This window comes from Emys orbicularis, chromosome 13 (genome assembly GCF_028017835.1).
Source record: "Emys orbicularis isolate rEmyOrb1 chromosome 13, rEmyOrb1.hap1, whole genome shotgun sequence".
Lineage (NCBI taxonomy): Eukaryota > Metazoa > Chordata > Testudines > Emydidae > Emys > Emys orbicularis.
The window spans coordinates 47,873,000-48,010,753 of record NC_088695.1 but is presented as its reverse complement, the minus strand read 5'-3'; the positions used below and the strand labels follow the sequence as shown (position 1 = coordinate 48,010,753).

At 56.4% G+C, this 137,754-nt stretch overlaps 8 protein-coding genes across 10 annotated transcripts in view; 3 read left to right on the top strand and 5 right to left on the bottom strand.

Moving 5' to 3' along the window:
• The first annotated feature begins 626 nt into the window (after nucleotides 1–626).
• On the top strand, nucleotides 627–15,210 carry FSCN2 (fascin actin-bundling protein 2, retinal). 2 transcript variants are annotated; one of them, XM_065416093.1, is made up of 6 exons: nucleotides 627–641; nucleotides 9,649–10,438; nucleotides 13,759–13,915; nucleotides 14,298–14,419; nucleotides 14,757–14,924; nucleotides 15,005–15,210. In XM_065416093.1, exons 1-6 carry the CDS (start codon nucleotides 627–629, stop codon nucleotides 15,208–15,210), a joined length of 1,458 nt encoding a protein of 485 aa, XP_065272165.1. The 2 variants fall into 2 exon arrangements, with proteins under 2 accessions (XP_065272165.1, XP_065272164.1); XM_065416092.1 differs by lacking the exon at nucleotides 627–641 and having other exon boundaries at nucleotides 9,616–10,438.
• Nucleotides 15,211–24,250: 9,040 nt separating this feature from the next.
• On the bottom strand, nucleotides 24,251–39,138 carry FAAP100 (FA core complex associated protein 100). The gene is made up of 9 exons (XM_065415730.1): nucleotides 38,974–39,138; nucleotides 37,002–37,120; nucleotides 34,767–35,731; nucleotides 32,898–33,051; nucleotides 31,084–31,877; nucleotides 29,118–29,254; nucleotides 27,131–27,247; nucleotides 25,530–25,616; nucleotides 24,251–25,087 (listed from the first exon to the last, which is right to left on the bottom strand). The coding sequence occupies exons 1-9, from the start codon at nucleotides 39,136–39,138 to the stop codon at nucleotides 24,962–24,964; spliced, it is 2,664 nt and encodes an 887-aa protein (XP_065271802.1). The 3' UTR covers nucleotides 24,251–24,961.
• Nucleotides 39,139–49,246: 10,108 nt separating this feature from the next.
• NPLOC4 (NPL4 homolog, ubiquitin recognition factor) lies at nucleotides 49,247–92,488 on the bottom strand. Its single transcript, XM_065415123.1, has 17 exons — nucleotides 92,451–92,488; nucleotides 88,434–88,514; nucleotides 84,925–85,037; nucleotides 82,813–82,995; nucleotides 80,062–80,110; nucleotides 79,081–79,175; nucleotides 77,742–77,865; nucleotides 76,854–77,033; nucleotides 73,708–73,794; nucleotides 72,120–72,191; nucleotides 70,969–71,095; nucleotides 68,163–68,323; nucleotides 58,897–58,968; nucleotides 56,023–56,118; nucleotides 54,554–54,670; nucleotides 52,691–52,793; nucleotides 49,247–51,996 (listed from the first exon to the last, which is right to left on the bottom strand). Exons 1-17 carry the CDS (start codon nucleotides 92,463–92,465, stop codon nucleotides 51,839–51,841), a joined length of 1,833 nt encoding a protein of 610 aa, XP_065271195.1. The 5' UTR covers nucleotides 92,466–92,488; the 3' UTR covers nucleotides 49,247–51,838.
• A 3,420-nt stretch (nucleotides 92,489–95,908) lies between these two features.
• Nucleotides 95,909–101,408, top strand: TSPAN10 (tetraspanin 10). Its single transcript, XM_065416166.1, has 3 exons — nucleotides 95,909–96,037; nucleotides 99,419–100,023; nucleotides 101,084–101,408. Exons 1-3 carry the CDS (start codon nucleotides 95,909–95,911, stop codon nucleotides 101,406–101,408), a joined length of 1,059 nt encoding a protein of 352 aa, XP_065272238.1.
• Nucleotides 101,409–103,632: 2,224 nt separating this feature from the next.
• PDE6G (phosphodiesterase 6G) lies at nucleotides 103,633–105,487 on the bottom strand. Its single transcript, XM_065415882.1, has 3 exons — nucleotides 105,342–105,487; nucleotides 104,383–104,423; nucleotides 103,633–103,709 (listed from the first exon to the last, which is right to left on the bottom strand). The coding sequence occupies exons 1-3, from the start codon at nucleotides 105,485–105,487 to the stop codon at nucleotides 103,633–103,635; spliced, it is 264 nt and encodes an 87-aa protein (XP_065271954.1).
• A 10,318-nt stretch (nucleotides 105,488–115,805) lies between these two features.
• On the bottom strand, nucleotides 115,806–117,374 carry OXLD1 (oxidoreductase like domain containing 1). Of its 2 annotated transcripts, none has more exons than XM_065416094.1 (2): nucleotides 117,229–117,374; nucleotides 115,806–116,527 (listed from the first exon to the last, which is right to left on the bottom strand). In XM_065416094.1, the coding sequence occupies exons 1-2, from the start codon at nucleotides 117,372–117,374 to the stop codon at nucleotides 116,068–116,070; spliced, it is 606 nt and encodes a 201-aa protein (XP_065272166.1). In that variant the 3' UTR covers nucleotides 115,806–116,067. The 2 variants fall into 2 exon arrangements, with proteins under 2 accessions (XP_065272166.1, XP_065272167.1); XM_065416095.1 differs by having other exon boundaries at nucleotides 115,806–116,547; nucleotides 117,229–117,303.
• Nucleotides 117,375–117,537: 163 nt separating this feature from the next.
• Nucleotides 117,538–123,565, top strand: CCDC137 (coiled-coil domain containing 137). The gene is made up of 6 exons (XM_065415823.1): nucleotides 117,538–117,620; nucleotides 118,729–118,859; nucleotides 119,514–119,727; nucleotides 120,410–120,492; nucleotides 122,127–122,206; nucleotides 122,585–123,565. Exons 1-6 carry the CDS (start codon nucleotides 117,538–117,540, stop codon nucleotides 122,795–122,797), a joined length of 804 nt encoding a protein of 267 aa, XP_065271895.1. The 3' UTR covers nucleotides 122,798–123,565.
• A 12,093-nt stretch (nucleotides 123,566–135,658) lies between these two features.
• The window catches only part of GPRC5C (G protein-coupled receptor class C group 5 member C), a 5,787-nt gene continuing 3,691 nt past the window's right edge, over nucleotides 135,659–137,754 (bottom strand). Inside the window, exons 2-4 of the mRNA XM_065416066.1 lie at nucleotides 137,601–137,695; nucleotides 136,703–136,849; nucleotides 135,659–135,691 (exon numbers count right to left, since the gene is read on the bottom strand). Coding sequence (XP_065272138.1) covers nucleotides 135,659–135,691; nucleotides 136,703–136,849; nucleotides 137,601–137,695 — 275 coding nt within the window. The remainder of the gene's footprint in view (nucleotides 135,692–136,702; nucleotides 136,850–137,600; nucleotides 137,696–137,754) is intronic.

Here is a 137,754-nt window from a genome sequence, read left to right as displayed (position 1 = left end):
GGGCTGGGCTGGGCTGCCTTGGTGCTGATCTCCAGTCCCTCCCCAGGGGCGCAGCTGGAGGGTTTGCTGCCCAGCCCACGGCTCTGACGGGCAGGCTCCCGGCGGGCACTGCATAGCCCTTGTGATGCGCAAAGTGGAGTCTAGCATGCCAGCTCCGTCAGGAGCCCCCCTCTGCAGAGGATCACATCCCCCAACTCTGAGCAGGGATATCTTGCTGCGGAGGAGGGGCCAGGCTGCCTGGAGAGCAGGAACCTTAAAGACACATGCTGAGCAAATAGCATTTCAGCGTTGAGTCATCTGCAGCTTCAGGGCCTATAGCTGGGGTCAGGAGGAAACTCCCCGACCCCACATCCATGGCTACACCACCACAGGCACAAACCCCCAGTGTGGCACCTAAGCAAGGGGGCCTTACGTGGCATCCCATTACGCCATGGCAAAATGTTCAGCCCAGCTGTACGATGGGGTTTTTCCACCTCCCTCTGCAGCAGCCAGCGGCAGGACTCTGGGCAAGAGGGACCGTTCGGCCCCACTGGATTCCCCACTCACTCGGCTGAACAGTTTGCTTTGTGCTGAGCCTCGACTCAGCGGGGCCCTGCTCTCCCCCACGCTGCAGCTGAGCAGGGAGGATGGGGTCTGGCCCTGCCTCCCCTGGCTGTAGCAGCATCGTACATCAAATTGGCACGAGCCTGCACCCGTCGCCCGCCACAGCGATGCTGCCCGGGGGCAAGTCCGGCCCGATGCTGGGCGGCATGTTGGAAAGGAAGACTGGAGCAGATCGGGGCGGGGGATCCCCAGTGCCTCAGACAGGTGCTGGGAGCTGGGTTTTGCCCCCGTCGAACAGCATATTTCAGTTCTGCAAATGCAGAACAGCAGCAAGTCACTTCTGTCTGAAAGCCCCACCACCACGCCCCCTGCCCCCCTTTGGCGGTTTCACGGGCAGTTCTCCTCAGTGAGTCTCCCTGGGCCTTGGCTCCGCTGGGCGGAGCAGCCAGCTATTTAAAGACCATGCCCCAGTCTTCTGGCCAGCAGCTTTCCCTGCCACGAACAGGGGCTTTGTGTCTCCATGTTTCCCAGGCGGGGCGGGGCAAGCCACTCCTCTCTTGCTCCCTCCCCTGCTCAGACCCCAGGAGCCAGGGAGAGACATGGGCAGGGGGTGGACATGAACGCAGGGCACTCTCCAAAGGCCCGGGGATGCCCCCTGGAACGAGCCACGGCCGGTTCCCACCCTCAGGAGGGAGGTTTTTCTCAGGTGACAGCGAGAAGAGTCGTCTGCCGAGAGATCCGATGGACGGCCCTGATTTTTTCCAGCAAGATGAGTGTTTACAAAGTGCCATCCAAGTGATTTCCCTGGGTCCCAGCCAGGCCAGGCCAGGCCAGGCTGCCGCTCTCTCTGGCTCCTGTCCTGGGACAACTTGGGTGTCACTAACAAAGAGTGGAAATAGCCTGTGAGATAATCGCTTTGGGTGTAAATTCTGTTGGGTCAAGACGGGGTTAAGTCCTTGGGATGGAAGAACTGACCTGAACCTTCCCCTGGCCTAGAGCAAACTCAAACATTGCCAGCCCAGAGCCAGGACCCCAAACTCAGATGCCAGTTGTCAAGTGTGTTTAGAAAGAACCCCCTGTCCCCAATTTTGGCAAGACGAAAGCCCAATACCCACCCATGTGGCGTCTCTGCCAGTCTCCGCATCCCAGCCCGGGAGGTGTTGGGTGCTCACAAGAAAGCCAGACAGATGCACTAAAGTGGTTAGAAGGAGCATCTGAACTGACCCTTGCAGCCCATGTCCTGGGTTCAGCAAGGCCTGGTCTGCACTGCCTGGGCCTGGAGCCCTCTGTACCCTCATGCGTGGGCCTGGCTGGGGGACGCAGTTCCACCTGGCTTTATCCTTCACACTGCGGGCAGCGGGTGGCTGCAATGTCTGGAGTGGGTGTTCATGCCCATGGCTCTTTGCCTGGGACCAGGTGACCCCTGGGACGGGACCCACGTCAGCTTTGCATACTGGGCTGTGGAGGCTAAAGGCTGCCACATTAAAATCTCCACCCTCTCGTCTCTAGGGCAGTGCCCAGATGTGCTGTCAGCCGTGGGGCTAGAGGGAGGGAGGGATCGGCGTGTAGAGTGCACTGATTTCCTGCCTGGGCCGCTCGAGTCCCACTACGCTATCGGCTTGCTGCCTTCAGCTTTCTGGCGTCTTCCTGGCAGAAGCATCAGATTGTAACAGCCGAGGTCCTCTGTGCAGCCGGGAATCTTACTTCCAGGAACGCCTCTGATGACACGGCCTCTTCCAAATGCCTTATTCATTGTGATGCAGCTACTGGCACCACAAACCCCTTGACCTCGGTCTTGTGCAGATAGATCAATAGCCCTGGCTAGAGACCCAATGCAGGGAGGTGCCACTCTGCTGTTGGCCCCTGCCCAGCTCTGTCCCGGCCCAGCTGTGCCGATGGCCTGGGGTTGCTCCTTAGCGCTAGGACAGAGCTAGCAGACACCGGTCACTGAGCCAGCCTGCGGGCCCTCACTAAGGCTGGCGCTCAGGGACGGCAGAGTCACTCCTGATTCACCCCCAGCCCCAGTACAGGGTCAGGTCCCCACTGGCTGGGTTTGCCTGAGGAAAGCGCAGATAGAAATGACGTCTGAACCGCCCCAGAGCCTAGCCCAGCCGCTCTGGTAAGCGTTAGCCGCCCACTTCCCAGGGACCGGAGAGCAGAGGGCCGGGGGGCGGGGGGCGGCTGGGGCCATGGCCTAGGCAGGGTTAATACTTTGCTTCTGACCCTCCCCAGCCCCTCTGGGGTTGATGTTTATTCGGGCTCCGGAAGCCAAACAGCGGATAAGGAGAGAAGCTCCAGGCCTCACCCTGAGCGGGGCCAAGCTCCCACAGAGCTGTAGGTGCTCAGCACCCCCAGGACCAAGCCACATCCACATCTAAGGACACTGCCCCCCCTCCCCCATTTGCAGAGACCCTCTGGCACCCCAGGCACCCCAAGGGCTGCTGGCCATCAATCGCAGGCCCCAGGGGCTGGTAATTTTCGGGACCCACCCACCCCGGTTAACACGGAAACACACACACCAGTAAGGGCCCACCCAGCCCCTCGTGCATTACGCCGTTTCTGGCCAGCCCCCCCCAGCCCATCCCCATTGGCCCAGCCAGCGCAGGGTCTGCCAGGAGGACTTCCCCAGAGCCTGATTCTGCCTGTGCGCCCCCCACCCCCCCGGCTGCGCTTGGGGGAGATCTCGCTAGCCGAGCGCGGCTGGACCTGCTCCGTGCATGGGTGGGAGCCCCCACGCCTCCTTGCCTCATTTGCACAAAGTGAACGAAAGATTCTGGGTTGGTTTCACGCTGCCTTTGCACGGGTACAGATGGCTCCCTAAAACTGGGGGTTGACGAGACTAGAGGTGTTCTCACCGCTCCCCAGACAGCGCCCCCATCCGCGCCCCGCTCAGCTCCCCTCTCTCCAGGAGAGCACTGCGCTCCCCAGACAGCGCCCCCATCCGCGCCCCGCTCAGCTCCCCTCTCTCCGGAAGAGCGCTGCGCTCCCCAGACAACGCCCCCATCTGCGCCCCGCTCAGCTCCTCTCTGCTCACACAGAGCCTGGGGCCAGGGCACTGTAGTTTCGTGTGGAAGCCACCAGGTGGGTCCCTGGGTTGACACAGCGCAGCCTGGTGCCCGACAGCCTCACCCCTGCTGCAGCGTGTGGCACATACAGGACGGCGTGGGGGGACCTCGTTCTGAGGACAGCCGTGGGGGTTTGCCACTCTTGCTACAGCCTGAGCTCCAGTGACCTGCGCCCAGCTCTGAGGAGGGCACCAGGCGAGGGCAAAGGGGAACACAACGGGATTAAGGGGAAGAGCAGGGCATGCTGGGAACAACCCTAGCTCCAAACCAGTGACATGGGATGAGTTGCTCAGTTCTCAGCTTGTTGCTTCTGGAGTTGGGCTGGGGGGTGTGGTTTGTCTCAGGCTCTCTGGCCTGGGAGGTTTCAATAATTCACATACGCAGGAGACTTTATAGACGGTTTATAGACGGTTTGCTCAGGAATCTCTTCACCTGCCACAGGAATGCAGCCACTTCTGGGGTAGAACCCAGCAACGATTTAACAGCCACACAACACAACAGTTTAGGACAGGAAGTGAACCCTGGATCAGACCCTGCAGGGGCAGTTTGGATCCCTCCACTGTAGGCTGGCTATAAATGGGATCAACTAAGAGGTAGAAGAGGGATTTTTTAAACTGATCCCGCTCCTATTCCTGTCCAGACGGGGGCTCAGAAATGTGCCTTTTGCCATCCTTCCAGTGGGCAGGTGGCAGAGACGTCTTCACCCACTAACATTCCTTGAGAGGTACCCAGTGGGTGGGGGAAGGGAGCGGGCATCTGTGGACAGACATGCTGAGGTGCCCGCCCAGGCGTGTGTGCTCACACCCATGCACACCCACCCTGCGATCCCAGCTACAAGGGACGGCGCTAGCTTGGTTTCTCCTGCGGCTCTGATTACCCACGGTCGGATTCTGCCCTCCGCTCCAGCCCAGCAACCCCACTGGCTCCAGGTGCTGAATTTGACCCATGTGCTTTTAGCCTCTCCGAGCCCAACAGAAACCCAGGTCCCTGCTCATTCCCTCCCCCTTGTAACCGGGGGGCGTGCTGGGGTGGATGGCGGGTGTGTCCGAGGAGCAGGGCTGGAGGGTAGCAGTCGGCCCTGTGAAACACTGGTGCGGCTGAGTTCCAAACATGCCAGCAATCCAGCGCTGGCCAGCCCCCAGCCCAGCCCGGAAACACAACCTGCCTGCTGCGGATACATTACAGCACCGCCTCCCTTCCAGCGGGCGTGACACGCGGCGCTTACACTAACCCGTGGCCGTGCGGCTCAGGTAACGTGCACCTGGCTTCAGGCAGGCGAGGAGCTGGCCGCGGGCGGCTGTAAGCGGAACCGCCAAAGAAAGCGAGAAATCAAGCATGAAAAAATTATTAGGCAACCAATCCCCGGGACCTATTTTCAGGAACAATGGCTGCCTCTTGGTCCCGCTGCAACCCGAGTCGCCCGTCAGCCAGCGGCTGCCCGAGCAATCAGAGCCTGGGCCCAGACCAAGGGAGCTGCTCCCCGGGGCCCGGCACAAAGGAATCGGCCTCTCCAGCCCACCATTGCTGAGCCCGACGACCCAGCAGAGCGCGGCTGAGTCCCTCGGCTTCCCTGCTGCCTGCAGCGGTCGCTGGGACAGCCCAAGGGGGTCTGCGGCGTGACCCCTCTCCAAGTGTGGCACAGCTTCCCCTTCAGCACCTGCAGCTTGGGGCCCAGCACTGGAGGTCCCGGCCAGGATCAGGGCCCATTGTGCTCGGAGCTGCACAAACTCATAGTAATAGACCCTGCCCCAAAGAGTTTAAATCGCAAGAGATGGGCGGGAGGGGAAACTGAGGCACAGAGCAGCGCATCGACTTGCCCAAGGTCACCCAGCAGCTTGGTGGCAGAGCCGGCAATAGAACCAGGTTTTCTGAGTCCCACCCCAGCACCCTGTCTGCTAGCCCCCACGGCCACTCGCGCTGCCCGGTCTGGTGCCTTGGGCTGGGAGATCCAGCGCGTCTGAGCCCTTGCTCCAAACCCAGCCCCAAACTCTTTGTGGGCTGGCAAGTGGAGGTGTGGCCTCGCACACGTTCTTTCTCACGTGGGAGCGATGCCGGGAGCAGCCGAGCGTCTCACACTCTGTGCCGGGAGGTGCCGAGCACTGGGGGTCCCAGCCAGGAGGGAAGCAGGGAATCCTAGAAGGAGCACAGCCTGTTCTGCAAACCCACCTGGAAGGGAGAGTTTGGACACTTGAGATGGTGTCTTATCAACCCTTCCCTGAGTGCAGTGGTGGATTTGATTTAAGCCTCGTGACACCAGCCTGGGGTGGGTTGGAACCCTTCTCCCCATTTTATAGATGGGGAAACTGAGGCACAGAGCAGGGAAGGGACTTGCCTAAAATCACCCAGCAAATCAGTAGCGGAGGCAGGACTAGAACCCAGAGCCCACCACACTTAGCCAGGAGCTTTAACCACTAGGTCATGCTTCCAAACCTCTAGGGTGCTCCTGGGACGCACAGCTGAACTGGCCCCCAGCACCTGCCCCAAGCTCTGCCTCCCCTCCCCCCCCCCACGACGGGCCAAGGCGACAGTGTTATGCCAGCAGGACAATCAGGGGGAGTGGAATCGGCCCATCATGCCCAGCGCTCTCCTAAGGACCCAGGCCCAATGGGGGATCCGCAGCCCTCCGGCTTGGGCCCCGGCATTATGGTTTCCACTGGGAGAGGATTTTGGTAAGTAAGACACTTCCTTTTCTGCCTAGCTCAGCTCCCGGCTGGAGTGGGAGACCCTCTGGAGAACCAGAGAGCGGGGGGACGTGGCCTGGGCCCGCGGCTGAGCACTGGGCGGCTGTGTCCAGCTGGCCCCATCTCTTAGCATTTTGTGTCACTCCTGCAGAGTTTGGAGAGTGAAAGACGTAGCCCCCCTCGCCCCCCAGCAAAGCGCGAGCGCTCCCAGCACGCACCCTGCGAGCCAGCCGCAGCAGAGACGGGCATCGTGGGTGGCCTTGATATTTCTAGGGGACCCCCCCCCCCAACACACACATTTTTCAGGCCTCTTTGCCCATCAGAAAGAAGCAACCCAAAGGCAGGAGCCCGGCGTGTTCGGAGCCCTTTGCAGGTCAGGTGCAATCCCCAAGGCCCGGGGCCAGCGCGGGACGAGGCTCCCGCACACGAGGCACCGGGCCGCCCTGGCTGGGGAGCTGGAGCCAGCGGAGACCAAGGCCATGGCCCTCTGCTCAGCAGGGCTGGGCTGATCCTGGCCCGGACTAATGACTGAATGGGGGGTTACCAGGGTCACAGGCGTTGTCAGCTTCCGGACTGGGAGGAGGTTTCCTGCCATGTGGGCCTCAGCCCCCCACAGTCTGTCACCCCCCGCATTTATTCCCACTCCCTGTCATTGCCCCTTCTCCGCCACCCCGCTCCCCCCAGGCCAAGGGAGCCTTGCGGGCACACAAGGGGTTCATACATTAGCCGTTCCCGTCCCAGCGGGATCAGCTCAGCTCAGCTCACTAGTGAGATGAGTTTGCCGGGTCTCAGCGAAGTCTCCACTGGACGGCTGGACACATCACAGCTTGGCATGATTGGCAGCCCCTGCCCAGGAGATGCCCACACCACCTGTGGGAGGGCAGGGGGCTGCGGGGCAGGATTGATGGACAGCAGCCCCATTAGCCCAGAGACTCTCACCAGCCCGGCTGGGACTTGGGAACAGCGAGCAGGGGGTGTGCAGGCTGGCATGAAATGTGGGCAGGGGGCTGGCACCCACTTCTGCTTCTGCTCCCCCGCACGGCCAGGGCAGAGAGGGACTCTGGAGGGGCAGAGGCCTTCGCGGAGGGAGACAGGAGTGTGTACTGGAGCCCTGGGCAGCACTTTGTCCCCCACCGGCCGCCCCCCCAGAGGCAACGCGAGAGGAGAGGCGAGAGGGTAACAGGAAACCGCGGGGCAGGTTGGCACGTTTGGCTCCTGATGTGTCTGATTTCTCTCAATCTCCTCTCGCTGTGGGCGCCTCGGGGAGCTGGGCGAGGCGAGGGGCCGGAGGGGAGCCGAGGAGCTGGGGAGCGCATGTCACCTGACACACAGGACACCCCAAGACATACGAAGGACCCCTGGGCTGCAGGACCCCTGCAGTAGTAACAGTGCCCCCCCACGGGGCCTGTACCCCATTGGGGAGGAGCCCACGGGACCCCCTGGCACAGCTGCAGGCTCAGTCCCAGGTGCCCTGACACCCGTTGCTTTGGGCCCCCTCTGCGGGCCAGGGCCACCCCTGATCCCGTTGGAGCCTCTCCCTGAATCCACTTGCATCTGAAGAAGTGAGGTTCTTACCCACGAAAGCTTATGCTCCCAATACTTCTGTTAGTCTTAAAGGTGCCACAGGACCCTCTGTTGCTTTTTACAGATTCAGACTAACACGGCTCCCCCTCTGATCCCTGAATCCAGTGGGACAAGGGCTTATCCCCGAGCAGCCAGCGTGGCCATGGATCGGGCCGAGCCGCCCCACACGCAGCCAGCCTAGCTCCCAGTGCCCCAACCCACGGCGCTGCCAGCACTTCCCTGCCGAGACGCGCTGGCCCTGCCTCTGGGGTCAGCGCTTACCCTGCGCAGGGGGGCGAGCAGCCCCAGCCCGTCCAAACCCCACTGTGTGCGCCAGCCGGGACTCGCACCCCCAGAGCCCAGGGGAGCGACACCACAGGGCTGGGGACAGCCAGGCCAGGCCGGAGCACAGGCCCCCTGGCTTGGCTTCATCCCATGCCCCCATGGGCCACCCTCCTCCCTATTCAGACCCTGCCGCCTGCCACCCCATCCACACCCCTTCTCGCCCCCCAGCTCTTTCCTCATCGCCGGCCGTGGCCCCTTTGGCTGCTCTTCTCCAACCCCCCCGCCCTCCCCCGGCTGCCAGGCTCCGCCTGGCTGCCAGATGGGGTCAACGGCCCAGCTGGGCTCACACCCCAGGGCCACAGAGATGGGCCCTCCCCCCTGTCCCAGGATGGCAGCCACGCCGGCCCTGGCCTTTTGCAGCTCTATGTCCCATTGCAAACTCCTCTCCAGCGTGCCCCCTCGCCCCCTGCTCCCACGGCCCCCGTGCTGGGGTGACTGTCCCCCGGGGTACTAGCTGCACTTAGCCAGGTGGAGCTCTTTGTGGGGCTGTTTCCCTGCGCTCACGGCCACGGGGCAGCGCCGGGATCCTTCCTGGGGGCTGCCTGGGCCGGGGGAGGATTTGGAGCAGCAGGGGTTGCAGGACAGATGGAGGCCAGAGGCCCAAAGAGGGATAAACGGTTTAAACTAATCAAAAGGCTGGGCTAATTGTTAAGGAGCTTAGCGGCTGGGCCAGCGTGCGGCTGGAGGTGACCTCCTGCCGAATCAGAGACGCCCGTAACCCTAGCCGGGTGCCCACGGGAAGGCAGCGCGGCCCCGGCAGGGGCGGATCGGGTTGCGGCCCAAGTTTTCCACCTGAGACTCAGCGGCACAGAGGAAGGAGGCAGGACCTGCCGCCAGGGGAAGAGCCCGCCGGCCGCGGAGGGGGTCAGGGACGCAGACACCAGCCGCGGCCCCAGCCCCAGGCCGGCCCAGCGGAGCCGAACACCGGAGCACTCCATCAAAGGCCCATTGTCTCCTGCATCAACCCCCTCGCTTGTGTCCGCGCAAGCCCCACTATTGGCTGCCGAGGGCTCGGAGCCCATTGAAATCCAGGCGAGCTCTGTAATCGTAGCTGGCCCTCACTAACCCCGGCTGCAGCGCCGAAGCCCGTGCATTTCCTGGCCTGCACCCCCGGCACGCCGGAGCGGGAGAGGTCAGCCGGAGCGGCCACGCAGGGGCCAGACGTTCAGACGAGGTTGGCATTCCAGGCTGCAGGTTAGATGAAGGCAAGCGAGGCTGCGCCCGGCGGAGAGGGACCAGGAACTGGGGCAGTGGCACGTCAGTGCGGCTTGGCCTGAGGCACTTCGCTCTAATCCAGGTCTGCCCGGAGCCGGCTGCGCGTGGGAGCGAGTGTGCGAGCACGCACCCACCGGTGTCCTCAGCAGGGCTGGGCTGGGAGAACCTCGACTCGCGCCCCACTCCCCGGGAACCAACAGAAGATGCCAACCAACGGGATCCACCAGGTCTTGAAGATCCAATTTGGCTTGATCAACTGCCAGAACCGCTACCTGACGGCTGAGAGCTTTGGCTACAAGGTCAACGCCTCGGCGCCGAGCCTGAAGAGGAAGCAGATATGGACCCTGGAGCAGGATGAGGCCGACAGCTCCGTGGTCTTCCTGAGAAGCCACTTGGGCAGGTACCTAGCCGCTGACAAGGACGGGAAGGTGTCGTGTGAAGCCGAGAAGCCAGGCAGAGACGGGCGCTTCACTATTGTCACCCAGTCGGATGGGCGCTGGGCACTGCAGTCTCAGCCCTACAAGCGCTTCTTCGGGGGCTCGGAAGACAGGCTGTCCTGCTTCGCCCAGGCCGTCACCGAGGCCGAGCTGTGGACCGTACACCTGGCCATCCACCCGCAGGCCAACCTGCTGAGCATCAGCCGGAGGCGGTACGCGCACCTGAGCGCCTTGGAGGACGAGATCTCCACCGACAGCAACATCCCCTGGGGTGTGGACGCGCTCATCACCCTCACCTTCCAGAACCAGCGGTACTGCCTGCGGGCCTGCGACAACCGCTACCTGCAGAACGACGGCGCCCTGGTACCGGAGCCCGGCCCGCGCACCGGCTACACCCTGGAGTTCAAGGCAGGGAAGCTGGCTTTCAAGGACTGCGACGGGAAGTACCTGGCGCCCATGGGGCCCACGGGCACCCTGAAGGCCGGGAGGAGCTCCAAGCCGGGCAAGGACGAACTCTTTGATCTGGAGGAGAGCCACCCGCAAGTGGTTTTCCTGGCGTCCAATGGCCGATACGTCTCCATCCGGCAAGGTAAGTGCCCCCCCCTTTGCCCCCTTCCCTCCCCATGGGCAGCTCCCCTCTATGGGGGGGGGGGAGGGTGCCCTGCCCCCATACACCTGAGCATCTAGAACCGGGGGATCCCGCTTCCTGGGTGCCACCCTGCCTGTTGCAATGGCTCTTCAGCCAAGCTGGCTTGGAGGGACCCGCCGGGGGCTCCGGGCCCTGTGGGCTCATGTGGGTTTGGGGCTGCCTGGTCAACGATCTCCTGGCTCCTTCCCCTTTTCCCACCCCCCTCCCTTCACGGTGGCATTTCAAGTGCACTCCCCACCCCTTCCCGGGCTCCCTCTCTGTCTGGGGTGGGGGCACGCCCCACTCACACTGGCAGCCCACGCTCGGGCCCAGCCCCCCCCCCCCCCCCCCGGGGTCAGATTCCCAGTTAGCCCTGCTGTGGGCCTGGCTGGCGGGGGGGGGGCTGACACTCACCCTTTCTCCAGCTGCGCTCCTTAGTTGGGTTCTGCCCCATGGGGGCGGGTGCAAAGTGGCATTGGCTTTGCTAAGAGGGCGAGGGGCTCTCCTGCCGTCTCCCTGGTCATGAGCAGCCCCTCTTGCTGGCACCCACGCTGCGGGGTGGGGTGGGGGACGCCAGTCGGTTCTTCAATAAACCACATCCCTGGGCCACCAGGAAGTGACCAGCTCGCTCCCTGCTGCACCTGGAGACCATCAGCCCCGGGGAACGTGGTGTTCGCTCCTCCCACGCAGGAGCAGCCCAGGCGGGTCCTTTTGCCTGGTATCCTGGTAGCTAATAACCCCTCCGTCCATGACACGGCCCACAGAGGGCCCCCAGGAGCAGTGACCCGTCTTACTCAGCATCCTGCCTGTCCCGGAGCCCACCTCAGCTCATCCTCTTTCTCCAGCCCTGTTTGCGACAGGCACTAGAGCCAGGCCCAATGCACCTGGCCAGGTGCAGACTGTGGTTTCCAGGGGAACAGACGAGGGTTCTGCTGACAATCACTTTCCGTGCACCGCAGCCCCATGCCTGCAATCCTCACTGGTGCAGCTGCTGTTGTTACTCCCAGGGTCTGCCTGCCAGTGCCTGGGGCCAGCGACAGGCATGTCAGGGGCAGCGTCTTGAGCGAAGCGGGAGACTTTTCTCTCTGCAGAGCAGCTCCCTGCATGCCGAGTCCCTGCCGGGCCTTCCCAGAGCCCAGCCCTGGCAAGCCGAAAGGCTATCAAAGGAGGCCCCCAAGCCGGTCCCTTCCCCTCCAGGAGCTGCCCTAGAGCTGGAGCAAGCCGTGCCCAGCCCTGGGTGGCCGGCTGCCCCGTGTGAACGTGGGTTACGCTCACCCAAGTTAGTGCCGGCTGGAGGCCACCGCAGGCCTTTCGCCTCCGTCCTGCCTGAACTCCTGCAGAGGGGCACTTGGCCAAACCCAGCCTGGTCCCGCTGTTTAAGGGGAGTGGGGGGGGTCAGAGCAGGTGTGTCCGGGACATGGGCTGGCTCCCCCGTGGCAGTCACGGCTCAGGTCCATCCCTGGCGGATTTCAAGGGAGCTTGGGGGAGGGGGGCAACATGGGGCAGGCCCCCTGGTCTCCTAGCCAAGGCCTGATCCCCCGACAGCCCCCACAGGGGCCACGGGGGACCACGCCCAATTGGGGGGCTGCCCCTCCTGCCCCATCCTCCCCACCAGCAAAGGAGACCCAGGGGGGCGGGGGCTGCCTTTGCACCGAGCCGCCTCCTCCCCCCACCCAGTGAGTCAGGCTGGGCCATATGGGCCCGACGGGGAACAGGTGGCAGCAGGCGACGCTCCCTCCGCCGAGGGGCGCGTGCAGGCGGCGCTTTGCTCGCTGCTCCATCGCCATAGTAACCCGGCCCCCCAGCCCGGCCTGCGCACCGCGGGGGGGGGGGGGTGAGAGCAGGAGTCTGGGTGTGTGTGCACAGGTGGTGTGGGTGTGTGTACACGTGAGTCTGAGTGTGTGTGAGAGAGAGCATGGATCTGGGGGGGGTGTCCGGGTCTGAGTGTGTGCGCACATGGGGGTGTGTGTGCATGTGGGGGGGTCTGTGTGCATGTGTATGCATGGGGTGTGTGAGTGTGTGTATAGGGGGATCTGTGTGCATGTGTACACATGGGTGTGTGTGTGTGTGTGTGTGTGAGCATGGGTCTGGGTGTGTGTGTAGGGGGATCTGTGTGCATGTGTACACATGGGGGTGTGTGTGTGTGTGTGTGTGTGCACATAGATGTGTGTGTGCATGGGGGGGTCTGTGTGCATGTGTACACACGGGGTGTGTGTGTGTGAGCATGGGTCTGGGTGTGTGTGTAGGGAGATCTGTGTGCATATGTACACATGGGGGGTGTCAGTGTGTGTGTGTGGGTCTGTGTGCATATGTACACATGGGGGGTGTGTGTGAGAGAGCATGGGTCTCCCCGAGCCCCTCCTGCCAGCCGCGCTGCACGGCCTGGCGGTGGCGTTGTGCGTGGGACGAAAAGCTGGCGCTGGAGGGAGACCCACCAAATTCAGGACCCTGGTGAGGGGAGACCCAGCAATCTCCCGGGGTGCAGCAGCCAGCCATTGCCTCGCCCTGGGCTGGCCTCTATAACCCAACCCTGTGCCCCCTACAAACTGCAAACACCTCCTGGGGGCAGGGCCCACAACCCCCTGGCTGCAGGCTGAGCGGTGGCTCTCTCGGGCACAGGCAGGGGGTCTGTAGGGCACCCCGTGGAGCGAGGGGCGGTGGGGCTGCCCCATGCAGCCAGCTAACAGCGCTGCTGCGTGCGGCCCAAGCGGCTTATGTGCGGGTGACGCTGAGGGCTGAGTTATAAATAGGGGGGTTGTGTTTCTGAATCGCTAAGCAGATGGAAACAACAGCAATCAGGTTAATGAGCCCAATTAGCGCCGATTGTTTGGGAGGATTTGCTGGGCGGGGGGCGCCTGCAGATCAGCTGCTCGCCCAGTGGAAAGGAGGGGTGAGCGGGGCGTGGCCGGGGCTGTGACGCAGGGAATTAGGGCTCCGTGACCTGAGCGGTCAGCCATGCTCTGCTCGCCCGGGTGCACGCCCTGGCAGCAGGGGCTGGCGACGCTGGCTCCTGGTGGGTGCCTTGCAGGGATGCTGGGGGGCTCCCCAGTGCCCCTCCAGCCTGAGCAGCTACACAACGCCAGCGAGACCCGGGGGAGACAGGGCCGTGCATCCATATGAGCAGGGGATGGGCCAAAAAGCCACATCCTTGTTCTCTATTAATCCTGACTGCAGCCCCTGCTAGCCCAACCCTGGGCTCTGCCTCCCCCAGCTCTGCCAGTGCCCCTCAGTCCTGACCCCCAGCCTTGCCCCATGCCCTGCAGCCTCCTCGTTCCCTGCAGGTGTCAACGTCTCGGCCAACCAGGACGAGGAGATGACCCACGAGACCTTCCAGATGCAAATTGACAGAGAGACCAAGAAGTGCGTCTTCCATTCCAACGCGGGCAGCTCCTGGACCCTGGTGTCGCACGGGGGCATCCAAGTCACTGCCACCAGCGTGTGAGTATGCGCGCCGTCCCGCACGCTCCCCGGGCACGCTCGGCCCGACTGCAGCGGTCAGCTGGCCAGCACCACAGCCCCAGGGGGCACCGGGACAAAGGGAGAATCAGGTCTGGGGCCAGCCCTAGGGCGCTGAGTGGCAGAGCACGCATCACGGGAGCTGTGATCAGGCTGTAAAACTCACTGGGGTCTCTGGCTGCTGGAGCACCGTGCTGGGGGCAGGTGCTGGCACCTCCTGGCGGGTACCTGCCTGGGCCAATCTGCTGGGTCTGCCAGGCACTGAGCACCAAGGAGATCAGCCGCTGCGGGTGCCCCCTGCCCTGCCCAAGCTGCCCCTTCCAGAGCCCGTCTCTGACTCGGGCTGTCTTGCTCGCCCCCCCAGTGCTGCCAACAGCATGTTCGACATCGAGTGGCGCGGCCGGCGGGTGGCCCTCAAGGCCAGCAACGGCAAGTACATCTGCGCCAAGAAGAACGGGCAGCTGGCCGCGGTTAGCGACTCCGTTGGTAAGTCCCGCCTCAGCCGGGGAGGGGGGGGGCAGCAGGAGGCCCTGCCGCGTCCCCGGAGCCCGGGGCTCAGCGCCTACCGGGCCAGGCCGAGGGCAGCGTTGCTGGGGGGTGGTGGGTGAGAGGGGTTTGCAGCTGCAACGCCTACCCTGTGCCAGCGAGCTGCAGATGCTGCACCCCCAATGGAGGGTGACATCCCCCTGGCTGTCAAGTGGCTAGGCTCCTGGGAAGAGCAGGGGGTGCCTGGTGCCCAGGCCCTGGCAGAGGGGGTGGCTGTGGCCCCACTGGGCAGGGCTGCCTCGTGAGCTGCTGCCCACAGCCCTGCCGCGCTCCCCAGGGGAAGACGAGGAGTTTGTCCTCAAGCTGATTAACCGGCCCATCCTGGTGCTGCGGGGCGACCACGGCTTCGTCTGCTGCCACCGCGGCTCCAACCTGCTGGATGCCAACCGGGCCACCTACGACGTCTTCCAGCTGCTCTTCAGCGACGGGGCCTACCACATCCGGGGTGAGTGCCGGGCCAGGCGGGGGGGCGGGCGTGGCCTGGCAGGGCCCTGGCCTCACCCGCCCCCTCCGCTCTCTCCCCAGGCCTGGGCGGCAAGTTCTGGTACGTCGCCAGCAGCGGTGCCATCTGCAGCGACGGGGAGATGTCCGAGGATTTCTTCTTCGAGTTCCGGGAGCGCGGGCGCATGGCCGTCCGGGGGAAGAACGGCAAATACCTGCGCGGGGACCCAGCCGGCACCCTGCGCGCCGACGCCGACTCCCTGCCCCGCGCCACGCTCTGGGAGTACTGAGCCCGGCCCCCACCCCTAGCGCATAGACCCCTAGGGCCCGCGCCCACTAAGCCAGCTCGGCACGCGCCCAGCGACCCCTGCTGGGCTCTCACCTGCTGCGGGGCAGGGACGGGCACAAGGGGGCATGCCCCCCCCCCTCCCGCCGGGCAGCCGTGTTGGGGTGGGCTGGTGGGAGGGGCTTGTGGGCTTGCAAGAGATTGACGTGGTAGATGCCCGGTGTTAGTGATGTCCTTAACCCCCCCCATGGTGGCACCTGCCCCCTCGCCCCCCACTCGCTGAGCTCATTAAAATCCGGTTGAGTTGCACCCTGGGGAGGGTCGCTCGTCTTCCTTCACCAGCAGCGCCCCCCAGGGCCCCCGGCACCGGGCCGGCAGACACCGTCCTGGGACAAGGGGGCCCCGCCCGTGCTACCGAGCTGCCCCATGGCCAGTGCCATGAGCCATAGAACCACAGCTGGGCGGGCTGGCACCAGGCCTCCCAAGGCATCGCCCGGCCTGGGCTCTGGGGAGGGATGGAGCTGCTTGCCACTCGCTCAGCCCCTCGGCCTGGAGCTCCCTGCCAGGCCCCTCCCTGCTCCCCCTCCCCGCCCCCTGCTCCCCCAGCCCTGAGCAGCAGATTCTGCTTCCCTAGAGCACATTTACCAGCCATGCCTGGAGCGTGGGGGGAGGGGGATCGGGGCTGCGGAGGAAGGAGACTATGGGGGAAAGGGATTGGAGCGGGTGGGGGAGGGGGAAGGAATGCGGGCTGTGGGGGGAAAGGGGTGGGGGGGCTGTGGGGTGGGAGTGGAGCCCAGGGATGGAGCGGCCCCAGTCCCAGCCCCTTCCTGGGCATGTGGGCAGAGTTAACCCTGCCCGAGGAATCCCAGCTATGCAGCTGCTGGGAGCTGGCCATACCCGGCTCGTCCTGCCCGCCCCACCCGCTGCCAGGGCTGCCCGCGCTCTCGGCCCAGGGGCCAGCCACTGGCACGGTGGCTCCAGCCCAGAGGTGGCTGCACCCCGCTGGCTCAGCAGGCTCCGGCAGGGTGGCACTGGGAGGCCCGTGGCGGCGTGCGGCCCGGGCGCTGGGTTGTGGTGTCCCACGCAGTGCCGTGGCCACGCTGGGGAAGCCTACGGGCACCAGGCTTCCTTCAGGATCAGGCAGGAGAGATACTGACCTGACTCCTCCCAGCCAGGGCGTTTCCTGCCCTGGGCCCCGCTCGGATCCGCGGCTGCTGCGAGCCAAAGCTGGTGCTGGCGCCGGGGCGCTGGAAATGCAGGGGCCTCACTGCCCAGCCGTGGCCCCGGGTCCAGAGGGCAGCGCGGGCTCCGGCAGGTGCCACCGGCGCTGGTCCCCAGCTCGCCCCCTCTTGGCTGGCCCCCCGGAATGGGCTCTTGGGGTCCCTGCGTGGGGCAAGCCTAGGTGGGGGGGGGGGGGCGCTGCCCCTCCTGGGTATGGGCGGGGAACTCACCATTTCACCTGCTCAGCAAAGAACAGAGGAGCAGCAACAGGGGACGTGTCAACTGGAGCAGCTCCCCCAGCAGGCCGAGCAAGCGCCCCCTGCTAGCTCCCCCCCCGGGCTCTCCCCCCCCAGCTCCGCCAGCGCCCCCTGCTAGCCCCCTGCCCCCGGCTCTCTCCCCCCAGCTCCGCCAGCGCCCCCTGCTAGCTCCCCCCCCGGGCTCTCCCCCCCCAGCTCCGCCAGCGCCCCCTGCTAGCCCCCTGCCCCCGGCTCTCTCCCCCCAGCTCCGCCAGCGCCCCCTGCTAGCTCCCCCCCCCGGGCTCTCCCCCCCCAGCTCCGCCAGCGCCCCCTGCTAGCTCCCCCCCCGGGCTCTCCCCCCCCCAGCTCCGCCAGCGCCCCCTGCTAGCTCCCCCCCCGGGCTCTCCCCCCCCAGCTCCGCCAGCGCCCCCTGCTAGCTCCCCCCCCGGGCTCTCCCTCCAGCTCCGCCAGCGCCCCCTGCTAGCTCCCCCCCGGGCTCTCCCCCCCCAGCTCCGCCAGCGCCCCCTGCTAGCCCCCTGCCCCCGGCTCTCTCCCCCCAGCTCCGCCAGCGCCCCCTGCCCCCGGCTCTCCCCCCCCAGCTCCGCCAGTGCCCCCTGCTAGTCCCCTGCCCCCGGCTCTCTCCCCCCAGCTCCGCCAGCGCCCCCTGCTCCCGGCTCTCCCCCCCCAGCTCCGCCAGTGCCCCCTGCTAGCTCCCCCCCCCCAGCTCCGCCAGCGCCCCCTGCTAGCCCCCTGCCCCCGGCTCTCCCCCCCCAGCTCCGCCAGTGCCCCCTGCTAGCCCCCTGCCCCCCAGCTCCGCCAGCGCCCCCTGCTAGCCCCCTGCCCCCGGCTCTCCCCCCCCAGCTCCGCCAGCGCCCCCTGCTAGCCCCCTGCCCCCGGCTCTCCCCCCCCAGCTCCGCCAGTGCCCCCTGCTAGCCCCCCTGGGCTCTCCCTCCAGTTCCGCCAGTGCCCCCGATAGCCCCCCTGGGCTCTCCCTCCAGTTCTGCCAGTGCCCCCTGATAGCCCCCCCGGGCACCCCCCAGACACCTTGCACCCCTAGCTGCTCCCAACCCGGCATCAGGGGCTGGGGGCCCTGAGCTGTCACCAGGGCAGAGGTTATGGGGGCAGCCGGGGAGCAGCAGGCCCAGTGCACCGGAGGCCCAGCTGGTGCCTGGGATAAGGGACGTGTGGAAACAGCAGGCGGAAGTGAGGGTCAGAGGGAAATGGCAGGAAGAGCAGCTGGGGGGGGGACCTTCCACAAACAAAGCCCCCCCCCTTCCCCTGGGGTGGCCAGAGCCAGCTTCACACTCTGAGTCAGGATGGGGTGGGGGGAGGGAGGGGATGCGTGGGGGGAACGCAGGAGGGGGTGGGGGGAGGAAGGGGATGCGGGGGGAGCTCAGGAGGGAGCGGGGGGAGGAAGGGGATGCGTGGGGAGTGCAGGAGGGGGGAATACAGGGCAGGGCCCATAGTGCCCCGGGGTTAGTGCATTTGCCTACCCAGCCAGGTCCCAAAGCTCACAAGTGAAGTGAGCTGGGTGGGACTCGGAGAGCAGCCGCGGGCCAGGACCTGGCCAGGGCTGCGGGTCGGGATTGAGGGGCACTGGCGGAGCTGGGGGTGGGGGGCTGGGTCGGCTCAGAACAGACCGCAGGAGTCCTGACCCCCAGCCCCTCCAACCCCTAGCCCTTGTTTCCTGCCCCCAGCCTGCACCATCTCCCCCCCCCCCCCCGGCCTGTAGCGGGAGGGTCCCCGTATTGGAGACCGCAGGGAGCAGGAGGAGCAGGGCTAGTCCCCAGCCCTGCCGTTGTGCTACTTGGCTGCTGCTCCCACCCCACCCCAGAGGCGGTTGCATGGTGTGGACACCGAGGAAGGATAAGGCTGCCCGCAGCAGGCCCCCGGCGCTCTTCCTCCCTGGCCCTGCAGCAGCTGGGCCGAGCCTCACGTGGCTCCCTCCTGTGTGGAGCGAGGGGCCTTGGGCCCTGGCAGGCCCATGTCCCCTGAAAGGCAGCCCAGGGGGGCAGGGCTCAGGCAGTCCGCAAAGGGCCGAGGGACACATCAGCAGCCCCTGGGCTGGGGGTTTGGGGCATCCCTGGGGCGGGGGCGGGAACTGCTCAGCTCTGTGTCATAGCCCCTGCACGGAAGCCAGCGGAGGGAGATTCTCCTGTAGCTCAGCGGGCAGGGGCCGTGCCTGGGGAGAATCTGGGTCTGTCCCCGCCCCTGCCAAGATGCTCAGAGCAGCCCAGCTGGGTTCGCTGCGGCACTGCAGGGGTTAACGATCCAGCCGGGGCGGGGGGGCTGGGTGCGTGAGGGTGTAGCTCTGCCGCCCTCTAGTGGGTGTCGAGCGCACTGCAGCTGCTGGGCCCGCCCCATTAACCCCGCCGCGCCCGAGGCCAGCAGAGGGTCCATTGGGGGAGGAGCAGCTGGGCAGAGCGCCCCACGCCCCCAGGCTGCAGGAGCTGATCCTGCCTCAGCCCAGCGCTGGGGGCCCCTCCACCCCACCCCCAGGGATGCTGTTTGCTCAAGCGCCTCCTGGCTGGCAGCTGGCTGGGGCCCATGGCAGCAGCATGGGCATCGGGGCACCCAGGCACCCATCACCTCATTGCAGCTCCATTGGCAGCCCGGCCCACGGCTGCACTGCCCGTCACAGCCCCAGGGTCTGGATAGAAAATCAACAGCAGCCCAGACAGGTGGGTACCCCTGGGACTTCCCACCCTGCAGAGACACCTCAGACCAAAGCCACAGCCCCCTGTGATCCCAGCCCCGGGCACCCCACATCCAGCTCTGCCAGGGCCCCTCACTCCCGACCCGCAGCCCCCTGTGATCCCAGCCCCGGGCACCCCACACCCAGCTCTGCCAGGGCCCCTCACTCCCGACCCGCAGCCCCCTGTGATCCCAGCCCCGGGCACCCCACACCCAGCTCTGCCAGGGCCCCTCACTCCCGACCCGCAGCCCCCTGTGATCCCAGCCCCGGGCACCCCACACCCAGCTCTGCCAGGGCCCCTCACTCCCGACCCACAGCCCCCTGTGATCCCAGCCCCGGGCACCCCACACCCAGCTCTGCCAGGGCCCCTCACTCCCGACCCGCAGCCCCCTGTGATCCCAGCCCCGGGCACCCCACACCCAGCTCTGCCAGGGCCCCTCACTCCCGACCCGCAGCCCCCTGTGATCCCAGCCCCGGGCACCCCACACCCAGCTCTGCCAGGGCCCCTCACTCCCGACCCGCAGCCCCCTGTGATCCCAGCCCCGGGCACCCCACACCCAGCTCTGCCAGGGCCCCTCACTCCCGACCCGCAGCCCCCTGTGATCCCAGCCCCGGGCACCCCACACCCAGCTCTGCCAGGGCCCCTCACTCCCGACCCACAGCCCCCTGTGATCCCAGCCCCGGGCACCCCACACCCAGCTCTGCCAGGGCCCCTCAGTCCCGACCCACAGCCCCCTGTGATCCCAGCCCCGGGCACCCCACACCCAGCTCTGCTAGGGCCCCTCAGTCCCGACCCGCAGCCCCCTGTGATCCCAGCCCCGGGCACCCCACACCCAGCTCTGCCAGGGCCCCTCAGTCCCGACCCGCAGCCCCCTGTGATCCCAGCCCCGGGCACCCCACACCCAGCTCTGCTAGGGCCCCTCAGTCCCGACCCGCAGCCCCCTGTGATCCCAGCCCCGGGCACCCCACACCCAGCTCTGCTAGGGCCCCTCAGTCCCGACCCGCAGCCCCCTGTGATCCCAGCCCCAGGCACCCCACACCCAGCTCTGCCAGGGCCCCTCACTCCCGACCCGCAGCCCCCTGTGATCCCAGCCCCAGGCACCCCACACCCAGCTCTGCCAGGGCTCCTCACTCCCGACCCACAGCTCCCTGCTAGACCAGCCCCAGGCACCCCACACTGGGCTCTGCCAGTGCCCCTCACTCCCAACCAGCAGCCCCTGTGATCCCAGCCCCAGGCACCCCCCACCCAGCTCTGGTGGTGCCCCTCACTCCCAACCCGCAGCCCCCTGCGATCCCAGCCCTGGGAATGTAGTGCTAATGGGTAAATTACGATGAACAGCTTTGAGCCACCAATGGCTGAGCTCTTTAGGAGCGGCTGTTCTAGGAGCTGCTTCTCGGGGTAACTGATCAGTGGGGAGCAGGCTGGGCTGTCCTGTCTCCCAGCAGGAGGTGGATCTCCCCCGTCACGAAGCCGCGCTCCACCCCACACTGCTCAGGGCTGGGTTGGAAGCTGCTCTGGGGCCAGCCCCCGTCACACAGGGTGAGACCTCTCCTCCCTGCAGGCACCTGGGCTGGGCCCCCAGACTGCTGGAGGCCAGGGCCCCTCAGCTGGGGCTCCTGCTCAGTTACTGTTTCCTGTACCCTCTTCACTCCGAGCTGGGAAAGGGGGTCCAGGCCCCCCTGCTCCGCTGGCTCCCTGCACGTCCACTGCTTAGACCTCTCCAGCCAGGCCGCAACCCAGCCCCAGCTCCCACCGCTGCCCCACTCCAGGAGCATGGCCCAAGCCAGGCCGGAGCGCCCCCCCACCGCACTCCCTCCTGCTTTCCAGGCCAGCCTCTCTGCCCCCCAGCTAGGTCACCTGCGGAGTGACTCAGCACCACCAGAGAATGCAGCTCACCATGGGTGTGTCCCACCTGGGTGCGTGTCAGCTTCCTGTAGCCTGGGCCCCCCCGTCTGTCTCACCCCGCCGGGCGGCAGGCAGCCATACCCAGGGCAGGTGCAGGATGGGATGAAGGGGGGCTGGGATTCAGGAGAAACTGGCCCCCGCCTGCCCGTGCTGTCTCGCTGCCCGCACCCACAGGGGAGGGGTCTCCCAAAGGGCCTGGCTGTTCCCAGCCTGGAGGCCCAGAGCCCTGCACAGCCCCCCGTGTCCCCTTGCCCAGCGAGCCAGGAGCAGCAGTGACAGCAAAAGGCCAGAATGTCAGGCCTGGGGCGGGGGGAGCACCCAGGGGGGCCGAGGCTGAGCTGCATCCAACAGGGCTAATCCCCCGGGACAGGTCACTGAGGGCTGGGGCAGGCCGGGCTGCTCGGAGGCCAGGCCGCATAGGCAGGGCCGGGGCCTAGAGCCAGGCGAGCCGGCAGCCCCCCAGGGACAGGGGGCACAAAGGACCTGCTCCCAGTGCAGCCCGGGGGGGGGTGCAGCGTGAGGACTAGACCTGCTGGGCCAGGCCTCACCTGGCATCTCCCAGCCCCGGGCAGAGCAGAGGGAAGCGCCATTGAAACACAAGATCCCGCTGGGCAGGAGCATGAGACCCCCGGGTGGTCCCCTGCCCTGGGCAGACCCTGCCCAGCACAATGCGAGGTCAGCGTGGGAATCCTACGGGGGCTCAGTCTGCACCTGGCTGGATCCTCCCAGCTCCAGCAGAGGGGGCGGCTGCTCAGCTCCGCGGAGGGTGGGATCAGACAGCAGCGGGAAGGGAGACGCAGCTACATCCCAGGCCCCGCTGAGACCGCAGGGCCCCCTACCCTGTGCTGGGATGTGGCTCACAGCACCAGCGCGAGGGCTGCAGTGGGTCAGCCAGGCTGGCAACAAGGATCAGGCTGCAGAGGGCCAGCCTGTGGGGAGCGCAAGTGCAGGGGGCTCAAAGGCAGGGCAAGTCAGTGCCAGCTGCAGGGAAATCACTCTGGGGAGGAGCGGCCGAGTCACACAGTGCCAGAACTCCCCCTGCTGCCAACCCAGCCCCTGGCTGGCATTGCTTGGAAGTGCTCACAACTCCATTGACCGGGGCTGCTAATTCCACAGCTGGCCAAACCATCCAATCAGCTGCCAAGCCAGGGGCCTGGCTTGTGACTCTGGGGGGCCCTGGCTGGCACATGTCAGGTACGGGGGCTCTCATGGCAGGGAGGAGACAGCAGGGGTTTGCACCCGGACAACATAAAATCCCCTGGCAGGGCACAGCCCAGCCTGGTACGCTGGTGCCCAGGGCAGGTGGTCACGGCCGTGGCCAAGGCTGCAGGGGAACAAAAATTAAGTTCTTCCTTTGGGGGGTGGTAATTGAGCAGGTGGGAGACAAGCGGTTAGTGCACAGGGCCAGGCGCCCGGACGCCTGGGTTCTAGTCCTAGCTCTGCTACTGGTGCGGATACGCGAACAAGAACAAACCCAGATTGACTCTCAGCTCCCAGGCTTGCGACCAGCCCATGAACGGCGCTGTCAGGGCAGCCCCCCGCCGTAACCTGGGAGTACCCGGCTGCTCAACCCTCTCGCTGCAGGGCAGCAGGGCTTGGAAACCGGCGGAGCAAGCAGCTTCTCCCTGGCAGGGGCCAGCGGGGCAGACAGCATGTGCTCTGCCCCCTCGTGCCGCTGGCCCGGCCCATCTGTAAGCATGCCATGCGCCCTGAATACAGCAGGCACCAGCAGCTCCGCAGAACTCGTCTCGCTGGGCTCGCTCGTCTCTGCCTGGCAGCTGGCCGAGATCCAATTAGGTTAGCCCTGCAGGGGACTGAAAAGACCCAGAGACCCAGATCTGTCAGCTCTGACTCCGTACCACGCGCAGCGGAGAAGGGAGCGAAGGCAGCGGGGTGGATAATTACATCAGACAGAACTCAGCGCAGCCTGCCCACCATTAACCTTTCCAAAGCCCGGCCTGCTGCCCCCTGCCAGCGACACGGCCCCGGTGCCGACAGCAGCCAGCGTGGCCACGGGCTCTCCTCTGCCCAGGGCCGGCCCTGCCGGGCACTGTGCGAGGCTGCCCACAAAGGCAAGGTCATGGCAGCACAAAGCTCCCACGCTGCCGCCAGAAAGGGGCCGTCAGGGCTCGGCTCGGGGGTACCCAGGGCCAGCTGCTGCGTTCGAGGTGAGGTGCAGGAGGAAAGCGTGTGTGCGCCCGTGCGGGGGTGTTAGTTTGAGGCCACTGGGACTCTGGTGCCAGGGCAGCGGGCTCCAGCTCTGCTTTTCTTAGCCAAGGGGGGAGGTTCCCACAGCCCAGCCAGGCACCAGCCAGCCCTCGGCAGGGACAGACCCTCCGCAGCTCCCACCCCCTCAAACCAGGAACATCCTGGGCTGAGTTAGCCCTTTGCACGGCACCTCCCCCCAACCATGCAGGGTCGGGAAGCCGTGGGACGCTGGGTCAGACAGGACCGGCCGGGGCAGTGAAGCGGGGAACACCTCACTCCGGCCAGGCTCACTTTGTTCTCCGAGTTGAGCTGGTGCTCAGGGGAGGAAGCCAAGCCCTGGACGGGTCAGCTTCGTCTGGCAGGTGCTGAGCAATCACTCCACTCAAGTGTCCCTGCCCTGCCAGCACAGGCCCTCAGCACCCCCGCCCCGGGAGTACCAAAGGGCACCACGCTGCATGGCAGGCTGGGGAAATGGTGTGAGCGGCAAAGGATTCGAACCCAGGTCTGCAGAGGGCAAAGGCCGCCATCCCGCCCCTTTAGAGCCATCGCTTTTCTCCCCTCCCCCAGCTTGCCACGGGAGGGGCAGCGGTACCATGCTGGAGCATGCTGCAGGGCGCCAGGTCCCAGCGAAAGGCTGCTCGTGGTGAGTCAACACAAGCACTGCTCGCGTGCTGGGGAACTGCCCCCTGGCCTCTATTGCCAGCACAGCGCTTCGGAGGCAGCTTTAACCAGGGAGAGAGCTCGGCTGCGACGGAAAGGAAAAGAGACGGGCACAAGCTGAGCGGCAAAGGGTCGTTTTCAATGGCACACGACAGATTTACAAACACTGGGACGTGCTGGCTTGCCACAGCACGGCGAGCAGGACGACCCTGCCCCACGGAGACACACGGCAGAGCCTTTTTAGAAATGAAAAGGGGCCCCGCAGGTTGGGGGTGGGAACCCGGTGAGCCCGTCAGGCACCCTGAAAGCGAGACGCTGTAGGGAGGCATAGCCCTTTCTGGAGGAGGGGGGGAGCCAGCCGGAAAGCACCATGCGGATCATTCCCTGCGAAGATCCGAGTGCCCGGCCAGGGAGCCGGCTCCCACCGCTGTGCACAGCAAAGTCACGGCCATTGGCACGAGACAGAAGCTAAACGAGCACGTCGAGTACAACCCCAAACACGCCACCTACTCTGGCTGCCAGCCACACACAACACAGCTCAGCGACACTCCCGCCTCAGCCAGGTACTCTGTGAGGGGTGGGCAGGCGTCTGGAGCCCTGGGAACCCCCCACGCTGCTTAAAACACATCCACAACACACACACACACACAACCCCTGATCTCAGCCTCGGGCTCCCCACTCAGGGTGGGGACTTGCACTGCCTCCCCCCTCCCCAAATCCTCTCCCCAGTCCTGGCTGGGTTAACGAGCATGCCTGGCTCTGCCCAAGCGAGCGCTGCCTGGAGCCCAGCATGGAGCGCGCTGGCCCGTGTCTCAGGCCGGCCCCGTGCTCACAGCAGGATGAGGCTGGGGTTGCGCAGCTGCCTGTAGACGTGCAGGAGCTTTTCCGCCGTGGCACTGGCGTCGTCCCCGAGGCACAGACGGTCCCGCAGGGACTGCACGTCCTTTAGCAGCATCTGCCCGGCAGAGAGGAGAGGGGTTAGGAAGCTGGATCCGCTGCTGCCTGCCAGGCCCTGGCCCCTCCGCACAGGCGTCCTGCAGCCACACCAGGGCCCAGCTGCAAATGTCGGGGCAAGAGAGCCCCCCGGCCTCCTGGCTGCCAGGAGCTAAGCACTCAACGGGACCACGCCGCGCTGGGCCTGGAAGCCTCTGCCAGTCTAGTGTGTCAGCCTCTGCAGGGTCTGGCTTTGCTGTCCACGAGCAAGGAGCCCCGCCTGCGTGGGCCCACGGCAGGGCTCCGGTCAGTGCCTGGGCTCGGAGTTTCACGTCCCGCAGTTCGGGAGAGGGGCGTTCTGCCCCCCTCCCCCCCCCCCCCCCCCCGCGGTTACACAGACGCACTCGCCCAATGCGCAGATTACCCCCCGCCCGCTCCACGCACCACCCGGGAACGCTGCCTACCTCGTGATTGGCTTGGATCTGGCACAGATACTGCATGCGGAGGTCAGGGGGACCGGAGCCCTGGGCCGCCTGCTCCAGCACCAGAGTCTGCTTCAGAACAGAGAACGTGGCATTAGAGGGAGCTGTTTTCATGGAGCACTCGAGGCTGCCCCAGCCAACGCTTGCCGAGGGGGGGAGCCTCGCTAGGCCAGACACCTCGGGCATGGCTACGGCACTGGCTGGAGTTCGGCCAGGCCTGATACTGCTCCTGCTCCTGTCTTGTTGGGACTCTGCCTGCCCAGGGCTGGCCTGCTGTTCCTAGCAGCCACTCCCAGCGCCGCACCATTTGAAACACTCCCCCGCCCACCCAGCCTACGTTTGAACGCATTGCAGCACCGACTCCCACTCCCGTTTCTGCTTCAGCCTCCAGGCTTTCCAGGCCTCAGCACTCCCCACTGATGGACCCCTCTGGCACCCTGCTCCGCCCACAGGGGCTGGGTATTTCTCGCGGCCTAGACTGGCATGCAGGATCCTCGGGCACAGGACAGTCCGTGGCACACTCTGCAGGTGCCCTGCTCTGCTGCAGCCACACCCTCGTTCCCCACGGTCCCCCTTAGCCGGGGCTGCACTGCTCCGCACCACGCTAGGAACTGACTGTCTGGTGCATCTTGTGCAAGGAAGCTGGCTCGCCGGGTGGCTACAGGTGCCCTGCTCCATTTAGTCACTGCCCTTAGCACGGCCCACTCTTGTTTCAGGCTGCTACAGCCTCCAATGGCTTCTAGCGTGGTCTGCGGCGATGGGGAGCGTGTTAGCCAGGGCCAGCCCAGTCACGCATTCCCCCGCTAGTGCCCCGCTGATTTCAAGCTGCACTGTACAGTTCAGCCACAGGGTGGTGCCAAGGAGAGCCCATGGAAAGCAACTGCTCCAACCCAAACTGCATTGGGGCCCCTCTGAACCCAGGGCTAAGGTAGCTCTGCCTTTGCGCATGCTCGGCCCCTACACAGCCCTGGTTCCGCTGGCTGGTCACGGCCTGCAGGCAGCGCAGTTCCTTGGCCCTACAGCCCTGGCAGGAGGAGCAGCTGCTGCACTGTGGGCAAGGAGAGGCCACGCACAGCAGCTTATGCAGCAATGCCAGCGGCAAGCAGCAGGCTGGAGTCCGTTCTGGGGCCATGCTGGTGGGGAAAGCGCCAGGTGTCCCATCCCAGCAGGCTTGGGGCCTGGGATTACCATGTAATAGCCGTGCAGCCACGGGAAGGACTGCTGGCTGGACAGCGCAGCGCCATTCACGCTGCCCACTGGGAGCAGCTGGAGGGAGCACATCCTGGGTGCAACCAGCACAGGCAAGGAAGGGTAGGACGAGCCCAAGCGATGAGGGTCAGAAGCAGCAGCTCCAGAGAGCCGAAGGGCTGGGAGACACCAAACCCCTCTGACTGGTACGACCCGGGGACCCCAACTTAGCTCAGAACCAGGCCAATGGAGTGACAGAGGCAAAGCTCACTCCCAGCTAAACGACCCCCAAAATAAAGGCGGCTCAAACAACCCCCAGTGCAGGCTGCAATAGGGGCGGCTCCTAGCTGCTGCAAGCATGAGCCCCCTCTCTGTCTGGGGCGTGGGATCGGCACCTGGATGCGCCGGATCACGGCTTGATGCACTCTGCACATCTCTGCCAGAGAAGGGCTCTGGATCAGGATCTCCACGGCCTGGATCGGGCCCGCTGGGCAGAGATTGTTCACGGCCACCTGCAAGAGAGAGGAGATCCTCACTGCAAACATTGCCAAGCCAGAGGGGTTGTCTGCGCAGAGGGCGGGGGCAGACCCCGGGGGTACCCCCTCGGCCATACAGCACAGCTGTGGATGGAGGAGGGTTAGATGCGGATCCCAACAGCCAGAGAGATCTGTGCTCTAGAGGCAGCAGCATGGGGCATTCATTCCTTGCCCCTCCCCGTCCATCGCTCATCTGCACTAGGAACACCTCCAGGCTCGCGGCAGCAGAAGAGGGGGACGATTCCCCCAGCCAGGCTGCCCTGGCCCAACCAACAACCTTAGAAGTAAAAGGTCATTTGGTCTCCTGAACCGAGACTACACTGGGGCCTAGATCAGTGCAGACTCATGGCATTTGCCTGGAAGCAGCGTGGAGCCCAGCAGTGGCAGTACGGCAGGAGGACAGCAGGCTCCAGCCTTGCCCGGCAGCATACTGAGGATTCGATGGCCATTCCCCAACGGATTTAATCCGGGAGGCTTAGCCTGAGCAGAATTAACGCTGGCACTAATCACATTGGCAATATTAACGCTCTCATGCATGAAGCAACCTGAACCAGGTCATTGCCAGCATACGGCCAGCTGGGGCTCTCTCGCCGGAGGGTTAACCGGCCGTGGCAGGAGAGCCGGTTTGCAATTAGTCTTTTTCTTTTGCACTTAAAGAGGGATTTTCGCATTAAGGGAAAAGCCGAAGCAGATCAGACCTAAACCAGCATCCAGCCACATTTCCCCTCACTTTGCAGAATTAGCAAAACACAGCGAGCCGGATGAGCAGTTAAAACCAGAGCTTTGCTGCTTCCCAGCCCCATGGATCCGGCAGCCAAGTCGTGATGCCGAATCAGGGCCATCACTGCCAAGTGATGGCAACTCAGCAGGACCGGGAAGGAACAGCTGGGCTGAGCAGGAGAGAAGTCCTTATTCACACCAGTATTGGCAACAGCAGCCAGACTGGGGAGGGGAAGCGCCGGGGGAGGCATTGAGAAGCAGCCCTCCCAGAGCCGCTGGCTCCGTTCACATTCTAGCTTGGTGCCTGTCTGAACTCCTCAGACACAAAGGGATGCAGCCTTGGACCAGGCTGGGAGTGATTGTCAGCCCCACAGGCAGAAAGGAGGTTGTGGATTTTAAGGCATCGCACTGGGGCCTGGACAGTGCCCTGCTCTGCCATGCACCTGCGTAAGCTTGGCCAAGGCGCCCACCTACCTGGCAGGGCTGGGCAGCGCTGGCACCACAGGGACGAGGGCCAGATAAGGCCACTGGCAGATTTGACCCATGGCTGAACAGACACAGAGAGAGCAGGGCCGGGACAATCCCGTGGACAAGGGGCTGTGTCCCCTTCGGGTCTGAGAAGTGAGGAACTCAGCTGACCCATGGCCACCCCCCAGTCCCATAGGCAGCAGGGGGACAGCACAAGCCTTTGAAGAACCCGGGGGGCAAACGAGGGGGAAACAGCCAGGTGGGCTTTCAACCATTAGCACGGCAGATCCCCAAACCCGGCAATGCAGCCAGGTCCATGCGGCTTTTCACTGACCCCCCCCGGAGTGCAGCCCCTTGACGCCCATGGGCTTGGGCACCCGGTCCCAGGGGACGTTACCAAAGGGGGTAGCATGGCGTTTGTGAGAAGGGGTCAGCGCTGGGGAGCTGAGCCTGGGCTTTGTCAAGCCCTGAGCGATGAAGGGACCTAGACCCTTCCTTCCCTCCCCACCGCAGTGGTTCCCTCTGGGCCTCCACAGGCAGAGCCCGGCCCCCAGCTTGCCATTGGCTGGTCCCTTGCCCCAGGACCCTGGGGCAGAAGCCGGCTCTTCAGGGGGATGGGTCGGGGGCTGTTTCCCTGCAGAGCTAACCCATTCCTTGCCTCTCGGACGAGCAGCTGCACCTCGCCTCCACGTGGGGCCAGGCCCCGCACTGCCGACACATCCCGGCTCCTCAGCGCCGCGGCCGCAGTGTTCTCCGCCAGCAGCCACTGCAGAGCGGCGCAGCAGAGCGGGGCTCCTGGGGGAAAAGGTGAGAAAGCAGAGCCCGTCAGGTGGCTGCACACGCTCCCCTTCGCAGCAGCAGCCGGGGTCTCTCCAAGCACGAGCCCGGCACCTCCCCCGCTAAGCGAGCCCACTCGGAGAGGAACGCTGCCTCAGAGCGGGACTCCCCCGGGCACCCCACCACGCTCCTGTGGCATGAGGGAGGGCGGCCACACATGCCACACGACAGGCGGGGGTCAAGGCCTCCATGAAACAGCCCCCAACCAGTGCCACAGGACGCCCATAGGAGCAAAGGAGACAGCAAGTCTGGGCCCTTGCGGCCGCTCCTTTCTGCCAGAGGCAGATCCTTCCCATCCGCTCTCCCCGGGGAAGGGGATCCACGGACACAAAGGAGCTGCTGTGAGGGCTGATTCTGTGTGGCCCCAGGACGCTCGCTCTGTTAGACACTTCCCCTCCCGCAGCCGAGTGCTGCCCTGTGGTTATGGGTTTCCACTGCCCCGTGGGAGACCCCAAGGTCTGATTTCTCTCCCTGGGCTCTTGCGCGGCACAGGGAGGGTATGCTACAGAGGCAGCGCCTCCTGGGGAGAGGAGAAGAGGGAGGTGACTGTGGTGCCAGCGTGCCAGCCACAGGAGTATGGTGGGGTTAACTCCACCCCAGGCCGATTTTCATTTTTCTGAGATCAGCGTTCGGCTCTGGCTAACGGCGCCACCGGAGCGAATGCTCCACGAACTGGCACGACGGACGGACCCTGCTCAGGAAGCCAGAGGGAGAGGCGCGTTGGCAAAGCTGTGCAGGCGAGGTCTGCATCACACCTGGACACACACTGTGCAGTTCCTTCACCCTCACCCATGTTGAAACCCACTCCGTTCGGACACAGCTCTAGCTTACTCCAATGGTGCCTTCACCCCACCTCGCACAGCCACTTCGAGAGACTAATACAAAGGAGAGGGTGAGTCCTGGCATTGCCAACAGCCCAGCAGGAGACAGACTGCCTGCTCTTCCCCAGGCAGAGGGGTGGCGATCCCACGGACTGGCCAAGAAGAGATGCCACCCCACTACAGCAGGCCTGGATGGGCTCCAGTAGGGGCAGCAGGAATGGAATTCCAGCCCCTGGTTTCCGGACTGGTGGGGCTAGTCCCTGTCCAGGGGTGTCTGTCGGGACTGACCACGTTCCTAGCCCTAGCCTCACAGCTCGGAGCGGCAGACATGGGCCAAGAGCGTTTACACACACACGCTCCTTGGCCCAGTATGTGGCTGTGGCTCCTTCTGCCCAGAGAGGCCAGTCCCCACACGAAGGTTAGACCCCTAGGGAACGGCTCTCTCCTGCCAGATCGCGCAGCGGTGGCAGTGCTGCACAAGGGAATGCTATGTCACAAGCTCACGATCCCGGGGGTCATGCCCAGGCAGGGGAGGGGGCACAAAATCCTGGTTTATGAGAGTCGAAAATTAGCACAAAGGATCAGCAGCGCCAGGCAGCCGGCCTGGGTCTGGGCTTCTCGCTGCAGACACAGCTGGGACAGAGACCGACTCGGGCAACCCTCATTTGATCACTTCAGCTGATCCGCACAGACGGTATTTGAATATTTGAACACCCAGGCAGGCCAGCCACGTAGCTCCCACAAGCCTCAACGTTCATTATCCGTGGCCAAGCAGCCCCCCAAACAGCCCTGGAAACAAGACAAATCAAAGAGCCTCTGAGCGTCCGAAGGGAAAGACTTCTGGCAAGCGATCACAGAGCCCAGCCCTGCACAGGGGGAACCACTGCAGCAAATCCACCCCAGGACAACGCTGCCTGGACAGAAACATGCACTATGACTGGCCAACCGCCCAGGAGAATTACCAACCTTCACAGAAGCTCTTCAATGCATTTTTCAGCAGCTCCGATGACACCTTGATAGAAGCCACTGATGGGGGTAGATACTCATCTCCTAGGGCGTCCGGTGCCTTGGGAAGCAGCTGGTTGCTGACTTCCACGCTGCTGGGGTCAGACTGCACCCTGGATACTTTCAGGAAGGTCTCCACTGGGTCTGACAGGGTGGCGATGGAAGGAGGGGCTCCAGGCACTGTGCTGTCATCCAGACGAAGGCACTGCAAGATGTCGATGGTGCATTTGCTCAGGGGCAGGCAGATCCCTTCTTTGTCTGGGGAAAGGCCAGGAGAGTCATCAGGAAGCAGGTCGTCCAGTGACTCATAGGAGTCCGACGCACTGTCCAGAATCTCTCGCAGGCTGTAGAAGAGAGCACAGGAGACGGTCAGAGGCAGCTCCAACTTGGTGCCTTCGGCTGAGCCAAGCGGCAGCGTCACCTCCCTCTTGCTCCCAGGGAGGAGCTGGTCGATTGGAAAGGTGAACGTGGTGGCCGAATCAACAGCGTCTTCGTCGAAGGCACAGGAGCTCGTGAACAGCTGAACGCAGAGGGTCCAGCCTTGCTCCAAGCTGCATTCGCTCGAGTTCTCCAACACGCAGGTGATGGCCCAGGTATCTCGAAGCAGCAGGCGGCTCCAGCTGGCGGTAACAGTGCAAGTGACGGGCTTCCGGCCATCTTGGTTGGACAGTAAGGCAGCACTCACATTCAGCACCTGGTTCAGGCTCGTCAGCGCTCGGTTCTTCTGGTCCACGGCCTTTTTCAGGAAAGAAACTCTGTGGGGAGCAGGGGGAGAAGAGAGCTCACTTCCCACAGAGGTAACGACTTTGGGACATAAAGCTAACGAATCAGAAATGTAGCCAGGCGAGGTGGCCAAAGGCTAGCACACAAGGCTAGCACACACCCAGGGCAAGTGGCACTCTCACTCAGGTGGAGAAGCCAAACTTCCATGGATCATTTCATGAGCCCTTCTAAACTCCCCCAGATATCACTGCTCTGGAACTTCAACAGCCGAGAGCGCTGGACAGGCTGAGTGCCCCCTGTCATCCCCAGAACCCTCCTGGGACCTGGCCAGCCACAGCATTGCTGCTCACAAGGATTTGGTGCCCCAACTGCCCCCTTTCACATGTGACACCAGATCAGCCTGGGCCCGTTCAGTTAACGCAATGCTAGCCAATCGGGGAGGCTATGTGATCCCACTCCCAGCTGCTTCCCCAGGAAGGCTCCTGATTTCAGCCGTGGCTACAAGAGACAGCGGTACAAAAAACTGTGGCGGCTACAAAAGCAGCTCACAACAAAGGCAGGTACCTGGAGCTCTAGGAAACACACGCACAAACCCCAAGGAGAGAGACTGGTTTAAAATAAGACACAGATGAACGTTCAGGCCTAAGGCACACATCTGCCCTGCACGGGATCCCCAAATGGGCATCCACTTTGGGATGCTTGGGAGTCACGGGCATCTTGCCCTCCCACCTTCTGTTGCAGAGGCTGTAAACACCATGCCATTCTCGGCATACAAGAGCTCTCTGGTTTGAAGGGAAAAGGGCAGCGGGCAGCACTAGCTGCAAACAAGGCTTTTATTATCCCATGGGGCTGGGGGCTTCTTCCCAGGCTGTCTCGACTCCGAATCACTCAGGAAAGGCAAATGTTTGAGCACAGCAGCCAACTAATAAAAGCACTTTACAGCTAACCTCTGAGCCGGGAGCTGATGCAGGAGAATCTAGTTCACCTCCAATAAAACCAAGGAGTTTACAAGCTAACAGCCCACTCACACCCATTAGCACGCTGCCCTTTACCTCTCCGAGACGTTGCCTATCCCAGACAGCAGTTCCTTTATCCTTTGGCCAGCTTTTTCTGGGGTCAGCCTGACGGGATGAGCGTCATCAGGACTGCATAAGTCACAGCTCATCAGTCGGCCTTTAGCAGAGAGAGCCAGCAGCTCCGAGTCACCTGGAGAGGGGGACACGCAGAGAGAACCAGGTTAGCCGTCAGCAAACAGACTAGGACATCACACACAGCTCCCCAATGCCTACGTTATTCATTCTGGCTGGGCCCTGCACCCAGCCCTGAGAGAGAGGAGCCATTCCCCCTGAAGATTGCAGGGACAACTGGGGCCCACAGACTGTACCCGCCTCAGCAAGCCGGCTGGGAGGGGAAGCTGTGGTGTGAGGAGGCAAACGCCTTTTGCAGATAGGGCTGTGGGTGTAACTCTGCCGAGGAGTGTCTGATTAGTCCCTACATAACGAGACATTCCTTTCCAGGAGCAGTTTGGGGACTGGGGAGTTACTGCTCCAATCATAATGCCATTACTGCAGGCTCACCTCTCGCCCCCCCACACCCATCCAGGGCCACCCCAAAATACCAGGTGTCCTACAACAGGAATTTGGAGAGAACTGTAGACACAGACTGCGAATGACTGTCGACGGGCTACAACGGGAAACCAAATACACAAAACGTTACACAGCGTGCCCACAAAGAGTGCCCCCCGAGCCACCAGCCCCCTGCAGGCGGTTCCCGCAGAGCAGGTTCCTGCAGGCGGGATGCACTCACTCCGCTCCTGCCCCTTCCCTCACTCGCTCTGTTACCAGGGACACACGCATGGGAAGTGGCTCCATGCTGCCCACTGCTCCTTCCCTGCCCCAGTGACTTCAGGAGCCGGGCGGCGCCACAGGATGACGACAGCTGCAAAATAAGCAGCTGCGAGGATGCAAAGAGTCTGTTTCCATGCAGGTGCCCTCTGTGATCAGGAGACACGCTCAGGCTCTGCGTACAACCAACCACTGCTGGTGCAGGCTGCTCCCCGAGTTCTGCAGAGGTGCCAGCAGCGCCCCGCCTCGCCCCACTTGTTCATGCTCTGGACGTTTGCTTTGGCAAATGCCTCCTTACTCTCTTGCCAATTCTTTAGTGCCCAAGTGTTCACAAAGCCACCAGCTTATGGGGCTCAGGTAAGAGCTAACAGGGCTCCCTAGCTCCTTCTCTGCCCCCATCTCTATGCATGGCAGAGAGCAATGGGAACAGGAGCACTTTGGACTGTCCCCAGAATGCTGCCCAGGCCTGGGTCTACCAAAGCACCCCACTTTGAGAAGGCAACACCCCTGCTTCCCCAGCCCTCACTGGGAAGCAATGCACAGACCCAGAGCTGTCAGGCAGAAGAAGGAAAGGAGCTTACGGACTCTGAACGGCTGTGTCTGGAGCTCTTCACTGCGGAGCCCTTTGTCCAGCCAGCCGCGGTGTTTGTAAATTGCCTTTTGGGAAGCTTTTCGCTTAGGTCGATTTGGACTTGCCCCCAGCGCCACTCCACGCAGGATCCTACCTCTGACTCAGACACAGCAGCCCCAGGTCCTCTTTATAGAGAGCACAACCCCTCCGACCGTGACCACACCGCCTACTGCTCCAAGGTGGGAGAGACACCCACACAAGGGACACCACAAAGACAGCCACACGGGGAGTTGATCTCTGAACACACATGACATTTCCTCTCCCATCCAATTCCTGGCTCGGCATGCTTGATGTAAACAACTTACAATAACGAGGGTGAGCCAATGGAAGCTGGACCTTTAACGAGGAATGGTGGAGAGGTAGAAACGGGAATACGCAGTTAGGATAAAGCTATTCCTGCCCATTTCAGCCCCAAGAATGACAATTTTTTTTACTGCTGGCAGTACCTTCTGAGGCCCGAGAAGACAAGGAAAGCGCCACAACGCTACAGATACTTAAACTGGCTGGAGACAGAACGGGAGGCAGGACGTATGCAGTGTTATCTATGCTCTCGGGGTCGGAAGCGTTGCTGACCCAATCCAGGTCGACTGCGGAGATGTCTGAATGCGTGCTGTAATACATCCGGCTGCCGCCACCACAGGCGGCGCACAGGATGGGCCCTTGCAGGTAGTACTCCCTGACCTCTGGGACCTTGGCCTCTTCTCCCCGCTCTGCCTTCATGGCCACCATCTTGCCGTAGTGCCCGACCACCACAACGCAGTCGCAGCCTGAGTCTCCAAACAGCTGCTGGTCATTGGGATCGTCAGGGGCTTTGTGTTCTGTTCTCAAGGCTCCAATGAAGACAACAGGTTCTTCCAAATGGTGAAGGATCTTCACAGGCGGAACCTGGCCTGCAACCTCACTGCAGGCGTCAACGGCTTCAGAAGAATTGAGGGCCTTCAGCGGCACGCAGCACAGCTGCCCGTCCGGGAAACCACAGAGAATCATGGGAGAGTCGAGCATGGCAGCGTCTATGCCAAAGAGCAGGCTGAAGAGGGGCTCCTCCAGCGTGAACCCCCCCGAGCACCACAGACCCTCCCCGGGCCCGGCTGTGCCTGGTGCGGACGCACAGCACAAGACAGGAAGGAAGTGCGAGGACAGCGCGTCCCCGTCGTCTCCGGTTTGGTCGCAGGTGGAGAACCCCACTTGGCTGATCTGCCGACATGGCTGGCTCTCCTGATCGGGGTCCAGGAGCACGTGGAGTTTCATCCACCACTGGCCCTGAGCCTGGGAGAGGGTGACGAGAACGTCGTTCAGCAGCGTGAAGGTGCACAGCGTGACGTCTGGGACGATGCAGGCATCGGCGTCTACAGGGAAGACGCTGGAAGGGCAAGCGTCCTCTTTGCCATCGCCATCAGTCTGCTTCATTAACCTTCAAGCAAACAAGGAAAAGCTTTTAGTCAAGCCACAGGGCAAAGCCAGCGCTTCCTTAGCTCGCCTCTCACCCCCGCGCTTACAGACAAGCTTACAAAAGGAGCATCTGCTTCAAGGAACCGCATTGGGTGCAGTGATCTGGAGAGAGCAGGAAGAGCCAGTGCTCCAGAGGGGCGTGTGGTTTGGAACACCTTAACCCTTTCAGTAACTTCTGGGTGCATGAGGCCGTGATGGAGAGCACCTGACCCTGCCATCCCACTCCTCTGCTATCCCCCAACACCAGTGGCTGTTGGGTGTGTGCATGCTGAAAGGATGAAGCACAGGTGCCAGACACAAGGCTGTCTGCATGGGCGGTACCGGTCTAGTCACACAGCCTCGGGACTTTAGCGTCTAATCAATCACACAAACTGCGAACCGGCTAACCTAAGGGGAACCAAGAGCTTGTGCTTCGAGCTGACCCCTGGTGGGGTCAGATAGATTTTCCCCTTCTCCCAACATGTAGCACTGCACAGGGGGCTAGGAGCACGGCTGGGCTGCCTCTGAAGCCCCAAGAATCAGTCAATGCAAGATGCAACTCACCACTCTCAACGGACTGGCGGTCTGACCTGTGGATGAGATTTGCTGCCGGGACAGTGCAAAACCAGCCTGGGAGCCGAGCCTTTTATGTTTTTTTAATGGATTTTAACAAACAGGCCTTGAAGCAAGCAAACACCCACACACCAGGAGGACAGCCCCATTGGGAGGGCCAAAACTCTGCCCCATCAGCTCCCCTAGGATCATGGGGAGGGGGGCACCCCCACCACTTATCATGAGTAAATAAGGCATTGACAGTGACTAGACATCTGCCAGTGCCGCTACCCTGCCCTCTGGAGGACTCCTCCAACAGACAGCCTAGCATGGTGGAGAGCACACTGCATGGGCAGGGCACCGCGAGACACTCTGCTGCCAGGGGTTTGGTTCTTTTAGGGTGACTCAGAAGAGCAGGTGTTTCCCCTCTGAAATGTAAACCCTGCTGCAGTTCCTTCAGGGCATGGTAACCACACAACAGTTGGAGGCAAACAGGAGGAATGTGTAGATGGTCATATGGAAATCTTGGGGTCGGGAATGCTTGGAGACCACCATCCTTCAGGGTAACCCCGAGACTCCAGCCAGGTCTCGCTGCAGAGCGCCGGAAGCATGTGCCATTAAACCACCTGCTACCCTCGTTAGGACTTTAATGAGCACAGACAAACTTCATTGTCCCTGCCAGGCTGCATCCCAAGTCTCACCTGCTCTGCTGGTCCAGGGATACACAGTAAATGCCGTTTCCGGCACACAGGATGTAGAGCTGCCTACGAAGGGGGAGGAGTTCCACGTGCCAAACTTGATCGGGAAACCTATAGATGGCCTAGATATCAAAAAGGGAAAGAGAACGTCAGTTTCATGCAGTTTCAAGGACGGAGGCTGGAGGAAAGGTTGCTCCTGGTTTTGACGCAGGCTCCCAGCTGCCCCTGCAAGAACTCACCACCAGGACACAACTTATCAGAGCAGCACCAAACAGAAACAAAAGGCATTGGGGCCACCTAGCCAATGCCAGCTATCACCATCCCGCCTCCCCTTACGCAGCCACAGGTCCAGCACCACCGCTGCAGTGTGTGAAGACAAGACCCGCGAAACATCAACAGAACTATGTTTTGGGACAAGTGGTGCTATAGGATTGAAAGAGTGGCGTGTACACACACACACACACACACACACACACACACACAATTTCAAAGCAAACATTCAGTGTTTTATGCTAGCTGAGGATGGAAAAAAGAAAAATTCAAAACCCAGAGACGACCTACTTCCTTGAGAAAGAAAAAGACATGTAGGAGGCTAATCCTGGCATCTCACTGATGGCTTCCTTAGAAATGATAAAAAGAATAAATTAAAAACGATGACATGTCTAACTCGGTGCTAAGGCTGCTGCTTATCACAGCAAAGAAAAGGGAAAAATCCATGGCGCACAAAACTCAAACATCGTCATCTTGTTGAAAAAAGGAAAAAAATCTTTCAATCATTGAATTAAATGGTTTGTCCCAGGAAATGAGGGAAAAGGTCAAAGAGCACCCTTGATTCGCCAATGAAAAGGTTATTTGAAGCCATACTAATATTTCACTGATAGTTTGAAACCCAAACTCTGCTAACTGGACATACATGGAGCTAGACTTGTGAAAACTGATGGAGGAAGCCAGGTGGCTAGTCACTGGTGGCAGGAACTACGCCCAAGATTTTCAAACCTGCTCCTAAGCCAGTGGCCTAATGTCACAAGTGCTGAGAACCCAGAGGTGCCCGATGACTTTGACGGGCACTCTGTAGTTCTGAAAATCAGTCCACTAAGGACTTCGGAGCCAAGCTTTAGGCAACCACAAGGGCAAACCTTGCCCTTGATATGGAAAAGATTCTAGAAGCTACAGAAAGTCACTGACGTTTCAGCCATGCCCCCCAGGAACGGAGGACATGTCTACATGAGTGCTCCCTGTGTGGCAAACGGGGGCGCAAGTCAACAGTGCCCCAGCCTGCCCACACCGTTCAGCTGTGCGGATCCTGCTCCTTGTGACGCAGTAGGGAGCGGGGTGGATTGACCTGGGAATGTCGTTTAGATTTACTGGGGCTGTCTGCATGGGGGATGGGACAGCAGGGGATGACTTTAGGTGAGGGACGGTACCTGAGCCTGTAACCTGAGCCAGGAAGGGGATGGGGAATCGACATCTTTGCCCGGGAAACTGGACAAAGGGAGAGGGGGAGAGAGCCTGCTGGAGGGGTTTTTGGTTTCAGTTTGGGGCTGGCTGGGAAGAGGCAGGGAACCCCAAGTCTGGGGTCTAAGATCCTTGCCCCCCCAGAGGGACCTGGCTGAGGGGTCCTGGTTGTACCTACAAGCCCTGCTTGGGACTGTGTTCCTGTCGTCTAATAAACCTTCTGTTTTACTGGCTGGCTGAGAGTCCCGGTGAATCGCAGGAAGTGGGGGGGGGGTGCAGGGCCCTGACTCCCCCACACTCCGTGACACTCCTACACACTAAAAGTCCCTTAGTGCGCACTGACATACTCGTACTGTGGTTTTCCCTTCTCTCAATGTGAGCCCGTCACTTCTAACCTCAGGCTTTAGCCCCTCTCCAGGGGCCTGTTTTGGCTGCAGAGTTACCCCAGGCGTGGGCACCTGGGCTAGCCCAGCCTGGGGGAGAGTGGCTACCTCACACCACGGCCCATCGCTGCGCTCACCTTCAGCACCTTCCCTTCCTGGTCATACACATAGACGAACTCGCTGCCGTTGGAGAGGTAGATCTCGTTCTCGTGGCACAGCACTCGGGGCTTGCCCGCAGCCAGCCCCCCGACCGGGCAGCAGAACCCAGCCAGGTAATCGACTCTGTGGCCCACGTGCGCCATCCTCCTGCCGGATGGGCACCCGGTGCCAACCTGGGGGGAAGGAACGGAGATGGTTATCGGAAGGGGGGAGCCTGACAGAACCCATCCCAGAGCCCCATTTGGGGGGGGGGGGGAAGAGCACAGAACTGTTACAAGGGGTGCTGGGTTCTTGCTGGGGGGAGGGAGGCAATGCCCACCCACCCCCACGCTGCAGGGGGCCACCCCAATGCAACCCCCCCAGGGGCCCCAGCTGCCAATGCGCAAAAACCCCATAAAGGAGACGCCGCCCCTGGGAACTGTCCCAGCTTGGGGGGGGGGGGGGGGAGAGATCTGTGGGCCCGCAGCCCCCCAACCTCCTTTCTCCTCCCCCCCCCCGGGAGGGGCCCTGCGCCCGCGGCCCCCCAACCTCCTTTCTCCCCCCCCCCGGGGAGGGGCCCTGCGCCCGCGGCCCCCCAACCTCCTTTCTCCCCCCCCCCCGGGGAGGGGCCCTGCGCCCGCGGCCCCCCAACCTCCTTTCTCCCCCCCCCGGGGAGGGGCCCCGCGCCCGCGGCCCCCCAACCTGCTCCCCAGGGTCCCCTCCCAGCCCGACCCCCGCCCCCCTCAGGCCGCCCGGGGGCTTCGGGGCCGCAGGTACCGGGGCGAGGGCGTCTCCGCCTTACGGCTCCCTCCGCGGCCGCCGCAATGGGGCGGGGGGCGTTTGCGACAGGCCGTAAAGCGGGAAGGGCTGCAGGAGGAGGGGCTCGCTGTGACACCCCCCGGGGCGGGGCAGCCAGCAGCGGCTCCCCGGTGTAACCAGTGGCCCCCACTCCCCCCCCAAAGCCGGGGAGAGAACCCAGGCGTCCTGGCTCCCAACACCCCCCCCCCCCCCCCACTGTGACCACTACACCCTACTCCCTTCCCAGAGCCAGGGAGAGAACCCAGGCGTCCTGGCTCCCAGCCCCCGCTGCTCTAACCCACCAGACCCCACTCCCCTTCTAGAGCTGGGGAGAGAACCCAGGAGTCCTGGCTCCCAGCCCCCCCTGCTCTAACCCACCAGACCCCACTCCCCTCCCAGAGCTGGGGAAAGAACCCAGGAGTCCTGGCTCCCAACAGCCCCCCCCCCATGACCACTACACCCCACTCCCTTCCCAGAGCCAGGGAGAGAACCCAGGAGTCCTGGCTCTCTCTCTCTCTCTCTCTCTCTCACACACACACACACACCCCCGCCCTGTAACCACTAACTTCCACTCCCCTCCCAGAGCTGGGGAAAGAACCCAGGAGTCCTGGCTCCCAACAGCCCCCCCCCCATGACCACTACACCCCACTCCCTTCCCAGAGCCAGGGAGAGAACCCAGGAGTCCTGGCTCTCTCTCTCTCTCTCTCTCTCACACACACACACACACACACACACCCCCGCCCTGTAACCACTAACTTCCACTCCCCTCCCAGAGCCAGGGAGCGAACCCAGGCGTCCTGGCTCCCAGCCCCCTCTCCAGGTAGTGCTGATCCAGTGCTCTGTTGAGTGCCCTGCAGTGGGGCTCAGAGACAGGCCCAGCTCCACAAAATCTGCAGTGTGAGCCCCACGTTATCAACCCCCCTTTTCTTCCAACACCCCCTGGAAGGAGGCACAGGGCAGAGAGACCTGCCTGCAGGGGGGTGATGCCAGCTCTGGGGCACCACGAGGTGGCACCAAGTGACTGCCGCAGAGGAAGGGGCGGTCGAGGGCTGGCCTGAGGGAGGCCACTGGTTGCCTTGAAAACAGGGAAACCATGCTGTGAGCACAGGGTTAGCTCCAGCAGGAGCAGCGTTGGGAGCTGGGCCAGGCTGAATGTTTCCAACACGCTCTGGCTGGCTGGAGTTCCCCTGGAGAGTGAGGGCAGCGCAGAGCCCTGGGGAGGGCATAGGGCTAGGAGTGGGGCATAGCCACTTCCCAGCTCTAGCAGACTTGCTGTACAGCTTTAGGGAAAGGCCTTTCCCTGCCTCAGTTTCCCCAGCGGTGGAAGGAATGACACCACCACCCTTTTGTGAAGCACTTGAGATCCACGGATGGCAGAGTGCCAAGCGGTAGCCCTCTGTTCACCCCAGCACAGTGGGGAGGCAGTGATGATCTCCTATACACCCCGCCATCCTGCCTGAGAAGGGACTTGAGTGGCTGGCCAGATCAGCCCCGGGCCGGCCTCACTGCTGAGATGGGGGCCAGTTAGTACTGCTTGTGGTGGGAATCTAACGAGGAGGACAATGACTTGGGGACGCCTGCCCTTGGCTGGATTTAAACCAGCAACCTAGAACGGAGAGGCCGGACAACCCACTGCCGGGCCCTTCCGCCGTAAGAACTCGGCTCTGGAAAGGGCTGGAACTAAGTCTTCGAAGGTTTCTTGTGAGAGCTCAGGCTTTTGCCTGGCTGAAACCGACTCAACAGCCTGCGTCATGGCACTCGCGCCTGGCTGGTGTTCCCGTGCGTACGCAGTGCAATGCTAGTGGGGGCAGCTGTCTCTCCTCCGGATCACAGCCATGCTGGCCTCTGGCCGGCCGGGGGCGTTTGCTGACTTTTCTGTTACGATTCCAGCAGGAGAAAGCGGTGACGGTAATAGAAAGATCTTTATTTGAAGACGGTACACAAACTCCACCCTGCTGCGCCCTGGCCCCACGCGCGCAGGGGACCTGGGCCGCGCAGCGGGAAGGAACGCCCGATATACTTGTGAAAGCGAGAGAGCAGGAGCTTGTGATTACAGCCAGGCAAAGCGACGGGGGAGCCCTGGCCCGCAGCGTCCCCAGGCCTCTCCAGTTGCACTAGGGACTGGAGCGAGGCCCAGACACTGTTATTTCCTCTAGGTCCCCAGCCAGATTTGCTCCAAAACGCTGGTGCTTTGAGCTTCCTGCACCTCACCGAGTTGAATGTGAAACGCAGGCTGGGGGGGCCAGCGCCTGCAGCTCTCACCCCAGAGGGAACAGGCTGGGCGGCTGCATCGCTCGCTAGCCAGCTGCGGCGTATCAGGGCGAGTTGGCTACGTGGCAGCTTGGCGTTCCGCTGTCCCTGCTGTCCGCCCCGTCTTCCCGCTCATGGGTTCTGGCTCCTGCAGCGGGGCGGGAATGAAGCAAGCGGAACAGGCAGGTCCTTTAATTTCCAAGATATTTTTTTTTGTTTGTTTTGCCTCAAAACTTGAACGTTCCAGAAACTAGGGCGTCTCACCAGTGAGTGGCTGGAGGGGCAGCCAGCAATGTGGTGCGAGGGGCGGGTTCTCCCTCCCATTGAGGGAAAAAATCCAGGAGCGACTCATTTCCCCTAGAGCCCAGCAGGTTAAGCCCAGCCCCCCTCCCGCCCAAACCCACCATGGCCCAGGTTTTCGGAACTGCCCGGGCACAGCTCGCTTGCACCTGCAGCCCCTGCCCTCGCTAAGCGTGCCCACTGCTGGCCAGTCCCGCACCCCGTTGATGGGTTTCCTAGGGCTGCCTGTATATAAGGCCCTTTCCCGCACACACCTGTGGCTAGGCCTGGCTGATTTCAGATTGGCTACCCCCCGTTGGGTTCTCAAGCCCAGGTGAATGCCGCTGTGGGACATGGAGAGCAGGTCTGGCTAGTAAAGAATTCTCCTGGTTGTGCAAGCGAAGGGCGAGCTAGGCTGGCCTGGGCTTTGCAGGTGCCCACCAGCCTCCCCCACGCACCCAGGCCAACGCTCCCTCTCAGGCCCTGGCTCTGGTCCCACAGCAGCCTGGGCCAAGCAGGCCTCACAGTTTATTTTGTGCAGTGAGCAAATTGGGGGTGGGGGGTGGAATGAGCCCAAGACCCCCTACACTCACTCCACATGCAACAGGCAAGTGCCTGATCTGCTGTGCCGTCCAGAGCCAATGGGCACCTTTCTCCCACCAGAAGGTGGCACCCCAGCATCCCCCGTCCCTCCAGCTCCCCTCCCACAAGCCCCAGCGTGTGCTTCAGTACAGCCAGCGGTGGATTAAGACCAGCTAGAGTCTGGATTCAAAGAAACCCATGCCCCCTGCAGCTCATGGCACTGCTGCCTGGTCCCGGTCGTGGGCACAACACCCAGTCGCGGGGTCCAGGAGCTCCCCCCAGAACATGATCCAGTGGATCCTGCCTGAGTCCACCCTGCTGGCAGCACTGCAGCTGCGGGGCGGTGAGCAGGAAGCTGGTGCTGATCCAGAGGGCAGGGGAATGCCCGGGTGCCCGGCTCCCGCCTGCAGCCACCTGCGGGGAAACGTCTCTTTAGGGAAGAAAGAAAGACACATGCAGCTTCTAAACGCATGGGAAAGTCCGCGGCATTTCTGGCCCCCAGGGCGTGCGGCTGGGGCTGGCCCTACTGAGACCCATCCCCTGGCTGCTCCACGGGCTTCCGGTTGTTCCTGACCAGGACCCGGCGGCGTTTGGCGGGGGCCACCGGTTTGTCAGCCTCCGGCTGAGCGGCCCTGATCGGAGGCTTGGCCGGAGTCTGGCCTCGGCTCGTGTTCATCTCATCCACAAAGGCCTCCACCCCCTCGAAGCGGGTGGTCAGCTCCCCGAGCCGGCCCTTCAGCGCGTTGAATTCTTTGTAGAGGTCATCGAGGGCTTCGGAAAGGGATTTGATCCTATGGCGGGACAGTGAGGGAGGGAGTGAGCTTCCCCCCAGGCTTCACAGAGATGTATAGCCCCCCCCCCCCCCCGCAACAATGGGGGAGCCCTTGCTGCCCCCCCCCCCCCAGCACTGGCTGGTTCAGGCATAGCCAGGGCAGGCACCATGCGAGCTTCCCATCCCACCCCCTTGGCCTGGTCCAGACCAGCGTCTCCCCAGCAGTGCCCTGTAGAGCCTGGACACGCGTCCATAAGCAACTAGACACCACAAACGCCTCTCACGTGGGCCCACGTCTAGAGTGGGACCCAGGACCGGAGAGCTCCATGCCCGTCAGCTTTGGTCAGCATGCGGCCGGCACCGGCACAGGCTGGCGTTGGAGTTTCCCGGCGCCCCGGCTCACCTGCCGTAGTCGGGGAGCACGGTTTGGTGGTCGTACAGGAGCAGGTTCTTGATCTCCGTCACGATGGCGAATTTCCAGTTGTCCAGGACCACGGTGAGGTTGGCACATCCCCTCAGGCTCACCTTCTCAGCTGGGAAGGAGACAAACCCTGGGGAGCACCTAGGCCCACGGCAGCCCCGGCTGCTGGGGGACCTGGAGCCAGCAACTAGAGCTGGGGAAGCCTTGCCGAGCCCACAGAACCCCTCCCCTCCCTGCCCCCAGGACCACGACGGCTCCAGCTCTCAACTTCGGCCACGTCCCTCAGAGACACCATGATTCCCACACCCATTGCTTGTCCCTAGCGCTGTCCAGCCGAGGCTCCCAAAGCACAGCACAGATGCGCTGATTCCCTTTCCCAGCCCTGGGAGGGAGCACAGGGTTATCAGCCCTGTCATCTAGCAGGGAAACTGAGGCACAAAGGGGGAAGGAGTAGGTTCAAAGTCACACAGCACGGCACTGGCGGAGCTGCCCTGGAACCCAGGAGTCCTGGTCTGAGCTAGCGGCCACCTCTCCCTGGCAGAGCCCACAGGGACAGAGGTGACTTGGGGTCAGCTGGGAGCTGCTGCTCCGTGGCTGGGCCCCCAGCCCTGTGTCTGCAGCCACCCTGGGCCAGACGATTCAAGCCGTGCTGAGATTTTGGGGGCGGCTTTACCTTCGGATCTGTAGTCCCATTCCGCCGGCTGCTGCCTTTGCTTTGCAGCATAGCTGAGAGCCACGCAGAGCAGGACGGGGAGAAACCACTTCATGGTCCTCTGGGTGCAGAAAGGGATTAGGGAGAGATCAGTACAGACAGCCCCACCGGCCCTGCCCCGAGTGGGCCCCCCCCCCAAACCACACCCACAGGCCCTGGCCAGAGGGCGCCCCCCGCCACCCCCATGGGCCATGCCCCAAGCATGTCCCCACTTCGGCTGCCTCCCCCCACCACTGGCCACACTCCCAGCATGCAGGATGCCAACCCTTCAGGACTGTCCTGCAGGCACCGAAGATTAATCTTGAATTAAAGATTGCCCTGTGATGAAAGCTCCAGGAATACGTCCCTCCGGGGGAGGCAGACACTCAGATATTGGGCCACAAACATCTCTGGCCTTGGGCAGCCTTTGGCCTGTCCCCTCTGGATTCCTGATTTTATGAGCGTCCCACCCGTAAATCTCCTGGTGGGAGCCCCGCAGGAACCAGGCCCTGGGCACCGTGGCATTGGGCAGGGCGGGCAGGGGACTACCTCGGTGCTCAAAGTGGAATTGCTTCACACAGCAATTTCTGAGCTGCCTGGGGGGAGCTGGGGACAGAGCATTAGCCAGAAGCTGGCAGTGAAGGGCCCCAGGGACCCTCAGTCTGTCGGTTCCCTTCCCAGCTCTCATCACCTTTGCTTGGAGACAGGATCTTTCTCCCTGCTCAGGCCCCCGGCTCTAGTGAGCTGGCAGAGGATGAGTGGCAGGGCACTGCCCCCGGAGAGCCCCCAGCCCTGCTAACACCGGGCAATGCTTGGCCAGGGCCTGGTCCCCCTTGGAGCACCTCCACCCGGTGCCAGCCCTGAGCCGCTCGTGTGGAACCCCTCGCCCTAGCCAGCAGCTGAGACGTCACACAGCCGCTGAGTGCTCTTCCCCGAGCCAAGGGGGGCTCTGGCACACACCGCGTGGGGAAGGGCTGGTGCCGCATGTGAGCCAGGCCAGGACGAGCTAAGCCAAGGGGAGTTTTTCCCTCTCCTACCTGCTGCGCTGAGATCCTGGGCCGGTGCGGAGAGAGGCAGCGGCTGCCCTTTCTAGTCTCGGCTCCCCCTTCTCTCTCTGGCTCCGATCTGCCTCCCTCCGTCCCCTTTTAACACGCTGCCCTGGAAGGCGGCCAAGCCAGATGTGGGCCTGGCAGCTGTGCGGCTGATTGCAAACAGACCCGCTTGGCCTGCCGCGGGCTGCACTTTCCTGCTCCCTGGGGAAAAGGAAGGCATGGGCAGAGTGCGGAGCATGGCCGCGGGCCCCTCCCCAGGCGGTGGGAGCTGGCCAGGGAGACCGCACAGCAGATGGCAACAGCAGGAGGTGCAGCACTGCGGTTACAGCAGCCTTTGCTGTAGTTTGACTTCGTTCGGGGGGTGGGGAGGGGGCTCTCATCCTGCCCCCACCCCAACACCAACTCTGGCCTTGGCACGTGGTCACGCTCCCTCCCAGGGCTCCAGTTAGCAGCAGCAGCGACCCTTTGCCCCTGTGCCAGGTACAGCACGGCCAGGGCAGAGCCTGTGGGGAGCCCTGGAGGAGCTGAGGCCGTTGTGAAGCCCGGTGATGCCGAGGAGGCGCGAATGGCTGGAACCTTGGGCTGGGGCCTGCTGGCAGGTTCCCAGGCTGGGCCAGGCCAGAGGGGAGACTCAGAGGGAGAAAGCCGGGGCTGCAGGAAGTGGGTGGGCACGTCCAGAGCCAAGAGCCATGCCAAGGGTGGTCCCGCCTCAGAAGGGCTGCGAGGGGGGGGCGTCTGGTCACTTGTGCTCTAAAGGGCTGTTTTGTAAGAACTCTGGGCCTCCTCTACAGCCTTTGCCCCGCTGGCCCGGCCGAGTCCACGCTGCCTTCCGCAGCCTCATGCTCTGGAGAAGAGATGGTCCTTTGGTTCCTGCCCTCGGCCACTCCACTGACGTTCTAACAACGCCACATCTCACCAAAGAAGCAGCTGCATTTTGATGGCAAGGGGAGTGGTTCTCCTCGATGGCTTGTGATGCTGTGAAGCGTCTCGCTGCCTTGTCAGTTCATGCTGTGCCTTGCATGCTGATAGTGGTTACATGTAGCACCCAGAACTGACCCCGCCACACCCACTGCAGCCACGTCACCTCCGTCCAGAGCTCTGCACACAACGGGGGCCATGAAATGACCAGGTGTCTCTCGGAGATGTGGCGTGTGCTCACGGCAGCAGAGCGCCCCTCTCCCCGAGCTGATGCTGGCCGACAGCGGCCACCCCACGGTGCGAAAGGAGGCTGCTCCACAGCCTCCTGCCAGAGCGCCTCACGTGTCTGCAGGTGGCTTTTCCCATCAAGGGTTCCCACCACTGCTGCATCATCCCGAAAGCTGTATCAAGAGGCACCATCTCACCTAGCCCTATTCGGAGCTGCTGTGCCCAGCGCTGGCGCCCGGCCTGCACTCGCGCTCCCAGCCTGCACTGCTGTGGGCAACCGGGGGAGTCCTGAGCATGGACGTGGCTTCGCAAAGGCCGGTTCTGCATGAACCTTGGGTGCTCCTGATGCCCCGCTGCAGCCCCCCTCAGCTCAGCTGCAGGGGAGAGCGGTGGTTGTGGGCAGATCAGCAGAGCGCCCATGTATCTCATCCCCCCCCCAATCCACCCCAGGTGCCTGTGAAGTTTTGGCTCAAGTTCCGCCCTTGGCTCCCAGCTTGAGGCTGATGCAGCCGGCTCCCTCCAGCGTTCAAGCTGCGGCTTAGCTCTGCTCTCTGCAGGCAGAGGCTTGGCGAGCCCGGCTCCCGCCTGCACTGGGGATGCTGGTGGTTTACACATAAAGATCAGAGAAAAAGCCACTTTCAAAATGCTTCCTAACTACTGCGTGGTGAAGCTAATTCAGTCAAGCTGGAGCAGCTGGTTTGTGGAGCAGCCTCCCTCGGGCCAGCTGGATTGTAACCTCCATTGCCCCGGTGCAGCCAGCGCAGCTGCATCGTGGGCACCAGTCGCTCGCTGAAGGTGGCAGGGGCAGCGGGGAGACAGCCGGGAGGAATGGTGCCTGGGTGGGTCAGCTCTGCCACCACCCCTCAGGGTACAGCAGAGAGCCCAGCGCTCATGACGGAGGGGTGGTTCCGGGCTCTCACGTCATGGCTCCTGGGGATGCTCTAAGTTCCTGCTCACAGCCCGTTCCCCGCCAGGGCCCAGCCGGTGAAGAAACCCCCGTTACGCTGGCAGTTGGGGCCGGATTGAGCAGAGCGGGGAGCCCCCGCCACGCAGCAAGGCCAGTGTTCCCGTAGAGCTCCCGCCACTGTTTCGGGGAGGGACCCTCCTTTCAGCATCGGGCCACGTCCCGCTGGGCAGAGGCCTGCCGAGGGCTGCCGGAGGAGAGGTACAAGTCACCCATCTTGAGGCCCAGGCCTGGCTCCTTTCAGGCAGCCAGGGCTTCTAACCCCTCCTGCTAGGTGGCAGAGTCAGATACTGCCCCGTCTACTCAGCACGGGCCGCAGACCCAGCTCCACTCCCCAGCGCTGGCAGGTGGCCCGGGGCAGACTGAACTAGCCGAGGAGCCCGTTTTGTCACCCCAGCTCCGGCCCAGGGCCAGCCCTTTACCACCGCCAGCCGGCCCAACCCCAGCCACCACTTCCCTTTTTAAAATGTCAGCTGACCCAAACAAAGGCCAGCTGGGACTGGCTCCCGGTCCTTGCTCCCTGCAGGACAGCTGCTGTTCCTGCCCTAGGCTGTATCAATCCTCACCTGCCGGCTCAGGATCTCCAGCACTGCCAGGCACCTGCCTCCGAGCTGGCAGCAGTCCCAGCTATTCCAGTCCTGGGCCCTGGCTAAGCAGATTGCTGCTGGCGCCCTGGTAGGGGGTGGATAACTAACCTGGTCCGGCTGCTCTCGCCCCACTGCACCATCCAGCGGCTCCATTCTGCCCCCCCTTTCCCCTCCTGTCCTGTGGCCATCCAGCTCAGATCACCGACGAGGGTTGTTTCCATTTGTGGTTACGCCACATACAGCAGGGGCCAGGCTTCAGGGTGTCTGAGACTGGCACGTGAGCAGAAGTGGCTGCAGAATTGCTCCACCCAAACGCAGGACTCCTTGTAGCCCCTAGCAGCAGGTGAGCTGTCTCCCCGAGCCTCAGCCCTGTCACCCTGCTCCCAGGCACTGCAGACAGGAGGCGGCTGTGCAGCGGGGAGGGTTGGATTGTTCCTTTACCTGCTGGACGACGCTCCCTTGGGGCACAGGCGAAGGATGCTCCTTGGGAGCCAGCGCAGGCCCCATGGTGACGCGGCTTTACGTGCTGACAACACAGGCCTGGCTCTCAAACCCCTCGTGTCCCCACCAGCCTACACAGGCCCACGGCCTCACTGCTGCCAACTCCGCCCTGAGCAGCGGCGGACACAGGCAAACAGGTTGGAGGTGGAGGCAGCTGCTCAGCTCGGGTCAGAGAACCAAGCAGGATTCTGGGTCAATAAACACAGCAGAGGCCGGCAGCCTTGTTCACATTTCAGGTGCTTTTATTAGATTTTACTTGCAGGGCTTTAATGAAGAGAACTCCAGTCCACACCCAAGACGCACACCTCTGCAAGCCGAAGAGCACAGAAAAGCAAGAGCAGCTCCCCCTAGGGAGCTCAGGAGACCCCCCCACACAAACCCAGTGCCGGACAGAGGCGCCTGCAATCAACTACTCTTCAAACAGCAGCAGGACGGCGCGAGGGATCCTTCAACTGCAAAGGGTAGAAACCACGTCACTCCTGCCAGCTGCTCATGGGTTGCAGCGAAGGGGGTGGGAGTGCAGGGATGAGCTGTGAGAAGTCAAACTGTGTCCCCCCCCACCCCCCCCCAGCTTGCCCACCCTGCTACTGGCCTCCTGTAGAGGGGACCAGGGGAAAAGCCCCGCCTGATGGGGTACCAAGGGACGGTTTGACCCATTATGATCAGCCAGTCCTAGTTCCCCTATCAGTCTGGAAGGAAACAAGCTTGCAGCATTATCCTGCCAAGGGGACCCACTCCTCCCCTGGTTCTCTTTGGAGAACGAGAGAGCGCCTCTCTGAACAGCTGGGAAGGGGTTCCTTACAATGCAGCTCAGGAAATGTTGGGGCGTTTGAATGAGTACAACTGGAGAGAGGCGGTGAACCCCAGGGGCCGGGTGCTGCTCCGGGAATGGCAAACAGGCCAAAGTTCAGCTAGACTCCGGGAGAGGGGCAAGGCAGGCTTTCGAATGGCACTTCCCCATGCTAACATGGGCTCGGGGGCTGGCCAGCTGGGCTGTTATTAAGGTCACTAATGCGCAAGCAGAGGAAGAACAAGACCTGCAATTCGGCCCCAGTATGCTTAAAAACAGCAGCAACTGCTGTTCTAAATTTAAAGGGACAGCAGAGAGTGGTGATTTAGTGGGAGATCTGCCCCTTGTGGCCTGGTCCCCACAAACATCCCGGCTGTGGCCCACAAGGTCAGCTCTGAACTTCAGGCACTAGAGAGCAGCTAACAAGACTGGATTTGCTGCGAGGAGACCCAGGCAAGTTGGAAGGATGGAACATGCTGCATGTTTGCTATGGGGCTCAGTTCGCTCCAGGGGAGCGGATCAGCTGCTGAAAAGTAAGGTGTGGGGCTCTTCCCTTTGCTTGGGCACCTGGGCTCTGGCTGCAGGACTGGGGCTAACTACCAAGCAGCCAGCCCAGGCCTGGGGGGGGGGGGGGGGGGTCTAATGCAGAACGGGTGCTGGAGCCAGGCCCTGCACTTGTTAACGCAAAGCAGACTTACAAGTTACATTCGCTTCCAAAGTGCCACAGCCTCACTCTGCAGAGGGGAGAAGGCCAAGGAAAGTAGCTCCTCCAGTGGCTGGCAGATGGAGGAGACGGCACTAAATGCAATGGAAGGAGCATGCACCCTGCGGTGGGCTGTGTCCTTAAGGGAGAAAGGCGGGGTGAAAGGAGGCCTGCTCCAGAGCTGGGGCGCCTGTCCACCAACCGCTTTAGCAAAAGCGATAAGCCAAGGTGCCAGCCCCATCTCTGGTCTGGGGCAGCGAGCTCCCTCTGCTTGTTCGTCAGCCCTTGGGAGATCTAGCCAGCAGGAGCAGACCCAGCCCTGCCCTGGGTGCCATGACCCTAGGCAGGGGAGAGCCGAGGAGCGACTGCCAAATCCACTTTGTGGAGAGGCAGCTCCAAATCATCTGCGCACCGTGCTACTGGGCTGCAGTGAGGGGTCACCCAGGAGAGACAGGGCTCTTGCGTACGCAGAGGGACGGATACCAAGTGCACGTCAGAGCACTGCGGATGAGCTGTGGGGCTTGGCAGCTTTGCTTCTGGCCCAGCGCTGGTGCTCATTGTACGTTCTCCGGCTGTAGACCATTTAGTCAAAGCTGTAATTATGGTGGAGGCTCAGCCGAGTCAGGCACCGAGGGCTACAGAAAACCCTGGAGAAGAGCCGACTGCTGACAAACCAACCAGGCATCGGAGAAGGAGCGCTGGGGAGGGGGGACAGCGATCCCCTGCTAAGAGCGGCCTGTGGGACCACGCCATGCCTACAGCATCGCTTCCTCCCAGGCCATCTCCTGTGTTAAGGTTGCTGGGACAGGGGAGCTGCACACCATGCAAGCTAATCGGGGGAGGTCAGCCCCTTGCTGCCATGCACCTGTGGAGATGGCCCGCCCAGCCACCCCGCTTTGCCTTGCGCCCCGGAGCTCGCTCAGCTCAGAGGGAGAAGCAGCTGCTGTCGAATGAGATCAGCACAAAGCCTAGAGAGCCCCTGGAGATGGCAGGAGAGCCAGTCCCAGGATGACAGCGTAGGGAGATAGCCCGAGTCATGGCGGGGGGAGCTGAGTGTGTGGACACTGAAGCCAAGGGTCTCCTCATGCTGGTCTAACAGCTGAAATCCCACCAGCAGCCGGCCTGCCTCCCCTCCCTATCGGTAGGCCCCAGAAAGGACAGTGCAGAGCGCTCTGCAATCGGACACACAGACCTGGCAACCCACCCCCCTCTCGGTCTGCCCCTTGTGGCGCATCATTACGGGGGAGGGGGGCATGAGAAACCAGCCTGCTTTTTAAAGGGTTTGCCTCTGTATTTGTCAGTCTGCCCCGAGCGCCAAGCAGCGGGGGCTAGGTCCTGGGGAGGCTGCACATCTCGCAGTGGTCTGTGCCGGGCTGGTTCATGAAGGTGCAGTGTTGGCAAGCCCACATGGCCGAGGACGCAGCATGTGTTGAACTGCCCATGGCACCATATTCATGTAACCCTGAGAGCGGGACCCCAACCGTGCCTGTAAGGGGGAAACAGAGCAGAGGTCAAGGCTGGGAAGAGGGGAGGACTGGGGGCAGGAGGAGGTTCACATGGGAGTTTCTACATGTAACGCAACACTCCGGGAGAGGGGAGTGGCAGGGCCTGACTCTGGGACCTCCGGGTCTAAAACTAGCAGTCTCCCCCCTGCCTCGGCTTAGAGGCCAGAGAGGCTCATGCTACTAAACCTGCATTCCCCACGCCTGTGTCTTTACCCAGCCCGCTGTCTGGGGTCTGTGCCGAACAGGGTGGGGCATTGCCCGGCAGACTGCTTGCTGCTGTGATGTCACAACACCCGTCACAGGCAGGAGACTGAGGCAGACAATGGCACGCAGAGATTTCCGGTTCCGTCTCCCAGATCTAGGATTGGCTCAGGTAAATCAGCTCAGTCTAATCGTACTAAGACCAGCGACTCCAGGGCCACCTCCCTGCCACAGAGTGCGAGGATTGAGGGTCTCTGCTTCATGCCACAGCCCTCCGGTGGCGCTCCTGCCTTTGGCCCAGGAGGTGGGTACTGCTTGGGCCCCCAGTGCTCTGAGCCCCTGCAGGCCTTGGGAGCCAGCTCATTCCCTGTGCAGAAGCATGGCTGTGCCACTCAGCAGCCAGCCCAGGCAAACCACTTCGGTACTCCCCACTTGTTGGTCACAGGAGAACAGCAGGTAATTCTGGGGACTTACTACAGAGCTGTTCAATGGTGGCCCATTGCTCCGATTTCTTCCAGGTCTGCGCCAGCTCCTCGTTCCTGGTCCTCACCGCCTCCAGCAGCAAGCTGATGCTATCCTGTGTAAGAGAGCGCGTAAGTCTCAACCAGCGCACACGGACCAGGGCTGGGCTCCCTGCCCCCCTGCACTCCAAGCTCCATAGTGAGTTTATTCCCCAGTGGCAGCTAGGAATTCTAAAAAAACCCTTTAGTGTGATATACCTATCTCCTAGAACTGGAAGGGACCCTGAAGGTCATCAAGTCCAGCCCCCTGCCTTCACTAGCAGGACCAAGTACTGTCCCTGACAGGGATCTGGGGCAAAAAAAAACACCAAAAAACCGTAAGTGGCCCCTCAAGGATTGAACTCACAACTCTGGGTTTAGCAGGCCAATGCTCAAACCACTGAGCTATCCCTCCCCCCTTTCACCCTTTTATAGAGGTGCCACTCTGGGGACACAAGCAAGCGGACACTCCCTGCCTGGAAGGGGCTAGTCAACAGCGTTTGACTGGCTTTATAAATCCTGCTTCTAGTTTCTCCCCAGGGCTGACATGTTCCCTGAAACTTGGCCAAACAGAAGCTAGAGCAATTAATTCAGGGCGTGTCTAGATCAGATCAGATCAGATGATCACAGTGCTCCCTTCTGGTTTTATAATCTATAAATGAATATATGCTGGAGCCAAGTCACTTGTTGCACCCCTCTGCACAGAAAAGTGGGCTAAAAGTATCTGGTAACTGTATTCATGTTGTAAAATTTAGCAGGATTGGATGCAGCCACCATGCACCTAATCAAGATATGGAGACTTTACTCAGGAGGTCAAGGGCTGGAATAGCAGGAGGGCTCGGACAATAGTTGTGAAGTGTATGGGTAGATTTACACAGGGGGAACTTGTACAGTGCCTACCTACATTAGGTCTGGCTCTAGCCATCACTACTAGCCCCTCATTTCAGGAGCACTAGATCACCTTCAGGGAGTTAAAACAGCCAGACCACTGTCCCCCCCCGAATGGCAGCTTTTGCCCACTTCTGCAGTGAGCCTGCAAGAGAGCGAAGGCTCGCTCACACTTTTATCACAAAGAAAAAAAAGAAAAAAAAAAAAAAGACTGGACAAAATTCCGAACACAACACACACAAAATCCCCCTGATTGGTCCTGATCTCCAGCCGCCCACTGGCAGCCCAGCTGTGCTGCACATGCTCAGTTTGCGCCGTTCTCGAAGCCTCTGGAAAACACATGGCTTTTCTTGTTGGTATGTTATTTAAAAATGGGAAAATATGAGTGGTGCAGATGTTAACGCAGGGCCTGATACGCAGCCAACTCCTAGTGCCAAGCCAACACAGCCAGCGCTGCAAAGACAGGAAGTTGTTGTCCTGGAAGAGATTTGGTGACTCTGATCTTGTTATCATTATAACAGGAATTTCTGATTCCGATACTTTTAAACCTTTCCAGCTCCCTGAGCCAGAGCCAAGTGGCTGTATCCAGCCTGTGACCCTGCTCACACAGCCACCACCGACTCACTGCTTCCAGCCACGCAGCGGCTGAGCAGGACTTCCAGAACACCGATAAATCTCGCCTCTTCCCACCAACCAAAAGGGTCACTGAGAAGGAAAGACAGTTGCCAAGCTGTATTTTCTCAGCAGGAACTACAGATAAACCAGCAAACAAGCTGGGTCTGAGGACTCAGACTGGGCGTAACAGACGCACGGCGCTTTCCACCGCACATGCAACTGATGCTCCTGCCTTGATTCCTGAGGAGGAGGAGAAGCTTGGTGCCGGTCTGTAATGCGATGCTCACTGCAAGCCCTTTGTCATTAGCCAAGATCATTTTCTTCTATTACATACCTGCAGAGGCATGACCTCATTGGTGACCAGAAAAAGGAGCAGATGGAAATCAGAGATGACGTCTAGGAAAACAGAGGAAGTGTTTTGAGATAGGTACGTGGCCAAGCTGTGGAAGTCCTGCAGACATTGGAAAGGGGAAGAAAAACAATACAGAAGTCATATTTCCTTACCCCAGTGTGATAACTTGATTTTTCCATTCAGATACACTGACAAAGATGATACTGGTAAAATTCCTTCCTCGATCAATAGACACAGTTGTGATGCAGACTGACATCCTGAAATCAGAGAGCCTTGCAGACTGAATCACAACTTTTCACATTTCCAGAGAAAGGGAATCTGGAATGATTTAGACATCTGAAAGACCCCAGGGCAGAGAGAGCTGAGCCCAGACACTGGAGCACTCAGACAGCGCATCTCAGAGCCACGCCAGTTTGGGGCAGTGAGGGAACAGGGGCCACGGGAAGATAATGCCCCAGTGGCATCTTGGTGCCCCAGTCAGGAATGAGTGAGCTGGCTAACAGGGTCATGCCCTCTGAAGCCTGCATCAGCCAATTGCACTGAAGTGGAGTAGGCTTGCCAGGTGCAGAAGAGACCCATGCCTCACAGCAAGGTGGAGAAGGCCAGGGTCAGGAATCCTTTAACTGTGCAGTCACGCTGCCCACACAGCGCTTTGCAGAGCTGACTACTTCACTATACAGCAAAACCCCGGAGCTGCTACGCGACACGTTCTAGTTGCCTCTCTCACAGCTTCTGCAGGAGTTTGTGTTTGTACAGGAACTATTCACTCCCGATTAATTTTACGTCCAACTATTTCAGAAGAAATCTTTGCTACTTTCCATGCCGATCCCTTTTGAGAGACAGACCCTTACTATTACCAAGAAACCAAAAATGCCTGCTGATTTGGCCAGCTCACATGTGGCTTGGGCAATTTGATAGCTGCCCCTTTCTGTAATGAGCAGTTCAGCTTTTTAAAACCATTCCCCAAAGCAGCCAGCATTCTCGGTGTCAGCACTAAACCCAGGAGCCACTGTAGGCCCGGCATGTTGTTTGACCCACCCCTAGCAGTGTGGTGAAGCAGCGCAGTTTTGTCACAGACAGGATGCACTCTTCACTGATTCTTGATCAAACACACACCATGGAATTGGCAGCTTCTTTTTTAGAAGTTACTTGCAAGAGGCAATTCTTGGCAAGCCAAACGGCCTCATTCAGATCCCTGGGACGGGTGGGGACTGGCACATCCAACAGGGGTGATTTATAGGGAGGTGCAAAGCATTCAGAGAGGGAAGTTTTGCTGAGCGTATAGCCAAGCGTGGCTCAAACGATGAGGAGACGGCTCAATGGAACAGCTGCTGCAGTCTCTCTACTGCCGTTCCCTTTCAGAGGGCTTAGCGTAAGGGAAACATGTAGAAGATTACATACATGTGTAGGACTGTACAGGTAGAAGACACACACTTTAAAGCATTCCTTACCTGAGTTTCTCCCAGCACATCACGGTTCTCAATAGGGAACGGATTTTGAGAAATAGAAAAAGTGTAAACTGGATCCTTGGGGAAAGTTGTGGTAATCTAAAAATTCAAGGAAGAGCTATTAGAGCAGAGTGCTGGGATGCTGAGTAGACAGGCCAGGCCTGGTTCACAGGCGCCGGAGACCTCGGCCCACTGCCTCCAATAGCCGAGAAACGCCACTCACCGCACAGCGCAGTGGTCAGCCATGGTCACAAAGTGATTATTATGTGGAACTTCTAAAGCCTTTTTCACATTTCAAAGGATATTTGATCAACACTTCCCTTTTTCAGGGCAGCCCCAGCATGGCCTCCAACTCTCTCCTGAAAACGTATAGGCTCACAGCCTGTGGAAGCACAGACCTCCTCCCCACCCCGCCACTGATCTGACAACTGTGTGCCTGAGGCTGGCAATTTGGAACGGGCTCTTTTTATGCACTGGAAGAATTACACGGAGGAGGTTGGATTAGAGAGGAACGGGGAGGCATTGCTGAAATCTGCAGCTGGGACTTGGGGCAGTCTGAGAAACGAATAAAGAGTTCACCCAGATCACTTCTTTACATACAACTGTTTTCTCTGCACTACAGGGCCTGCCCTTGAGCACAGCTCAAGGAAACAAACAGCATGAAACACTTAGGCCATGCGACCAGGCCCTAACCAATAGTCTAAGCTAATGAGGCTACAGGAGCGCCCCCTCCTGGCTCGGAGCGGTTATCACCTGGACGGGGTGCAGGCTTTGAACATCCTGGATAGAGGGGTGCTTTGTCACACCCAGCGTGCTGGGGAAGGGGAACTTACGGCAAGTGAACTGAATAAAAATACGGCTCCTTCATTTCTTGCCAAGGAAGATTAAGGAGCCAGAAAGTTGGTGTCTTATTGAGAACTTGGCTTTTGCCAGTTGTATCAGTCCAGTCTGGACCCTTTTAGCAACACGAGGTGCTTCGTGCAGTGCACAGTCAATATAAAGGCACACTAGAAAGAGCAGCAAAAGCACTGAAGCTGATACCAGCTTTTATCCACATGGTAAGTGACTCCTCAACTGCTTGAGCATCCAAGGAGGACCTCCCGCCCGTCTCTAACCTTGTGCACCTTTCTGCCACAGGACTCAGCCCTTCCAGCAAAGGACGAGAGCCCTCTCTGATGCAGAGTTTCCCACAGTCTCCGCCTAATCCTGGAATCCCCTGCCATCGATACGCTCTTTGGTCAGCTTGCCCAGGCCCCCCCAATACCGTCACTGGATTGGCGGGGACTTTGCCAGATGCAGGGGAGAACATGGCTCAGAAATCACATGCATCCCATGCCAGCAAGCGGGCTCCCTAAGTTCTTACTGAGCCACGTAGGGCTCAAACAAACCCTTTGCCGTCCTCTTCTGGCCTTGTGCCTTTTGTTACATTGAGCTTTACACTCACTATCCTGGGACTCACTAATATTCCTCCTCTTTGCCGCTTACATCACTTGGAAGGAGGGTGGCAGGTGGGCCAGAAGAACGTGCGGGCCAGCAAGGTGCCTTCATCCTCTGATTCTATGGCTATTAAAGTCTTATAAAAAAAAAACCCAAGCTTTTCAATCAGGGATGTGTGCAGTTTGTAGCTGACATCAAAGATGCAGAAATAACATCCATTGCAATATTAACCAGAAAAATACTTGGTTAGGGTTTTTTTTTTTTTTAAAAGATGCTTCAGAAATTCAGATTTCCATCATTCCAGACTCCTCGTAAGTGCATGTTCTGTCAATCTGTTTTCATCTTAATTACACCCCAGGTAGTCCCAAACCAGATGCCTTTATTGCTGGGGTAATAAATACGTTCCAGTGCTGTCAATTGGAATGGAACGTCGACGGGTGCCACACAATGGGTCCCATTGTTCCAAACACAATATTTCACTGCATGAATCACGTGTCAAAGGCTTCAGCCCAAACACAGCTTTGATAAGTAACACACCCCACAGAAAAAAACCAGCAAAGAGGAAGAGTGAGTGTTGGTTTCCAGTCCACCTGCTTCCCCACATCTGGGGTTTCCTGGGGCAGTGCTTGGGACATTTGTATTCACATTAGCAGCAGCTGGAGTGGACCAGTCGCTTTGAATGGATTTAATCATTAGTGGCACCACCTCGACTCCCGCAATATTTTCTGTCATCTGAATTATCTGCCTCCCAGTCTCCCATCCAGGAAAGGCCCCCATTAAGGTTGAAAGACAGTGGCAGAGTTTTAACGCTGCTCCCAAGTGCGTTGGCAACACTTACTAAACAAGGCAGGGCTCTTAGACCAGTTGCCCTTTGGCTCCCAACACTCAAGGATGCATAGCCCAAGAAACAACGCTGCTCCCTGGGGGGACACATTCAGTGGTGGGCAGATGGGACCTGAACACAGAACTGCAACTAGGAAAAGCATTAGGAATTGGCAATGAAGGAGCTGTAGGCCTTTTCATAGTACAAACCCAGCTTGCTTATCACTGGAATGAGCAGTGTTCTTAATCACTGCTACGAAAGAGACAACTGGAGCTTTCTAATTAGCTCCCAGTGATTTAATGCCCAGCATGTCCATGGGGCTTACTGCTTCCTTCATTTGATGGATAAATTCTGTTTCATAACAGCAATAAGACACTCCAAGCAGCGCCTTTTGGAGAAGTAAATGCATTTCTCTGGCATCACATCACCACCCACCCCAGAGTGCTGCACTCACGCAAAAGCGTGCTGCCTGTTGCACTCCCAGGTTTAAAGAAAGCAAACTCGAGTTAAAACCTTCAGACCTTGTGGGCTTTTCAGAAGGTTCGGTGGTGCGAAAGGAACTCTGCCTCGATTCTACAGCCAGCTGCAAATGAGCAAACACTGCAGCGAATACTTACATCTATGATTAGATACTCGACAGGGAGCGGGCGAGCCAGCTGAGTGATCTCGTTGCCAAACTTGTCTATGTCCTGAAATAAGAAGAGCACAGTTAATGAACTGGATGGGACTGGTGTAGACCATATGGATCCCTGAGCTGGAACACCCGGATAGATTGGGGGCTTCTAAACTATTGGGATTGTTTTTCAGATTTATGAAAGACACAGACAGCTATTCATTTTCCTCTGTCATTTTGTTGGGTGCTAAGTTACTGTTTGAAGGGCAGATGTGGAGCTGTCCCTGCAGATGAGGCAACGCTGGACACAATAGCTGCCCTTCGAACAGCTTCCCTGCTTCTCAGATGATTCCACCCCAGGTCTCGGTTGACGTTTGAAGCAGACAAGCCAAAAGGTGCCGTGTTCCTAATGAAATGTCCCCTTTACACCACAGCTGGACGCAAAACTGACTTTCTGCACAGGCTGAACTGTCAGGTCAACACGCTGGAGTCTCCACTCAAATTACGTGCGCTTGTGCCCAGCAGGTCTATTCATGGCCATTGGAAAACCTGCCACTTTTTCTTAAATACACAGACCTGGAAAAACCATACAATCTGCCAAAGCCAAAACTTGTTTTGCTTTGTCAGATGAATTGAACATAAAGTTTAATTATGAAGAAAAACGGCCAGCATATGTTCATTAATCATGAAATGACAATTAGACTTGATTTATGTCAAACACGCTGAGTTCAAACAGCTTCAGAAATAAATGAATAAGAACTGACTCTTTTCATTACAGATTCGGTAAGAGGGGACTGTATTTTCTACCTAAATCATTCCTTCCCGTGATATAAATCATTCATTAAGCCACACACAAATCACACATCCATGATTTCCAGGCACAGACCTTACGGAAAAGTTCAGTTGCTGAGCAATCTCAGCGTGGCTGGGAGGCAGAGCCCATGACAGTTACACAGACTCATACATGGCTCTCGCCCTGGCACACACGCAGACTCATACATGGCTCTTGCTCCGGCATGCTCAATTTACTTCCTGGGGAACACTGTAAAAAGGCCATGAAATTTGTCCCTCAGTCCCACTGCAGACAGAGGGGGTGTCTTTTGGGGTTTGTGAAGCACCCCTAAAATAGAGCCAGCAAGCAAAACACTTCAGAGAGACACTCATGGGTAACACTGTCCCTTTAAAAACTACATTTTCTGCCTTTGAATATGCTGCTACGCCCCTACTAGTAACATTTCTCAGTTATTCTAGTACAGTGATTCTCAACCTATTTACCACTGTGGGCCACATATGCAGCTGTCTATGTGTTATGTGGGCTGCAGCCACACAATATAAATATACTACCTGTATGGCCCTGAGGGTGTCACATGGGCCGCAGCTGTGTGCTGATTGGGCAGCAAGCGGCCTGCAGGTTGAGAACCACCGCTCTAGTATTTATAGATCAGAAACATGCAGCACTGTGGCCAGCGCCCCCTGCAATCGCTCCGGACGGTCCCCACATGCTCAGTCCGTCAGATGCTCAAGCATGCTTTGGCACGCTACTTGGCTTGGAGAAGCCAATGGCACCCCTACCACCATGTGTCCCTGGAAATACTTCCCCCTTTGTAGAATCAACCGTCCCGTCTTTGAAGTTTCCTTTACAAGTAATTCTGATAAGAATCATTTCTCCTTGAACGTGACAGGTTGTTGGCCCAGTGGTTATTTTAGCAACAAGCCTGGTTGCTTGTGGCCTTAGATCTCCCTGGCTCTGACAGCAGCAGCAGGAGCCATGGAGCCTTTTCAGAGGGATCACAGGGCCCGAAAGCCAGCCTGTGTCTAGAGCTCAGCAATACTGCAAGAATTAGGAATCAAATCCAATCAAGCTACATCAGTTCCCCAAACACACTCCTGCCCCTGCAAGAAAGAACCTGCAACAACTCACACATAATTAGCCCATCTGGAATTCATTTTCAAATCTAATTAAGTTCTAATATGCAGAAACATTTTTCCAGCACCTGTTCGCTTTAATCTTCCCCTCTGGGGATTTCCATGTTAAAAGCCTTCTTTTTAATGTCATGCTACGAAGGCCTGAAAGATATTTTCTAAAATTGTTACTACCAAATTGACACCTCACATCCCCCAGCTAAAGGAAGTGTCTGTGCCTCCCTCCCCGTGGAACGAAGTAGGCACCTTCCTCCTTCCCACATGTACAGTTTTATTAGGCAGTTACATTTTATAGCTTAACAAATGTCAAGCTGGGAGGATTGCTACGAGATCACTCCAAATCTGGCAGACCCCAGAGCCCTAGCAGCCTTTATCCACATATGTGGTATACTATGACTGTACCTCAGGACTCTGGGGTTCCCGGTGCCATGCAATGCCACGTGCTCGGCTTAGCAGCCACAGCTCCAAAGGGAGGGCAGCAAGGAGTTAATGACGGCTCAAATTCTACTCACTGTCTGGACAAGAATCAAGCAATAGGCCCCAGAGGAATTGGGCAATGAATCATCCTAGAGACAGGAGTGGAGATCAGCTCCTGCAATCCCAACATTTTGAAACAGTTTGACCTAATGGTACTGCAGCTTCTGTCTCCCAATAGGAAAATGATTAATCCATCGGCGCGGAGAAATATCATTAACCAAGGAAGTTACTCTCAACTTTCTCATGCTTCTGCTGGCAAGCTGGCTGCAGGCTTGCAACGTGGAGAGGACAGCTCGGGAAGGGTTCAGATTCTCAGTCGTGATGGACCAACATACGTACCATCAGCCACCCACTAAGGGTGAGGGCAATACTCCAAACTCTCCTTTGCCATGATGCCTACAAAAAAACTTGACAGCAAATTGGACTGCTAGTGATCTGAGACCACCTACCACTGCCCAATATCATCCCACTTGTATTCCCCTCTCTGTCTGTATCCATCTATTGTCTCTTGTCTTACACTTAGATTGTCCTTGCAACAGGGACTGTCTCTGTGTTCTGTGTTTGTACAGCGCCTAGTGCCATGGGATCCTGGTCCATGACTGAGGCTCCTGGGGTCTACGTACAACAAATGGACCAGGACTCCTTATTCTCCAAGGGAAGAACCTTTTCATATGGACAACCATTTACACCGATGATAGTCTCCCTCATGATCAGACCTTCCCTGAGTTCACGCTGCTTATGTTGCTTTGGAGTTAGACGAAGTTTATTTGGGTTTTTGAGTACACTGTGACTTAGCTGCTCCGTAGCGCTTTCCGCCTGTAGGTCTCCGAGTTACACTACGAAGGTAAGCGTCATCCTCGTGTCACAGATGGGAAATCTGAGGCAGAGGTGAAAGACCTGCCTATGCTCACACAGCAGGTCAGCGACAGTACTGGGAGCAGAACCCCGGAGAGTCCTGACTCCCTGTCCAGAGCCACGCTGCGGTCTCCCACAGGGATACTTCTGAGACTGAAGGGAGCCACTCCCAGCTCCAACACGGACAGCTTGGAGAAGGCCAATGCAAGCGGGTATTAGTAGCATATTACATGCACACGCTTCCTCTTAGCACAGACCTAGGAACAGACTTTTCACTCCCAATCACAATGGCATTCTAATGAGAACTCACTCACTCAAGACGCTGTAAAAATCCATGAGGCCTGCTTTTGATTATTTAATCTTAGCCAAACTGCTATGGGCACAGAACTAGCCAATTTTCTGAACTATGCTAAGGACTGCCATGTGCTTTACACTCACTTAGAGGCAGAAGCATTTCCTGGTACAGACCAGGTGGCTCTCTCCCACCAGCTGAGACAGGGTGACCTCTGAACATCTATCAAGTCTCTCGCTGCTGGGAACTCTCTACGTGTGGCAAGCTTTTGCAAGAAGAATAAACCCAATGTCCTTCCATCCTCCCCCACAACTATCCTCGGCTGGGGTCAGAGGACTCTATACTCAGGGAAGCTCCTCCCACAAAACAAAGGCATGCACAAGAGGAGAACCTTTGTGGTATGAGGCTTGTTAAGATTAAGATGGAAACACCCCCCCGGTCCATTCTCTGGCCGCTCCCGAGCAATGGCCGGAAAGAGCAGCCACCACAGCATCCTTCTGCAGGTTTTAAAGGAAGAACAAAAACGGATTGCCGAGCACTCTTTTCTCCACTTACGAGAACTTTCCTCCATCTTTCGGTTGCTCAGAGAATTCCCGTCATCACAACCTGCAGGGATTCCTCTAACGAAGGCCAGAGGTGCAGTTGTGTTGTATGTAACAATCATCAGACAGGAGGAGAGGGAATTTATATACTGAGCACCTGTAACGCAGTCCAGTCCGAGACTGGGATTGGGCTAGGAGAAACTGGGGTTGGTTATCCCGTTTGGCCTTAATAAAAAGCAGCAAAATGCTGTCAGGTCACTCCAAGCGCTGGATGGAGCGGTGTTTTCCAGAGCTGGAACTGAAACGAAAGTTGAACAGCTGATGCTTCTCGTGGCGGACGCTGCATGAGGCTGAGGAGTCATCCAAATGCAGAGACCAAACCCATTGATCTCCGGCATGAGGGGAACTGTCCCTCTTGTAACACAAGTGTAATTAAAAAGGGCTTTAATCTTTTCCCATCCCAGAGCAAGTTTCTTGGAAATTAAAACAGCAATAAAATGTAACGCACTACGAGGATGACATCTTGTTTGTGCTGAGATCCCACGTATTTGCCTAAAGTTAACAGGAGAACCAAGTCCCACAAAAGTACCAACCCACGACTACTTCAAAGGGTCTATAAAACTCAGCTCTTGCATTTTTTTGCTCCACCTGATGGACTGTTGAGACATCCATGAAATAAATCTAGAGCTAGAGTCCTGCAGTGCTACCACCGACTTCAAGACAGCGCTGCAGCCTGGGGTTTGCTGGGGTGTACAACAAAACGACACAGCTTGATAATGGAAAACCATGAATTCTGCAGACTAGCTCAAGACAGCTTGAAGAGTTTGCGGCATTCACACACAATGCGCAGCAATGGACATAAGCACAAAGCACACAGACGACCGTAAGGATACATACACCATCAAATTTCCAAAGGTGCTGAGCACCCCAGATCCCACTCACTTCAATCCCATTATCAGGCCCCCAATGTTTAAGTTACATTCCTAGCTTAAACAAGATGGATAGATGCATTTATTTATTTCCCAGAAACACACAAAAACAGCGAGGAGACAGAGGGCCAGGACTTCTAACCTATTAGGATAAACCCAAGCCTTCTGCAGTCCTGATACAAAGTGGAATCTTTAGCCTGCCCATACTGCTGGAAAATGAACTAAGGAGGAGGTTAACAATACTGTGGTCTCGTGCTAGAGGAGAGAACGGTTACCACCATAATTACAGCCATTGTGTGTCTGCATATTGAGAAGAGAGGGGGCCTTTAGCAGATTTGCGTGGAGTTACTGTTGTTGAGAAGTGCTAACCAGTCTTTCGGCAATATCGTAATAACACAGAATGTTGCACTGCAACACCTGATAGTCCTCACTAATCCCGCACCTTGAACCGCTGGGTTTAGCAGTGGGATGGTTTTTCCTTTTGAGTTGATCACGATAAGAAAATTATTTAGAGTAATTTATATTCCTGGTCCCGAAAGCCCCCGATTTTCACTCCAGAACACATTTACAGCTTTCACACCCCATGGACTGAATATCCACTCAGAGAAAGCGCCATGCTGCCAGTGCTAATGGGATGGTTTCTGAGAGTAGCAGGGCAAGAGGCCAATACAAAGAGAAAGGTAAAGACATACAGGAATCATTAGGCAAGCAGCTAAGGAAAAATGCTTTGGTTTATGAAACAGAGCAAATCTGGTGCCATCAGTTTTCCTGTTTTCATGATATTTAAGACATGTCTACAGCTGATAAACCATTGAGATGAGTCACACTGGTTCACGTGGGAACCTTATTTTCAGCAACAGCTGTAACACACTGAGGGGCATACTAGCCTCTGACCCCGTTCCACAAATGCATCTTGATGTGCGCCATACAAGAAAGCCTTGATGAGTGAAGAGAGCTGTTATTTTGCCTTGAAGCACCTCTTTGCCTGCTTGCCAGAGTCCTCGAACCTGTAACACTCTCACTAATTTCTCCCAGCTGTATGGCTTTGATCCCTGACATAGGCTTCTATTTCTGCAGCATTACTAATTCAGAGACATTTCTTAAGTCATTTCAAAAGCAAAGACGACGACATACTAAGAGTAAAGATACACAATCTTTTCCTTATGTGATGAGCAGATTGTAGTACACTTGCAGCTTTCTATTTCTCCAGTTTTACATACATCACCTTTTCCTACTGGCAGGAATTTAAAATGCATCTACTCCTTTATGCAACTAGTGGAGACAGGAATTTAACAGTTCCTCCTCCCACATTCGGATGCTAAATTGTTCTATAAATATATTCTACACTACACAAACATTAGCTTCTTGGTTCTCATCCAACCATCACAATAAACTTACATTAATATAGCCCCTTTCATCCTAAAGTGCTTTTCAAGCTGATCCACACATTATGGATGATTCTTGCTCACCAGTGAAACAGCCAACTGAGGTGAAATGTGGCAGCTACTTAAGAGCACACAGCAACCCTGCATGACAGCTTAGGGCAGGAAGCAAAAGGCTGAAGGGTAAAGGTAGGCAGACTAATTATCAAGCTGGACAATGCTCTTGCTATTGTGCTGACAGGAGTGGCCAGGGTGTTACATTACTAACCCTCTTTGTCTTCTCACTGCAAGGCCAAACCTACTCAGGACGCTTGCTCCCAACAAAATGCTTAAGCAATGCTTTGCCAAGCTTGCTGTCACACACCCAGTGACTATGAGGTAGTGTCTCTGACCTCAGGCCTTTTTGCATTTAATGAGACCCAAATGGTCTTTAAAACCAGAAGTGACTAAGCTTCCCATCAGTTTAAAAATGTTCCAGAAAAAGTAAAGGTACTGCAGCCAAACATGTTTGAATTCAAAGGACAACTACACCCACCAGAGCGCCCCTCAAGCCTTCCTAAAGCACAGAATGAGAAAGACAATTATGGGTACGAGTTATAAAACATTTGAAATAATCTGAAGACTGACCCAATGAATCACTGGTTCATGGAAATTTCCACAGAACGCTGAAGTAATCTGTGAGCATTTTGTTTACCTCCATCAATTCGGGTTAAAAAGTGGAATTTAGAACTTGCTGGAACATACACTGGTTTCTCGGGACTCTGAATGTCTCACTAAAGTGCAGCACTACAATGCCTCTGGACCCGGAGACATGGGTTGTGGCCAATGCAATGCTCTTCCTGGACCCGAGTTGAGTCTCTGCTTTCTGAGATGGAACACTGCATGCGGGGATCTGCAGTCAGCATGAGCTGCACCTTCACATTCAAGACAAGCGCAATTGCACCAGCTTTATTTACTCAAATTAGGCATAGCCCATGGCCTCCTGACAAGGTCCCAGTGAGACCTTCGGTTGGCCATTTGGGTACCCTTTGGGAATTGCCTGTATGTTGTTGTGGTGGGGACTTAGAATCAGCTTCGTTGGTGAGAACACACTTTACAAGCACCACAAGTGGGAAAAGACTGCTAGAGCGATGAAGAGATGTGGCTAGAAGGTGTTTCACAATTTCAGGTGGCATCAGGGCAAGCCAATAGTGTGGTATTGACAGGAAAAAAACGTGCAGAGTAGCTCACCGATCAGCAATTTCCTGATCTTCACTCAGCACCACTTTGGGGCACACAAAAGTATTCCTGCAAGATTTGCTATCGGTGGTGTACGCTGCCCTCATTTTAACAGTGCCAAGCAAGGTAGCCTGGCCTAGCCGACACTTCTCAAATAGGAAGTGTCACAAGCAGACCAGATCGCAAACGTCAGATGTAAACAAAGATGAGAGAGCTGGCTTGGATGATGGATGGCCAATTCGTTGGCAAGCATCTCCATTAACTTAATTTTCTCCATCCCTGTTCGTGAAGCACCAAAACACAGCAAACGGGATTTCTGAGAAGCAGCACCATTATTCTCACCGAGATCCTATTCTTACCTTTCCAACCCAATTCTGGAGAGGCAAGAGGTTTGAAAAACTCTAGGAACAAATATCTAAAGGGAATACTCATCTCTAACAAAAGCTACAGAATCCATACATGCAGTAGTCCAGTTACTGACAGGGCTTTTGCATGCCACACTGCACATACAGTTCTGATGGCCTAATCCTCTTGTAGATTCCCGCTCTGAAAGTGGGTTGCCTCCACTGTGTGTCAGGAGGGGCTTCTGAGGCTTATCATTCGACCCAAGAGAAAGGATCTAATAGCAGACACTAACTGCAGCACCAGAGAGAGAAAAGACAGGGCTGTGGATTCATTCCCAGGGGATGTTGTGAAAGCCAAAAGTATAACCGCATTCAAAAAAGAACTAGATAAGTTCATGGAGGGTTGGTCCATCAGTGGCTATTAGCCAACGTGGTCAGGAATGCAACCCCATGCTTGGGGTGACCCTAAACCTTTGACTGCCAGAAGCTGAGAAGGGAAGACAGAGGTGGCTATATTCTGTACACTCCCCTGGAAGCTCTGGGACTGGCCACTAGCAGAGACAGGATACTGGGTTAGATGGACCATTGGTCTGACCCAGTGTGGCCACTCTTATGTATTCCTGTCCCTGCCTTTTTTTTTTTTTTTTTAAATCTACTAACCCCTTCCTTCCCTGCTTTTGTACTCACAGGCTACTGGTCCCTTTGGTTGGGGTATGTGTGGTGTCTCTTTCCTCTGGCTGGCGCTCTATTTGGGCAGACAGAGCCTTATTTTCCATTTTCCTGCTCAGTGTGTTATTGTAGAGTGCCTGATGCTGTTCCGTAGGTGTCTTATAAAAGTATTCCAGACAATAAATTCTCACCAGCTTGTTAGGAACCTGCTTTTATTGTGGCTTTAACTTGGTGCATCACTTTGCTTCAGTGCATACTGTGTGTAAATGTAATTGGGGAGAGGAGGAAGCAAATACACTCAGCGGGGGATTAAAAGTCAACAGAGAAGCGTGGCAGCCTCTGCCAATAAACACAGAAGATGTGGTTAATTCAGAGTGCCTGCTACAGGCCCTATGTGGATCACTGCAGACCTCATTTATAGGCTAGATAGCCAATGGCTACTACTGCACTGGAAACCATAATGGCACTTTTAGGAGGAGGAAATGAAGCTTACACAATTACTTCCTGTGGACATGCGGTGAATGGTTACTACCGAAAATAGTTCAAAACCTCAAAGCGTCCTTTCACTGAGTTGGATACATCGACTTCCAGACCCTCAGCAGAACTAGCCCGCATCGTCTCTTTCGTCTTAACCCTTACCTTATAGAATACGTCAGGCACATATTGCTCACTGCTGGACTCCTTCGCGTAGCCGAGCTCTGGTGCATCCCGGCACGGCAGCAGGCACTCATCCCGTACCAGTGCCATGCACTGATTAGAGACTTGGTAACCCTCAAAGTGGACCTGGTTGTCGGGACCACCTAGAATAGAAAGTTACTTTGAAACCACTCCAGTGGAGGAATGGACTTATCCTTGTAAGTCACCACTGGACAGCATTATGGTTTAAACAGCCAGGTTAAACATGACATTGGTTTTAGATATTGACGCAAGTTGTGTGCATGGTTTGCTATATTAGGAAGTACTTTTAAACAAGGATTCCCATAAATGTCCTATGTTTACTTTATACTGCACCCTGCTTCAAGAGCATTTTCCCAGCCAAACTAATGGTATCAATTCCTGGGGTCAATGGGAGTTTTGCCATTTATTTAATTAGGCCAAGGTTTCAACCTAGCGTCAGATCCCTCAAGCCTCCCTCTTCAGCAGAAACACTCTCCAAAATTAAAACCAGGACTATAGTTCCTGCTGTCCTGTTTTATTTCTGTGCACTAGACATAAGGTCTACACAACAAATTCCAGGCTACAACTTAGGTTGATCACCTGACAAACAGGACTATGTGCAAAAGCATAACATTTTCTCAGCCAGGAATGGATGGGTCAGGGGAATTTTGACACACAAAACCGGAAGCCAAGACACTAGCTTCAGGTGGCTTTGTCATGGATCAAAAAATCAGTGCTTTAATCTGGCTAGTTTAAGCATCAGCAGGCTGTCGGCTATTAGAACATGATGAGATATCAGAGAGAAAATCAGGCACATATAAATGGTAAGAGTGTGTTGCTAATCTGTGACGCCGGATGCTGCGAAGGGAAGTGAAATTAATCCATGCAGGGGATCTTAAAAAGGCAACGTTGATGGTGCAAACCACACATTTACATTTATACTGCATACAAGGAACAAACCAAGTGCTTGTACAGAAACCTGATGGGCTGATTTAACAGAACAGAATGAAATTATCTGGACCAGATGATCAGGAAAGGAAACATTCATTTCCTAGCCTCAGACTCCCTCTGCTCTGGGGCAAACACTCCCAGAAATGAAACGCGGGCCAAGACACGAGGAAGGCCTGAACAAAGGGAACCACCATTTCCTTAGTAAAACACCTTGTTTGAAAAGGGATATACACATTTATCTTGTAAGAAAAGATGAATGTGTTTAGCAGCCCGGAATGTGTGAGGCAGCTGTCTGGTCACATGGACCTTTTACTGAAAAAGGCCCCAGAAACATCTATAAAGCTTGGGGCTCGGAGGAGGCAATATCATATTGCACTTTAGTGCTTTACATTGGAATTCATGCTTTTTTCATTGTTTAAAATAGACCCCAGAACCTGGTTCAGGGAAACCTTAAACGAATACATCTGTGTCATCTTGGAGCTGAATGGCAGATTGAACTTTTAATGCTGTAATTTCCCCACCACATGCCAATGCCTCCATGAACTGGCCATGTGTATCAGAGTATTCTACTGTACTCTTCAGAGGGTCTCTGAAAAATTCTCATGTGACAGACGCCTGCAAGACGCTTTACTTTAGACATTTTATTTAGTTGACAAAAACATTTCACACACTTAGGAAGATTCTGAATTTCACTTTGAAGAGTTTTTCTAGTATCTGTTTCTCACTGATGGATACACGAGGGAATTAAAGGTCCCTGGCTCTACAGGGAACCATCACAAGTAACTTCCAAGACCCCAAAATTCTTGTGTACCGGTACTGCAGCCTCCATCATTTCAGCTTACAGGGCCTGTACATAATACCCTTGGGAGCTAGAGAATGGTGTTCCTCAAATTGTCTAGAATACATCGCCACTGCTGGGTAGCAAGAGCATGGGAATCAAAGCCACTTCTCATGCACAGCAGTGCTCTAACTGGTACTCTGGCCTCTTCCACTCTTCCTATGGAGCTAAACTTAGAAGAGATTAATTAGCATGGTCTAATGGACTGAGTACTGGACAGGGAGTAAAGAACTCCGGAGTTCAAGTCCTGGCTCGGCAGCCCATGGCCAGTCACCATCTCTGGGTCTCAGTTCTTAATGTGGCCAATACTCATTCCGTACCTCCCTGGAGAGAGGCCGCTGTTACTGAGTGCAGAGTGCTCTGAAGACGTGACATGTGCTGCAAGCACTAGGTATTAGAATTCTGTTAGCTAGAAGTAACTAAAAAAGAGATGGGGCACTTGAGAGAGAAGTGCCTCCCAGAGCACAATTGCATTCAACTGGTTGAAATCTGTTTTGTGAATCGGGTCTCGAGTTGCACAAGTCCACGCCCCATAAAGCATGTTATGCCAGGGGCTCGGGCTGCTGCTTTTTGTGGAGTCTCAAGAGCAGGTGTAACATTTAAAAAACAAACAGGCAGTCACCCTTTGGCCATACGGTATTTGTTGTTCATGCTAATTTTTTTCACTCCTGGTTGAAAATTCTATGGAGGTGAAATAAGAGTGTGTGTGGGGTGTGTGTGTGGACACTCCATTGGTGCTAACTGCATTGAAGGGGCCTAGGGAAACAGTTGGAAAAAGAACAGTTAGAACATGGAGTAAGGGAAATCTATTTTACTTGATGGGTTTGAGAATGACCTAAAACTTGTTCCTAGGACTGATGGGAGACAGTTTGAAAGATTTCAGGTGGTCAGGACAGTCTGGAGCTTGATTAGGAAGAAGTGCATGTTCCTTTGGGGTGACCACAAGAGAGAATCCCAGGAGAAACGAGGGTTTAAGGGCAACTCTGTGCCAGTTTATACCTGTAGCCATAACAGTGACAAATTTGGATCCGAAGTGACTATCTGGAGACAGGCGACATATGTTGGGATGCCGGTTCTGAAAGTTTCCAGCAGTGATGCACTCTTCTGCACTTAAAAAATATGTATCCTAGGAAAAAATAAAAACAAAACACGGCAAGATGATGGAGCTATGAGATGTGCCCCACCTCCATTTCACTGGGCTGCAACTGAAGATGCCTCGTTAAAAATATGCTTCTGAGTAAAGCATTTGTGAAAGCTGTGAATGGAATACTACAAACAGAGGGCGTAAAGGACTGAATACAGGGGACTAGCAGTCAGGAAGGCCAGAGTCCTAATCCTGGTTCTGTCCAGGATGGTGTGGTCCTGGGTAAATCATTTCACCTCCCAGTGCCTCAGTTTCTCCATCTGGGAGACAGGGATAATATTGATCTACATCACAGGGACATAGGAAGGTTAAAGTTTGAAGATAAAAAGCACCATTCAGATATTACACTATAACAGGGGTTCTCAAACTGGGGGTTGGGACCCCTCAGGGGGTCGCGAGGTTATTACATGGGGGGGTCGCGAGCTGTCAACCTCCACCCCAAACCCCGCTTTGCCTCCAGCATTTATAATGGTGTTCAATATATAAAAAAGTGTTTTTAATTTATAAGGGGGGGTCGCACTCAGAGGCTTGCTATGTGAAGGGGGTCACAAGTAAAAAAGTTTGAGAGCCACTGCACTATAAGCACTCTGAGGTTCAGGCAGCAATGCAGTCTCCAGAGGAGGCAATGCTGATTTGCTCACCAAACTCTCACCCCTTACGTGAACCTGCGCCTGCTCCCTACGCTCTGCCAAAGTGCCTCTTAATCAATCGTTCTGTCTCAGGAGTGGGGGAAGGAGACTTTGTGCTGCTTCCTATGCCTGTGGCGGGCTCTCAGTCAGCGTTCACTGATCACACTCCTACTCCTTCAAATGCCTCTGAAGACCCAGGTGTACCCTGAAACATTGTAATTACAACAGATACACCCCATTCTACACTGCATTGGCTCAACTTGTGTCTTCTATTTCAGCTCCTCAGGGCAGGATTCTGCTGGGCAGAGCATGCATTTATAATGCTCCATAAACAACAATAAATACAGAAAGTAATTACTGATGCTCTTGCTCCTCACCTTGTTTCTGCTATATCGAACAGTCCCCTTCCGTGTATCTTCAGAGACCAGATCAGTAAATATCCAGCCAACCTTTGAATTGAAACAAAACAAAACACCCCCCCCTTTTTTTTAAAAGGGCAGTCTCTTTCACTCGACCGAGAGGTTCCTTGGACCTCCCTGCGAGGGCCTGCTGTGCGGCACCCGACTGAAATTACTCTCCCAGCTGCGTCATGCTCATCCGAACACAACTTACACATCTGCAATGTCAGCTAGCCAGCTGAGGGGACTTGCAGTTCTTTATGTCTTGCTGGGGAATTTTTTCATGGAAAAACCTGGAGGCTGCAGGCCTTCCTTCACCTCCCCCACAGCAAAGAGCCATTTGCTGAGCAATATTCAGAGTGAAGCAGCATCAGCCACACCAGTGATCTCGTTTTCTGACACTAGCAGTCACTCGTTAACATAAAGCTAACATTTCCCACTCAATTCTAATGTATCCCCAATCCCAGCCTGCTCTGCTCAGAGCAGCAATTTATTCATGCCTTTTCACTGCACATATACTACAGATACCCTCTTTATTCAAATCCTCCCTTGCAACTCACTTTTACAATATCAAGCCGTTCAACTAAGAAATGCTGTTACCCACTCGCAGGGAGGCCATGAGACAGACGAAGCATGCACTACAGATCTGCAGCCAACAGTAACTATGCATTTTTAACCTTGCTGATTTTAACAGAACCAATGTGAGGACCGAAGAAAAAACTGGAGTCAAATAACATCCACAGATTCCTTGCTTCAGACACTGGCAGTAAGACACAGATTTTACCTTGAGAGAGCAAGAGAGCTCACCACAGACGTGCGAGTATGCCTGCCTCTGAGCAAGACCTCCAGCTTGAAAATATTCAACATCAGAAAATCTCAGAACATTCAATACTTAGTGGTAGCATGGCATTGTGAGTGATACCCTCAGACAGCCTGGAAAATTAAGTATAGATCTGAAAGTCATCTGCATACAGAGGACACTGAAATCCATGTGTCTTGATTAAATCACTGACAGGTTGCAGATACAAGAGAAATAAAGGCCTAAATGCTGAACTCCACATCTAAATTGTACACAAGATAATTCTTGCCACATATAGCCCCAAATGAATACTGAGAGATAGGCACTGTGGTTTTGACAGCTGGAATCCTGACCAAAAAAACCTCCACAGAACATCTCAAAGAAAGAAGAAAAATCCACAAGAAAACTCAAACCACAACTGTGCCAAATTAGCACCTGCCAGAGATGCTGCGGAATGTGTTTATCTGAGGGGAAAGCAAGGCGAAACTTCGAATCCCTTTGATGTCGTTCAAGACAGAGGACTGTTGAGTTTGAGCAGAACAGCCCTGCTGTACTGCTCAATATTTATGCACAGAGAAAAATTCTTATTTTACTTTAACACCTACAAGCGTAAGAGCTATTGGTCCCAGTAAACATAAGCTAGATTTCAAAATGTGCCCAGCCTTCATTTTACCCCGTCAAGCCAGGTGCGAGAAGGAGTGACTGCTGCACAGAGAGACCCAAGAACCCCTTCTCCCAGACACACGTTAGCCAACAACATTTTACTACCTTTCTCAGGCCAAGTTTTGCAGCAATCTCATCCACCACCTCGGCTTTCGGATCTTCTAGGAGCTCCAGGCTGTTCTGTGTACCAATCTGTAAGCAAACAACAGAACTGGCTCATCAATCAAACATTCAAACCAGTTCCTATCATTCTGACCATTTCAAGAGAGGCTGTCTAGTGGGTGAGGCAGGGGGCTGGGAACTCAGCCGTTGGGTTCCATTCCCAGTTCCACCACTGACTTGTGAGGACCCTGGGAAAGCCAGTTTATACCCACCTCACAGGAGTCCCGAGGCTTAGTCTGCAAAGCACGAACAAAGGGGCTCTATCTAGACAATTACACAGCGAGCCCATCACTATGGTCTCGGAGCACTTCCTGTTCGACTTGGCAGGTCTGAGCTCATGTTGTTTGTTCGAACATTAGAGTAGCACATAGGAAGGAACTTGGTGAATCCCAGAGCATGCTCAGGCTTTCCTCCCAGCTCTGGAAATCAAGACTCAGCCATGTGGGTGTGCTTTCAAAGGCAGGAGTTTTTGTTGTTGGGTTTTGGGTTGGGGAGGAGGAGGGCTGAGATGCTCTGCCAGACAGAAGAGCAGAGTTTTCTCTCTCCAGAACAGTGGAGGAAGCTGCCTTGCTTTTACCTTCACACCATTGTGGTGCTGGAAAAGACACTACAAGCTGTACTGGCTTCCAATGCTTGTGTGTGTCTCTAAAACATATAAAGGGCTTATAATGACTGGCTGTGCTGGCATTTAATAAAACCAGCAGAGTTGTTAAAGGCTTGAAAGGCTATTCACATACGCATGCAGTAATCACTTCTCAAAGAGCTGAATGATACTTTCAGTACTGACTGTGACTTTACTCCTAGTGAATCCAATGACAAATCAGGATTCATGAAATTCATGCTCCATGCCTCCCTCCATAGTGTGTACATATACATACTATGCCTAGCACACACTAAACACATACAATTTGAATTCACTATAGAGGGGACGTGAAGAGTCAAACTTGATCTAAAATCCATCCTTGGGAATGGCGGCTTTCTCTCTCTTTCTATGTTGCAATATTGAAACACATTGAAACTGATGAAGATGCCAAAGCTTTAACACTCAGCTTCCTAGATTGTGTGGATTTCAGGGAGATCTTTAAACATGACGTGAAGGCAGTTGTGGCTTGACAGAAATAGGACACCTGCTGCTTTTCATGATAACCCTACGGGGCTTTTTAGTCCTTAAAAAGAGAAGTTAAATACTACTCCAGCTTCACTTTTTGTACCCTTACTTGCAGATGAAGCCTTGTGTATAATGCAGCCCTTCAGTGAGCACCTCCAATATCCTTTGCTAGTCTTAATACTGCTAAAGAGACTAAGGCTCTGCCTACACTACAGACCTTACAGAGGCACCACTGTAAGGTCTCCTGTGGAGCCGCTCTTTGCCGGCAGGAGAGAGCTCTCCTGACAGCATAACTACACCACCCCCAATGAGCTGCAGTAGCTATGTTTTTGCCAGTGAAACCTATGTCGGTCCGGGGTGTTTTTTCACAACCTTGACCGACAAAAGTTTTACCGACAAAAGTGGTAGTGTAGACAAAGCCTAAGATCTGGCTGCTCAGTTCCATTCTAGATCAGTAGGAAGTCAGGCACTTACAAAAAATCACAGCCTAAGATTTCTGAATGCCCTTGCACACTGCGATCCTGAGGTACTATTCTTACTCTACACTATTATACAGTAAAAAGCAACAGAGGGTCCTGTGGCACCTTTAAGACTAACAGAAGTATTGGGAGCATAAGCTTTCGTGGGTAAGAACCTCACTTCTTCATATGCAAGAAGTGAGGTTCTTACCCACGAAAGCTTATGCTCCCAATACTTCTGTTAGTCTTAAAGATGCCACAGGACCCTCTGTTGCTTTTTACAGATTCAGACTAACACGGCTACCCCTCTGATACTATTATACAGTGTTGTTGTAGGTGTGTTGGTCCCAGGACACGGGAGAGACAAGATGGGGGAGGGAATATCTTTTATTGGACCAGCTTCTGTTGGTGAGAGACAAGCGTTTGAGCTACACAGACCTGGAGAAGACCACAGAAGTTAGTCCAATAAAAGATATTACCTCCCCCACCTTGTCTCTCTATAGTGCTAGACATTTTCAATGACATCATTAAACTTACACAGCTTCAGCTTTTTAATGTCTGATTCAGTTATTAAAATCTATTTTATGTATTTGGTTTCGCTGGAACTATTCCTAAAACAGGCTGTGGTCCAACACTTCAAAGATAAGGCCAGAAGGGTTCTCAGGCAGTGACCAGCGCCACCTAGTGACTTTTACAAGCAACAAATCTTAAATCTTTATTTTCAAGTTCACTGTGTATTTATGGCCCTATACACAAACAAAAGACAACCCAAAATGCCACAGCAGAAGTTAAAATATGAAACTGGTGGTCAAGCTAGTGCACCGGACCAGTCTGCAATAAGGTGTTGGCCAGCTCATCGTCAAACTTCACAGAGTTTGAAACAAGAACAGCAGAAAGAGAGACACAGCATCAGGTAAAATCAAATGCTAATTTACACTCTTGTAAAATGCAGGCTACCGAGACAGTGTAAAGTTAAAACTTTAAATATTCTGCTCCAAAAAGATCTGGCCACCCCCACATAGCAATAGTAGATTTCTGCATGGCTGATTCTTATCTAATAAAGAGAAACAATGCAATGTTGACCAAGAATGTTGGTTTTGTAGATGTTTTTACAACGTTTAAGGGCAACAGAACTATTTCCATGAGCATGTTTTGAAACAAACATTTCCCCTGAAGCCTTTGCAACCCAAACAATTCCACAGAGAACCTGACAGCGAAACCCATTCTAAGGAAGTCACTTGCACTGTGTTTCCTTTTGCATTTCCCTGTGCTCGGGCAACTAAAATCATATAACACGAACAGCGAAAAGCAAATATGAATGGTAATTTCAGTGGTAACAATCTAAGACGGCACTATTAATACAGACATTTATTCACAATATATGATTTTTATCTTGACAGTTTCCCTGTAGGATCTACTGCAGGAAACATCACGTGATTTCCTGAACAAAGTGGGTTCCACGTTCCCTGAGCGCCATCTTTAAGAAATAAAGCTACGACATTCTTATGCTGAGTTATTTTTACCTGTGGAGGTTCATAGATGGCAGCTACCTCAGCCCTGATACCCAGGGGGATGTCCTTGTGCTCTGTATATCGTCCATACAAGTACCCAAAATGCTGGTTCCCTGTCTTTCTCCAGAAGTCGAGGAAGCGATCTGCAAGCGTGTGGTTCTCAAACATTATGTTGTCAACGTGCCTGTATTTCTGTTAGATAGAATGCAAGAGTGCTTTAGGCCAACGCCCGGATTCCAGACCAATGTAATCAATTAGTTTGCCTACTTCCAGACCAGTCATGTCTCTCCAGACCTGCCTGGGGTGTCACCCAACAATGAAGGGAAAAGTCAGAATCCTGCTGGAGCAAGGGGAGGGAAGGGGAAGCTAGCTTGCTCCCTGCCTCGTCCTTCCCATGACTGCTCCAAGCTCCTGCTGCAGCACCACACATCTCCCCCCCCCAGAGCAGAACGCAGCGCAGGCAGGATGACGGGAAAGCACTCAGAATACCCAGCACCCAAAATCAGTTCTGGCTTCTTGCTAGGACCAAACTCCCACAATCCTTTCTGACTGCAAAAGTGTTGTGGAATTTCGAGGGGTTGCAACAAGAAGTTGCAGGTGGTTTTTCGGGTCCCATGTGGATGGAGAGTTGAGAAGCACTGTCCCAGCTCAGGTCAGTGCAAATGTCCTCTGCACTATGGGGAAATTACTGAACCCAGCACATTTCAGAGTCGCTCTCTGCAGCGGCTAAAGACATTAACCAGCCATTTCCCTAGCAACTGCCAATATGCAAAGGATCCCAGACTCCAAGATGGCTGCTCTCCTGGACGTTTTCTCTAGTTCAGAAATAAAAAAGGTAAATAACGGCTTCTCTGCGTAGAAGAACAAAGAGACCTCAGCACAGCCAATGCCAAGACTCACCTGTCTGTTGAGTGTGATAGCACTTGGCTGACACTTGGTGCAAATGCCTTCTGGCCAGGGAGGATGTCCCTCACATCCAGATTTAATCTTGCAGCTGATGTTTTCCAGTGCAACGAACTTCCCCCTGAATAAATCGGAAGAAAGGTGGGTTTTCTTTAGCATATTAGGATACCTTTTGCCTCCTAGAAAGAATCTAGCAAGTCAAGCACCTTGTATGTAACAAGGCACAGAACAGACACTGTGCGCCGATACTTTGCACCTCTATAGGATGCTGCAACTTGTCCACAGTCACACAGTAAATTCAATAGCAGAGCTAGCAATGGAAGCCAGGAGTCCTGGTCCTTCTGCTCTAACTACTGGACAACATTCCAGTAAGCTGATGGCGCCAGCAAAAGTGTCAGAAATGCAGATAAAAGTCATTTGGCTGTAGTTTAAACAGTTTATATTGCACATGGCAAGGAATGTGTTACACTGTACGACCAAAATTAGTTTTCTTTTTTGTGCATAAAATGTATTGCAAGCTGGAGTTCTCTTAAAATGAGAATCCATGCTTGAGTTTCACTTCAGCAAGACAACCTCCCCAGCGAATGAGGGGAAGGTTCCACTTGTTTCCTCTTTAAAGGAAAGGCACGCTATAATACTGATGGGTTCTCAGCCCTTAGCTCCAGGGAAAGGGACATTGTCCTTCACAGAATGCTGCTGATCGCATCCGTTTGTGGCCTTGCTTTGGAGCCATAGGTTTGCATCTGACATCCACTGGCTATCTGAGTGAGAGAAATACATAGCGTGTTCAACACCTCCTCCGCCTAAGGTACTTACCTGGGCCTCATAACGGCATTATCTAAAGTATCTAAACTAGTAATGAGTTTATCCTCACAACCCCGTGAGGGAAGGAAGTGCTGTCACCCGCATTTTGCGGACAGAGAACTGATGCAGAGAGTCTTCCCAAAGTCACACAGGGAGTCCCTGGCAGAGGGGAACTAGGCCCCAAGGGAATCGGAGCTTTGATTTTCTACAAATCTTAGTACTGAACTGAAAAGCAGAAGTGGATTGTGGCTAAAAGCTCTCCTGATTCACCAAAGCACTGTCCAGCCCACCCTGAGGTCGACTCCTGGCTTCTTGATCATACTGTGCCCTTTCTTCCTTCTACCTGATCTTCCTCCCAACTTCAGCAATGCTGCTTGTAAGCAATTACCTTGCCACAGTTTAAAGTGAAGCTACTTCTTAGAATTCATATTCCCAGGGTTACCATATAATAGCTATTACCAACAACATTCATGCAAGGTTTGTGTACTTTGTTGTAGCTACAAGGTTCCCTTAATTGCACTGAGTTTCTTACTTGTCTGCTCCTCCGGTCAGCTTCCTGATGTAGGCATGGAATGACATATGCTTCACAGGAGGTTCCAGATGGTTTAAATAATCTTCATCAAAAGGCTGCCAAAAACACCACACAAAGGAGAGCCAGGTCAGACACCTGTCTGATAATACATTGATCACTGAACAAATGGGTGTTCTAGATTCAACTTTCCACTGGCTCCCGGCGTGGAAACAATCAAGAAACTCTGGGCTTTTTTTCATGGCAGTTATGGTCTCATGTGACAGGTACAGTGGAACTTCACAGTATTTTTCATATTGCTTCATACTTACTCAAAACACAAGATTTTCTCCACAAATCACAGCTAGCCTCAAAGGCACAAGACTTTTTAAATAATGACAAATAAAAAGACCAGCTGATCTAAATGTTCTTTATGAGGTGGTTTGAACTCATGGGGTGGAGACCACACTCATTTGAGTAGGCTTTTGGGGGGGAACCATTTCTGCACGCACCAGGGAAACAGTTGAGAGTATCTGTTATTATGGTTGTTTTCAATCTAAACAGGGTGCAGTAGAAATCTGAGGAGAAGCATTGAGATCCCTCTGGGGGAGGGGAAAGGAGAGTGAAATGAACGTAAGGAGAGGCACAGAGATCCAGAGTGAAAGTGAAGAGAAAAGACAAAATCTCACACACAAAGGTTTGCCTGGGGGCTTTTTAAAATATTTTCTGTTAAATCCATTACAGCAGAAAAACAAATGCCTTAATCATGATAAATCCTAGGGCAGCATTATAGCCAAAGGACCAACTTTTTTTCTTTAGCTATTGTTGGTGTGAAGAGGAGGCCTTGGGTAACATATCAGAAGTCTGCTTCTCAGAAGTGCTACCATTACACAGGCAAAGCTTCCAGAAGTTTTTAAGCAGGTACAGAGAGTTTAGAGAAAGAAGTTTAACGTCAGAAAGTAACATAAATAAGAGATGGTTAAAGTGTTTAGTTTGACTCCTTACCTCTAGTGGTACGCAATGCACACATTTACCCAAAGGGCCATGTCGACACCTGTGTGAAGAGAAAACAAAAGGTCACATTTAAAATGGGAAAGACACTCCATGCCAGACTTTACAATCTTTGTATAGTGTAGAGATTTGGAATGTTTAGATAACCATTTGGGCCATGAGCATCTCCTGGTACATTATGAGATAGACCATGGGGGAGAGGAGGGAATCAAAAATAATTTCACATACATTGGGAGCAAGATCTTGGATTTAACCTACATTCTTAACACACCTGTTCCACTGGCAGACAGTTCCACTAGTTAAACACCTCTATGCACAGGCGTCAGATTATAATCCCTGAATTTGTAGCACTCTAATTCAGGGCAGTGTTTCAAGCCAGAGACGCAATGCTTTGTGGTGTGGGTGGGTGGTGGGGGGAGGCTGCATTACTTTAAAGAAATGAGGACCAACACACTCATCCTTTATCAGGATGCTCTTGGAACACAGTGAAATATGCCCTTATCTAACTGATAAAATCCTGCTGGGCCAAAGTTAAGACAAGGAAAAAAATCCCCTTTTGAGGTGATCTCCTTAGAAACCACCGGAGCCCTGCCAGGGCATTAAGAACTGGTCAGTACTGGTTCTTAAGAGCAAACCCCAGCAGATGATCATGCTGTTGGCTCTCACTAGGAGGATATGGATGGGAGCCAGGGCAGCACTGCTTTTAATAAGGTTGTATGAACATTATCTCCCACATTAAAGGACCACTACGGGCTGCTAATGCACTCAGCAGAATGCCAGCCTCCCATCAGGTTTAGATTGATATGCAGACACAAATAAAGGCACAACCCTGGACATACATTTTTTATCATCATAAATATTTGTCATTGTGCTTCGACTCCCTGCTAAGAATACCTTTCTTCTCTTGAAAAATGTGGTCACGTTAAACCCAGGTTTTGGTTTGGGGGTTTTTTAAACCAAGAAGTGAAGAATTTTGCCTTTCTTGTTTGAAGATTAATGTGCTATTTCCCTCATTTATCATCCGCTCGAAAAGGTTAGACAATATTTTCCATTTAAAGGCTACGCCTTTCTGATCTTCCCTTCTGCTGCAGCACTAAAGATTAAACCACATGGGATGACAACATAACAGGGCCAAGTGGGGCATTCAGGTTAAAAAAAGTCCTGCTCGTCTTTAAATCTTTGCTCAACACCTCTGAGAAGTTACTTCACAAAGGGGGATCTAGTCCCAAGTCTGAGGGTAAGTGAAAATAGTAATTAGTGTTGGCAATTATTGCCATATATTTTCCCCAATTAATGCTATGTGACCAGCCAGGCCAAAAACATTTTGTTAAGGTGTGTTTAGATTTAAAGCATTATTAAAATACCTTAATGTTTATTTTTATGGGAACAAATACTACATTGCTCATCCAGAGTTCCTCTCAGCCAAAACCAGGAGGCAGTATGGTCTAGCAGACAAAGCATTGGACTGGGAGTCAGGAGACCTGGGTTTTACTCCCAGGTCTGACACTGGCTTGCTGAGTGACCTTGAGAAAGTCACGTCCCTCCACGTGCCTCAGTTTCCCCATCTGTAAAATGGGGATAACGGTACCTGCTTTGTAAAGCACTTTGAGATCTACTGATAAGCACTATATATAAGGGCTAGGATTATCTAAACACACTTTATAAACACTACGTCTCAACTTTCCCGTAAGCTAAGCAGGTATCCTCGCTTTATAGGAGGGTAAACAGAGGGCACAAGAAATTCTTACAGTGATCCGGAAGAGAGCTAGGCATCGTGCCCAGGAGTCCTGACTCCCAGTCCCTGGGCTAGCCTGTAAATAACACTTCCACACCCTCCTTTGACGCCTGTGGTTTTGCCGTTATAAAAACTGCTGGACCTGAGATGACAAAGGTTCCCAGCAAGTCCAAGAATGCATTCTGGAAGGGCCGCACAACCCCCCCCACCCCAGCACACAGGTAGCTTGTAACAAGGGATAGCTGTGGTGGCTTAATCTGAGCATGAGGGAGAACATTAGTGGGCTGGGGGAACAACCAGAGCACCTGACCAGAGGCGTACATGAACTATTTGCAACTGAGATCCTCTGTTATTCCTGGATGCCTAGGTAGCAGCCTTGGCTAAAAGGGATTTTTTCCATTTGTGGCTTTCACGTGGAATCCAGACTATGCCACAGTTTATCCACGCCTGTCACCTCAAGCCTGGATTAATGTAACACACACTATAGGAAATACACACAAACCATATGGAAACAGAAGCTACTTCAGAATGCAGCCCGCTGCTTATTAGGCAGGCGTCACACTGGGAGCATATTTCAGAGTTGTTTCGCACTCTGCGCTAACTGCCGGTACATTTCAAGGTGCTGATTTTAATCTGTACAGCTGGGAGGGGGTTGGGAACAGAGAACATCATCAGAGGGACTTCAGCTGCAGCCCCCTTGGTTTAAACAGGAGGTGGCTGTCAGCAGGGCCTTCTTGGCAAAGGCCCTACAGTTTGGAATCTGCTTGCAGCCTTGGCTTGCCAGAGCCCAGATTGAACTTTCTAGGATAACAGCAAAGTCTATTTTTCCTTGTGGGTATTTCAAAAGGGGTGGGGGAGCCACTGAGCGGTGTATGGTTTAGAAGGAAGGCCGGTCATTTAACACACTTACTGGTTATCAGTTTCGTACTGAACGTTCTTTTAAATTTTGTTAAGCACCAAACATGTGGTCGACACTATAGAATCTAGTTAGAAAGCACAGTAGTATTTACAGTTGCTGGTCTCGATTCCTGTAAATCTTCCCATCCTGTTTGATTAGGTACTGGTCGATCTCATCTTCCACCACGTGAGGGACCCCCAAGGGGCGCAACAGCCCTTGGGAAATAGAGGTGTCCATGTTCTCAGAGGAAGAGCCAGCAGGGCTCGAGGGGAAGAGGAACAACATATCACCATGCCTATGTGGGGAGAAAGAGAAACAAGCACTGCTTTGGAATGTGCCTAACCTCCTACATACACAGTGGGGCTACAGCTGTTAGGAAAGCGTCCGCTCTGTAGGTTAGAGTACAGTTCAACGTACATTACCTTCACCTCCCTTTCTTTCAGCAATAACTTGTTTGACCGTGATTTTCACTGTATCCACCCTGAGGAACCTACGGCTTCTGTCTGAGTTACCTGGTGAAATTTCTAAGCTTCCTTACTGGCATATAACTATAAAATGTGCCTTCATTAATGCACATCTACCACAGCTTCCCAGGTACCAGAACCTGAAATCTGGAGACACGAGTAGTATAAATGAACTAGCACAACACTAACAACTACCTTCCAAAGCCACTTCATTAGCTAACTAGTGTGCTTGCTGTTTTGCCCATTTGCATTAAGAAGTTGCAAGATGCCCTCAAACACTGGTGCTGAACTCTGCCTCTTAGCACCAGCAAAATAAAGAGGCACCTTTCACCAAGAACAGAGCCAAAGAAAAAGAAAGAGAACAGAGTGGAAGGGGTTAAAAGGAGAGAAACAACAGCTTCAGCAGGGCAAAGGGCTAACTAGGTTGCCTACACTTGGAGTCAGGTGTCTTCCGAAGGCGTTTTGTGCACTATTAAGGAACACAAATGAGTTAGCTTTGTTTGGTGCCCTTCCTTTTGCACCAACACCCACACTAGAAAAGGTAATGGGCGGCTGAAAGAACATTACCAATAGTCTCTGACGAGGGAGGGCTGGAGCTCTGGCTCATTCTCAATGGACTCCGGCAGCAATGCAGCGTGGGTGGAGGAGTGCAGAAGATAGGGAGGAGGAAAAAATGATGCAATTCCCTCTTGACCATAGAGGAGCAAAAGAGGAGTCTGGTACAGGCTTACTACAGTGGTGGGCAGCACTATAAAACCCTAAGCTAGGTGGCTACCATGGGCTACCACAGACAGTAACTTTTGGTAGCCCACATTTCCACAATACTGCAACCAATCCAATCTGCCTTGTCACTAGTGACAGACCTGACACAGATGTGACGAAGTGGGGATTTTCCCTGGTTATGTTGTATGTAAGCCTATGTGAGTCTTACTGTTTTGCATGAATGCTGTGTATGCCTCAGTTTCCCTGTGTATTGCACCAATGTCTAGGTGGTGGGAATAAGGGGGTGCGACTTTTGCGGAGGCTGCTCCAGCCGCCTTCACCGATGCTATAGCTGCCCTTTTGTAACCTGAGACCCAGGAGGGGGATGTGACCCAGGTGACTCTTGGCCTGGAAACTGAGACAAAGGCCGGAGGAGGAGCAATGGGCAGGGCAGGGGCCAGGCAGCTGGAAGCGAGTCAGTGTCGGCTGGCTTAGGGGTCAGGGGGAGGACCAGAGCCCTGGCTCTGGGCTCCCTTCCCCCCCAAGATGAACTTGGCTGAAAGTCACTGATTTCTGTAATAGCAAGCTCTGTTCTACGCTGTGTTCGTGTCGACTAATGAACCTTCTGGTTTATTGGCTGGATGAGAGTCACGTCTGACTGCAGAGTTGGGGTGCAGGGCCCTCTGGCTTCCCCAGGAGCCCCGCCCGGGCAGAGTCACCGAGGGAAGTACGGTGTGTAAGGGGATGCTGAATGCTCCAAGGTCAGACCCAGGAAGGTCGAAACTGTGTAGGCTTCTTGCCCTGGAGACAGTCTGCTCAGAGAGAGGAGGCTCCCCCCAGAGTCCTGACTGGCTTCATGTGGAGTAGTTCCAGAGTACTGACCCGGCGACTCAGTGACAACGGACAATTGCAGGGAATACTGAAGCTCATAGTTTTGTCCATTAGTTACCACATAGGCACAGAAGGGAGAAGTTAGACAGGTTTGCCAAAAGGGGTAAGGCACATTCTACTGTACAACGTTCTCTCTGCATCCCTGGTATTCTCTGTCAAGAACTTACTTGATTTTCAGTAGGTGAAGGGATTTGTTCTGTGAGGCTGTGATCTCACCAGTCCTGTTTCTATTGACGTACACAGAAAAGCCATTATTCCTGAAGCCAAACTCTTTTGCGACCTAGGAAATAAGAGATGAATGAGACAATACAAAACACTTCACATCTGTGTCCTCACTGTGGGGGAGAAAATAGGAAAGGGCTAGCAGAATTTTCTGCTACAGATATTTTAACTGAACCCATCCTCCGGTCGTGTAGAGAAGATTGTCAGGGAGCTAAAAAACACAAAGCCTAACAAGGAATTTACAAGAAAACAAGAGCTGACAGAAATATGGAGCTCTACTGGTCATAAAGACGACAATGAAAGTAAATAAAATACATATGTAACATTTATCAGAGGGGTAGCCTCAGATGGAGATGCATCTGAAGAAGTGGGGTTTTTTACCCATGAAAGCTTATGCCCAAATAAATCTGTTAGTCTTTAAGGTGCCACCGGACTCCTTGTTGTTTTCATATGTAACATTGAGTGTTTGCTATAAAACTAAGTGACCTTCACTTGGGGTGAGGAAGCGTCAGTCACTATTATCCAAATCTCCACTCTCCCATGCCAGCTTCTGCGGAATACTGCACCAACCAAGTCACCTTCGCCCCAACCGACCCCAAACCCCTTTCCTTCCTCACATTCATCTCTGCTCTCATTTCTCAGTCACAATTTTCCACACAATCTTCACTCTCTCCTGCTCCCTTTTTCATTTCTTTACACTGTTGGCCATGTGCCTTTCTTTATGCTGGACTTTACGCTTGAAAAAGCCTCTTCCTTCAGACTACCAGACAGCTTCCCTTTCATCCTTTAAGTGCCTCAATTAAAACCTACTTTCTCTTAATCTTGCAATGCTGACTTCAGTTAAATAGCATCACTGCCCATTTATACATCTGATCTTTTAAGAGCTAGTCAATTTAAAAGCGGAGTTAGAAGTAGCTTCAGGTGCTGTACCCACTCCCCTAAGTCCCTATGCCAATTTCTGTAGCTTCATTTTTTTTATATATAAAAAATATTTCTCCCCCGTTGCTTTTGTCAAACCCACAGACAGAGGAAATGGACTACACACAAACAACGAGGAGTCCGGTGGCACCTTAAAGACTAACAGATTTATTTGGGCATAAGCTTTCGTGGGTAAAAAACCTCACTTCTTCAGATGGACTACGCACAGGACAGTTAGGTGCGTGATACACAAAATGCTGCCAAGCACACAAAGTAAAATGGAAAACAATAGAATACAGTTTGTTTTCTCTAACCTCTCAGTTATAGTGAACTGAGGTGTGAATTTTAGCAAAAGAAGGTAAGTTATTCAGAGGAATGCAATTTCTAAATTGTCCCTTTAACTTGTCTGAGGCGAACCATCAGCTCTTCAGGTCAGAGACCCTGTATATAATGGAGGAAGCAAATTCTACAGCTATGAAACAAAATTACAGGTTTTCCCAGGTTTAAAGTTCTAACTTGAAGATAGACGGCCTACTGATTCTGCCCTTGCTGCATGAAGCAGAGGAATTCCCATACTAGATCAGACCACTGGTCCATCGAGTTCAGTAACCTGGCCTGGGATATATGGTGTTATGTGCTCTGAAAGATGGAGTGCCAGGACTATTAAGTGCTTATGGCATAACATTTTGAAATTAATACAGTATTTGTGCAGGATCAACTAAGAGGAGATCACAGGCCAGGAAGGAGTAAAGCCCTGGTTTATAAACCATATCCTCAATAATTAGCAAATGCTACAAAGAAAGTTATGACAAATACAGTGAAAAGGAGATTTGTGTTTTGAGCAAGGTATGTTTGAAAGTTCTTCCAATAAGCAGGTACTCCTTTAACAGAATTCTGCCTGTCCCTCATTTTCAGTCTATACAAGCTTTTCTTAAAGTGTCAAGAAAAGATTACATTTAATCAAACAGAAAAAGCTATAATCTGATGTTTAAATTACAACTGTCTAGTTAGATGTAACACTCACTATATATTGGCATTTGAGTAGTAAAATCTAAACTCATTAAGATTCAAGAAGCCTAGTCACTGATGTGTTACAGCCTGTAATGTCTCTCTTAGAACAAATCCTGTATCAGAAAGAAAAACAAGAGTATCTCCCCACAGCACAAATCTCAGAATGCTTAGTTCATCCTCCCTAGCAAGGTAAAGTGAAATCCAGGCAGTTTGAAGGGAAGGATTAAGAACACAATAAAACAAGATTTTCCTCTTGCGAACAGAAAAGCACTGAGCTTAAAGATTCCAGGTTACTCCCAAGGTCCCAGGAGATGGAGAGGAGAAAAAAGATTGTAGGAGAAATGCAAAATATCTGAGATTCTTGCTCCCTCTAAACAATGAATTTGAGACACGAACTGTCTGTGTATCAAACAAAAGATGACCAACTGACACCCAATATAAAATTAATTCTATGTGCTCCTCACATTTCCAATTATGGAATTAGTTCCCCCAGCAATCTGTTCCTTAAAGATTACATACGGATCTCAACGTTGCTCAATATCTTTCCTTAACCTCCAAAACTACGTTGGAAGAGCCCCTGTGACATTCAAAGAACACTGCAACAGAAAACACGAAACAGTACTCAAGGAGCAAAGTAAACAGCTAACAGTTAATTTCCACTCAAATTATGTTTAGAAAGACCAATCACTTGTGGCAGATATTGAATACTCTCTATATATTTCCCATTTAATGCTCCCCCACAATCCCAGTATTTATAGTATTTAACATAATGTTGTGTGTATACATTGTAGTTCTTTCCTTTCAGCCTCATCCTCAGGTCTCTGATTCATTCAGTGACATTGAATCAGGGTTGATGTTGGTGACATGACTGAAAGTATCAAGGTGGAAAAGGAATCAGATTAACTCTGCACACACTGTTAGCAACAAGAGGAATGGAACGTGAATACATATCAGTTTAAAGCAGTTTTGATAAACTGTTATAGGATTTCCCTGTATTAATTCCTGTACAGACCAACCAATATACAGTCCAACCCATTTAAAAAACAAATCATGTCTCATCACCCAAAGTAACAGTTTTCAAACAGTGGAGCATAACTGATTTTTCAAGCAACCATATCTTAAACACCTTCTCAGTCACTGCCTTATCAGAATTTTAAAACAACAAAGAAAATGACACCTGAGAAAGTTGATGCAGAGAGGTTGAATTTGTTTGAATAAATTAGGAGGGTGTCAAAACGGAGTTTATAACAGAAAGCCAGTTTCACTTTAACTGCGGAGAGATTGTTCTGACTAATGCATGCTGATCCACACAACTACCATCAGGCTATCCTGATTAGGTTGAGCATATATCATTCATTCAAGAAATGAATGAATTCTTGTATACACCCAGTAAGCTAAGTAGTTCCCAAAAGCACAGCCGTCTAGAGTGGCTAAATTCTGGGCAGGCAGAGCATTATCCTAGCTATGCTCAGAAGAGAGCAGGGAAGCCGGCAGATAAGTGATGAAATGCTGAAAGCCAGGATACCTTTTTTAGAAACGTTGCAACAGTTTCTCGTTTTGCTGCCGTGATGCGCTTCACCCCCTCCGGTGACTGGACACGGATTATCTGCGGAGAATTAAAAGGTATACCAGGTCACACAACAAAGCAATACCACGGCCTGTCCTGGTTTTGCTTCTGAGCAATAGAAGTTCCCCACTTTTGAAGACATGAAACAAAGTGAGTATCATCACAATCTCTCACCCTGACCACACCCTTTTCCCATGACTGAAGTCATTCTTAGTATACAATTACAGAATTGGGGGTGGGGGAGTTTACCTACCATATCCAGAGTATACAAACCAATACTTTCATATTATTTGCTAGATGCATTACTCCAAGATGCAAGACATTTTTACAAATAGATTTAAAAAGTCAATAATGGCACTGAGCTTACTTTTCTGATGAAACTTCTGGATTTAGACATGAAGCAAAACATGCAGCATTATTAGAGGATAACTCAAAGCTTTTATGAGAGCAGTTTAGTCAATCCCAGAATTTCCTTTACAGAGGAATTGGGCTAACTTGCAGTATTAAGGGTCATCTTCAGTTTTATTTCATTTCAACAACATTACTGACAGTTGGCATCTATCTCCAATAAAGAGAATAAGAGAATTAAGTCATTGAAGCACAAGGCATTACTGGGGGACGTTAATAGAATTTCCATTGCAAGCCTCCATTTGAGATGGGAGAGATGAGTAAAGCCACCTGCTTTTGGGAAAAGGGGCCAAAGGCAATTGTTCCCATAAAGGCAGGCTTGGCTGTGGATCAGTGGCACAACCGTCAGTATGTCTTACACTTCTCAGGAGTGTGAAAGTGACTAACGCTCAGCCAGCAGCACCTCAGAGCTGCTGCAAGCCCAGAGTACAAAGCAGCAGGAGGATATGCAGTGAAGAGCCAGGCTGCGGAGAGTGCTCTTACAAACACCAATCTGCCAATCTGAAGGACAGCAGGGCAGAGCTTGACATGTGACAGCAAGAGGCTGCCAGAGTGCTCCGGAATGCCCTCCTTCAGTTATTTTCTCATGTATCACCGCTCCGATGTTGTGTGTGAGAATACATGGAACATGCTAGAAACAGGAAATGTTTGTAACAGACTACTCTTTCGTTTGAGTGCAAGTTGCTGCACTCTCTCTTCCCCCAGAGAAGCGTGCACAACACAGGTGAGGGCCAGATTCACAGGGCTGGCTCCAGGCACCAGCTTGCCAAGCAGGTGCTTGGGGCGGCCACTCTGGAGAGGGGCGGCACGTCCAGCTATTCGGCGGACGGTCCCTCACTCCCACTTGGAGCGAAGGACCTTTCGCCGAATTGCCGCCGCAGATCGCGATCACGGCTTTTTTTTTTTTTTTGGCCGCTTGGGGCGGCAAAAACCCTGGAGCCGGCCCTGCAGATTCATTACTACTATATTTCAGGGTGCACCTTAATGACTATGGGATAACCCCACCTTGCTTTGATTTTTCAAACACACATTGCATTTCCTGCTTGGAAAGCCCCCTACTTACATTTAATCAGCCTAAGAATGCCAAAACAAGGCTCTAAAGATCTTTTTAAATGTTCAAGCTTCTCCCACTTGTGGGGCTTACTGAGAATATTTGATGGGCTAATGGGACCCAGGCTGTTGAACACCCTGAAGCAGTCTCTCTGCCAGTGGCTAAGAGGATGATGTCTCCACACAATTCCCAGGTGGCACTGGAGCTAGCCAGAGATCAGAACAGACAATTGAATATTTAACCGCCTGGCACTAGCATGGCAGCATACAGCTATACCACTGGGTCCTAACTCGAACCTTTTCTATAGCAATATATGACCAATCAGCTGTGTACCTTATTTTGGTGCATTCAACTCAGGACAGTGTTTCAAACAAGATCTCCAGCATCAATGTCACAGTAACTCACATGAAGTGTGTGGGGGAGAAAAGGAATACTTTGCCATAACCCCGTTAAAAAAAGATGTTTTCTGCTGCTTAGGTGAGCCAAGAAAATGCTAAAAGGAAGGTAATATCAGTAACGTCCCAATGTTGAGAGGAAGGCAGCTGCCAGTTGCTGCCTCACCATAGATGCCCCCGAGAACACACACACAAGGTCTAATAGGATCTATTTCCTGGATGATGTCACTGTTGGGCAAACTCTTGCCTACAAGAGTAGCGTAGATGCTTGTGATTTTGGAAGTCAATGGAGACACTTCGTTTTCAACAGCAGGGCTTGCCTGGCAGCTTTAGAAAGAAAAATCTAAATACAAACCCTGTTTTGTTGCAAGGTTCCAGAATTTTTCAAACACTTTCAATAACTTTTTTGTTTTGTCAGTTTCTACACCCAGTTCTCCCTCCATTGGCAAGAGGATGACTAACGGGGAAGAACACACCAGAGGCCAATGACCGACTGGGCTTCAGCATGCAACAAATGAAATCAATTGATTTAGCAGCCTAACAACTGGCAAATTACAGGCCTATTGAGATAGACCTTTACAAAGAGTAAAGGAACTGTGTTTATATGCAGTTCCAGTTAAACCAGTTTCTAGCATGGCTGATCAACTCATGTGGATGAAGCCAAACTGCATTCAAAGAACAGCATTCTAGCCTAAATTTTGGCTAAAGCAGGGATCGGCAACCTTTGGCACGTGGCTCGTTAGGGTAATCTGCTGCCGGGCCGGGACAGTTTGTTTACCTGCAGCGTCCGCAGGTTCGGCCCATCGCAGCTCCCACTGGCCGCGGTTTGCCACTCCAGGCCAATGGGGGCTGCGGGAAGCGGCAGCCAGCACATCCCTCGGCCCATGCCACTTCCCGCAGCCCCCATTGGCCTGGAAAAGCGAACTGCGGCCAGTGGGAGCTGTGATCGGCCGAACCTGCGGACGCTGGCGGGTAAACAAACTGTCCTGGCCCACCAGCGAATTTTCCTGACAGGCCGCATGCCAAAGGTTGCCGATCCCTGGGCTAAAGCCAGAAGGGCCTTTGACTTTGGGGAATTTTCCCACTGCCACTCCTGGACACCAGTAATTTCATCTCAATGTCATCTAGACAACACGGTGGTAAACACACTGGCAGTTGCTCCAACATTAGTACTCCCAACACTGCTAGAACTGGTCCTGCAGTACTGGTGAGAGAGTTTTAAGAAAAAGTTCAGAGTACACCAAGGTTTAGGCACTGTCCACACTGGGATCATAACTGTGCTATGAACCACCTTTGCACATGGTTGTCAATAGCAGTTTCCCTCACTGGTGCAGATACAGACTATGGCATAACATGTTTGTTGTATGTGCCGGATGGAGATTGAGGGGGGGAAAGAGGGAGGTTACATTTAGTCTGATTTTGAATAAGCCTATCAAGGGCTCCAGGCACACATGCAGACCATTTCATAGGGAAGAGGTATTTTAATGTTTCCAGGGGATACTGTCCTTCCCCCCCAGCCCAATGGAACCACTACTTTAATAGACACATCGCCATCCACTATCTCCATCTCAACCCCCACCCCAAAACTTAAAAGCCGGGGGAGGGGGGGAGCCTTCAAATGGGCCCTCCAAAAACTCCAAGATCTCTATGGAGACCGTCTCTTGGTGGGGAAAAAATCGACTTGTTGCTTCGGGGTGGGAGGGTTTCTGAGTCTTTTAGGCAGGCTTCAGGGTCTCACTTGACTGCCTCTGCTGGGGAGGAGCCGCTGGACGGATTCCAGAGGAGAGACCCTCTCCGGGCAGCGGGGGGGTCCCCCTCCCTTGGAGTGCGGGGGACTCCGCTGTTCCCGTTCGAGGGGTGGGGGGACCGGGGCAGGCCCCGGGTGGATGCTGAGACAGCGGGGCCGGTTTGGTTCGGGTCCAGGGAAGGGAGCAGTGGGGGCTCTCCCCGCTCCCGGCTCAGGGGCCCTGCCTGGCGGGGAGCTGGCTTTCCCGGGGACGGGCCCCGCCCGGCTGCCCCAGGGACCGGGACCGGGCCCGCCCCGGCCGCGGGGGTCCCAGGCTCGGCGCCGGGGGAAGGGCCGGGCCGATCTGCTGCCTCATCCCCCCGGCCCCGACTCACGATCGTCTCCGCCATGGCGCTGCCGGCCCCGCCCGGCCTCCCCCGACTGCTCCCGGGACCGGTTCCCGAGCGGCCGCCGAGTCCCCCGGCTCCGGCCTCCAGCTCCGTGCGCGCGGCGTCACCGGCCCCGCGGCCGCCAACCCCGACAACAAGGTTCCGGGCAGGAACGGTCCCCCCCCCCTCGGGTCCCTGCGGGGAGCCGCAACCCACCTACAGATCCTCCCACATCGCCCTCTTGTCCCGCCCCATAACCCCTCTCCGGGTACCCCACAGAACCCTTCCCCCCCGGTCCCGCCCCATAACCCCTCCCCGGGTACCCCACAGAACCCCTCCCCCCCGGTCCCGCCCCATAACCCCTCCCCGGGTACCCCACAGAACCCTTCCCCCCCGGTCCCGCCCCATAACCCCTCCCTGGGTACCCCACAGAACCCTTCCCCCCCGGTCCCGCCCCATAATCCCTCTCCGGGTACCCCACAGAACCCTTCCCCCCGGGTCCCGCCCCATAACCCCTCCGGGTACCCCACAGAACCCCTCCCCCCGGTCCCGCCCCATAACCTCTCCCCGGGTACCCCACAGAACCCCTCCCCCCGGTCCCGCCCCATAACCCCTCTCCGGGTACCCCACAGAACCCTTCCCCCCCGGTCCCGTCCCATAACCCCTCTCCGGGTACCCCACAGAACCCCTCCCCCCCGGTCCCGCCCCATAACCCCTCCCCGGGTACCCCACAGAACCCTTCCCCCCCGGTCCCGCCCCATAACCCCTCCCCGGGTACCCCACAGAACCCTTCCCCCCCGGTCCCGCCCCATAACCCCTCCCTGGGTACCCCACAGAACCCTTCCCCCCCGGTCCCGCCCCATAATCCCTCTCCGGGTACCCCACAGAACCCTTCCCCCCGGGTCCCGCCCCATAACCCCTCCGGGTACCCCACAGAACCCCTCCCCCCGGTCCCGCCCCATAACCTCTCCCCGGGTACCCCACAGAACCCCTCCCCCCGGTCCCGCCCCATAACCCCTCTCCGGGTACCCCACAGAACCCTTCCCCCCCGGTCCCGTCCCATAACCCCTCTCCGGGTACCCCACAGAACCCCTCCCCCGGTCCCGCCCCATAACCCCTCTCCGGGTACCCCACAGAACCCTTCCCCCCCGGTCCCGCCCCATAACCCCTCCCCGGGTACCCCACAGAACCCCTCCCCCCGGTCCCGCCCCATAACCCCTCTCCGGGTACCCCACAGAACCCTTCCCCCCCGGTCCCGCCCCATAACCCCTCCCCGGGTACCCCACAGAACCCTTCCCCCCCGGTCCCGCCCCATAACCCCTCCCTGGGTACCCCACAGAACCCTTCCCCCCCGGTCCCGCCCCATAATCCCTCTCCGGGTACCCCACAGAACCCTTCCCCCCGGGTCCCGCCCCATAACCCCTCCGGGTACCCCACAGAACCCCTCCCCCCGGTCCCGCCCCATAACCTCTCCCCGGGTACCCCACAGAACCCCTCCCCCCGGTCCCGCCCCATAACCCCTCTCCGGGTACCCCACAGAACCCTTCCCCCCCGGTCCCGTCCCATAACCCCTCTCCGGGTACCCCCCAGAACCCTTCCCCCCCGGTCCCGTCCCATAACCCCTCTCCGGGTACCCCACAGAACCCCTCCCCCGGTCCCGCCCTATAACCCCTCTCCAGGTACCCCACAGAACCCCTCCCCCCCGGTCCCGCCCCATAACCCCTCCCCGGGTACCCCACAGAACCCCTCCCCCCCGGTCCCGCCCCATAACCCCTCCCCGGGTACCCCACAGAACCCTTCCCCCCCGGTCCCGCCCCATAACCCCTCCCTGGGTACCCCACAGAACCCTTCCCCCCCGGTCCGGCCCCATAATCCCTCTCCGGGTACCCCACAGAACCCTTCCCCCCGGGTCCCGCCCCATAACCCCTCCGGGTACCCCACAGAACCCCTCCCCCCGGTCCCGCCCCATAACCTCTCCCCGGGTACCCCACAGAACCCCTCCCCCCGGTCCCGCCCCATAACCCCTCTCCGGGTACCCCACAGAACCCTTCCCCCCCGGTCCCGTCCCATAACCCCTCTCCGGGTACCCCACAGAACCCCTCCCCCGGTCCCGCCCTATAACCCCTCTCCAGGTACCCCACAGAACCCCTCCCCCCCGGTCCCACCCCATAACCCCTCCGGGTACCCCACAGAACCCCTCCCCCCGTCCCGCCCCATAACCCCTCTCCGGGTACCCCACAGAACCCTTCCCCCCCAGTCCCGTCCCATAACCCCTCTCCGGGTACCCCACAGAACCCCTCCCCCGGTCCCGCCCTATAACCCCTCTCCGGGTACCCCACAGAACCCTTCCCCCCCGGTCCCGTCCCATAACCCCTCTCCGGGTACCCCACAGAACCCCTCCCCCGGTCCCGCCCTATAACCCCTCTCCAGGTACCCCACAGAACCCCTCCCCCCCGGTCCCGCCCCATAACCCCTCCGGGTACCCCACAGAACCCCTCCCCCCGTCCCGCCCCATAACCCCTCTCCGGGTACCCCACAGAACCCTTCCCCCCCGGTCCCGCCCCATAACCCCTCCGGGTACCCCACAGAACCCGTGTGTGTCCGTCCTGCAGGATAAAATCACTTGTGCCACAAAATCAGCCAGTAATGAGACCAAGTCATGATGTTATGTCACTACGGCGTCACAGTGCTCTACATAACCTCTGGCTTCTTTCATCCCCCTGCAAGCGCATGAGAACTGGGACTGTGCCGTAAATATGAGGATGGGTGGGGAGCTCGTTGAGAATTATCCCTGCTTCTGACCCGTAGTGGTGCTGATGGGGCAGCCCAGCTGTGTACTGGCCCAGCAAAGATGCCACTACTTCTGAGTCTGCGTCCTAGACTGGAGGGGCCCCGGGCCAGCCCCCGGCCAACTGTCATTCTCAGCTTTGGATGGGGAGGAGGTGAAAAGCATGGAGGATGTCAGTCATCACCTCCCTCTCCAGGGACCTCCAGTAGCGTGACCCCCACATACTCCAATAAAGCTCCGATTGCCTCCAGGGGAAGGACACCGCTAGAGAAAGGATGTTACAAATAAATAAAATAAACTACAACCAGCCAAATGACAATGAGGAAGGATGTGGGGGATCTCTCAAGAACCCTGTTCTTAGTAATTACCTGCCACTTACAGCCCTAACATGGTCACTTCATTTCTTTTTGCAGTCATTTAATCAAATAACCTTGAAGTATGCACAGCTATGTGGCAAGACAGCTTCTTAGAAGCTCAAGAACTGGTATGCTCAGGGCACGCAAGTCAGCATGGGCCTCTTTAATTGCAGGGGCTACTTAAGCCATGAAATGTGACTTCTCACATGATAGGAGCCTGACCGAAGTGTCTGCCCAGCCCCAGAGCTCTGACTTCGCTGCTCACAGCGCCTCGCCTGTGGATCCTTCTGCCTGCTAAAGCAGGGGACGCCTGCAGCAGGATGACATCTGGACATGGCCCAGCAAGCACAGGAGAGAAGCTCTTCATGATGGTCACCCCCTTTGCTACGCGATTTTCCTTCGAGAAGGTGAAGGTGGAAGAAGATGAGAGGAGCCCGTTGTTACCAGAGGTAAACCCTGGGTTTGTGTTACACGCTGGCCTGGCTTTGTGCTTCTCTTTGGAGTATGTGGGGGTCACGCTCTGTGACTCAGCTTAACTTCAAACCCGGAACTGATTTCAGGGGTCTTAGGAGCTCCTGAAAATAAAAGTCTCCAGTGTTCTTCGGGGGGGGGGGGGGGGGGGGAGGGGGAAATGGACGAAATCCTTTGGCCCTAAGCTCTGTTCTTCGTCAGGGAGGGGCACACCTGGAGCATCTCCACTGAAGTCAAGAGCCACTCCTGACTTGTGCTGATGAGCCCAATTCTTGCCCTGGCTTAAATCTCTAAGGTTACAACATGTTCACGAAGTCATTCACTGCCCCCCCCCCCCAGTTCTGCTCTCCATCTGCTGTGTGCTTCCCTTCCTGTGCTTGCCACTAACGCTAATCACGTCTGGCATCAGGCTGAGCAAACTAAGGTGGACCTAGAGGCCTTGTTTGCCATGGGGTGTCATGAGGCTGGGTTCAGCTTTCTGTCTCCAGCACCTAGGCTGGGCCTGGGATGGAATTGGCCTGCCTACCCCTCTTCTGGTGGCGGCACAGGGTTCCTCCTCCCAACATCTGTCTATCACTCAAACCCTTCCGCTGGGCTTCCCAGTGAGTTGTCATGACACAGAGGCCCATTGGTGGTTCACTACTCTGTCAGCAAGTCCTAGCAGGCCTGACAAACTCGCCACACCTAACACTCTGCGGTCATGGTGCTTACCCAAACACTGATGTAAGGTATCAAAGGCTGGCCGATGGCACGCTGGGCACTAGCATCGTAATGAACTGTCTGTACTGAGACTGTACAGGGAATTGTGTCTCTGTTTGGAAAGAATGTTTTCAGGTCTGGAACAAGGCAGAATGGACAAACAGCTGTTCTGCCAGGCAAAGAAAGTGTCATTTGCATATTAAGTCAGGTTGGGAGGGGATGTGAAACTGACATGGCAGAGCAGACTGGAGTGTGAACGCCAGGGGCCATCCTGACTGTGGGAACAAAGACAATAAGGAGATGCAAAGGAACATTTTGTTCTCCATTTGCTGGGGAAACCCCTTGGAGGGCGTGGGGAAATCAGGACAGCCTGGATCCTGGTATGACTGAAAATTGGCAGCTCGGTCAAAGAGGGAATCCTGGGAAGAAGCCCCCCTGGACTGACTAGGAACGGGAACCACTAATCAGTTTGTTGTCTTTGTAACCATTCTCTTTCCACTGGCCGGGCCCGACCCGCATGTGACTCGGTCAGTCTCAGCTCTTTGTTCATAAACACGTATTTGCTTTCATCATAACTAGATCACTGTGCAAAGTTATTACAAAGGTCCTGATCCTTGTAGCCACCCAGACCCAGCTGTGTGTATGCTGTCTCTCCAGGGACAGCGGCCTTGGTGGTCACTGTGAGTGTCCAGTGCCAGGGCTGGACACTGCAGCGAGAAGCTTCCGAGGCATTCGGGGACTGGTGTACGCCAAGGGCAGAGCAAAGGCTGGCAGAGCTTCCAGGTAGATTGTCTGGGAGGCAAACAGGCTGGGGGGCTGACCCCCAGTTTAGCACCAGCAGGTCTCTCCCTTGCTGAAGCAGGGGGGTAACAAGGTGACCCACAGTCCTGGCAGCCCGAGGGAGCGTCCCAGTGAAATGTGGGAGCTTGGAAGGGAAGGCCAGAAGGGAACAAAGTAGAGCACTCTATTGCTCTGTTCTATGGCTCCTGAGTTTGACTGGGGAAGATAGTATCACCAATGTAAGCAATGACTCACTTATGCTTGAGTAAAACCAATAGATCAGAGCAAGGTAAAGCAAAGCCACTGTACACCATGCCACCCACCGGCCTCTGGGGCTGTCTATGGCTTCCACTTTGGCTTTTTAAAATGGGCTTTGTATTAACAAACAGGTATAAGGCAGTAACCGCCTCGTGCAGCCTTGATCAATGCAAACCGGGAGAACCACCGCTAAAGAAACACTGCCCTCCTTCTGGTAATAGAGCAATGACTAGAGAACAGGCTACAGGGAACAGCCTCTTCTCTTAGCCGTATTGCAGCCCAGTCCTGGGCCGGACCCCGCAGAGCAAACACCGGACAAAAAAGTGCCCCCTCTCCGCCCCTCTTCGGAGCTCTGAAATCTCTCTTGCCACAGCTGCTCTTTTTCAGTTCAAGGTCTTTCCCCCTGCACCGCCCCATAGGTTTCCGCTGCAGCTAAGGAGCCTGGCTCCTTGTTTGCTCATGGCAGCGAGGAATCCCTGTTACTGCTCTCCCAGCTCTAGCAACAGTGGTGAACCGCTGGTGCAAAACCAGACGGGCGCACTCATAGCTTTGGAGAGAATGGCCAGCATTGGACACGTTTCCTTCTGGGGACTTTAAAAACACCAACCCTCCCCACAACCAGAAAACTTGCAGGACATTTGTCCCTGGTCCCCTCCCCTTTGCTAACTACCCCATACCCGGGCCAGCTGTTGGCCCTATGCAGGATTGAACCTCAAATGTTCAAAAATCAGGAGTCAGCTCACCAAAAATCAGGAGATTGGCTGTAAAGTCAGGAAATGATGTAAAAATAATAGCTGTGGTGTTCTTTTATTGGCCTTCTGCTTTCTGAGCCTTTTGGGTGCACTGGGGTCCCATTTGGAAGTTTTCTGCACAGCCAGGAGGGCTAGAAACTTACTTTTCCTTTAAAGAATGAAGGCTGGAATCATCCCATATCCACTTGACTCCAGGAGCTGGGGCTTTAAGGCAACAATAATTATGAGATTCATGGCAAAATCAGGAGAGTTGACAACACTGCAAGTACGTTACTGCTTGCTGTGCCCGGGGACTCCTCACTCTTCCAACACACAACACAGTCGGTCTTTGAGAGCTTTGAAGTGGAGCGTTAGACCCATTTCCTACAGTATCTTGCACAATGGCTGCAGATTAGCGGAGAAGAGAGGCTGTTCAGGAAGCCCGGTGCTGACTGAATGGGGTGCCAGTTTTGCATGAGAAGGAATTAAATAGCTGAAGATCTAGCTATTGCTTCTATGACTTCATAGAATGGCAAATCCAGATACAGTTTGCATCTCTTCTGTACCCTGTTCTAGAACAAAGGGCTTACCATGCTAATGAAGGCCATTTGAAACGTTCGCTTCCTTAAGCAATAGTAGTGCTGGGGGAATCGATCCTTAACCCAATGCATTAACATCCTACATAATCAGCGAGGCTGCAAAAAACAACGTTTTGAGGGGGTGGGGGAAGCGACAAAATTTAAGTGCAACCGAGAAAAACTTTAGCCAAGTCGGAATCTTGTCCAGGAGCCCCAGGGGGGCAGGGCTTCCCAGAAGAGAGGACACGCTTGTGCGTTTCTGCTCCTCACTGAGCCAGGAAATGATCTATTCTTTCTCTCTCCCACCAATCAGGCACGCCGACTGGGCAAGCTGCTTTCTTCACCCAACGTCCCTGGCCCCCTGTTCTCTCCCGCTGGAGACCCAGACACTGGATTGCCAGAGAAGCACCCAGGAAAATGGGATCTTCTACTGCCTCCCGGCCACAACCTGGATTCCTGCAGCTATTGCATTAAGTACCTGACCTTCCTCTGGAACCTCTTGTTCTCTGTGCTGGGTTTGCTGATCTTGGCCTTTGGGATCTGGGGGCTCCTGGACAAGGAGTCCCTGGTAAGTGAGCGTATAGCCCACCTGGGCTCTGACCCCATGCTCTTCTTTGTCCTGGTGGGTCTGGCCGTCAGCACCATCTCTCTGGCAGGCTGCATGGGAGCGCTCTATGAAAACACCTGCCTGCTCAAGTTCTTTACTGGGGGAGTCATCGCTTTTGTCATCTTGGAGATTCTCGGCGGGCTCGTACTGTATTCTCTGAGACACCAGATCAAGGGCTCCCTGCAGAACACCATGCTGGTGGCTGTCCTAAGGTACCAGGATGACCCAGATCTGAGATTCATCATGGACGAAGTTCAGATGGGCTTGCAATGCTGTGGCGTGGAGTCCTACCAGGACTGGAAAATGAACATGTGAGTGCAAAGGTTTGGGCTACAGCCACGTTGTCTGGCTCACTTGGGAGGCAGTGGAAAATCTCGGCTTTGGGCTAGCAAAGCACCATGGCATTCCTAGTCCAAGTGCTCCTGGCATGCAGGAGAGCCAGCATCAGCTGACTCAGCCCCTGGCTACAAGCTCATGCTGCAGCTGCCGGTGCAGCTTCCTAGCAGGTCAGGCTGAACACGGGCAAGAGGCGTGTTACAGCCACATGCCTTCAGCCTCGCTTATGCTGCATCTGGTGCAGGGTAATAAATGGTAAAGCCGCCTTGCAAAGCTCATGGAAACTTACCAGCCCAGGCACAATCTGCGCTCCCCCTCCTTTCTGTACTGGGAGCGAGGCTAGATCTCCACAAGGCGGTTGTAAAGCACTCATGGGCCTGGCCTCCGTAGGGCGGCTCTCCGTGTGGACTGAGAGCCAGGTGGGTGGACAGACACTAGAGGAAAGCTGTTGTGTTCCCGCGAGGAGTGAGCGGACGAGATTGGGCCATGGGAAGATGCTGGTCTACAGTGCTGGAGCCCCGAACTTCTCCACGTTCTCCTGCAAGGGAGGCTCTTTGCTTTGCTTTTTCTTCTTACAACAACCCAGAGAAACTGCAGGGCAGGGCAGCTTCAGTGCAACCTCAAGGCTCTGGGCCCTCCCTCTATCGCTTGGCTGGCACGTGCATTTGTATATGGTGGGGAGTCTTTATCTCCTGGTGGGGTGTGGGAGCGGGGGTGGGCTGAGGAAATGACACCATTAAACCAACCTGAGGGGCTGGCAGGTAACGTTCCCGCTCAGGTTCCAACCGCCAGCCCCAGACTTGTGCTCCAGTTCCAATTCGAGCCTAGTGCAGCTTGGCCCACTTAACAGAGGGGTCTCAGAGTAGAACCACTGCAGCCTTTCCTGGCTGTGGGAGATGGACCCCGAAGCTGCAGCTCAGGGGTTCTCTCTGCTCGCAGTGAGCAGCGCCGGCTGCTGCGATGGTGAGCACCAAAGCACTGGGGTCCTCCAGCCATCCCCCGAGAGACTGACGGATTCTTTTTGGTCCCTCACAGGTATTTTAACTGCAGCTCCCCCGGTGTGCAAGCCTGCGGCGTTCCCGCTTCCTGCTGTCTGAATCCCCTGGAGAACGGCACCATCACAAACTCCCAGTGTGGCTTCGGAGCCCTCGGCATGGAGGAGTTTGCGGCTCAAAGTATCATCTCCCTCGGCGGCTGCGCGCCCCAGCTGAGCCGGTGGCTTCACGGCCACGGGGGGGTGCTGAGCGCCTGCTTTGTGTTTCTGATCCTGGTTGAAGTTGGAGGCTTCTTATTGGCAACCAAGTTACTGGCAGACCTGGCATTTGCCAGAGCGCGAGGGTGGCAGCCAGGGACTTGGTGACTCGCCGCCCGTGGCTGGAGGTCAGGGCTGGAGCTTCAAGCCGATGTGATAGAAACGGGGGCTCCGAACCGCTGTCCAGCAGGGCAAGATGGACGGGCTGGGCCCGCTGCTGAGCTCGGGTTCTCTGAGGCCTTGCGCTGTGGGAAAGGCTGTTTGGTAGAAGCTCCGGTGTGAATCTAAGCCGGGCTGGTTGTCTCGGCGTGACCCCCTCGGTGGACACGCTGATTCCAGTGTGAAACGGCGCTATCGTTCCAGCTGGTGTCCCGTGAAAAGGGGGTGGAACCACGCCAAGAAAAGCCCCTCGTGCACTGGCAAGAGGGCCGCTGCTGGGAGAGGGGGTTAGTTCTGGGACTAGTCTGGCCCAGGCAGGGAACTCCACTGGCCCGCTTCAGCGGCTCCCTGGGCTGCGGGAGATCAGAGTTGATCCCTCCGTGCCTGGCTGGAGCAGCAGGAGAAACAGCCCACCTGCACCTGACTGCTGCTAGGAGACCCTCTCTCAGCGGCTCTGACCTCTGTCACGGAGGGGAGAACCCCAGGCCTTCAGCTGAGTGCAAGAGTTCCTATGCCGCCCCGTCTCCAGCCCGTGTGCTGCCTGCCTCCCATCTCCTGCTTGCTGTGGGGAGGCCGTGCCCTGCCCAGCTGGGGCTGGAAAGCTTTGTAGTTACCTGGCAAATAAATCTCTACCTGTACCATGGCTGTAGAGGAGGGAGCGCCTGGGAAGGGCCCCCCCCCAGTGAGATACCATGCAGGGCAGACAGAGCAAGTGAGCCCCCGAGGAGTGACAATCGCTGAGTCCAACTGCTCTGCTGCTAGAAACCGCTGCCTTGCAGGTTTAGGCCGGATGCGCCCAGCGGCGGCCATCTCGCTTCCCCTTAAGCCCACCCCTGGCCGTGGGAAGTGAAGGGCCAGATTGCCCTACCCTCAGCAGGGGCGGGGGTTAAAGGCCCAATCCAACAGCCCTCCGCTGACTGCACTGGGCCTCAGCCAGGCCTTGCAATGAGATGCAGCCTGCAGAACAGAGCCGTGGCCCTGCTTGGCTGTGCAGAGCTGAGCCTTGAACGCCAGTGCTGGCTGCCCCGGCCCGGCTGACTCAGAGGCTCCTAGCTGGCCTGCTTGGTGCAGCCCGCATGCTGCGGCATCCTTTGCCCCCGGTTCCTTCCCCTCCCGCCCCCAAGGGGAATCTCCAGGTGACTAATGTTTGCCCGGCCCTTGCAGGATGTGAAGTGCTCAATTAGGGCTTTGTGCTGAGTGGGAAACTGCCCCAGCTGCTCCCTCTGCCTCGCCTCTTGGCACAGCTGTATCAATTATCCATGGGCAAAGGAGGCCGGGCTCCCAGCTTCCAGAGCCGCTTACACAAGCAGCTTCTCTCAAATCAGTACCACAAAACACCTTGAACCTTGGCCCCCTCCTTTCACCCAAGCAGCCAGGGTTTATGCTACCTCTGTGGAGCCCATCCCCTGCAAGCAGGGAGTTCTCTGCTCCTCCCCATAGGTGGCTGCATTTCCCCGGGGCTGCCTGCTTCTTGCCTGAGAAGCATGTTTTGAGACAAGGGGCAGGGGAAGTTTTAAGGAGGAGAGCTGCCTGGCCTTGGGGGGGATGTCTGTCTGAAAGCATTTTCACTGAAAAATGGGGAGGCTTGGTGGTGGTGGGGGGGTGATGCCTGGGTTTTGGCAAGTGCTGGTAATTAGCCTGAATAATCCACCTTCTGCAGCTTATGGTAATGTAAAGCTACCCTGGCTCCTGCAGAGAGAGAACCTGCCCCAGCCCTAGGCATCTGTGAAGAACATCATGCAGACAAGGCTGCTAATCCACAACAGAGGGAGGATCATTCTACACTTCACACTGCGGCCGCGGCTCCCCCCACTCCCCTGTTCGCTGAGTCTGCAGCCATAGTGAAAATTCCAGGGCTTTCGAACAATTAGCACACGTTAAATGCCAAATCCCACTGGCCTGGCTCCAGCGGGCTGGGCAAGCTGAGAGGTGAGTGAGACTGGTGGTACACAGCGTGTTTGGGGAACTCCCGTGGTAGCTGCATGGGAGAGTCCAGGGTGGAACAGAGCTGGCTCGGAAAGCCAGGTCAGACTCAGAGCAGATTTGACTGAGCGTGTTTATTTTAAAGAGCGTGTTCAGGCTGGTCTGGTCACTAGCAGCAAAAGCACTGCAGCCCCCTCTGTATAAATAGTGACAATCCGAGGGCTGCCATGAGACACACGCTCAGGGCTGGCTAGATGATGCCGTACTGCGCCAGCTCGTGGAGTTCCAGGTGACTGAAAGCTTCCCAGGGGCAAATCACGGTGATGTCTGAAAGGGGAAAACCAGAGAGAGGCAGGTGTCAGCGTGAGCCAGGGTCTGGCTGCTGTCTGGGCAAAGCGCTCTCCCCAGCACTGCTGCTTGGCATTGTCCCTGCTCTGGGCGCCCCTAGTCCCAGTTGGCTCGTTCCATGCCAGCGCGTCCTGCCTGTCCAGTGGAGATCAGTGCCATGGGGCTGGGCCCTGTTTACCCAGGGCAGAGCTCTCCCCCGGGCACTCTGCCTTTGTTCTGGAAGTTCATTCTCTGGTGCAGGGGGAATGGGGCCTGCAAAGGGGGAGGGACGGGGCGGCACAGGGAATTAAGGCACAAGTTCAAGTCCTGCTTTAGGCCATATGTGAAATTGACCCATGTGCAGACTCTCCTGGTTCCATTTATCCACAGCAAACCCAGCCAGGGCTCGGCTGGCAGCCACTTCTCCGGAGGGGACCAAGGGGGTGGGGAGCTGCAGGTCAGGGCTGAGCTGGGGGGGGGGGGGAGTCCAGCACAAGCCGTGGTGGAAATGTAGAGGGGGTTTGATATCTGCACAGCTGTGAGCCTCTCCCCAGGGCTGAGGTGCCTCTGCAGAGCGGGGTGGGGGCAGCCTGGCCCCTGACATTAATCTCTCCCTTTCATGTGCAACACATTCCCTATTTCCAAACCAGTCAAGCACCAGCTGCTCGATTACCTGTTCCCAGCCCCTCCATGCCAGGGATGTCATCACCGAACCTGCAAGGAGAGACACCATTACATCACTCTCCCTGCCCTGGGCTCAGCCGGGAGCATCCCTGCCCACCCCCAGCGAGCTGTGACCCCCAGCTCTGCATGGAGGGGTGTGGGACGAGGGGCTGGACAGAGGGAGCCTCTCCAGCAAATACCCCTCGCTGGCTTACTGGCCAGAAACCCAGCCTTGAAAGAGCCCATTGCCTCAGTCCCCACAGCACCGTAGGGCAGTGGGGTGGCTGTGGTTCTTTGTCCCCTAAGGGAGAACTGAGCTCTAGGCAGTTCACTCTGGGTGTGGAGCCTTTGCAGAAGACCTGACGCCCAGTCTGCTCTGCAGAGGCCTGCAGAATCCCACTGCTGCGGTGTCCTGCATGAACTGCTGAGCCCCCGGCTGGCTGCGTCTCCCTGGACGTGGTCAGTGAACGGGCGATAGGGGTGAGAAGACCTTCACGACTCTGGTTCTCGGTGCAATGGGTGGTCTCTCATTTCGCTGCTGTTCGGGGCACTCCTTTCTCTTTGTTAAAGCCCCCACCAAGGTCTCCCTGCTCTGTTGCCAGCGGCTCCCCTCCTTCCGCATTGTTGGGCTGTCCTGCCACCCCGACCCGCTCGAGTCCCCTCTAGCCTCACATGGGTTCCCCTAAAGACACTGTTTGGGGGGGGGAGTGGATGGGGGCAGGGCTCTGCTGTGAGAATGCCCCGCCCCCGAGCTCTCTGGGGATTAAATGCTCAGGGGTTGCAGCTGTTACAGCTGGGGGGCAGAGCCCAGGCCCAGAGGTTAGTCCTGGCCAGAAGGGGCTGGCAGTGCACTGAGCCCCTGGGTTAGGCAAGTCACCGTTGGCATCTGCCGGGGACGATGCCCTGCCTGCTCACCGGTACAGGGAGACCAGACTCTGCGAGAGCAGCACTCCCACCCTACGTGCTCACCCTTGGGTCCCCTTCTTGGGTGGCTTGCTCTTGAACTGCCTGGTTTGCCTCTGCTTGAATTTGGGGGGCCCTTTCCTGGGGGTGACTGGCCCTCCAGTCACCCTGGTGGCCGACTTGATCTCCAGCTTTGGGGGCTCCAGGCTCATGGCTGCGGTGGGGTGTCAGCTGCTGGTGCAGTCCCCCTGGCTCCAGGTCCCGGCTTCTCCCTGCAAGTCACACGTTTGGAGGCAGAAAGAAGGAAAGAGAATTGGCCACGTGAGGGGAGCAAGGCGATGGAGGCCCACGGTGCCTGCTGAGACGGGCCATCAATGCAAACGTACTACTGCCTTCCTGGGTGGGCTAGCGGCAGCTGGAAGGGATCTAGATTCCCAAGTCTCTGTGCCTGAACTAGACCCACCCCTCTTAGCGCAGGGTGTAGCAGCAGGCGCCTCAACCCAGCTGCTGCTAGAGGGGGGACGCAGCGGCACCCCAGCGGGTGTGGGTCACCCAAGGCTGCTCGCTCCTGGGAGCAGGGAATCTGGGTGCAAGATGGGTGGTGCATGGGATCACACCTCCCTCTAGTGGCGGACTCACTAACTGACAGCCTGTTACCGCTTTCACTCGTGGGGCAGGGGGATGCGCTTTCTGGTGTGGAGCAGCCACAGTTCAATCCCCACCCGTGACCCTGGATGGAGATTTTGAGTGCCCGCAAGGGGCCGTAGCTACCCAGTTCCTGGGAACGAATGGGAGCTGGGTGGCCAACCCCCAGCCAGCTCTGGCCCTCCCACCCAGGGAGCTGGTGCATACAAGAGGCCAAGAACAGTGCTGGCTAGCTAGGGAGTGGGATGCAGACCCCTCCCATGCCTTTTAAACAAAAGCTTTAGCCACTCACCAGCCCAGAGTGGGCCAGAGCTCCGTTCCATGGCTCGGTGACCCACTTGCCAGGCCTCCCACGCCTGCTGCAGAAGAAAAGCTCCTGCAACCTTGGAATTAGCTGAGCTCAGACAGCTCTAAGCTCATTACTGCAAGGACATTGACATGGGACAAAGCAGGGGCTTTAGCGTCTATTTCTTTAAACAGCAAATCCCTGAAGTTACAACTGTTTGCTCCTTCTCCCCCGACCTCCACCATCCCGACTCTCATTCCAAGCCTGTCGGGAACCTGAGGGCAGAGAGGGCTGAATGAATCTGGGAGGCTCTTTGCTGGGTGCTGTTATTGCTTCTGACACTGGGTGCTGGGAGCAGCTGGCATGCTGGTGTCCTGGCAAAGGGAAGATCTGAGCCTGCAAGGTCAGCTCGGCTGCTGGGCCCAGCAATGTGCAGAGGTCTCTTCCCGCCGGTTAGTGTTCAGAAAGCCCTGGGGTCACACGCTTAGCCGTGTGCATGGCGGATAACGTGCCACAGCATGTTAACAAGGACGGGAGCAGCACCTGCGTGGGACTGAAACGTCCCTGCTGGCTTGTTTTAAACTGTGCGTTTGCAAGGACAAAACAGGTCCTTTCTCCCTGGGACTGCAGGCCCTGAAGTCTGTGCTCCAGGGCGCTGATCCAGCACATGTGTCAGTATGGGCTGCTGCAAGCACAGGAGTTATTGGGCCCCAATTGAGCTAAAAGTCATATATATTTCAAAAGACAGAGATCCAGGTCTACAGATAATGCGTCGCAAGATTAGCATTTAAAATGAGCTCTCAGAGACAGTTCACTGTGGATGCTGCTGGTTGCATTTCCCTTCTCTTGGGCTGTGAAAATAGCCTAGTCGAGAGACAGTTTGATCATGTAATGAGACTGTCCCACAATGCATACCCACCAAGGGCAGAATTAAGGTTACACGGGCAAGCTTAATTCTGGCATTTTCTAGCTTTTGAGGGAAAGGACGGAGCTGTTAGGAGATAAATATAAAGGGACATGATGAAAGGGGGAGGGATGGATAGCTCAGTGGTTTGAGCATTGGCCTGCTAAACCCAGGGTTGTGAGTTCAATCCTTGAGGGGGCCACTTAGGGATCTGGGGCAAAAATCAGTACTTGGTCCTGCTAGTGAAGGCAGGGGGCTGGACTCGATGACCTTTCAAGGTCCTTTCCAGCTCTATGAGATAGGTATATCTCCATATATTATTATTATAAAGAATACAACATAATGACTGGAGAGAGAAGGCAGGTAGGTGATTTCAATGTATCCTTCAGAGCACAAGAAGAGGCCACTCAATCAGTGAAAAGCAGCAGATTTAAAACCAATATGAGGAAAAAGTTTACACAGGGCCCAGTTATCCTGCAGAACTCATTGCCACAAGACGCCATTGAGGCCACAAAAAGGCTGAACACTTCTGTGGGTAATGAAAACATCCATGAGTTAAAAACAATCTCCCCCGCACCCAAAGTTTGGAAGGGCCCTAGCCCTTCATGTTTCAGGCCATGAACTGACCTTTGAAAGGAGTAGGTGGAAATGTTATCCTAGAATTGGGTGGGGGCGGGAAATGTTCTGAAAAAGCTGGGGCTGGCCACTGGCGTAGATGGATCCCTGCTCTCGTCCAGCCTGCCAGTTTGTGGGTTCCTGCACTCCGCTCGCAGCCTTAATACTGTTCTTTTACCAGTAGCTGTGTGGGACACAGCGCTTTCACTATTAGTTCCTGTGAAACACAAGACCGGAATAACTGGGGGGAGTGCAGCATCCATGACTTCTCCTCGGGCGTTAGCGTCCGGCCCGATTGTACCTGGGAACCCAGACTCGCCTCCAGGTTGCCAGCTCTCATGATTTTATCACAAGTCTCAGAGCTGGTGTTTTTCTTAAAGCCCCAGGCCCCCTGCATCATGCCATTACGTAGGGATTTCAGAGTAGTAATTTTCTAGCAGTGGCATACGGAACGCAAACCCTCGAGACCAGAGAAATAATGGAAAAAACCCTCTCATGATTTTTTTAAAGCCAATCTTGTATTTTTTGGAGAGGGGAGGGCGCTGACTCATGGTTTCTTGAATGCTCGGGGTTGGTAAATTACTATCACTCCATTGTTTCTAATGGTTTCTGCAGCAGTGTCAGTCTTCTGTCCCCAAGAAACGTCTCCGTTCCGGGGCGTGCGATCCAGGGTGAAACAAGCAAAGCATCGCCCATTCCAGTCACTCCCAAGTAAAACCACAGGCGATTTAGCAAGGCATATATATAATTTGTGAAAGGAGAAATGGGTTTTTAAAGGCCAGATGCTGGTCTCCCAAAGCCCGTGGGCTAGTATGCTATCCCGCAATCAGCCCTCCCCGGCTACTCAATAGCCTACTAGCCCCTGGGCATCGAGAGGCCAGATTCTAGCCCCTAGGGTTTATTTCTGGTGGATAAATGATGAGAGTTAGGAGGTGCCTCCAATGAAGCTTGGGTCTTCAACAGCGAGTGCGGTCATACAGCCCCTTACCTGTGAGGGATTTCAGTGATCCCCGACCCAGCCACCCGTGCAGTTCCCAAACGCTGCCCCTTCGCAAGACTGTCCTCCTGGCTTCTCCAACTGCAGAGCATCCCCTTCACCCCACTCGGTGTTCTGTAATCAGGGGCATTCCCTTCCGTCACCAACGCCTCTCAGTGCGGGGGTGGTCTGGTCGGCAAGGCTGGAAAGGGACCCGGGGCTGCGAGTCAGGAGCCTTGGAGTCTAGCCTTGCCTTTGCCATCTCTTGGTTACGTCACTTCACCGTGCTCTTTACCCCGCTGGCTGGCTGGCGCATTCGGACTAAGCCGTGCAGCCCCTAGCGCACCGGGGCTCTGATCCGTGCAAATAATGAAGTTAAGCACAGGTGTAATCTATTAAGCAGTCTCCTGGGCAATAGGGCAACATGGGCCTGTTTGGAGGATAGGGACCAGGGTCACAGCTGTTGCAGGTCCCCTCTCTAGTAAGGCTTTAGTTTAACTATTGTCTCAGAAACATTTGGGGACTGATCCACAGCCACTGAAGGCAGTGGGAGTCTTCCCATCAGCTCAGGGGCTTTGGAGCAGGCCCTCAGCACCTAATCCACAGCAAGCCAGAGGAAAACACTTCTGCCAACAACAACTGGACGGATTTGTGTATCCTGCCTCCTCGGCAAATCCCCAGAGCGGCACTAATCCGAGCGGCCGGTCAACACTCTCCCTTTCAAAACAGTTTTCAACAAAACCAGCCTTTTTGCAAAAGGAACATTTCCCTTCTCTCTGAAATTTTCTATGACCCCCCCTCCCCCAGCGCCGTTTCCAGGGGTTTACCCCTCCCCTGGATCCACCCACCCCACTTCGCAACTGGAAAAGGGGAAAGAGCAAAAACCCAAAACATTCCAGTTAAAAAGAATCCCATAAAATTCATGTTTTAAAGTTTTTCTTTGAAAATTCACCCATCGTGACCAACTCCAGTCCTGAGCCTTTGGAAACGGACCGAGCCGCCCAGAGGTTTGCTACGGGCACTCGGCGGCTCCTTCAGCAGGCTGGAAGTACGAGGACAGCTTGGAGCACCCCAGCTATTATCTAGTTTGGTTCTTCAGTGCCTGTCCAGACTAGCTATCTTGGACCAGTTCATGCCAACAGTCTGATAAGATTCGAATCCGCCCTGCATCGGCTAATGGCCCCACGGCCTAGAGTAACGACCCCCTTCGCCCCTCAGAGCGCAGCGGAGGGACCGACTAGGATTTTAAAGACCAAGGAAAGGAAGTACAGTCTCACGCAGGTGGGAGAAATAGACCGAGACAGGGACGTGAGCGAGACGAAGGCTGGAGCACAGGCACCTTACGTAAGACGCTGAAGAACAGCTACACTTGGTGTATTGAAAGCAGTGGGGATTACTTACCCCGCTGCAGATGTTTCACAGGGCCAGCTGCACTGGGCTGGCACTAGCCCCAGCCAGCTCTGACGCTCCGCGATGGGTTCGTGTCCTATAGACGACACTCTGGATGGTTCTTGCGGGCGGGTGGGTTTATTCTGCTCCTGGCTAATAGGATTATGACCCTTCCTTTAGAAATGGGTAAGCTGATCTCATTTCTAATGGTATGTACATCGGTCGGGGTGGAGGAGATGAGCATGTGGGTGAGAGAGAGGGCGTTGGGGTAATGCTATCGTAACACACTGTCCGTTCCCGCCCGTTTGACTGTGTATTTTATTGTTCCAGAGGGGCATTTGCTCGTCTCTCTGGCTCGGCACAATATTTCAGTGTGCAGTGGTGTGTTTGGGGTAGAACAACTCCTAGCAAACAATTTATCGGCTGGATTTTGCCTCCTCTTCAGTTTAGAAGCTTGTTGTTGGGAGATCCCTGGCTGGCAATCAACGACCCGGGAGTTCTCATGAGCAGACTTCAGCCTACAACTCGGCCGTCACAAATATCCCAGACAGCAGAGCTAGTCTGAGCGCAGGATCCTCGACTGGCCCTTTCAGAACCTGCTGTCCCAGCTGCCAATTTAAAATGTGCTTTGCACAAATCTGCAATATTGGGGTCAAATGGGCCGATTCTCAGAACACTCCTGCCATGAACCACATTTGCTAGAAGACCGTGCAAAGTGACTGCAACGGGGCTCAGAAAGTGGGCCCAGATCTTTGCAGTGTTCACCAAGCTCGGCCTATGGGCACATGACATTTCCCTTCCGACTCATGTGTATTGCCATATGGTTAGAGGGCCCACCCATGGATCCCGGCCCATTGTGCTAGGTGCTGCATGCACGTGTATTCATCAGACAGTCCAAGGAGCACACAAGCTGAGCAAAGACATTAATTAATAGCAGATATAGTGCAATTAACGTGTGACACCAAACAAACCAGGAGACGAAGTCCCTGCCCCGAGGTTCTTACGAGACAGGAAACCCCATGATAACGAGGGATGGGCCCCAGATTCAGCCCATATGGATCCCAAGCTGCTGTCCGATCTTGAAAAGCAGTGAGGTCACCAAGGGCCTGGGACTCTGGCATGCTACCTCATATGACAGCAGCCTCCTGGCCGAGGCTAGCAAAGCTGTAAGGCCCGCTCCTGTGCCGATGAAGTCAATGGAAGCCACAGGGCCCCGAGCCACTTGGAAAAAATCAGACTAGTTACTTAGCAACCAAGCCTGGATTCAGGTGCCTACCTTTGCAAATGCTGGCCTTGGGTACTAATGCAAGGGGCGGTCGTTACTGCTGGGTAATTTGCTGTTTGGTATTCTTAGAAACCTAGGAATTGCCAGAGTGGGGCAGAAGAAAGGGACCACCTACTTCAGTCCCCAGTGCTCGACCGTGGCCACTGCTAGGCTGCTTCAGAGGAAGGTACAAGAGGCTACATAATGGGCAGGTTATTCCTTATCTGTCCACTGGGGAAGTTTCTTCCTATCCCCTAGTAGTGAAGCATGAGAGTTGATATCCCTTCCCCATTTTAATCCCCTCTACTGTCACGGCCAATGTTCCCCATTCTCCACAGGACTGTCTAATCCTTTTCTGACCACCGCTAAGGTGTTGGCCCCAGTTGACAATAAATATCTGTGACAGGGAGTCCTATGGGTCAACTGACTATCACGTATTAAAAAAGTACTTCTTCTGATCACTGCTCAAGTTCTTGGCCCAGGTTTCCTGTGGAAGCACCAGTTTGTCTGCTGGATGAGTATCATTCCAAAGCTAATCCCCTGGCACTAAAGCAATTATAAAAAGGCATAATCTCAGTACACTTTAATTGAGCTTCAGGCCCTTCCACTAATTACAATTAGTCAGGCTTCAGCAAATAGGATTATGCGAATGCAGGAATGTTTTAAGGACACCAGCTGAACTGGTTACTTTTCTGATAAAGGCAAGGACCCCTGTTAATTATTGATTCCACCTTGAGTTTTAGGAGTGCACACTGCTAAATAGCTAGCAGGTCTTAGTGGCACCCGACTTCATTAGCCAGATTCTGCAGCGGAGGGGGGGGGGGGGGGGGTTGGTTTCCGTCAAGACTTCATTAAGAATCTCAGACTCTGCAGCCAAGCGCAGCAAGGGCACTGCTCTGGAGGGCAGAGTTGTAGGTGGGCTGGTGCTTTCGGACACAGACCCCTTAGCAAATGGGAGAAAAATGCTGTCATTTAGCACAAAGAATGCGGAACAGATTCCTCCGCAGCCCCTATACACCACTCCAGGGTGCATGGGGCGGGGGAGCAGATCTGTGGTGCCAGTTGCGGCAGGAAATTCCATCGGTGCAAAGCACTGCACCACCCAGGCAGGTCTGGGTCAGCTGCCCTGCCAGGCGTGGTACAGGAGGTGGGGCTCCACAGCACATGCCACTACAGAGCTTCTGTGCTGCGCCAGATGGCACAGCAGCCACTAGGCAGCTCTTGGAAGGTGCTGCAAAATAGAGCAGCCCTGCAGCTGCTCTTATTTATGCCTGCGCCATTTTGACCACCACAGTAGCCCCGAGGCACAAATGTCGCTTTAAAGCCACCCATGCCCCTTGCATGCCAGGCTATGCCTTCTGTGCTGCGTCTCCTGGAGGCAGGGAACAGACTCTCCCCCATCCTCCTCCATTCATACAGTGCGTGTTCCCTTCACAGACGCACAAATCCCTGAAATGCAGCCACATCTAGGGGAGGAGCACCACAGCCATTTGCCAGCGAACCATTCTCAGAGGAGACAGCGAAGGCCACCGTATGCAGTGGAAGCAACAGGGTGGATTTAAGGAGGCAGCAGGTAATTGTTCACACTTCAATCGGAGCGGGACTCCCCAGCTAAAAAAAAATCACACACTGACCTAAGACCTTTACCAACCCGAGCGGTCAGCAGGCTGGTTTGAGATCCCACTTCAAAAACCTGCTCCTGCAGCAGCCCAGAGCCCCCTAGCACCACACTGGGGCAATGGCCCAGCACTGACCCCAAGGGAACAGCTCTCTTACACTCCCTGGGTTTTCAGTGCAGGTCCCCCATGCCAACGCTGATTCCCCCTGCTCTTGGTGAGAGAGCCCAACCTCCGATCGCACGGCTGCAAGCCCCTAGTCAGCAAAGCCCAGCACTGCAGCACTGCACTCAACTGCAATTTTGATTGTAAAATCCCCAACGTTGCTTTTTGCTGTTTATTGAAATGAAAATGAAATGTAATGTGGCTAAATGTAAAGTAATGCACATTGGAAAAAATAACCCCAACTATACATACAATATGATGGGGGCTAATTTAGCTACAACAAATCAGGAAAAAGATCTTGGAGCCATCGTGGATAGTTCTCTGAAGATGTCCACGCAGTGTGCAGAGGCGGTCAAAAAAGCAAACAGGATGTTAGGAATCATTAAAAAGGGGATAGAGAATAAGAGGGAGAATATATTATTGCCCTTATGTAAATCGATGGTACGCCCACATCTCGAATACTGTGTACAGATGTGGTCTCCTCATCTCAAAAAAGATATACTGGCACTAGAAAAGGTTCAGAGAAGGGCAACTAAAATGATTAGGGGTTTGGAAAGGGTCCCATATGAGGAGAGATTAAAGAAGCTAGGACTTTTCAGCTTGGAAAAGAGGAGACTAAGGGGGGATATGATAGAGGTATATAAAATTATGAGTGATGTGGAGAAAGTAGATAAGGAGAAGTTATTTACTTATTCCCATAATACAAGAACTAGGAGTCACCAAATGAAATTAATAGGCAGCAGGTTTAAAACAAATACAAGGAAGTTCTTCACACAGCGCACAGTCAACTTGTGGAACTCCTTGCCTGAGGCGGTTGTGAAGGCTAGGACTATAACAGGGTTTAAAAGAGAACCGGATAAATTCATGGAGGTTAAGTCCATTAATTAGCCAGGATGGGTAAGGAAGGGTGTCCCTAGACTGTTTGTCAGAGGGTGAAGATGGATGGCAGGAGAGAGATCACTTGATCATTACCTGTCCTGTTCACTCCCTCTGGGGCACCTGGCATTGGCCACTGTCGGTAGACAGGACACTGGGCTAGATGGACCTTTGGTCTGACCCAGTACGGCCGTTCTTATCTCTCGAACAAGCAAGGAAACCTCCAGCCCAGGGAAATAAATGTTATGTTCTCATCTCACAATTCAGAGCTAAGCCAGGCTGTTCAGTGCATTGGACTCAACTGAGATGTTTTGGGGGGAGATCTCCAGGTCCAAAGTGTCACTAGGGATCTATCACCCCCTTACAGAACTGAAAGGGGACCCACAATCAGCAGCTGATTTATACACTCTGCCCCCTGGTTCTACTGCAGTGAGAATGTCTGACCAGAAGAGGGTGGGATGGACACAGCCACCTCTGCAGAAGGAGTTCCCTCTCCCCTCCAGGAAGAGAAGAGAAACCCCATTTGCTGTTTCTTCATGCGAGGGAACCTCCCCCATTCTCACAACCGGCTGCACAGTAACAGGTGAGGGAGCAAACTCACTAAAGAACCAACAAAGTGAGGGCACTGCCTGGTGAACAGGGTTTTAATCGTGTGTGGACCAGTGTAGCTTCCCTTTACTAAGCGATAGCAAGCCTGGCAGAGTGCAGACTATATAATCAGTGCAGGCTCAGGAAGCCTTGCTAGAGCGCCGGTATTAAATCTTTGCTGCGAAGGGATACAAAGGGTCTCAGGTTTAGTGTGGCTTAGCAAGGTTCTGCCCTGTTGCGAACACAAGCAGATCCAGCTTTCTCCTTGCAGTTTATCCCATCTGCAGTCAATGGTCTAATGTCCACACTTCATTCATCCAAGATGCAGATAAAATCCACACGCTCACCGCCCGGACTGGGTACTTTGCCCCGACGAGGCTGGGGTGCCAAAAGTCAGCTGCAGCCAGCTAGGGTTAACCAGAACGAGCAGCAGGCTGGTGCCATTGCTTGGTAACTGCTGAAACCCCCTTGTGCAAGGACAGGTACCCACGCTGAATACAGTCACCTCTGAGCCCAGTGGGCCAGCAAATCCCACTGGCCCACAGGAAAAGCCATTGCCTCAGGAGGAGGAAGGGACAGGTTACAAACCCCAGCGAGGCCTCCTCTGAGAAGAAACACTGGGCTCCGGCAGCCAACCCCATCGGAGGGGCCGACATGCCAGAAAGCCTCAACAACAAGTGCTTACAACATGCTGACGCCTCTAACGAGTTTAGAAAGACACAGCAAACAGGGTGGTTCTAAAGGGCTCCCAGGCCCTCCCAGGGAATTGGCGGTTATGCACTAGGCTCTTCAACTCCAGCCACCAAGCAGCTGGGTGAGGAAGCAGTGCTAAGGATCCGGAGGGGAGCCCAGCTGGCCGTGCATCAGGGGAGAGAGAGGACTATTTATCTAGTCGACAGCAGGGGTTTTAAAGAGGGCTAAGGGACTTAAACGCCCAGAGAAGGTGGGATTTGGGTGCTGAATTCTTAGTCCCCTTTGGGGAGGGGGCGGGGCTCTGGGGTCAGCCGGAAGTGGGGGCAGCCAGTCTAGATGTTAAACAAACACTCTTAAACCAGTGTGTGTCAGGAGCGACTCCACTGGAGTAAGCGTGAGACAAAACGTGAAGTAGCAGCAGCTAGGAGCCCATGTCACGGGCCAGGGCCCCATCACAGTAGGCGTTGCACAAGCCCAGAACAGAGAGACAGGCCTAGAAGAGGTTCACATTTTTAAGCACACGGGTATGAATTTATTCTCACCGAATTTCCGCCAAGTACTGTAACTCTTACCAATAAATAATGGCAATCCTTTACCAACTGGTAGTCAAACTGGGTTCTCGAGCCCAAGAACCAAGCTTAAAAGGAGATGGACAAACTCTGTTAAATGAGGAGCCTTTTTGGAGAAGGGACAATAAATAAATCTGGGCTCGCTCGCTCTCTGGAGTTTGTAGTGCCATGGGAGAAGAGGAGCCATGTAGTGTAGGCTGTGAGCATCAGTCTTTCTTCATGCGGAATCTGATTTCCATCTTTAAAATCATTTTAATGTTCTCATCTTCTATGTGCTTTTCCACAGCTGCTAAGGCCTGTTCTCCCCCATCCTGGTAGTGTTTCTGCAGTTCCTCTACATATGCAATCCAAACGCAGTTGTGGCAGCCACTCATACAGCAGTTAGTGGGGGGAAGCAGCGTTGGGTGCTTGGAAAAGGGGGGCTTTGTATCTTTCAAAGGCTCTGAGCCCCCCGCAGCGCCAGGCTCTCCGTCGCTCTGCTGGGGATCAGTCTGAGAGCCATCTCCTCGGGTGTCCAAATGGCTTAGATGGTGGCTAAAATCTGCTTTTGTCAGGTCCACGGAAAAGCTCCGAACGCTGCAGAAGCAGCTTTTTAGGTGGTCTCTGTGAGGGAGCCCGTCCCAGAAAGGAAACCCACATCTCTGCAGTCTCCAGCGCTCCGTGCACCTGAAGAGTTGTAGATTTACCTGGCAATTAATAACAAACTTACAAGAGATATCGAACGGTCACACGCCGAGGGCTCCGCACAGCCGGGTCTGGTCCATCGTTCTGATGGCCATCTGCGCCGATGGGACTATCCATGCGGCCCCTGGGGTGGGCCCAGCAGCGCGCAAGGCTTGCAGCCTCCCTCACAGCGCCCCAGGCCCCAGGAGCGGCTCGGGTGCAGGGAGAAAAGCAGGATTCGGTCCACCAAGTGCACTCAATAACCCCGTATTGGGGATGGAGGAGATGGGTCCAAACACAGGCAGGAGAACCCTCCGTCCCCAACCAGTCCCCTCCCCCATACAGCCCCCCTGCTCCAACCCTCCTCCCCCAACCAGCCTCCTTCCCCTCCCCCCATACTGTCCCCTCCCCCATACAGCCCCCATGCTCTAACCCCAGCCCTCCAACAGCCCCCCTGCTCCAACCCTCCTCCTCATACAGCCCCCCGCTCAAACCCCAGCCCCCCAACCAGCCCCCTCTCCAGATCCCCTCCCCCATACAGCCCCCCTGCTCTAACCCTCCTCCCCCAACCAGCCTCCTTCCCCTCCCCCATACAGCCCCCCCGCTCAAACCCCAGCCCCCCAACCAGCCCCCTCCCCCAAATCCCCTCCCCCATACAGCCACCCTGCTCTAATCCCAGCCCCCCAACCAGCCCCGGTGCTCACCTGGGGACAGGCCCCGGCCGCGCTGCTCCGCCCCGCCAGACCCCGGCCGCACCGGACCGCCCCCTGTAGTAACATCCCGGCCGCGGCGCCCTGACAACCCGCTTCGCCTCCGCATAAGCGGCAGCTTCCTCAGCCAATAGCCGCATCGGTTCCGCTCAGCGCGAACCAATAGTTGCGGAGGGGGCGGTCCCTGGGGACGCGGACCAATGGGAGAAGGGGATTGGAGGGGGCGGGGCTCCGGGGTCAGCCGGAAGTGGGGGCAGTCAGGCACGAGGAGGCGCACGTGGGCGCAGGCGGCTCCCAGTCCCGATGGGCAAACAGCCGCCGCGGGGGGTCCGGGCGGCGCCGGGTCCTTCGGGCCGCGGTGCTCGGGGGGAGCCGCGCAAGGGCAGGTCGGTGCCGCCCCGGGATCGGTATCTGGGCTCGATGCGGCGGGGGGGGGGTGTCCCCTTCGGGTCCCACGGGCTCTGCGGGGGCGAGCCGGGGATGGGCTGATCTGCTGCGCCTGTCACCGCGGCGCCTGGTCCCTTCCCTCGGCCTTAACGCGGCCCATCGCGCTGGTCTAGTGCGAGCTCCTGCCTAGCACAGGCCAGTGGACGCCCCCCCCCCCCCCCCAGTGACGCCTGCATCCAGCCTCTGAAGTGTGCGACTGGCGCCGCCTTATCGCCCTGTGATGCCATCGCCCGTTCTGGGCCTTGCCTTGGGAATCTGCCTCCGGGCAGCCACTACACCACTGTTCCCCCCCCTCCCCCCCACGTGTAGTGAATGTGGGACTCTTGTTTTACCGGCCGGTAAGGCAACACCCCAGTCCAGCCACTGAGAAGAGGGGTGCAGTGTTGTGTAGCTGTTGGGCCCAGGATAGGAGAGAGACAAGGGAGGGGAAGGTAATATCTTTTGTTGGCCCAGCTTCTGTTGGTGAGAGAGAGACAAGCTGTCAAGCTTACACAGCCGTAAGAATGGCCATACTGGGTCAGACCAAAGGTCCATTTAGCCCAGTGTCCTGTCTTCCGACAGTGGCCCGTGCCAGGTGCCCAGAGGGAATGAACAGAACAGGGAATCATCAAGTGATCCATCCCCTGTCGCCCATTTCCAGCGTCTGGCAAACAGAGGCTAGGGACACCCTCCCTGCCCATCCTGGCTAATAGCCATTGGTGGACCTATCTTCCATGAACTGGGCTGGTTCTTTTTTGAACTCTGTTATAGTCTTGGCCTCCACAACATCCTCTGGCAAGGAGTTCCACAGGTTGGCTGTGTGTTTTAAACCTAGTGCAGAGCTCTGTAAGCTCAAAAGTTTGTCTCTTTCTTCAACAAAAGCTGGTCCACTAAAACATATTACCTCACCCGCCTTGTCTCAGCAAGAAGAGGGACGGTCAGGTGGATACTGGGCCTGTCTCAGCTCAGACCCTGCCTCCCATTTACCTGGCTACCCATGCTGCGGCAGTGAGTTCTGCACTTTCCCTGTCCCCGGCTTCTGACCTCGCTACGTCTCTTCCTTTTCAGCCAAGAGAAAAAGAAAACCAACTCAAAGCCCAAACATCTTGATGAGCAGGAAATCCCCTATCGGCTCCGGGAGCTCATGAAGAGCAGAGAGGAGATGAAAAACCCCAAGAGCAAGAAGAGAAGGAAAGCAGGTAAAGGCCAGCCTCCCCGGGACCTTATTAACTCACCTGAAAGATCCCACCACACACAGACTAGGCCTAGTTTACACCACTTACGTTGACTTCACTGAAAATGGGACATGGCCCCACCACAGGGGATCAGACCATAGGTCCCTCCCATTGAATATCCTGGTTCCAGTGGTGGCCAGTACCAGCAAGTAGCAGACACCCTGTAGGAGGCAGTTCTGGCATAATCTGCCACCAGGTACTGTTCCTCCTACCCCATGTCAGTTGATAGTTGTCTCGTGCTCTGACACAGGAGGGTTTACAGCTCTTCTTAGGCCTGGTCCACACTAACCCCCCACTTCGGACTAAGGTACGCAAATACAGCTACGTTAATAACGTAGCTGAATTCGAAGTACCTTAGTCCGAACTTACCGCGGGTCCAGACGCGGCGGGCAGGCTCCCCCGTCGATGCCGCGTACTCCTCTCGCCGCGGGATCGATTTATCGCGTCTAGACAAGACGCGATAAATCGATCCCAGAAGATCGATTGCCTGCCGCCGAACCAGGAAGTAAGTGTAGACGTACCCTTAGGAACAAAAAAAATCTGAGTTCCAAATTCCCAGAGCCCACAGATCTTTCTTCTCCCTTCCTCTGGCAAATGCTGTTATGATCTTGGCTACAGTGAGCAAAAGGAAGCCTGCGGCCCCAGATCCTGCAGCCCCCCAGGGTGATATTCCCGTGCCCAAGTTCAAGAGGCGGAAGCAAGAGTCGGTGTCGGCTTACTTCCAGCGCATGGAACAGGAGACCCAGCATGTCCTGTTTCTTACCAAGAACCAGCTGCAGCGCGAGCCTGAGGCTGAGGAGCCGGCCCCGGAGAAGTCACAGAAGAAGAAGGAGTAGGTCTGGGGGGGGAAGCTCATGCGGAGGCCAAGGGAATGCTCCGATGTTGCTGCGTGGGGCCCAGTCATGGCTCCTAGTGGCTGCAGCAGGGGCTTGCCTGAGCAGCAAATGCAGAATCAGCTCCTGCCTTCAGAAATCGCTGCTTATCCTGTTGGCACTGGAGTTGTATTACTGGGGGGAGGGGAGGAGACCAAGCCAGTCCCCAGAGGGAGCAATTAACTGGCACCAGCCATGGCAGAGACGGGCCCTATCCTCCCCCTGGGGCCAGTACAGGAACTTTCCCTCCTGGGGGCAGCATCGCCCATCATCAGCCATCCAGCAGCTGGTACTGAGATCACACAGGGCAGCCTGTGCAGACCCGCTCTGAGGAGGCTGCTGCACCTGCGTGATACCCAGAAGGCTGGGGTGGGGAGTGTACCCCTGGAGGTGAGGGAGTGGAGTTCAGCTCTTAAAGGGATAGTGTCAGGTTAAAGATCAGGGGCCCTTGGTGCGCAAGGTGCTGCACACACAAGTAGTAAGAGACGCCCCCTGCCCCGGAAGCTCGCAGTCGGAGTCAGGTGTAAATCCTGCAGATGGGACTGTTCTAATCAGAGCGTTAGCACCCTTCCTCCCACCCCCAGCACCCTTTTATTAACAAGCTCTCCATCCCCTCTAAATGACCCGGCTCGGCGTCCTTAGATTTCAGAATAAACGACTGGAGAAAATGCGAAAGAAGCGAGAGGAGAAGAAAGCAGCGATGCTGGAGAAGGCCTTGTTCCAAGGTAGGAGCGGGTACGGATTGGCAGTCCTGTGCTGGCTCCGGGCTGGGACATGGAGCCCTGGCTCTTCGCCATACCCGGGGGAGGGGGGGGGGTGTAGAGGAGGTTTGCATTACCTGAAATTTGGTCCCAAGTTCTCTTGCTTCCTTGGCTCCTCATTATCCTGGCTCTGTGATGGGCTGCATACGCCCAGGGAGCTTCCTGGGAACACACTGTGGGGCCCAGACAATAGCTTGCTGATGGGGCAGTACTTCCTCCAGCCTGCCTCGCGAAATGCTGCCCGCGGATCCTCGTTAAGCTTGGGATTCTGCTTCACTCCCTGCGCTGTGCTGTTCTGCAGCACTGTTCAAAGCGGCTCTCCCCAGAGGCGGCTGCATTTCAGTAGCAATCACTGTATATACTGGGTCTTTAAAGAGCTTTGGGGTGGTGGGAGCTGTTGGGTGTCTCTGCTGACTCATGTTGACCTGAATTTGATGGGTTAGTTTTTATGGCTTGCCACTGATCGCATTTGACCAGAAGACTTATAGGTTTTTGTCCAATTTAGACTACAGAGTTTAAGAACTCAGAGAGTTCTGTATTGGGAGAGGACTCTGGGGGTGCTTGGCAAGAACGCATACACTGAGGACAATACCAATTGATAAACATTGTATTGCCATTAACATAAAAATAAGGAATGCAATGAAACTTAACTGCAAAACTTCTGGTGGTAACATTTTTATTATAAGTACCTTAACCTAACATACTCACACCCTTTCTTGAGAGCCCGGTAATAGGAGGTGAAGGACCAGCCTCACTCCTGGCATGCCCGATTACACGATGGTGCTGGCTTCCCCAATGGCTAGGAACGTTGAGTAGTTCTGCTGCACAAGCTGAGCTGACAGCGTGATAGAAGATAGAATAGATAGATAGATGAAAAGCACTCCAAGAAACCGAAGCTTTAGGAGTTAAGAGCTTAGAATTTAGAGGAGTGAAAACTAACCTAACTTCCTAAGAGCTCTCTTACAAGGTATTTTATAGGATCCTGCCCTATGTAATATAGGCCCAACCTACTATACCCAAATCTTATTTCTGTACCCTAAGAAATTTATGGGGACCCTTCTCCTATAGGTTAGTGGATTGACACTTTCTAAATATATTAATGAGGATTATCTCACTCCCAAACTGCCAATCTAGGCTCTCTTGATGGCCGCGAGTTGTGGTGTACCCTGTGGTTACCAACCGGTTGCAGAAGCCGGATAAACCTGTGATGTGATGTGGATAGTTCCTCCCTTTGGTTCCCCAAAGTTCAGGGACCATTCTTATCGGTGCCAAGGGTTGCCAGCTTTTATGCTGACCTATTCATAACTAATTCTACTTTTTGCTGTAGAGCAGATCTTACAGGCCGTTAGGCTTCTTGCATTTCAGCAAAACTTATTATTAGGAAACACATGTCTCAACGCACCCTAAATTCCAAGGAATTAATACTGATAAAATGTAAGAATAAAATGGATTAATTTTAGAAAACGAAACATATTAATTAATACGGCTGGCTGGATTAGTAGGATAGAATAGCTGGCAAAATAATCCTATGGGCTACACTTGCACCACGTCCAAGATCTCGAGCAACATTCGTCTCCTCCCCTGCCCCTTCCTTTCAGATCCAGTCCAGTTTGGCGAGGTCGCCATGCAGCCGCCAGCGCTTACTGTGAAGCCCAGAAAGGGGGCAATCAAAGAGAAGGTAAGCTGTTGCTCCCATCTCATTTCAGCCCTGGGCTTGTCACCCAGCCCTGCCAATGCTGCTCAGTCTGACCCCCCCCCCCCCTCAGCCTGGGTCTCTCTTGAGCAGAATTCCCAAGTTATGGGGTTGCCAAACTCTCTTGCCAGGGCCCTGGACTTGAAGCCAGCTCTCCAGAAGGACGAAAGCAGAGTGGCACCAACCTGCTGGCACCGTGGGGCCTCTTGACAATAGAGACTTGGAAGCCCCCGGCATCAGTCACTGCCCTTTGGCAGGTGCCTTCTCCCTGCGCCCCGCTCGGCGGTGGGCTCCGTTCCTGGCATTGACCCTCTGTCCCTTAACACGTGTCGAGTCTCAGCGGCTCTCTTTCCATTTCTGTAGGCTGGTCCGAGGCAGCTCCTGCTGACGGCTCTCCTGGCTCCCGGCCACACGGCTCCTGCCCGCAAAGCTGCCCCCATGTCCCTCGCTCGCCAGCGCATCGTGGAGGAGGAGCGGGAGAGGGTCATCCAGGCCTACAGGAACCTAAAGAAACGCAGACAGCAGCAGGCGTCTGAGAGCTGCCTTGCGGGGGACAAGCAGGAGACGCCAGTCTGAGCCCTCGGGCAGCCAGTGCCGTCCTGGGGAGGAGACGGACATGGCTTTGGTCTCTCAATACATGGGGGGATGCTGATATGGTGAGAGGTGTCCTCAGGTGTTCCAAGGATCTGCTGTAGAGGGAGGAGCCCTCCCCACTCAGTCTGACTGAGTCACCAGGACACAGGCCCACGAGGGCAGGATCTCACAGCCCCTCCCTCAGTGTGTGGAGCACAAGGCTCTTAGCCAAGCACCGACAGCAGCCAGCCCCTCACCTGGTGCAACATGCTGCATCAGGCCCCAGAACTCTGCTCTGCCCCCTTCCTGCCGGAGCAGAACCACCTGTGACGGGAGGGTGCAGGTCACTCCAGCCCCCGGACCCAGTCTTTGGGATCCGCTCCTTGTCGCTCGCAGGCCCAGCCCAGAGGCGACGCCGTGTTAGCGGCAGGAGGCAGGCACGGCGCCATGGCTTGGGCTCTGTGCGGAAGGAAGGGTAAAGGGAGGTGCTGGAAACGCCCATTCGTGGCCATGTATCCCTGCTGCTCTCCGAGTACCGCCTGCCTTCTCGGCCGGGGGAGCTCACTGGGCCGGCGCCCAGAGGTGCCGAACCCGCTGATACGAAACACTCGCGCTGAGCTGCCTGTTTGTGTCCCTGAGCACCTCACCCTCACTGGGCACACGCAGGGCAGACCCCCGCGGTGGCTGCAGAGCCGGCAGGCTGCTCCTGCCAGCCGCAGCTTGGGGATGTTTGCTCCTTCAGCCAAACTGAATAAACAGCAGGAAAACGAATGGAAATCTCCCCTGCATTTCTTCACCCATTTGAACCCACCTTTCCTGCCCCGAATCCCCGAGCAGGGGTCTGCTTCCTTCCCTGCCCTGCAATAGCAACGACTCCCCGGCAGGTGGCAGTCTGCACCCAGCAGCATGCCCTGGGTAGCCAAGCCACTGGCCCCCTCCCCTTGGCCTGCATTCCCCAACGTGGGCATGACTGCCGGCCTTTGGCAAGGGGAGACTATCACATGGATACTGCGCCCATTGCTACAGCCGGGAGAGGCAGCTCCTGCTAGGTGCACGGCTTGTTCCATAGCCCGAGGCAGATTGACCGTGCGCTAAAGTCGCTGCTTGAAACTCAGAACTCCTGGGCTCTCTTTGCCGCCTTGCTGGGCAACTTGTGGGCTGTGTGTGCCTGTGCCTCAGTTTTCCCATGTGCTATGGAGAAAACCAGGGTTTGAAATGGGATTCCCTTAGGCAGGGTGTGGTCTGACCGTCCCGGGGTGGTGCTAGACAGGGCAGCATGTCTTTGGCCTGCCCCCTGCAGGTCTGTCTGCGCGGCACAACGGGGGCCCCCATCCATACCCTCCCCCCTGCCCCAGGTCGCGCGGAGTTCCTGCCTCAGCTGCTCCTGAGCCCTCTGTCTGCCTCCGTGCTGGACGCTCCTCCCGCAGCTTCTGCCAGGCACTGAGGCTGCTCCTCTGTCCCTGCGCTGGGGTCCCCTTACCCAGCACCTCTGCTCCCACCCGGAGAGGTGGGGAAGAGAACGGCTTTGGGGCATTTCCTCAGCAAGCCACTGTTTTGAGTAGGTCCTACACACACACGCAGTTCCCAGCCCTCACCTCCCTGGTCCCTGAGGGGGTTCCCCTCCAGTTTTAACAGCTTTTAGTTCCCCTGGGATCCTCCCTTTCTAACCATTGTGCCTCCCCCATCCCAGCTCCCTGGCACCACTTGCAGGAGCGGGGTGGCAAGGCTGAGCAGAGAACTCTGTCTGCATTCAGCAGGGCTGGGGCTCCCCCACCCCCCACACCATGGCGTTAGAGGGTGGATCCCGTTCTTGAGGCCAGGAGCTCCAGTGCCCCCGGGGGAGACGAGTGGCAGCTTGTTTGGGGGGCAGAGGCTAAGCTGTTGGGTGTCCTGATGGTTGCTGGGCCAGACACCAGGCTGCCCTTGACTAGTCCCTGCTGAGGGCCCCCCCCACTCGTCCCCCAGACACACGCCACCAAGGAGAGCAGCCCCTGTTTGTTTGAACAGACACGCTGGGGCCTTGTGCTGGGAGATGAGCCGCGCTCCACTGGCTCCACACGTCTCTCCAAGGGGTAATTATGGCTGGTGACGGTCAGTCTCTTTCCTGACGTGCTAATCACAGGCCTGGGCACTGCCAGCCCTGCCCCACAGAGACAGATCAGCTCCAGGGGCTCAGCCCCTTGCCCCCACTCCCAGCCCGACTGCAGTGACCTTCCCTGGCCGGCGGGAGGCTCACGTTCTACCCTGGCACAGCCTGCAAAGGGTTGTGGTTGGAGCCTCTGCCAGCATAAGCCGGAACCAGCCTGGGCCTGGAGACGGGGCAGGAAGGAATATTAATCCCTGCCCCATGGGGTGTTGGGTGTATGTATCGGGGCTCTGGATCTGCCTGCTCCATGCCCTATGTAACCAGCCTAGTGCCCCCAACCCACCTGAGGTAGCATTGCCAAGTGAGGTAGCCCAGCAGCTGCCCCCCTTCCACCAACGTTCACTCTCTGCCCCACCCTGCCCTTCTCCAGACCACGGTTAATGGGCTTGAAACTGCCCCAGGTTCCCCTGAGCCCGGGCAGCGTGCTGCACCCCCGCCCAGCACACTGCCGGCTGCTCCAGCCCAGGGCGTAGCCAGCCGGAAGGAGCAGAACCTGGCTGCTGGGCGGATCTATGGCCCCGGAGGTTGGCACGTCAGGCCGAGCGCAGAGGGCTCCTGGCACAGCAGCTGTTTGTGACGGAACCGGCTGGGGGAATCCAACCGGCCCTGCAGCCACCTGGGCCGGGGGAGGATTATGGCAGGGTGGGGTCGGCGAGCAGAGGGCGCTTGGCACCTCCCCATATCAGGCCCACCGAGCCCCTGCACCAAACTCTGCTCTCCTGGGCAGTGTTCTTTGGCCCTGGCCTGGGCCGGCCAGGCCCCCGCTACTTCCATAGCTCAGGCTGGCGCAGCCGCCGGAGTGGGAAACATATTCCCCCCGTCCCTGCCTGTTTGTCTCGCTCTCTGGGCTGAGCTGGGCCGTGCACTCAGCCCTGCCCTGCAGCCCAGCGGGGTGGGGCACCCGTCCCAAAGTCAGCAAGATGAAAATCTGGCAGCTGCCTCCTGTGTCATCATGGGGACTTGGCAAAGGTGCTGGGCCAGCGCGCCCGGGAGCCCAGTGAGAGGCACCACACGCCTGGCTCCAGCTGATCCAGCCTCTGCTCTGTGTCTCTCTTTGCTGAGGACTGGGACACCCCCCAGGTGACTGCCCCCTGCCCTGCCCCATTGCAGTGGCCAGCTGTGGCAGAGCAGCTCTCCAGCCCTCCCCCCACCCACCCAGCACCGTGGGGATCTCCAGTGGCTCAGCTGGGTCACCATCTTCAGTCCCCCCCTTCCGCGATCACCACTGTCCAAACTAAGCGTCCCAACCTGTCTTTACCACAAACAAACCCCTCCCTCCTGCCCTCTCTGGGCTATTCCTCAATCTGTCTTCAGGGCTCAGCTTGCAGCCCCCCTGCAAGAGTCCCCCCCCCACCCCCAAACTCTGGGCTTCAGCCCCAGCCCCCATAGTCCAGAGCTAGGTCTTCTGCTTTCCCCGGGCCACTTCCTACTAAGGCTTTTACATTCTCCCCAGTCTCTTCCCTGCTTAAGCCGGGTCTCTCCCAGACCTCCCTGCGCTGAGCAGCCTACCTGGTTCTCCCCCACAGCTGGGCTTCATCCCCACTCAAGCCAGGCTCTCCCTCTCGCTGCAGCCACCTTCTGCCCTTTATAAGGCAGTGCGCAGGCCCCTCAGGTGGGGCTTGTTCTGTCATCAAGTTGGCGTAGGCCCCGGCTCTGTTACTACCGGGGTTGGAAGCTCTTTGGGGCAGGGACTCGCTCTTGGCTGCGGGAGTTCCAGTGCCCAGCTCCATGGAGGGCCCCGACCCCCAGCTGGATTCACAGGACGCCTGCGATACACCTGACGTTTCCCACACCAGTGAAGCGCTCGCCCTACGTGATGGCTGGTTTCCCCACTTTTCCAGGGTCATTTGACTGATTGGGACCAGCCAGCTCTGTTCTTGTTGGGCCTTTGGGGAGGTTTCACCAGGGTTCATTGAAAGAGAGTTTTTCCCCCTGTGTTTAATGCAGCTCTAGAATTTGGCTGTCGTGTGACACGCCCTGTCCAGACACAGGGCTTGTGTCAGCTGGGAACAGTTCAATTAGCGCCCGGTGCTTATGCTCTTGGAAGTGAAGGCTTGGTGCATCCCCCCTTCGGCTCCTGGGCTCCCTGCACGCACCACTCCATAGACGCCCCTCATTCCCCTGAGTTTTTACCTGCATGCGTTGGCCTAGCTCCCTGCTCGGTGCATTTCCACGCACGGTTTTATGTAGGGACGTTGATACATCTGCAAACCTTACCACTGCACTGCAGGAGGCCCGCAGCGAGCAAGGCCCCTTGAGCGAATACAGTCCCTGGGGCTTCAGCACCCTGGCTCTGCCGTGCCGGGGGGTGGGCGGGAGGAAGGGCCTGCCTGGCTCGGGCAGCAGCTCCATGCATAGCAGGGCTTGCTCTGTGCTGGGCAGGTGTCTGTCCTGCTTTCCTCTGCAAACCCTGGGTGAAGTGGAAGGGCCCCTCCCCCCGCCCCGGCCGCTGCAGGTGTTTGTACCAGGTGCAAACAAAGAGACGGATGCCGGGCTGAGTTCACTGGGAACAATCACAGGGAGCCCCAGGGGAGATGGAACTCGCTGCAGCTCTTGCTGCTCCTCCAAAGGCAGTTAGTGCAGAGGCAGAGCCAGCCAGCCTGGCGGGGAGGCTGCTGGGAACGGGCCCCCCTGAGAGCAGCCTGCGCCCTCTTGGCAGGCTGGCGTGCGGCTGCCTTGCTTGTGGGGCTCTCAGCTCACGCCAGGTTTCCTGCTGATGCTCTGGCAAAAGAGCTCGGGGGTGGGGGGAATTGCATGGCACGGTGCAGTTGTGTTCCGGGGCGGTACCCCGAGATCATCCACCAGGGGTCGCCCAATGTGAATGAAAAGCTGCGGACCCCAATAGCAGGTGCCCATGGGGTACGCTCTGTCAGCCACCCTGGGACCAGTCAATTCACTCGCCCGCTGACCCACTTTCTCCTCCAACAGCAACCAAGGCTATAAGGAAAGAATCCAAAGCGTGGGCACTGGCCCAGAGCCAGGCAGTGGGGGCACTGAGCCCCCGCCCCTGTTGTGGTGGATTCCCCAGCAGGGGTCCCTCTTGGCAAGGGGAGTTGCTAGAAGCCAATTTGCTTCACCTGCTGCACCTGGACAAAGGCAGGGCTGTTCAGCCAACCAGCGGAGTGTCACTTTGGCTTTGCTCGCGGTGTTTGCACAAAAGATTTCCTGTTGGTGTTGATCTGCTCCGCGGCCCCTGCCTGCCTGGGTCTGGCCGGCTCTGACGACAGCATCGCGTCGCTCCATTCTTGGGTTTTCTTTCAAACGGAAATTCAATGCTGGTGGAAGGTGCTGGGCGGACAGGCCTGCCGACTGGCGTCCTCTGTCGCCCAACAGATACAGGCTGGATAAAGCGGGTTGTGCCCGGCGCCGCAGGGCCCAGCTGCAGGGGCGAGTGGAATCCACATAGCTGCATTGTCCTTTGCATTCAAGCAACAAGAGCTTACATTTCAGAGCTGTGATTTTTACCCAAGCACTGCATAACACCAAAAGCCGAGTCTGCTTGGAGCCACAGCCTTCCACCATGGGGGTGACCTTTGGTCTCTGCAGCCGCACTCTGCAATGGCCTTACTGGACCCTGACATCGGGGTGCCAGCTAGTGCCCAGGGTTCCCTAGGACGGGCCCTTGGAGCTGGACTGAGAACCACCAGTGGCTTCAGGACCTTAGTTACATTCCAGAAGAGCAGCGGGCGGTGAAAGCGGCCAGGTCCATGGGCTTATCTTCAGCCTTGGCCACACGCTGAGAACCTGGAGGGAAAATCCCCATCTCTTGTTGGCATTTTCGCACTGAAGCCAGCACTTCCCTGCCGCCTTGGAGGGGGCCTCGCCTGTCATTCCTGGGGTCGTTCCCCTGTGCCCCTCACTCTGCCCATCGTGTCCAGGGGATTGGGTATGAAGCAACAGAGCCCGAGCAAAGCCCCACTGGCCGCGACCCCGGGCTGTCACTGGCTGCAGCTGACCTGCCCAGCGCTATGGAGATAGCCCCTGAGCTGGCTAATAGGAGCAGTGGTTGGAAGCTGGAGTCAATGAAGTACCCGTAGCGGGCTCCTTGCACCGAGCAGGGCTCTCTACCCCCGGACGCCCGTCCCAGACATTAGCCAAGGCCCCCCTGTCCAGGAGGGCTCGGCCCGCAGCTGGGCCTGGTCCCAGTCCCACGCTCAGCCCCAGCTGGGCGTCTTGGCTGAGCTCTGGCTTTGCGTGGCTCAGGGTGGAGGGACATAAACAGTACCACGAACGCCGACCATGGCATCAAAGGCAAGCGCTTGCGAGTGCTGGAGGCAGCTGGGTTTCCCGTCCCCTCCGCCCTTTGTGCTCCCTGGAGGGGCTGTTGGAAAGGCCAGCGTGGTTTGTTTATGAGGCCAGCTCGTGGCCACGAGGAGCTTAAACACACACTCGTTGCTTGGATACCCCCATGCTGCTGGCGAGGTGCCTGGTAAACACCAGCTGGCTGGGGCGCTCCCATGGCAGCCCCCTCGTGAGCCTTCGGGCTGGGCCCTGGGGCCTCACCTGGCGTGCACCTCGCAGAGCTGGAGGCTGGGTAGCGGTGGGGAACGGAGCCATGGTGCAGCGGCGGCTGGCTGGCAGGGCACGGTTCGGTTCCCCAGCTGGGGGATCCGTGAGGCTGGGAAATCAGTGTCCTTGCAAACTAGACCAGGCGGGTCCAGAGCAGCCTAAACCAGGCAACCGACCTATGGCCTTTCCCAGCTCTGGGCTGTTAATATGTTACCAGAGCCACTGATAACTGCCAAATCCTCCCCACTTCCCATTTTCTGCCCTTCCCCATGGGGCTGGGGGTGAGGCGGGATGTGTGGGTCACTCCGGGGTGGACAATGCAGGGGCACATGTCCACTAGCCTGGTTTGCTTGCCGGCCTGGAGGGTTTAGCTGGGTGCAGTCAGTGGGTTACTGACTCAGATCTGGGCTTTCGGAAAGGGGGATCCAGAAATCCGTGGGGCCCTGGGTCCCAGCCCCTGCATGGTGGTTAGAGCAGGGCCCCTGGGGTCATGTGGGGCCTGGGCTGAGTCTGGTTTGCCTGGCCAGGGCCAGGGCTGGTTCAGGATTTCCGAGTGCACAGAAAACAAAGCAGCCCCATGTGGCGCGGCCCAGAGAAGAGAGCGGGGGTGAGTGCTAAGCAGAGAGAGAACAGGGGCGGGGAAGGGGGGCTGCTGAGTGACGCTGCGCAGTGTCGCACCACGTCCCCTCTGGAGGAGGGACCCGAGCGTGGGATCTGTGACCCTGTCACCCGCACCCCTCTCACCTTTACAGAGTCTGACCCAGTGGGCCCAGGGGCTGCACGTGCTGAGCGAATCCTGCGCCCTGTGGCTCAGAACCACGGGAAACCCACCAGCTCCCACTGCTGGGCTTGTGGTGCAGATCGTGGGGTTAGTTCCAACCTACCCCACCCCCCGAGCACAACCATCCGCCTCGCAAAGGGAACCCGGGGGGCCGGGCAGACGCTGGAAGGGCCTGCGCTCCTGCCAGAGCTGCTGGGGCTATAGGAACGGCTGCGGGGTGAGGGGGCTGCCCCAGTGTAAACCCTGAGCTGCAACTAACCTGCAGGAGGCAGGGAAGGGAAAGTGAGAGGCTCAAATCGTGGCCAAGAGGAAAGCAGCCCCCTGCCCGGCTTTGTGCCTTTCCTTTACAGACCAGCTGCTGCTGCCCCCGATCCCTCCAGGCAGGTCTCACTGCCGGGGGCGGGACCTGCCCAGCCCCACTTCTGAGGGTGCCTTCAGCTCTTCTCTCAGCCTTTGCCCCCAGAGTTACTCAGTAACCTGGACACGGTCTCTGCGCAGATAACAGCCCAATCTGCACTGGCAATCAAGCCAGGAGTGGGCAGTGAGCGCACACGCACCTCCTTGCGCACGCAGGAGCGCTCCTTCCACCACGGGACTGGGAGAGTGACAGGGCCGTGGGAGAGTGCGGGAGGGCCCTTGGGTGGGTGACAAGTGCCTTTGCAATGGGGCACGTGCAGATAAGCATGTGCGCACTTGGCAGGCGGCTGTGTGTGAGAGCGATGGTGAGTGTGCCGGGCAGCGTGCGTGTGTGAGCACGTGCAAGGGTGGGGGGGGGGGTGGGACAGAGCGTAGGCAGTGTGTGTGTGTGTGTGAGCAAGTGGCAGGCTGTGCATGAATGTGCAGGGGTGCAGTAGTGTACACCTGCAGCGCCAGGGTGTACGGCTGTGGGGATGTCGGACGTGCCCAGTCCACCCATAGCAGACTACAACCCTTGCCCTGAAGCTGCCTATGAGGTGCTGTGCCCAGGACCCCATCCTGGTCCATGCCCCTCCAGGCAGGGGCTGGGAGATTAACTGAACAGCCCCGACCCAGAGCTGGGCCCTGAGCCGAACCCCAGGCAGCCCCGGACCACCAGGCCCAGCAGAGCCCCGCTTTGGCTCAACAAGCCCGTTTCCTGCCTGGGCTCCTCTTATCTCGGTGCAGCAGCTATTGGCAGCGCGGTCGGACCCTGCATGCGCCAGGCTGACATCGCCTCTCACACTCACGCCCGGTGCCCTCTGTGCCCTTCCTCTGCTAGGCCTGGCAGGTCTGCACCGGGAGCCAGGCTGCCCCGGAGCCAGAGGAGGAGGAGTCCGACAGGCTCTGCCTGGAAGCTGCTCCTGACCCAACGCCCGGTTGCCTGCTGAGAAGGGGTGGGCGCTCCATTACCAGCAGGGGACATGCTGGCATCATGCCCAGGATAGCTGGGGGTGGAACGGCTGCCCAGGGCTCTCGCCGCTGCTCCCTGCCCTGCGAGGGCTGCGTGCTATTGGCCGCAGTGTCCTGGTTAATGCCCCCCGTGGAACGGCCGCCCACGAGCCCCTTTGCCACCCTCCGGGCAGTGGGCTTGGAGACAGAAATGCCCTCTTGGGTCTCTCCTTGTGCGGCCCCAGACCCAGCACAGGGCTCCTCCTGCTGGGCCCAGCTGATGGTTCCTGGCTCTGGCATTACAGGGAAGGGCCCACGGGCACATCTCAAACATGGAGCCACTTCACCTAACTGATCTGCCCAAGCCCGAGCGCCGACTCCAGCACAAAGCCGTTAAGGGACTTGCCCCGGGGAGAGAACCCAGGCGGCCGGAGCCCCAGTGCCATGGGGTAAATACCTGACCACAGTCCCTCCCTCTGAACTGTGGGTTCGACTCCGGCTGCCCAGGGGGCTGACGAGCAGCTCCCCAGCCCCAGGGGGCCCCGTCTCAAGGAGGAAGAGGTCGCAGGCTCACACGAGGCTGAGGAGCTCCAGGTGCTAAATAATTCATGGAGCCGCTATTTGCTCAGGCTCCCGCTTCCTGGCTGGCCGGAAAATCACTGCAGAGGGGGAAAGACAATCCGGGCAGGAGAAACCTCACCTGACCTTGGTACGTCCTTTACCACCCTCCCTCCCCCAGCTGGCTGGCCGGATCGCCCGCCCCAGGGACACAACATGCAGCCACGCAGCTGCACCCGCCTGGCACCTCTGGGGCTCCAGTTCAGAACGTGCCTGAGAACCGCCAGGGGAATGAGTTTGGTAGGTCTCAGCCCTGCTTCCCTGTTCATGCCCGTGACCCGCACCTTTGCTCATCTCAGCCTGGCTAACGGCCTCCACTCTGCAGAGGGGCCCAGCGGGGGAGCTGCAGGTCAGGAGTGAGGGGCATCAGCAGAGCTGTGGGGATGGGGAACCCAGGGCAGGGATACCAGGGGGCTGCAGGGCAGGATTAAGGAGTGGCAGAGTGGGGGGTCGGTGGCTGCAGGGGAGGCCAGGGCTGAGGGGTGCAGAGGGGTGGTTAGGAATAGAGGAAAATTGGGGGAGGCTGGAGAGGACCCTGCCTCCAAAAAAAAGAGGAAGCCAACCTGCACTGTCCAGGCTCCCTGGGAAGGGCTGGGACACCCTGTTTCCTATAACCCACGGCAGGATCCCACCCCTGCCACCTGACTCACCCACATTCCTCCTGCTGCAGGGCGACCCGGGGAGCAGGGCAGGCGCCGCCTTCGTGAGAATGAGGCTGAGCCGTGCCGGGAAGGGACGTGCTCGGCGGCACCGCGACTCGACCCATGGAAGGAACAAATCGGGCCGTGGGGCCAGCGCTTCCTGCGGGGGAACAAGACAGCGAAGGCAGGAAGCTCGGTGCGGTTTACAACCGGCCCCGGGAAAACATTGTTGACTGGATGAATTCCATTAGGGCAAAGCAGGGGCTGTCAGAGGCTGCGGCTTGGCCCCTGGAACGGTGATTTCCCCTCAGCCCCTTGCTCCAGGCACTTGGATTCAGTCTGGCCCTCTGAGCTCCAGCCACCACCACAAGCTGCTTCCCCCCCCACCCCCCCGCCCGCTCTTCCCTCCTATTTTATTGGGGGGGAGAGATAAGCGAATTCCCCAGGCACGACCCAATTTTCCCCTCCTCCACTCAACTGGCCTGCAAGATGTCCCCATTCCCTCTCCCACTTCCCCCCCAGAAGACCTACATGTGCAATGCACCCCCTCCCCTCCGTTTCCCATCTATCCAACCGAAGCTCCCCTTTCCGAGCCGGACAGGGACCAACCACTGCGCCACGTAGGAAAAACCAGCTTTATTCTGCACACACAGTGACCGAAAAAAAGCCAAAAGTCACCTGAAAAGGAAAAGGGACAGTTCCGCGCTGGGGGAGGGGGAATAACATTCGAGTCAACAGCACGCTCGCTCCAGCACCCCTGCAGCCCTGGGTACCCAGCCTGGGGAGGCTGATCCCTGTTCTCGGCAGCACTGGGGTGATCCCGGAACGCCGCTGCTGACACCAACATGGACTCGCTCCCCCTGGACACCGGGACGAACGAGAGCAGAATCTGGTCCTTTGCATGTCGGAGACCAAAGATGGTAGAGGGACTGGCCACGCCCACATGATATAGGCCACGCCCATCCCATACAATTGTGGGATCGGTAAAAAAACAAATGATTTTACAGTCCCTGTAGGAAGGCCCTGAGTGTGCCGCTCTGAGAGGCTGGAGAAGAGGCCAAAGGGTTGTTCAGAGGGGGGAGTGGGACCAGGCTGTCAAGAACCCGGGACAGCCCTGGATCTCGGTCTTTCCTCACTCAGTCTCCTCCCCTTCCCCCACACCACGGCCTGTTTCTTGCCTCGGATCTCACTCTGTGCCAGGAGATCACTTGCCCTCTCCGCAGCCAGCGGCATGGGAAGGGGATCAGTGCTGTCATCCCCACTTGGCAGATGGGGGAAACTGAGGCACAGCAGGAGTCAGGGCTGGGGTGAGAGCTGTGGTGCTGCTGGTTCCCCGGCTTGCATTCTGACCCCAGCCCCACAGCTCCCCGCCTATGGTGGAAGAGGGGAGGGATCCCGGGACAGCTGAAGCCAAGAGGAAGCCCTGGGAGACCACGGCAGGTCTCAGAGCAGCTGGCTGGCAGCGCAGGGTGCTCACAGGGTGGGAGGGGGACAGGACCCCAACCCCAGTTCTGCTCCACCTGCACATCCACACGAGTGGGCTGCCAGGTTTTGCTGCCCCTGCCCCCATGCGAGACCGTTGCCAGCTCCCCACATAGCACGCACCCGGCTGCAGCAGCTCCCCCAGGAGCCACCACACATGTGCATGGGGCATCTTGCTGCTGGCCCCACTCTGCACCTGGCTGGGGAGACCCCCGCTTTGAGCACCGGCTGGGGCAGGAGAACAGACAGCAGTTGCTGCAGACTGGTCAGCCTTTGCGGACAGTTCCCGTGCAGCAGATCCGTGAGCAAACACCTCTATGCACCTCGCTCTCCAAACCCGGGACGGAGATGCCCAGGAGAAAGCACCATGAGGTCTCCCGCGTCAGCTGAGGGGCTTACTGAGAGAACGCGTCTCAGAGCCAGGCAGCGACCCAGCCAGAGCCTGCGCTCTCCTGGCCAAGACGTGGTGGGGAAGATACCACACGGGCTTTGCAACAGGAAGGAATGGACCCCAGGGCAGGGCCTGTGGAGGACGCCAGTCCTGGGACCAGCTTCTTCCATGCTGGGCTGAATGGGTGTGGCTCTGGGGCAGGGAATGCCACGCAGCCCCTGGAGGGCCCCACACCAAGGGGCAACAGCCGGGGAGATCTGTGTGGCTCTGTCCAAGGCAGGTCCCAGCCGAGACCTGCTCAGCTCGGCTCCCTGCAAGTGGAGGCTCCATCAGACAGAGGTGCTCGCCGGTCTCCCACGTGAAGCTACTGCCTTCGAAGCCTGCAGCCGGGTGGTTCTCCTGCATCCGGACACCGAGTGGCAGATTGTCCTGGGGCTTCAGGAGGGGACGGGGAGCGAATCGACGGAGCCAGCGGGGAGAGTGGGCCCTGCAGCAAAGCGAACGTGGCTCATGCAGCCAAGAGGCGATTCCCACGGGGACGAGGCGCCAGGCAGCACATGCTCACCGCTGCCAGGAGGGTGAACGCTGCCAAGAGGGACTGTTCCCACGTTCAGGACCCAACCTCAGCAGCCCCTGGAGTATCCCAGCTCATAGGCAGCCTGTGCTGTCCAGCGTCCCCAGCAGGAGGATCAATAGCACAGTGGGGTTGAGGGCCAAGCCAGTGTTTAGCAGAGTCTCTGGATTCCCTCTGGGGACGGCTGGGTGGGGAAGGAGCTGGATTCTCTCTCCTCTCCTGGGCTTAGACCCAGCCTGGCTGGAGGCTCTAGGATCAGTTCCCGTCGTTGGCCTTGGCTTGACTGTCCACGGGTGGGGAAGGAGACAGGTTCCCTCTTTGGAGGAAGGGGATCGCCGGTGATTTCTAGAGCATCAGGAGCCAGGGCGGGGATCTCTACCACCTGCTCTTGCTGTACGGAGAGGGAGCCTAAAGCAGAGAGACGGAGATCAGGACTCCACAGCTGAGAGGCACAGCCGTAGCTTAGACCTGGAATTCCCCTAGACATGGCCAAGTTGGAGTCAGCAGGGGTTTGCCCAACAGCCTCTCACTTTGTCACACGCCCAAGTCTGGGCCTTGGTTGAAATAAACAAACCGATTGTTCTGAGAATCTAGAAATGAGCCAGTTCCTGGCCGGGACAGGTCAGATCCCATCAGAAAGGCAGCGGTAAGAACCCCACGATGCCAAGGAGAATGGTGCGTTCTAGTCGCACGCAGGCGAGGGCTTTGCGGGGTTTCATCTGAAGGGTGGATTTATTGGAGAGGGGAGAGGCCTGGACACACAAACCTTCGGCTCACTGCATTCAGAGAGCGGGGAACAGCCCACTTCCACCGTCTCTGAATTCTAACGCAAGAGGGGCAGAGATGGGCTAGGGTTAGAGCCAGGGCCTGGGAGCCAGGACTCCTGGGTTCTATTCCAGCTCTGCTACTACTTGCAGTGAGGAGGTGGGCAAGGCCTGTTGCCTCAGTTTCTGCATCGGAGACACCAGTCCTGACCCCCCGCGCAAGGGAACCGGGAAATCTCATCCCCAGCTGTGGAAGGAGGGTTTTTATTCCCAGACCTGCCACTGAGGTCCTAGACCCTTCGAATGAAGCACGATCGATCTCCAATCCCTGCAGATCCCCAGGCCAGCTGGGAAGGCTGGAGTTAACAAGAGGATGCAAGGACGACGGGTCCTAGTAGCAATACAATCCCTTGGACTTACACGCAGGAGGCATTTCCACCAGGAGGTCTCCAAACACCTTCACAAAGGGGGGTGTCTGTCTAATCCCTATTTAACAGGTAGGGAAACTGAGGCACAGAGCACGACGGCCCCACAGGGAGACAGTGGCAGTAGAATCAGAGCCCCCTCCCTCTCCCCCCCCCCCAGATTCCCAGCTCCCCCTGCTGTAACCACTTGTCATGCTGCCTCAGTGGCACAGCTCCACATTATCACAGACCTGGACGCCCTTGCCATCCTTCTGGGCTGCTGCGTGCCAGCTCTGTGCCGCGTAGGCATCCTCTGCGCGCAGGGTGGAGTTGGCACTGCTGGTCATCTGGCTGTTGGCGCTGGCCCGGGGGAGAATGACGTTGTAGTTGCCTTCGGACTGGAAACAGAACAAGTGAGGACAGGGCTGAGAAGAGACATGGCTGGCACTTCGGAGTGGCTTACCTACCCCCCAGCTTCCCCAAGGGTCTCCTGGCTTGCCACCCAGCCCCACCCCTGCACCCAGCCCTGTCCCTGCAGGGAGGGGCTCTCCAGGCACCAACAGGGGCCATTCAAATCAGCTCTCACAGTCTAGGTAGAAAGTGCACGGCCTGTCCACTCACCTCCCTCATCTGCAATGGGGCCAGGGATGCCCAGATAGAGAGCACCCGGTGCAACCCACCCCCAGCCCAACCATGCCAGGCTGCGCCCGGCTGCACCCTAATGTGACTGGAATCTGGAGCAGCTCACGGCAGGGTGCTGGGGACGAGCCCCTTGCTCAGCTCACTCCCGTAACACAACCGAGATCAGGGCCTACCGTGCCAGGCGTTGCAGTCACCGCGTGGGAGACGATCCCTGCCCAGACAGCTTCACAGGCTGAACAGGCCAGACAGGCAGAGGGCGGGAGGGGAAACCGAGGCCCAGAGGGAGGAGCGACTTGCCCAAGGCAGCTCAGCAGGCTAGCAGCAGAGCCGGGGATGGGACATACACCCCCCCGACGCCCTGCCTCGCTCGGCCACAGCCTCGTGTCCTGGCCGGAGAGCGGGGCCTGTGCTGGGACATTATCCCGTCCTGCACCCAGGGGATACCCAGGCAAGCGATCGCCGGCCGGCTGACGTGGGGAGAACACACACACTCCCGGTCTGACTTACGGGCCCTTTGTGCATCAGAGCCATCTCCGTGGGCTGGAACACGCTCGTCACCAGCTGCCCGTTGTACCCGCTATAAGGTGACACCGGTTTCTTGGCTGCAAAGAGAAAAAGCACCGGGCACGCTCAGAGGTGGAGTCAGATTTATTGGGGCTCT

Coding starts and splice junctions, on each gene's coding strand:
- FSCN2 (XM_065416092.1), top strand. CDS start 9,616: ATGCCAACCAACGGGATCCACCAGGTCTTGAAGATCCAATTTGGCTTG. Junction 10,439..13,758: donor ATACGTCTCCATCCGGCAAG/GTAAGTGCCCCC, acceptor CGTTCCCTGCAG/GTGTCAACGTCTCGGCCAAC. Junction 13,916..14,297: donor CAAGTCACTGCCACCAGCGT/GTGAGTATGCGC, acceptor TCGCCCCCCCAG/TGCTGCCAACAGCATGTTCG.
- FAAP100 (XM_065415730.1), bottom strand. CDS start 39,138: ATGGCGCACGTGGGCCACAGAGTCGATTACCTGGCTGGGTTCTGCTGC. Junction 35,732..37,001: donor TCCCTGGACCAGCAGAGCAG/GTGAGACTTGGG, acceptor GTTTGCTTGAAG/GTTAATGAAGCAGACTGATG. Junction 31,878..32,897: donor ATAGGCAACGTCTCGGAGAG/GTAAAGGGCAGC, acceptor TGCTCCCCACAG/AGTTTCTTTCCTGAAAAAGG.
- NPLOC4 (XM_065415123.1), bottom strand. Junction 58,969..68,162: donor TGCCTGACGTATTCTATAAG/GTAAGGGTTAAG, acceptor TTCTTATTTCAG/GACATAGACAAGTTTGGCAA. Junction 52,794..54,553: donor ATGAGGTCATGCCTCTGCAG/GTATGTAATAGA, acceptor TCTCTTACACAG/GATAGCATCAGCTTGCTGCT.
- TSPAN10 (XM_065416166.1), top strand. CDS start 95,909: ATGACATCTGGACATGGCCCAGCAAGCACAGGAGAGAAGCTCTTCATG. Junction 96,038..99,418: donor GGAGCCCGTTGTTACCAGAG/GTAAACCCTGGG, acceptor CCCACCAATCAG/GCACGCCGACTGGGCAAGCT. Junction 100,024..101,083: donor CAGGACTGGAAAATGAACAT/GTGAGTGCAAAG, acceptor GGTCCCTCACAG/GTATTTTAACTGCAGCTCCC.
- PDE6G (XM_065415882.1), bottom strand. CDS start 105,487: ATGAGCCTGGAGCCCCCAAAGCTGGAGATCAAGTCGGCCACCAGGGTG. Junction 104,424..105,341: donor CCCAAGAAGGGGACCCAAGG/GTGAGCACGTAG, acceptor CTCTCCTTGCAG/GTTCGGTGATGACATCCCTG. Junction 103,710..104,382: donor CATGGAGGGGCTGGGAACAG/GTAATCGAGCAG, acceptor TTCCCCTTTCAG/ACATCACCGTGATTTGCCCC.
- OXLD1 (XM_065416094.1), bottom strand. CDS start 117,374: ATGCGGCTATTGGCTGAGGAAGCTGCCGCTTATGCGGAGGCGAAGCGG. Junction 116,528..117,228: donor CGGCCGGGGCCTGTCCCCAG/GTGAGCACCGGG, acceptor ACAACTCTTCAG/GTGCACGGAGCGCTGGAGAC.
- CCDC137 (XM_065415823.1), top strand. CDS start 117,538: ATGGGCAAACAGCCGCCGCGGGGGGTCCGGGCGGCGCCGGGTCCTTCG. Junction 117,621..118,728: donor GGGGAGCCGCGCAAGGGCAG/GTCGGTGCCGCC, acceptor CTTCCTTTTCAG/CCAAGAGAAAAAGAAAACCA. Junction 119,728..120,409: donor AAGTCACAGAAGAAGAAGGA/GTAGGTCTGGGG, acceptor CGGCGTCCTTAG/ATTTCAGAATAAACGACTGG.